The sequence below is a fragment of the Natator depressus genome, chromosome 7 (assembly GCF_965152275.1).
Source record: "Natator depressus isolate rNatDep1 chromosome 7, rNatDep2.hap1, whole genome shotgun sequence".
Lineage (NCBI taxonomy): Eukaryota > Metazoa > Chordata > Testudines > Cheloniidae > Natator > Natator depressus.
Window position 1 is genome coordinate 120,401,498 of NC_134240.1, and position 109,065 is coordinate 120,510,562.

Here is a 109,065-nt window from a genome sequence, read left to right on the forward strand (position 1 = left end):
AGCTTTGTTTGCACGAGGGGACCCCACTACATTGTGCCCCTACGACAGCTGGAAGCACGGGTCTTGCTCTGTTGAAATGTGCTTCTGGCCCTACATCGAGGGCAGGGATCGGCGTGCGGTGAGGGACCGTGGGGAGAGAGGGAGAGGGAGAAAAGGAGGCTGGGGGAATGGGGGCACTGGCCCCTCAGCACCAGGCAGGGGGTTGCTGACTGGCCCCCCGCTGGAAACAGCAGTAGGCTGGGCTGTCAGGGCAGGGCCCAAGCAGTGACTGAGCTGGGGGGGTTGTCTGTCCCGCCAATGAACCCCGGCGGCCGGGGGGGTGGCGGGCGGAGGGTCATACTCCCCTCACACAAGGACGGAGCCTGCCGCCTACCACCAACCCCAACCGCTTTGTGACGCGCAGACGACGCTTGGCGCGCGCAATAAAAAGACCAGCGCGAAGCTTTCCCGTCCTCCCCCTCGCGCGCCGGGCACGGACCAATGGGAGAGGGAGAGGCAGCACGAGGCGGGGCCGCCAGGCACCTTCCCACCCCCTTTCCCCCCGCCTCTATCCGTCGGGCGGCGGAGCCTGGGGGGGTGGAGGCTCTCGCTCAACGCCGCTCCCCCGCCCTTACAGCCTAGCAGCCAATCAGAGGGACGCTCGGTCTCTTGTCCGACCCACCCCCCCCCCCCGCATCGTGGGAGCCAATTGGAGAGTTCGCGCCTCGCCTACGCAGCCAATCAGAGGTCTGCACGCAGGAGGGGCGGCGCCGCTCCCGGCTGGCGTTGGAGGGCCGGGCCGGGCTGTGGGGAAGGCGGCGGGCGCGGCCCTGGTTTCCTCTCGCGCCTGGGCGGAGGCCTCCGTGCAGCCGGAGCCATGACCCGGCACCTCGGCGCTGGCTCTTCCGCACAGGGCTCTCCCGGGGGGACCCCCGGCCGCCATTTTAAGCCGGCGGCCGCCGGGGGAGAGAGCGCCCGAGACTGCAGGTACCGGCGGGCAGGACCGGGGCTCTGGGGCGCGGCAGCGGGTGTGAACAAACGTCCTGGCCCGCCCCGTCTCGGCGGGGGGTGACACCCGCAGAGAGACCGCAGCGCCCAGCGTGCCCTGGGGGGGGGCTGTGCCCCCCCCCCCAGGGAGACCGCGGCGCCCAGCGTGCCCTGGGGTGCTGTGCCACCCCCCCCACCGCCACCCCCCGGGAGACCGCGGCGCCCAGCGTGCCCTGGGGGGGGGCTGTGCCTCCCCCCCCCCCGGGAGACCGCGGCGCCCAGCGTGCCCTGGGGGGGGGGCTGTGCCTCCCCCCCCCCCCCGGGAGACCGCGGCGCCCAGCGTGCCCTGGGGGGGGGCTGTGCCTCCCCCCCCCCGGGAGACCGCGGCGCCCAGCGTGCCCTGGGGGGGGGCTGTGCCTCCCCCCCCCCCCAGGGAGACCGCAGCGCCCAGCGTGCCCTGGGGGGGGGCTGTGCCTCCCCCCCCCCCCAGGGAGACCGCGGCGCCCAGCGTGCCCTGGGGGGGGGACTGTGCCCCCCCCCCACCGCCCCCCCCCAGGGAGACCGCGGCGCCCAGCATGCCCTGGAGGGGGCTGTGCCTCCCCCCCCAGCGCGCCCCCCCCCAGCGCGCCCAGCGTGCCCTGGGGGGGGGCTGTGCCTCCCCCCCCCCCCGGGAGACCGCGGCGCCCAGCGTTCCCTGGGGGGGGGCTGTGCCTCCCCCCCCCCCCGGGAGACCGCGGCGCCCAGCGTTCCCTGGGGGGGGGCTGTGCCTCCCCCCCCCCCCGGGAGACCGCGGCGCCCAGCGTGCCCTGGGGTGGGGGCTGTGCCTCCCCCCCCCCCCCCGGGAGACCGCGGCGCCCAGCGTGCCCTGGGGTGGGGGCTGTGCCTCCCCCCCCCCCCCCCGGGAGACCGCGGCGCCCAGCGTGCCCTGGGCTGGGGGCTGTGCCTCCCCCCCCCCCCCCGGGAGACCGCGGCGCCCAGCGTGCCCTGGGGGGGGACTGTGCCTCCCCCCCCCCCCCCCCCGGGAGACCGCGGCGCCCAGCGTGCCCTGGGGGGGGGCTGTGCCTCCCCCCCCCCCCCGGGAGACCGCGGCGCCCAGCGTGCCCTGGGGTGGGGGCTGTGCCTCCCCCCCCCCCCCCCCGGGAGACCGCGGCGCCCAGCGTGCCCTGGGGTGGGGGCTGTGCCTCCCCCCCCCCCCCCCCGGGAGACCGCGGCGCCCAGCGTGCCCTGGGGTGGGGGCTGTGCCTCCCCCCCCCCCCCCCCCGGGAGACCGCGGCGCCCAGCGTGCCCTGGGGTGGGGGCTGTGCCTCCCCCCCCCCCCCGGGAGACCGCGGCGCCCAGCGTTCCCTGGGGGGGGGCTGTGCCTCCCCCCCCCCCCCCGGGAGACCGCGGCGCCCAGCGTTCCCTGGGGGGGGGCTGTGCCTCCCCCCCCCCCCCCCGGGAGACCGCGGCGCCCAGCGTGCCCTGGGGGGGGGCTGTGCCTCCCCCCCCCCCGGGAGACCGCGGCGCCCAGCGTGCCCTGGGGGGGGGCTGTGCCTCCCCCCCCCCCCCAGGGAGACCGCAGCGCCCAGCGTGCCCTGGGGGGGGGCTGTGCCTCCCCCCCCCCCCCAGGGAGACCGCGGCGCCCAGCGTGCCCTGGGGGGGGGACTGTGCCCCCCCCCCACCGCCCCCCCCCAGGGAGACCGCGGCGCCCAGCATGCCCTGGAGGGGGCTGTGCCTCCCCCCCCAGCGCGCCCCCCCCCAGCGCGCCCAGCGTGCCCTGGGGGGGGGCTGTGCCTCCCCCCCCCCCGGGAGACCGCGGCGCCCAGCGTTCCCTGGGGGGGGGCTGTGCCTCCCCCCCCCCCCCGGGAGACCGCGGCGCCCAGCGTTCCCTGGGTGGGGGCCGTGCCTCCCCCCCCCCCCCGGGAGACCGCGGCGCCCAGCGTGCCCTGGGGTGGGGGCTGTGCCTCCCCCCCCCCCGGGAGACCGCGGCGCCCAGCGTTCCCTGGGGGGGGGCTGTGCCTCCCCCCCCCCCCCCCGGGAGACCGCGGCGCCCAGCGTGCCCTGGGCTGGGGGCTGTGCCTCCCCCCCCCCCCCCCCCCCGGGAGACCGCGGCGCCCAGCGTGCCCTGGGGGGGGGCTGTGCCTCCCCCCCCCCCCCCGGGAGACCGCGGCGCCCAGCGTTCCCTGGGGGGGGGCTGTGCCTCCCCCCCCCCCCCGGGAGACCGCGGCGCCCAGCGTGCCCTGGGGGGGGGCTGTGCCTCCCCCCCCCCCCGGGTGACCGCGGCGCCCAGCGTTCCCTGGGGGGGGGCTGTGCCTCCCCCCCCCCCCCCCGGGAGACCGCGGCGCCCAGCGTGTCCTGGGCTGGGGGCTGTGCCTCCCCCCCCCCCCCCGGGAGACCGCGGCGCCCAGCGTGCCCTGGGCTGGGGGCTGTGCCTCCCCCCCCCCCCGGGAGACCGCGGCGCCCAGCGTGCCCTGGGGTGGGGGCTGTGCCTCCCCCCCCCCCCCCGGGAGACCGCGGCGCCCAGCGTGCCCTGGGGTGGGGGCTGTGCCTCCCCCCCCCCCCCCCCGGGAGACCGCGGCGCCCAGCGTGCCCTGGGGTGGGGGCTGTGCCTCCCCCCCCCCCCCCCGGGAGACCGCGGCGCCCAGCGTGCCCTGGGGTGGGGGCTGTGCCTCCCCCCCCCCCCCCCCGGGAGACCGCGGCGCCCAGCGTGCCCTGGGGTGGGGGCTGTGCCTCCCCCCCCCCCCCGGGAGACCGCGGCGCCCAGCGTGCCCTGGGGTGGGGGCTGTGCCTCCCCCCCCCCCGGGAGACCGCGGCGCCCAGCGTGCCCTGGGGTGGGGGCTGTGCCTCCCCCCCCCCCCCCGGGAGACCGCGGCGCCCAGCGTGCCCTGGGGTGGGGGCTGTGCCTCCCCCCCCCCCCGGGAGACCGCGGCGCCCAGCGTGCCCTGGGGTGGGGGCTGTGCCTCCCCCCCACCGCCCCCCCCAGGGAGACCGCGGCGCCCAGCGTGCCCGGGGTGGGGGCTGTGCCTCCCCCCCCCCGGGAGACCGCGGCGCCCAGCGTGCCCTGGGGGGGGGGCTGTGCCTCCCCCCCCACCGCCCCCCCCAGGGAGACCGCGGCGCCCAGCGTGCCCTGCGGGGGGGGCTGTGCCTCCCCCACCCCCCCAGGGAGACCGCGGCGCCCAGCGTGCCCTGGGGGGGGGCTGTGCCTCCCCCCCCCCCCAGGGAGACCGCGGCGCCCAGCGTGCCCTGGGGGGGGGCTGTGCCTCCCCCCCCCCCAGGGAGACCGCGGCGCCCAGCGTGCCCTGGGGGGGGGCTGTGCCTCCCCCCCCCCCGGGAGACCGCGGCGCCCAGCGTGCCCTGGGGGGGACGACTGTGCCCCCCCCACCGCCCCCCCCCAGGGAGACCGCGGCGCCCAGCGTGCCCTGGGGGGGGGCTGTGCCTCCCCCCCCCCCGGGAGACAGCGGTGCCCAGCGTGCCCTGGGGGGGGGGGGCTGTGCCTCCCCCCCCCCCGGGAGACAGCGGTGCCCAGCGTGCCCTGGGGGGGGGGGGCTGTGCCTCCCCCCCCCGGGAGACAGCGGCGCCCAGCGTGCCCTGGGGGGGGGGGCTGTGCCTCCCCCCCCCGGGAGACAGCGGCGCCCAGCGTGCCCTGGGGGGGGGCTGTGCCTCCCCCCCCCCCGGGAGACAGCGGCGCCCAGTGTGCCCTGGGGGGGGGCTGTGCCTCCCCCCCCCGGGAGACAGCGGCGCCCAGCGTGCCCTGGGGGGGGGCTGTGCCTCCTCCCCCCCCCCGGGAGACCGTGGCGCCCAGCGTGCCCTGGGGGGGGGCTGTGCCTCCTCCCCCCCCCGGGAGACCGCAGCGCCCAGTGTGCCCTGGGGGGGGGCTGTGCCTCCCCCCCCCCGGGAGACCGCAGCGCCCAGCGTGCCCTGGGGGGGGGGCTGTGCCTCCCTACCTCTGCCCCCCCAGGCGGGGGCTGTGCCTCCCCCCCCTCGCCCCCCCCAGGGAGACCGCAGCACCCAGCGTGCCCTGCGGGGGGGGCTGTGCCTCCCCCCCCCCCCCCGGGAGACCGCAGCGCCCAGCGTGCCCTGCGGGGGGGGCTGTGCCTCCCCCCCCCCCCCCCAGGGAGACCGCAGCGCCCAGCGTGCCCTGCGGGGGGGGCTGTGCCTCCCCCCCCCCCAGGGAGACCGCAGTGCCCAGCGTGCCCTGGGGGGGGGCTGTGCCTCCCCCCCCCCCCAGGGAGACCGCGGCGCCCAGCGTGCCCTGGGGGGGGGCTGTGCCTCCCCCCCCCCCAGGGAGACCGCGGCGCCCAGCGTGCCTTGGGGGGGGGACTGTGCCCCCCCCCACCGCCCCCCCCCAGGGAGTCCGCGGCGCCCAGCATGCCCTGGAGGGGGCTGTGCCTCCCCCCCCAGCGCGCCCCCCGCCCAGCGTGCCCTGGGGGGGGGCTGTGCCTCCCCCCCCCCCCCCGGGAGACCGCGGCGCCCAGCGTGCCCTGGGGGGGGGCTGTGCCTCCCCCCCCCCCCGGGAGACCGCGGCGCCCAGCGTTCCCTGGGGGGGGGCTGTGCCTCCCCCCCCCCCCCGGGAGACCGCGGCGCCCAGTGTGCCCTGGGGGGGGGCTGTGCCTCCCCCCCCCCCCCGGGAGACCGCGGCGCCCAGCGTTCCCTGGGGGGGGGCTGTGCCTCCCCCCCCCCCCCGGGAGACCGCGGCGCCCAGTGTGCCCTGGGGGGGGGCTGTGCCTCCCCCCCCCCCCGGGAGACCGCGGCGCCCAGTGTGCCCTGGGGGGGGGCTGTGCCTCCCCCCCCCCGGGAGACCGCGGCGCCCAGCGTGCCCTGGGGGGGGGGCTGTGCCTCCCCCCCCCCCCGGGAGACCGCGGCGCCCAGCGTGCCCTGGGGTGGGGGCTGTGCCTCCCCCCCCCCCCCCCCGGGAGACCGCAGCGCCCAGCGTGCCCGGGGGGGGGCTGTGCCTCCCTACCTCTGCCCCCCCAGGCGGGGGCTGTGCCTCCCCCCCCCTCGCCCCCCCCCGGGAGACCGCGGCGCCCAGCGTGCCCTGGGGGGGGGGCTGTGCCTCCCCCCCCCCCCCCGGGAGACCGCGGCGCCCAGCGTGCCCTGGGGTGGGGGCTGTGCCTCCCCCCCCCCCGGGAGACCGCAGCGCCCAGCGTGCCCGGGGGGGGGCTGTGCCTCCCTACCTCTGCCCCCCCAGGCGGGGGCTGTGCCTCCCCCCCCACCGCCCCCCCAGGGAGACCGCGTTGCCCGGGGTGGGGGCTGTGCCTCCTCCCCCACCGCCCCCCCCAGGGACACCGCGGCGCCCAGCGTGCCCGGGGTGGGGGCTGTGCCTCCTCCCCCACCGCCCCCCCAGGGACACCGCGGCGCCCAGCGTGCCCGGGGTGGGGGCTGTGCCTCCTCCCCCACCACCCCCCCCCAGGGACACCGCGGCACCCAGCGTGCCCGGGGTGGGGGCTGTGCCTCCCCCCCCACCGCCCCCCCCCAGGGAGACCGCGGTGCCCGGGGGGGGGGGCTGTTCCTCCCCCCCCACCGCCCCCCCCCAGGGAGACCGCGGTGCCCGGGGGGGGGCTGTGCCTCCCCCCCCATCGTCCCCCCCCAGGGAGACCGCGGCGGCCAGTGTGCCCTGGGGGGGGGCTGTGCCTCCCCCCCACCGCCCCCCCCCCAGGGAGACCGCGGTGCCCAGCGTGCCCTGGGGGGGGGCTGTGCCTCCCCCCCACCGCCCCCCCCCCAGGGAGACCGCGGTGCCCAGCGTGCCCTGGGGGGGGGCTGTGCCTCCCCACCCCCGTCCCCTCCCAGGGAGACCTCAGCGCCCAGCGGGTCCGGGGGGGGGGGCTGTGCCTCCCCCCCCAGGGAGACCGCAGTGCCCAGCGTGCCTTGGGGAGGGGCTGTGCCTCCGCCCCACTGCCCTCTCCAGGGAGACCGCAATGCCCAGCGTGCCTTGGGGGGGGGCTGTGCCTCCCCACCCCACCGCCCCCTCCAGGGAGACCGCAGTGCCCAGCGGGCCCTGTGGGGGGGGGCTTTGCCTCCCCACCCCTCCAGAGGACGTGGCAGCACTTGCCATGTGCTGCTGCATCTCAGTTTTTCTAGGAGGATTCTCCCACATAGACATTTGCAAGTGCCCAACTCAGAGGAAAATAAGTTCTGTAGCCTGCTACACTCCCAAGTTCCACCCACTTGGGACACTGTCAAAACAGACAGATGCCTTCTGGGCTTGGTTTGGCCTTCATATGGCTTTTAGTTTATGCAGTTGAGGCTCGTACACTAAGCTGTTGTTTCCTATTGTATGAGGTATGAAGAAGGCTTGATAAGTGTTAGATGGGTTTTTTTTTTAAATTGAAGGATTTTGTTTGCTTCTTGTCTTCTTATCAGGAATGTTGAGTAAGATCATCCCAGTTGTGTGTGGGGTCCTCCTGAGTCCTTTTTGATGGTCTCGGATTTATTGTCTCGGATTAATACTTGCACATTAATTGAAAGAGAGTGTTAGTAAAGGCTTTTCCCCCCCCTTGAAAACATAAATAAATTGAAGTAGGTGTTGACAAAAACATTTTAAAGTCTGACTGAAAATCTTTCCCCTCTCAATTACTTGCTTTCATTCTTTTAATTATTGTGACACTGTCACTTCACAAGTTCTCCATCTTCCAGGGCTGATGACCTGGATTTTCAATGTTTTTTGGGTTTGTTTTTGTTTTTTTGTTTTTTTCAGGGGAGGCAAAAATGCACTGCTTCCCCAAATACGCTCAAACCTATGCATCCTTTTAGGTTTTTACCCCCACTGAGTTATTTGTCTTTGTCGTGTTTGCTTTTATCTGAAGTATCTAATATACTCCATTGTCTGAGAGAGGATATTAGTCTTGAGTGATCATTGACCTATTAATAGGACAGATACTATCGCCCATGGTTACAAAAGGCAATGTGTCTTTAAGGTCTATCCTTCTACCCTTTCTGTTCTAAATTTTACAGTGACATTAAAAAAATACCAAATAAAATTGCATAGCATTTATTGTTTTAACCCTGAAAGAAAAGCATATATACTCAGGTTTTTCTGTCCCTTCTTTTGGACTGAAGTTTCTGACCACTGTTGCTTCAGCGTGCAAGGGCAGGGAAGATGGTATTGCTGTGGGCCTGCAGGGAGAAGGCTGGAGAGTAGAGCTTCCTCCAAGAGCTTGCCTTCTCCTGCTGGGTGAGGCAAAGGTGGAAGATCATTAATTATCAGAATAATGATGATCAGGGTGTTTTATGTACTATTCATGACTTGTCTATCTTGATAGTATGTAAAATTATTTTCTCCTAAGTATGGATTTCCCCCCAGTGTGGCTGTGATGTTACATCTACCCTAGATGTTAACAAGAATACATAGTTGTTATATGGTCATATAGTCTGGTCACAGCACACGTTTGTTGCAATTGTGAGTATACTCTGAAATTCAAATTTTAATTTAACCCATTTAAATTAACGTTAGGTGCAGGAAATTTCCCGTGTGTGCGCCTTAAAAGCAACAAAATCAAAAGTTAGTGTTGTTTTTTTTAAATATAAGGTTTCTCCTCCAGTCTTTTTAAAAATCAAATGTAAAAATTAATATATTAGTACTCTTAAAAGGTGACTGAAAAGTGCTATAAACTTAAGCCTCAGTTCAGCAAGGTACTTAAGTATGTTCCTAACTCTAAATATGTGGGTACTGTAGTCACACTGACTTTCTGAAGGCATGTGCTTAAGTCCCTGAATTGAGGCATTTGCTGGACTTCTAGATACAGAGCTAACTGTCCTCTTCTGGTTCAGAGCTAAAGACAGTTTTGTAACATGTCTCTCCTTGCTTAATTCCAATATAACAAGCTATCACTTTAATCTGTAAAAGCATAACCAAAATATGGGTAATTGGAGATCTTAAATGACAGTCCTCAACAAATAAAGCTGGTCTTTGTAATCTTATACTTTCCATCTGCATACTAATTCAGTTTGACTAGAGTGTTAGAACGTACGCTCTGGTTACATCACCCATAGGAAACGATTTTAATAAAGATCTCTCACCATACATCAGACTCCTCCTTTCAACATCATTTGTTTGGAACCTAAAGAAACTTCCACAAATAAAAATAGGAACCATCTTGCAAGTCAGTAATAATTTCCGGCACACTGGAAAGTTGGCACCATGATTCCAGCCCCAGAGTCGGTGCCTATACGAGGAGCTGCATGTTAACTTTTGAAGAGCTGCATGTGGCTCTGGAGCCACAGGTTGGCCACCTCGAATTAGACTGTTACGGGTTCCCCCTGGGGTGCCTCCAGTGGCAGGAGTTCAGGAGCCAGGCTGTGCAGCTTCTGGCCTCCAGCTCTGGCTGCTGCCCTCTGGCTCTGGTCCCAGGCTCCTGCTGCTATGTGGCAGGAGCTGGCCCTGGGTGCTGACCCCCAGTCCTGGCTGCACAGCAGTGGGCTCCAACCTGCAGCTTCAGCTGTGTAGACCCTGCTGTGACCACGCAGCAGCGTGCGCTGACCCCCGTCTCAGGCCATTCAGGCTCAACCCTGCCTCTCCCCCCATTGCCCTGGACCCTCACTGCCTTCCCCCTCTGACCTCCTCATCCAGGGCTTAATTTGTCCTGGGGCTTGTTGAGAAAAGTGAATTAACAAACATAGAAGTATCACTTTTCACAGCAGACTTGCTAACTAGCTGAGAGGCTGTGGTAAGTGGTACTTGTATATTTGTTAGTATCGTATCATTTATCACAGCCTCCCAGCTAGCTACTGAGTGTGCTGTGAAAAGTGATATTAACAAACATACAAATATCAGCAAAAACGAGGCATCCTTGTGGCACCTTAGAATCATAGAATCATAGAATATCAGGGTTGGAAGGGACCCCAGAAGGTCATCTAGTCCAACCCCCTGCTCGAAGCAGGACCAATTCCCAGTTAAATCATCCCAGCCAGGGCTTTGTCAAGCCTGACCTTAAAAACCTCTAAGGAAGGAGATTCTACCACCTCCCTAGGTAACGCATTCCAGTGTTTCACCACCCTCTTAATGAAAAAGTTTTTCCTAATATCCAATCTAAACCTCCCCCATTGCAACTTGAGACCATTACTCCTCGTTCTGTCATCTGCTACCATTGAGAACAGTCTAGAGCCATCCTCTTTGGAACCCCCTTTCAGGTAGTTGAAAGCAGCTATCAAATCCCCCCTCATTCTTCTCTTCCGCAGACTAAACAATCCCAGCTCCCTCAGCCTCTCTTCATAAGTCATGTGCTCTAGACCCCTAATCATTTTTGTTGCCCTTCGCTGGACTCTCTCCAATTTATCCACATCCTTCTTGTAGTGTGGGGCCCAAAACTGGACACAGTACTCCAGATGAGGCCTCACCAGTGTCGAATAGAGGGGAACGATCACGTCCCTCGATCTGCTCGCTATGCCCCTACTTATACATCCCAAAATGCCATTGGCCTTCTTGGCAACAAGGGCACACTGTTGACTCATATCCAGCTTCTCGTCCACTGTCACCCCTAGGTCCTTTTCTGCAGAACTGCTGCCTAGCCATTCGGTCCCTAGTCTGTAGCGGTGCATTGGATTCTTCCATCCTAAGTGCAGGACCCTGCACTTATCCTTATTGAACCTCATCAGATTTCTTTTGGCCCAATCCTCCAATTTGTCTAGGTCCTTCTGTATCCTATCCCTCCCCTCCAGCGTATCTACCACTCCTCCCAGTTTAGTATCATCCGCAAATTTGCTGAGAGTGCAATCCACACCATCCTCCAGATCATTTATGAAGATATTGAACAAAACCGGCCCCAGGACCGACCCCTGGGGCACACCACTTGACACCGGCTGCCAACTAGACATGGAGCCATTGATCACTACCCGTTGAGCCCGACAATCTAGCCAGCTTTCTACCCACCTTATAGTGCATTCATCCAGCCCATACTTCCTTAACTTGCTGACAAGAATACTGTGGGAGACCGTGTCAAAAGCTTTGCTTAAGTCAAGAAACAATACATCCACTGCTTTCCCTTCATCCACAGAACCAGTAATCTCATCATAAAAGGCGATTAGATTAGTCAGGCATGACCTTCCCTTGGTGAACCCATGCTGACTGTTCCTGATCACTTTCCTCTCATGTAAGTGCTTCAGGATTGATTCTTTGAGGACCTGCTCCATGATTTTTCCAGGGACTGAGGTGAGGCTGACTGGCCTGTAGTTCCCAGGATCCTCCTTCTTCCCTTTTTTAAAGATTGGCACTACATTAGCCTTTTTCCAGTCATCCGGGACTTCCCCCGTTCGCCACGAGTTTTCAAAGATAATGGCCAAGGGCTCTGCAATCACAGCCGCCAATTCTTAGAGACTAACAAATTTAGAGACCTTAGAGACTAACAAATTTATTTGGGCATAAGCTTTCATGGGCTATAACCCACTAAATCAGATACATGGAGTGGAAAATACAGTAGGCAGGTATAAATACACAGCACATGAAAAGATGGGAGTTGCCTTACCGAGTGGGGGGTCATTGCTAACAAGGCCAATTCAAGTAGGGTGGATGTGGCCCATTTCCAACAGTTGACAAGAAGGTATGAGTAGAAACAGAGGGAAAATTATTTTTTGTAGTGACCCAACCACTCCAAGTCTTTATTCAAGCCTAATTAGATGGTGTCAAGTTTGCAAATTAATTCCAGTTCTGCAGTTTCTTGTTTAAGTCTGTTTTTGAAGGTTTTTTTGTTGAAGAATTGCCACTTTCAAGTCTGTTGTTGAGTGTCCAGGGAGATTGAAGTGCTCTCTTACTGGTTTTTGAATGTTACAATTCTTGATGTCCTATTTGTGTCCATTTATTCTTTTGCATAGACTGTCTGGTTTGGCCAATGCACATGGCAGAGAGGCATTGCTGGCATATGATGGCATATATCACATTGATAGATGGGCAAGTGAACGAGCCCCTGATGGTGTGGCTGATGTGGTTAGTGCTATGATGATGTCCCTTGAATAGAAATGCGGACAGAGTAGGCAATGTGGTTTGTTGCAGGGATTGGTTCCTGGGTTAGTGTTTCTATTGTGTGGTGAGTAGTTGCTGGTGAGTATTTGCTTCAGGTTAGGGGGCTGTCTGTAAGCGAGGACTGGCCTGTCTCCCAAGGTCTGAGAGTGAGGGATCGTCCTCCAGGATATGTTTTAGATTCTTGATGATGTGCTGGAGGGGTTTTAGTTGGGGGCTGTAGGTGATGGCTAGTGGCATTCTGTTATTTTCTTTATTGGGCCTGTCCTGTAGTAGGTGACTTCTAACCCAGGAACCAATCCCTGGAACAAACAGCGTTTCCAACTCTGTCTGCATATCTAACTTCAAACTTCAAAAACAGACTTCAATGAGAAACTGCAGAACTGGAATTAATTTGCAAACTGGGGAAGGGGGTTGTTAGAAGGTTATAGATTGCTGTAATAAGCCATAAAATCCACTGTTGATTGAGTCCATGATTTTTAGTAAAAAGAAAAGGAGTACTTGTGGCACCTTAGAGACTAACAAATAGTACTCCTTTTCTTTTTGCGGATACGGACTGACACGGCTAGGTGGGAGGGGTTTGGGGTGCAGAAGGGGGCTATGGCAGGGAGAGAGGACTCTCCCCACAGCAGCACCTGGGCTGGGGGGGAAAGGCACCTCTCCCTGCCACAGCAGCTCCAGGGCTGGGGCTTCAGGATAGGGGGCCCTCCCCCGGCCCCTGCAGGTCTGGTCAGGGCTTGGTTTGGGGAGGAACACCCCGTGACAAGTCCAGGCTGGGGCCGGGCCATGCTGTGCTTCCCCGGCCCTGGCTGGGCCCCGGCATAGTTGGGGCTGGGGGCCACCCTGGCCAAGGCAGGTCCAGGGCTGTGGCATAGTTGGGGGGCTGCCCCAGCTGCGGTAGGTTGGGGCAGGTCACGGCAGGTCCCCGAGCAGGTTCCCTGAGTGCCTCCGTGTAGCTAAATAGGCTGCTGTGTGGCCATACAGCTTGCAGAGAACTTAGCTTAGTACTTTATTTATAAAAAGAAAAGGAGTACTTGTGGCACCGTAGAGACTAACCAATTTATTTGAGCATAAGCTTTTGTGAGCTACAGCTCGCTTCATCAGATGCATCCGATGAAGTGAGCTATAGCTCATGGAAGCTTATACTCAAATAAATTGGTTAGTCTCTAAGGTTCCACAAGTCCTCCTTTTCTTTTTGCGAATACAGACTAACACGGCTGCTACTCTGAAACCTACTTTATTTATAGTTTCTCATTCCATTCAGAGTGGGAAAAGAAATTATGTCATCTGCTTGTTTTTTTCAAGGCTTTATACTGGACAGAATGCTATTGGAACTTAGTTTTGACATTTACAAAATTTTCTGTAACGAATGGGTAAAATATTGCAGGATTTCAGTTTTATCTGTTTCTTACGACAGCATTGATATTATAAAAACTGTATATTTAGGCTATAATACTTCTGTTTCCTTTTCAGAAATCAGTCTATTACAGATTTCTTCAAACCAGCTCCAAAACAAGGTAAGTTAATCATTGTTATGAAAGATCGTACATGAGTTTTCTTAAATTATACAAGTGCAGAAATCTAACTAAACTTATTTCCAGTTGCGAAACTTCTAATCTATAGAAGACCTTAGCTCAGGGGTGGGCAAACTATGGCCTGCGGGCCGGATCCGGGCAGTTAGGGCATTGGATGTGGGCTAGATCACCACCCCCGTGGCCCCACGGGCCCCGCACAGCTCCCAGAAGCAGCCGGCACCACATCCCGGGGGGGGGGGGGGGGGCAGGATGGCAGAGGGCTCTGTGCACTGCCCTCGCCTTCTGGCACCGCCCCCTGCAGCGCCCATTGGCCAGGGACGGGGAACCGCAGCCAGTAGGAGCTTTGGGGGAGGTACCTGTAGGCGAGGGCAGCGTGTGGAGCCCTCAATCCCCCACAGCCCTCGGGCTGCAGAGACATGGGGCTGGCCACTTCTGGGAGCGGTGGGGCCCGGGCAGGCAGGGAGCCTGTCTTAGCCCCGCTGCATGCTGCTGCCACCCCGGAGCCGCTGCAGGTAAGTGGCGCCGGGCCAGAGCTTGCATCCCAACCCTCTGCCCTGAGCCCACTCGTGCACCCCACACCCCTTCTGCGCCCCAACCCCTTGCCCTGAACCTCTTCCTGCACACCGTACCCCCTCCCACACCCCACACTCCCAGCCCCCTGCCCCAGCCCTACATTCATGGCCCTGCATGCAATTTCCCCATCCAGATGTGGCCCTCGGGCCAAAAAGTTAATCCACCCCTGTCTTAGCTGTATAACCAGATGTGTAAGTAATGTTGCTGATCAAATAGGTCCGATGTAACCCTGCATGAATTCTAGTAGGGTAATAATGGCGAGGTTACAAATTTCCTTTCCATTGAGGCTAGTTAAGCTAGATGGTGGATAGTAACCCAAGCTGTGGCACAGTTTCATTTTTATGTTTTGGGCATGAAAATACTGTTCGACATTTACGTAGTGCAAGTGAACATTGAATTACTTAATAGTCTGTTTGGCTGGTGAGAGAGAAAGATGGAGTCTGTGGATATGTCTATGCCAGAGGTGGGCAAACTACGGCCCGCGGGCCACATCTGGCCCATGGGACCCTCCTGCCCGGTCCCTGAGCTCCTGGCACGGGAGGCTAGCCCCCGGCCCCTCACCCCCCCCCCCCCCCCCCGCCTCAGCTCACTGTGCTACCGGCACAATGCTCTGGGTGGCAGGGCTGGGAGGGGGGCGGGGGTGGTCAGGGGATAGGGAGTGGTGGATGGGGCAGGAGTCCTGGGGTGGCCATCGGGGAGAAAAGCAGGGGGGGTTGGATAGGGGTCAGGGGCCAGGCCATCACGCCTGGCTGTTTGAGGAGGCGCAGCCTCCCCTAACCAGCCCTCCATACAATTTTGGAAACCCAATGTGGCCCTCAGGCCAAAAAGTTTGCCCGCCCCTGGTCTATGCTGTGCAAAAAAGGTGTGTTCTGATTTTGGGTTAGTTAACTAAACTATCAGTAGAGAGACAGCAACTCAGTTCTTAACTTTGGTTAGCAGGTTGAGTTAGTCTCTGGGAGCATGGCATTGAACTCAAGCTGCTAATCCAAATTAGTTTTTAACTTGGGTTCCCATAGAGGTTTTAACTCAAGCTGCTAAACAGAGTTAAAAGCTGAGTTGCTCTTCACTGCCATGCTAAGGACACACCCTTCTTAAACTGAATTAAGGACACACCCTTTTTTTGCAGGACAGACATACCTTTTCTTTATTTGACTGTAGGTTCTGCATTGTTACTTCATATTTTGTGTCTAAAAGCTTTTTTATTTCTCTCTGTAATAGTGTGGTGACTAAATTATGCATAATTAATTTTTATATTTTGTATCTCTTTAAATTTGGCAATAAAGACAGAATTGTATTGTGTTCTCCGGACAAAAGAAATGTAAAAAATGGGGATGTTGAACTGTCGGTCATATGTACAGAACGATTTGAAAAGAAAATATCATCTCAGAAGAAAACTAGAAGGGAAAAGATTCCAGTCCAATTGCCAAACAAGAGTCCTGTAATGGATGACTTATTGAGAGGAGCTAACAGAGAGAGAAAGGACAGTCCAAAAATTTTAGAGAACAATAGACCATGCATGGTGCTAAACAAAAAGTATCCGAAGGTTGTGGTTCGAAAACTCCTTATGTCTGCAGGCTCTCCCAACTATTCCTTGACAAAAAAGGATACGACTAGTAAGAGAGAACCTGGGAGGAATGAAATGTGTCCAATTAAAACAAGAACACCGTTTTATGAAAATGGTAGGGAACAGCGGATTGACTGCGTGGATCTAGAGGCGGCCAGTTCAGATGTTGCCAGCAAATGGGTTTCAACATCAGAAGCTGACATCTTAAAAAACTATGCCAGAAGTAATGGTAACGTGAACAATAAACCTTTGTGCCAAAAAGCAGGGCATTCCACAAAGCTCCAGTACAGCCCCGTTGAATCTCAGTTTTGGTTACCACTGGAAACTTACTGCAAAGAAGGAGAGAAGAAGAGACAAAGAATGGAACAACCTAAACTGCAGCCCTTCAGTCCAGTAAAGGTATTCTTAGGACCAGGTATATCAAATCAGGTATGTCTGCAAGTGTCAATAAGGGCCAAACCTCTGACCAATATTTTAGATGAATGTGATTACATACAGAATATATTACATAGTATTGGCTTTTTAAGCAAAACATTGATAAAGTGATTACTAGCTATTTTTAGGTTAATCAGAAATAACTAGCTGAAAAGTTGCCTGGTTAAAACAGAAGACTACCGAAGCTAGGTATAAGTTTACTCTAACACACCAAATCTTGAGGACCCATCTGATAATTCATAACCTTAGCCATAAGCATTGAGTGATAGGAAGGGACATTAGCTCTCTTCCTGGCAGCAGTGGTTTGCTTTCATTCTCAATTTTCAGTGCAAACACAGTGCTTTGATGGAAATTGTAGTCCCTCTCCCAGTGGTAAACTTAAATGCAAAGGCAGGTGTACTGATGCTGGAAACCAGTACAAGTGTGCAAAAATAATATAAAGTGAAGTATATTGATATAACTGATGGCGTTTTATTTAAAAAAAAAAAAAAAAAAAAGCTTATGTTTTGACAAGGTAATTTTAGGTGAAGCAGTGATCCTCTCTCCCTGTGTGCCACTTTTTAGGTATTTACAACTTTAGAATTAAGGCAGCGGTTCTCAAACTGGCTGGGGAATCCAAAGTGGTCATGACCCTATTTTAGTAGGGTCACCAGTGGTGGTGGTAGACTTGCTGGGGCCCAGGGCTTCATCCCTGTGCCGTGGGGCTCTGGCTTCGGCTTTAGCCATGGGCGGCGGGGCTCAGGTTACAGGCTTCCTGCCTGGGGCTGAAGCCCTTGAGCTTGGGTTTTGCGCCCTTCTCCCGGCCTGGGGTGACAGGGCTCGTGTGGGCCTGGGCTTTGGTCCCCACTCCTGGGGTTATGTAGTAATTTTTGTTGTCAGAGGGAGGGTCACGGTGCAATGAAGTTTGAGAACCCCTGAGTTAAGGCATAACACTCTTTTAGATGTGAACCTTACAGCCAAGGGAAACAAAAAGTAGTTTTAAATGGGAATGGCATTAGTATTTTTTTCTAAAATTGAATATGCTATTTATTTCACCAACCGGCGAGCCCTGTTTAAAAACACTGTCACGCTCAACCAAGTAACTTTTTTTCATCTTATTAACAGGGCAATGGATGTCTTTTAAGAAAAAGATCAAGCTCTGCTTCATGGGAGACTGCCTCAGGTAGAAACAACAATGCTAATGATGTAGAATTAGTTGGAGCAAACAGGTTATCTCATTTTAATGATTGTCCTTTATTAATGGCTAGATTCCTTTTGAAGTTTGAATACTCCTTGTATGTGCATGAAGATGAATTGAGACTCTCATAATTTCATAGAGGCTCATCAGTAACTAAGAAACTAAACATGAAACTGTACCACAAATATTCTGGTTTTTTTTGTAAGTAATGTCAGTTAAACAGACCTAACTATTTCAGCATTGCAGTGGTTTGGTCTGTTGTGGCAAAGTTTAAAAATGACTTGGAGCTGCTGAAAGTATTAAAATACAGTATGTAATTAAGTGGTGCTGTAGCCATGTTGGTCACAGGATATTAGAGAGATGAGGGCTTTTGTAAACTTGAAAGCTGGTCTCGCCAACAGAACTTGGTCCAATAAAAGATATTACCTCTCCTACCTGGTCTTTCTCTAGTATATAATTAAATCAGGATATGATGTTGCAGAAATGAGCTGTGTTATCAGTTTGCTATAAAAGGATTAAGCATGAATTCCTAAGACTTTTAAACATAGAAACCACAATATGGATTCAAGACTAATTTGGAAATTCCACCTTTACTGTTGTAGTTTTTACAACTTTTGACTTTTTCATCTTTTAAAAAAAAAAAATGGTTTTACTTTTTAATTAGGGCTGTCGATTAATCGCAGTTAACTCACACGGTTAACTCAAAAAAATTAACTGATTAAAAAAGTTAATTGCACTATTAATAGAAGAATACCAATTGAAATTTATTAAATAGTTTTGGATTTTTTTTACATTTTCAAATATATTGATTTCTACAACACAGAATACGAAGTATACAGTGCTCGCTGTATATTTTTTATTACAAATATTTGCACTGTAAAAATGATAAAAGAAACAGTATTTTTCAGTTCACCTCATACAAGTACTGTATTGCAATCTCTTTATCTTTAAAGTGTAACTTACAAATGTAGTTTGGGTTTTTTTGTTACATAACTGCACTCAAAATCAAAACCATGTGAAACTTTAGAACCTACAAGTCCACTCAGTCCTACTTCAGCCAATCGCTCAGACAAACAAGTTTGGTTACAATTGTCAGGAGATAATGGTGCCCATTTCTTGTTTACAGTGTCACCTGAAAGTGAGAACAGGTGTTTGCATGGCACTGTTGTAGCCAGCATTACAAGATATTTATGTGCCAGATGTGCTAAAAATTCATATATCCCTTCATGCTTCAACCACTATTCCGGAAGACATGCGTACATGCTGATGACAGGTTCTGCTCAATAACAATCCAAAGCAAAGTGGACGGATGCCTGTTCATTTTTATTATCTGAGTCAGATGCCACCAGCAGAAGGTTGATTTTCTATTTTGGTGGTTCGGGTTTTGTAGTTTCTGCATTGGAGTGTTGCTCTTTTAAGACATCTGAAAGGATTCTCTACACCTCACTCCTCTCAGATTTTGGAGGGCACTTCAGATTCTTATACCTTGGGTCAGCTGCTGTATCTGTCCTTAGAAATGTCACATTGGTACCTTCTTTGCGTTTTGTCAGATCTGCTGTGAAAGTGTTCTTAAAATGAACATGTGCTGGGTCATCATCTGAGACTGCTATAACATGAAATATATGGCAGAACGCAGGTAAAACAGAACCGGAGACATACAATTCTCCCCCAAGGAGTTCAGTCACAAATGTAATTAACGTGTTATTTTTTTAACGAGCATCATCAGCATGGAAGCATGTCCTCTGGAATGGTGGCCAAAGCATGAAGGGGCATATGAATGTTTAGCATATCTGGCATGTAAATACCTTGCAATGCTGTCTACAAAAGTACCATGCGAACGCCTTTTCTCACTTTCAGGTGAGGTAAATAAGAAGCAGTCAGCAGTATCTCCTGTAAATGTAAACAAACTTGTTTGTCTTAGCAATTGGCTGAACAAGAAGTAGGACTGAGTTGACTCAAGTTTTTACATTGTTTTTCAATGCAGTTATTTTATGTGCATTTGTAAGTTCAACTTGCATTATAAAGAGATTGCACTACAGTACTTGTATTAGGTGAAATGAAATATACTATTTCTTTTGTTTTTTACAGTGCAAATATTTGTCGTCAAAATAAATATAAAGTGAGCACTGTACACTTTGTATTCTGTGCTGTAATTGAAATCAATATGTTTGAAAATGTAGAAAACATCCAAAAATATTTAAATAGATGGTATTCTATTAGTTTAACAGTGCGTTTAATTTTTTTAATCACTTGACAGCTGTACTTTTAATATATTGCTTTCCTTTTAAACCATAATCTTGTACTATTCAGTATATAGAAGTTGCATAAACTGAATTAAAAAAAAAAAAATTAAACCAAATGAGTAAATCTCAAAATAATTCCATTGAAATCAATGGAATTACTTTAGGTTTACTTTAGAATTAAAGCTGCGAGTCTCACGGAAGTCATGGATTCCGTGACTTTCCGTGACCTACGTGACTTCTGCAGCCTGTGCTACAGTTTGGGTGTGTGGGAGGGGGCTCAGGGCTAGGGGCAGGGATTTGGGCGGTGTGGGAGCACTTATCCTGGGGTGGAGGGCTCCCTGGCTCCCACTGGCATGGCCCTGCACCTCCTAGGTAGAGGAAGGGCCATGGGGCTCTGCGTGCTGCCTGTGCCCTCAGGCTCCGCCCCCGCAGCTCCATTGGCTGTGGTTCCTGGCCAATGGGAGCTACGCAGCCGGCGCTTCTGGCGGGACCGGGAGCAGCGCGCAGAGCCCTTTGACCCATCCGCTGCCTAGGAGCTGCAGGGACACACGGAACTAGGTAGGGAGCCCCTGCCCACCCCACAAAAACCCCAGCACCAGCGGGATTCCAGACAGCACCCTCCCCATTGAGCACCCACGGCCCCCCGCCCAAGTTTTAGTTAGGGGTATATAGTAAAAGTCATGGACTTTTTGTTTACTGCCCATGACCTGTCCATGACTTTTTTACTAAAAATACCCATGACTAAAGCGTAGCCATAATTAGAATAAATAAGAGCAGAATTTCATTCACTTTGTGCATAGGTCACTTTGCTTAATCTGTTTTTTTTTTTTTTTTTTAAAAAAAGGACAGATTCATACTTACCTAAAGCGAACATCACAAAATTAATGCATAGTTGACAATGTGAGATATTGATTCTGTTTACTTAAATATCAAAATACACAGTGCATGCTAGTGTACCAGTTTTCAGAATAACAGTGCTTTTGCCCAGCTCTCTGTCTCAGGTATCAAATTTAGCTTTAGAAGAAGGCATCCTTGGGTCTCTTTTTAAGTTGGATGGATTTACCAGCCAATAGCTTTATATATGGTAGCATTTTTTACCCCCCCCCCACCCCCCCCCGGCTGCCAGAGGTGACAATGCCTAATTAGAAATTTGGAATTGGACCACCACCCAGAAGATCAGTACCTATATTTTAAAAGAATCTTTATCCAAAAGGGAATGGGATCTGATAAGTGTGTTAGTTACTGTGATACTTTTAATTCTGTTTTCAAAATCAGTTTTCAGAAGCCCAGGTATAAATAAATGTATTTGAAATAAACTACTTCAGACTTAACGGAAACTTTCCTCTGTTCTCAGACATGATCCCTCTTCCCTTAGTCTGGGCTACTATCAGTCCAACATATTTTAATTCTAGCATATGGAGCAGGTGCCCCAATATGATACTGAGCTCCTTTCTTAAAAGAAACCGTTCTTATTTCATTGCCAAATTAGTTACAAGTAGTAATGCACCTGTATAATCTCAACTAAAGATAATTGATCTTAGCCTGAATACTGTGGGCTAAGTGAGAGAGTTGCTGTTTGTGCTCAAACATTTTGTCAGTTACCTCATTAATGAGGAACTAACAGTTGTCTTACTACTTTTTAAAAGAGGAATGTTGTGACACAGTTTCAAGAGAGACACTGAAATTTTTACAAAATATTAAACTTTTTTCAAACTTTTTCCACAGATGATTCATCTCAATCAAAGCAGGTTTCAAAACCTGAAGTTTCTTCCCCACTTCTATCAAGATGGTCATCTGAAAAGGCTGTTAATATATGGAAAAACCAGTCATTCCGCCTTAACTCAAAAATTTCTTCAGGACTGTCCAAACAAAAAGACTTTCCTGGGAAAAAAAAAAGAATATCTATGAATATGGATTTGAAAAGTTCAGGAAAACCTGTGGTACAAAGTTTGAATGAACCTCATTTCAGCAGGTCATCTGAAAAATACCAAAGTAGAAAGTCTGAATTCATTAAACACATTGTACTAGAGTCTCCAGGTAATGGTGTTCTGCAACTAGAGGATGCTGCTATGTCACATAGAGAAGACTTATCTCTTTCAGAGGAATATTTTGACATAAGCCACAAAAAGGAAAAAGGTAATTACTCATATGTGGGTTTATCACCTTTAAATTCTGGACACTGTGCTAATAAAAATGACCAAATCCATGTTGCAGATACCAAAGAAAATCAGTTGCAAGCAACCCGCTCACATTTCCTCTTAGAAAAGTCAACATCTCTTTCTCAGGAAAAAGCTACTGTAAAGACTTATATCCATGAATTAACTAAAACTCAGTCAAACACAGTGTGCACAGAAGAAATGAAATGCCTATATTCTTCTTCCCACATTCAAAGTGCTAGTTCATCTCAGGTATTGGAAACTAAGAAAGAGCAAGACAGAGTGAGACAGACTGAACCTATACTTTGTAAAGATGATAATGTACAGCTTCCCTCAGATTCTCACAAGAACTTTACTAAATCAAAAGAGAACACTGTAAAGACTTCAGAAGATAATTCTAACTTGCCTTCAGTGGAAATTACTGAGAAGCCTGTATTTTCAGTAAAGATTGGCAAAGTTGTTGCACGTTCACTGTATTTTGAAGATGGTTGTTCAGCCAATAGCACTAGTTCTTCGCAGATTTCAAATGAGTTGAACATTGAAAGCTCCACCATAACTTCCGTGCTGAATAGAAAATTAAGCATCACTTCTGATAGTGAAGATGAGAGTTTTGACTGTAATCTGGACAGCGATGAAGAAGAAATGCTCTTGCCACTGCAGGATATCCTGTCCTCAACGTCAAAGTCACGTGCTGGAACTCCAGAGGGAGCTTGTCTTGATGATCTTTCACAGGACACCTTGACTCCATCACCCAAACGTCCTGTAAGTGGTTAAAATTTTTTTCATCTGAGTCAGATTTATCAATGTTTGTTTCTTCTGACATTTCAGTGTTTCCTATGTAAGAAGAATCTCTTGTAAAGTCTTGTGTATTTGGCTGTAAAACTGGGTCAGTCAGTTCTGATCCTGTAACATGGTGAGCATCCTTTCATCGTGTATTATACCACACTCATACCTATGCTATCTGAGCATTTGTAGAGATTACATAAAGTAAATAAGTTCCTTTGGCCTCTTCCACTTGAGCATATTAGCGGTTTCAGGAACTTTGTTTTCCACTTACTCTTCCTGTTAAAACAGAAATAGGCTTTACATTTTCATACTGTCCTGAATGTGGCAAGATCCTTCCTTGGTCTGCTTCATTTCTTCTGGGAGTTCAGTATTTGTTGGGCTGGCTGCTGAGTAAGCTGTTCCCCAGTCTCAAGAAGTTCATCCACCTTGATGAATTTAAAAGTAGTTAGCAGTGTTCACTCTAATTTTTTTCCACGCATGTGCGGAATGAATTTTGTTATGTGCACCAGTATGGAGGTGATGTGTGCCATATTGGCGCACATAACAAAATTCATGCTGCAGGAGGGGGGCCAAGGGGTTTGGAGTGTGGGAGGGGGCTCAGGGCTGGAGCAGAGGGTTGGAGTGCTGGGGGTGTGGACTCTGGGATGGGGCTGGGGATGAGGGGTTTGGGGTGCAGGCTGCCCTGGGCTACAGCGGGGAGAGAGGACTCCCCACAGCTTGCTCTCCCCGCAGCAGCACCTGGGTGGGTGGGAGAGGTACCTCTTCCCACCCTCACCCCGGGCTGCTGCAGGTCTGGGACTGGGGAAGAGGCATCTCTCCCCACCACAGCCCTGCGTGGTGCTTAATAGGCTGCTGTGCGGCCATGCAGCTTAGCGGGAACCTAGGTAGTTAGTGAGCTGTGAAGGCTCAGGAGGTTGATCTGTGAGCATGAAGTGTTCTTTGAAGTGTATCAGACCATCCTATTATGGGAGCCTGAATTTCAAGGAAGCTGAGAATAGTTGGGAACTTGCAAGAGGTGCCAGGACTTATCTTGCAGTCACTTCTCCTTTTTTGCTCGGTCTGTCCATTAGGATGAACCCCATCTTACAATTTACATGAGTATTATGGGGATAACTTAAGGTTAGCACTTTACAAATTATTTGTTCAGTAGCACAACCTGGCAAAAAAGCTGCTTTTTTTTTTTTAATTTAAATTTTTATAATAAAATATAAAGGAGGGTTAACTTTAAGCACTTCTAGCATAAGACTTTCCTAATGTAGTGCTCCTAACAGAAGGCTAATTACCTTGAAAGCAGCTGGATTTTTTTAAAACCTTAGTCAAAGTTGTCTTATAAATATGACTACATAAAAATTTATTCTGTTTCTAACTCTTGAAATAGTGGGGTCTATGTGTGTGTGCTGTTCGCCTTGTTTCCTGAAAAAACACAAATATTATACACACATGTAATGACCATTAATTAGAGGCACATACTAGATCAGATGTTTGGTCACATACATTTACTGCAAACATCTTACCTAGTTATGTGTCTGTGGAATTAAATGGACACTACAGATAAATAGTATGTTACTCAAGAATTGCCATGACCATATCTTTTGTGGGATAGTCTCCTGTTTTATTTATTTATTTATTTAAAGGGTGTGCACACAACAATATAGAACAAAAATAAGAAATGGGGGGGGGGGGGGGGGGAAAGCTCCTGAATTGTGCTAAAGCTATCTCGGGTCGAATTTCTAAATGTTAATCAGATGCAGGATCTGGTAAAAGCACTTCTTCATTCCCCACCAAAATGTTCCTTTGAGGTTCTGTGATTGGACCCACCTGGCTCTGAACCCTGTGCCCAATGTTTTAGACTCCTCTATTCTATTGACTAGCCTTAATTCTCTTCAGCCCTTATTTGGTAAAACCTGGCATCGCTTCCTTAAGAAGTTAGCAAGTGTGTTTGTTTAACATTTTATATGGTGCTTTTCACTGCAGTATCTGACACCCATTTTACGTATCAGTTAAATGAGGCTTAGAGAGGTTGTGATTTTTTTTGCCCAGTGCCTCATAGGAAGCTTGTAGTAGAGCTGAAAACAGAACTAAGATCTGAGATGGTAAGACCAATGTTTCATCTGCCGATCAGTGCTGTCTGAGAGAAAATGTTTCTGCTCTTTGCAATTGGTTGTGTAATCTGTCAAATGGGGCTCTTTGGCTTAGATTTTATTTTTCAGGATCTCCTGTATGTTTCTAAGTGCAAATTCATATAATATATCTTCTTGAGCAGATGGATTAAATTATTATGAATGATACCTTTTGTCTAGCCATGAATCCTCTTAAGAAGACTGTTTTCCCCATTATAAAAAAAAAATTCATACTACTTCATTACAGCTTTCTAAGATTCCTGTTGTGAGTCAAGTGTCTTATGTGAACAGCCTAGAGCATCTCTTGAAGGAGAAGGAAGAATCCAAAAGGTTAGCATGTTTATTGTTTTAAGGTAAATCTAATAAGACTTGTGAAAAGTGCTAAACTTGCTTGTGGAATCATAGGTTCTTTATTCCTCCCAGAACTGGCACAGCATGAGACGTGGCAAGTTAAGATTTGGCTACTGCTGCCAGTGTGCCTCAATCTGTACCTAGAGGGACCATCTGAATGTGTGTTAATGAGACTGTCAGTAAAAGGACATAGTGTTAGCTGTGGCTTTTGTGATGTGTATACCTGTCCTTAGTCTCATTCCAGTTCCTATCGTCTCCCTTATTGTAGGTCACCAAACAGCTGCTAGGCAGGTATGAAATAAAATCACTTGCATAGAATTTTTACTGTCGCTTCTTCCGCGTTGGTTGCTGTTATAGAGGTAGGCGTATCGGACACTAACATCGTTCGTGCTGCGTACTAGGATCAGAACAGCCACAGTTTGGTGGGTGCAATCAATTAGCATCCTTCCAAGATGTCCTTAAGGCAAAAGCCATAGGCTGGAATGTGTATTGATGCCAGTTTGTGATGATGGGAGGGGGTGCTATTGACAATCTAGCTAGTAACGAACTTGATCTTAGAAGTAAATTCAAAAGCTGTTTAAAGTAATAGAAAAAGAGTATTCTTCCTGTTGATCTTTTACCAATTATAATAATTTCTTGATATTATTTACAAGTAGGATCATACAGCTATAGTAGTCTTCATCAAATTTTTGTTTTAAACTGGTATACTCAGAAGAGTACTTTCAGCCAGTTTTATCACATAATGTGCTTCATGTGATGCTGAAATCCGAGATCTGAACGCTAATCTACAACGGAACATACTTCCGTTCGTTGTAAAAACGGACTAGCAATAATAGGGTGTTCTGCTCTTGCCTCCACTGCAGGGTAGATGAACTAGAGAAACAACTACAAGAAGACATGCAGGAAATTGGACTAAATTCTTCAACTGGAGACGAAGAGCAAGAAAACTCTGATCAAGATAGAGATCTGTCAGAAGAACACAGGTTTTTCCTCTTTAATATCACCTAAATCCGTTGTTTAGTTTCTTTATTCTCCCACATGGGCACGCATACTCAGTGTAATGTTGTTTGTCAGTGGTTCTCAACCAGGGGTCTGGGCCCCCCAGAGGGCTGTGAGCAGGTTTCAGGAGGTCCACCAAGCAGGGCCGACATTAAACTCACTGGGGCCCAGGACAGAAAGCCAAAGCCCTGGGCTCTGAGCCCCGACATCCAGGGCTAAAGCCAAAGCCTCAGCAACTTCGCTTTGTGGGGCCCCTTGTGGCATGGGGCCCTGGACAATTGCCCTGCTTGCTACCCCCTAACGCTGGCCCTGCCTTTTATATGCAAAAAACACTTGTTGTGGCACAGGTGGGCTGTGGAGTTTTTATAGCAAGTTGGGGGGGACTTCGAAAGAAAAAGTTTGAGAACTCCTGATTTATGTGGCTCCTGTAACCTATCCCAGTTACCTCTTTGTTTTTTAAAATGCAAGCGCCTCCTTTATCTTCAGGGTCCTACATAATTACTTGGCAATAACTGTATTGAATCTAGGCTAAAGAGGCTTTGCAGTTTAAGGCTGAAATGTTCATCAGCCAAGGATAAAACTGTCTCAGACAGGTAGTACCAATTATCTAAGTTCACAAGAACAATTGTGTGTATTACAGGGCATTTATAAAGAGGTTTTCAGTAGTATCTGATGCCATTCCTGATTCTCATCCTGGAGAAGAAATATTTCACTTCTCAAACTCTGGGAAAATCTTCAATCAGCAAAACCTTGATTTGAGGAATTCTGGTTTCATCCCTCAAAATCCTATAGAAAAACTCCTTCTTAGGTGAGGATATCTTTTTTCCCCTCTTCCCCCCCCCCCCCCCGCACCCCCCTCCCCATGTTATTGCCCCTTATTTGCAAGGCTGTCATACTGGCTCGATTTTTCTGAAGAGTAAAAAAAAATAAAAAGAAAGAAAAGAAAAGAGCCTTTGGATGGAAGTGAGTTCTGCTTTACCTTGAAAACCAGTGCTGACCCCTTTATCTGGAAGTCAGGTTTTCCTAGAGGGCTTTACAGAACAATTGTGCCACAGCTTGAAAGGAGGCTTTGCTCTTTCCCCCTGTAGGTGGGAACCTGGGTCTCCTGCCTAGTGGTTAGGGCTCCAGGTGGCAGCTCCACCTTGTAGGCACAGTTCCCGAGTGGCAGCCCTATTGTGGTGCAGTTCTCAGGTGGGGTAGGGAACCCCGGGTCCTCCCACTTCACTGGGTTCTGATCCAGGGTTGACTTGGTGCGGTATTGGGTCACCACCTTCCCTGGAGCTCCTAGAGCATATCCTTCTCCCTGGCCTGCCACCCCCAACTATGCTGTCTGGCTGCCTTTTCAATTTCACCTCCAACCCAAGAATGCTGGGCACAGGCAGGTGCAGGGCCTCCTGAGCCCAGAGGTGCTCCTTAACCTCGCCTGTCCAGTGAGGGGTTTATAAACCCAGTCACACCACCTCCAAGCTCACTGAACAACCCACCTCCATTTTTCATTAGCATGGATGAAGAAGGATTCAAGATAGAGGGCTTCCCCCCTGTTTCTGTTGGCTCTTGGAATCCTTGGCCCATGGAATCCTTCACAAGCTTGACAGTTTGCTAAGGCAGAACTGAAAAATACAGTACAATGAATGAAGAAAGTTAGCTGCTTGGGTATGGCAAGACCCAGAAGATCGGGTCTCCTAAAATGGACTCTGAGCTGTAGTACTTATTGCACTCGTTTGTAGAAAGATTTCCATGCTAAAGAGGATTCAAACAAAAGTTTTTACAGCATAATTGTTATGTTCTGGGGTGACGTGAAACCTAGAATCCTTCGCGTATCTAATCATGCAGCCCATCAGAAGAACTAGTTGAGTCTCATGACAAAACCCCTAGAACCGATTTAAGCATACGGCTGTCTTGTCATGAGAAAATTTGGAAGTAATGGTAAGTCAGTCATGGCAAACTCCTTCCATCTTCTTTCCCTTATAGGGAGGTGGCACTTAATTCCTTATATGTTTTACATTAGCGTTTAGAGGCCCCAACTGAATGTGAAAAGAGGTGAAGTGGCTTGTCTTAGGTCACACAACACATCAGCTGCAAAAAGAACCCAATTCTTCTGACTCATAATCCAGTTCCCTATCCACTGGACCATACTGCCTTCCAGAGGAAGAGGAGGGAAACCAAGGCTCCAGCAGCTTCTCTTAATTCCCTTTTGGGGAAACAAACAGAAGTGTTTCTCTTCACCTATCATCAGAGGATAAAATTAATAGGGACCTAAAAAAAAGTTACAATCTGTGGCATCCCTATCCCCGTTATCAAGGCTTAATCATAGAACTAAGATCCTTTGTATGCCTGTGTAACCCACAAGAGCAAAATTTCCTTGTACTTTAAATGGTTTCATACACATCACAAAAGCCCAGCTGACACTATGCCCCCTTTGATAGTTTCATAAAGATCAAAACTCAGTTTTAAATTTCGAACGTTTCACTATTCAGTTTTAATTTTCCTTTTGCATTTTCTGAGCTTGGGCAGGAAATTAGACTGTGCTGCTTTTTTAAATTCTTTTTTTAAGTTAGTCAGTTTCACCTCCAGAATCTCTTGTTTTATGATGCTACAGTGTTTGGCTTTTAAATACTGCAGGAAAATATTGGAATGCAAGTAGTTTTCAATTTTTTCTGTTCTTTTTTTTAAATTTTATTAAACCATTCCCAGAATAGAGACTGAGGTGATTGTCCCTTTCAGTTTAGAGAAGGGATATATGTGTATATGATAGAGGTATACAAAATGATGATTTGGACATAGAAGGAAAACTAGATGCTCTTATTTATCCTTTCTCATAATATAGGAACAAAAGATTCAATAAGATTGTAATTCCACAAGTATAAAACTGATAAAAGGAAATACTACTATGCCTAATTAACCTGTGAACTCTTACCACAAGTTGCTATAATTGAGGCCAATGATTCAGCAAATTAGACACTGATGATAAAAACATACATGGTTATATTAGACGGTTGCTTAGAAGGGGTAAAAACACACATGCTTCAAAGTATAAGTCAGTATCTAATTAAGAAGACATTCCATCCGTGGGCTTATTTCACAAGTGTTCCCTATAAAGTTTCTTCTGTTTTTCCACTAAAGAAACTGGTAGCACCTACTTTCAGAGGCAGGGTACTGGACTAGCGGGGGCCACTGGTTTGATCTATCTTAGCAGTGCATATATTTGGTTATAAAAATATAATCCAAATTAGTCTTAGAATTTATTTCTTCATTAGTAGAGCTAGTACACTGTTTAAAAAGTACATATCTTTAAAACAATTATGCCTTTTAATGAAGACCAGTGAATATTTGAAAGCGAATTATTCTTTCTTAATCTTAAAATTTTCAATGTATATTATGACAATTGAGAGAGGACGAATTGCTTTAAAATTTGTCACCTGCGTTTGAAAAGTTTTATTACGAATAAGGTACAGCCACTGTAGTAGACTAAGGCCTTGTCTAAACTACAGTTTTGTTGACAAAAAGTCAGCAAAACAGTAGAGGTATACACATTGAAATGCTTCTCCTGCTATGCTGACACAATAAAACCGCCTCGAGGAGCGGCATAGAATTTATTGCGATGTAGTTAAAGCAATGTAGTGTCAGTATAGACAGCTCACTTGATTAAGTCTCCTAATTTGCCTCCAGGAGGTGTTTCACAATGCCCTCATGACTGCTCTGGTCACCAGTTTAAAGGTACACAGGTATGCACCCCTCCCCTGTTTAAAGGCCCAGGAATTTTTGAAATTCCTCATTTGCTCGGTGTGCGCAGTTCACACAGCATCATCCCGGCTGACCGTGCTGGCTTTATGCAGCAGACGCGCTCCTGCATAGAGCACACAGAAGCTGTTAGATCTGCTGACTATATGGGGAGAGGAGGCTGTGCAATCACAGCTTCGCACCAGCCATAGGAATTTCAATACCTATGGGCTGATTGCCCCTCTCCTGCATGTCACTGGCAATGTCATGATAAAATAAAGCAGCTGAAGCAGGTGTACCAGAAGGCAAGGGAGGCCAACCGTCGCTCTGGTTTAGCACTGAAGGCATGCCACTTCTAAAAGGAGCTGAACGCTATCCTTGGCGACGACCCCAGCTCCACCACCAAGAGTCTCGTGGATACTTTGGGGCGAATGGAGACAGCTGACTCAACCCTGATGAGGAAGTGGTGGACGAGGAGGTGGAGCTGGAGGATGCTGTGCAGCACATGGCAGGGTTGTCCAGTGCCGTGGCTAGTCAGGACCTCTTTTCCACTCTGGAAGGGTCTAGCCAGTCCCTGCAGTCCTGCTCTGATGTGCAGGAGAGGGGAGCTCCGGTAAGTGCTCATTTTGCTTTCATACTGCATGGTGAGAAGAGATTGAGCTCTCATGTACTTTGCTATAGGTTGGAGGATGGGGTAAGGGACAGAAATTAACAACAGAGCCTGTCTATCTATGCAGTGGGGCCAAGGCAGAAAAGTTTGTTAGTGTACACAGGGATGTCTCTCTGGAATCCTCCATAGTGATCTCTAGGAAACTTTCCTGAAGATATTCTGCAATCCTCTGCTGAAGATTCCTTGGGAGAGTTGCTCTGTTTCTCCCCCATCTGTAGGAAACTTTGCTGCTCCACGCAGCAATTATTTTTGCAGGGACCAGAGCAGTATGCAAGCAAGCAGCTTACGAAGCTAGTCTGAAGCCACCTGCATGCAGCAGATGCCCCCTTGCATCCTGGGTTACCCTTAGGAGTGAGAGATTGGGTTCAATTACCCCAGCCTGTGGAAAAATGTACCAGTATTCAGAGTAGGTTCCCAAGCCACTTATAGTAACCCCCTTTGCAAAACACCCTTTGTCCCCTCTGGGGCCCCCCCCTTCCCCCCCAAACTCACCATGATTGGGACTCCCGGCGACCTGTGTGCTAGCCAAGAGACAGTGAGAAAGAGGTGTGTGTAACTTTTGATAGTCTCAGCTGTGAGCGCACTCACAATACTGTCTCTATTCATTGTTTCTTTGCCTTTGTCTACAGATGTGCCCTTGAGAAACACACTCCTTCGCACCAGCAGAGCACCTCCATCAGATAAGGCAGAGAGTCGGGAGGAGAAAGGAGGATATGTTTCGGGAGGTGCTGCAGTCAATAGATACAGCATAGAGCGAAACAAAGAGCATGGAGGGAGACAATGAAAGACTGAGGCTGGATAGCCAGGAAAGGACACAGGGGCAGGAGCGGATGATTAAGCTCCTCGAGGACCAGACAGAGATGTTGAAGTCCCTCATTAGCCTGCAATCGCAGCAAATCTGTGCCTGTTTCCTCCTCCAGCCACTACAGAACTCTGGTCCATGCCTTCCCCAAATTCCCCACCGCATTCATTGTGGGTTCCTCATCCCTTGTCGTACCCTGTGTACACTATGCTCGGGGACTGGTTTCCCAGTGAAAGCTGGAGTTACACCCAGCTGTGAGAGCCATAACTGTGAGATTGTTCTTCTTTGTTATGTCTCCTGTTTGACCAAAAGTTTGCATTTGATCCTGTTGTTTGACTTGAGACTTTGAAATTAAATGAGTCTTTATTTGTGAAATACATACATTGCTCAGTGCTAACATTGAAACACATTGGCTATAGGTAGGACTATTTGCTCCTTGCAATTAATGCTCAAGAAATAAGCACTACAGGGGTAATTCATGGTGGCATGTAAACATTACTTGGCCAAATGCATCACATACCGACACATTACTGGGAATCATTGTCAAAATGCTCCTTCAAAGCCTCCCTGATTTGAAAAGCCTCCCCGCTGCGCCCCTTTAATTGCTCTTGTATCTGGCTGCTCAGAATCGGCAGCTAGCTGCTCAGAATCAGTGGCCTATCCCTGAGGAAACTTTCCCCTTTTGATTCACAAATATTATGGAGAATACAGCTGGCTGTAATGACCATTGGAATATCTTCCTCATTGAGGTCTAACCAGCCAAAAAGACAGCACCAGCAACCTTTTAATCGGCCAAAGGCATGTTCAGCAGTCATTTGGCACCTGCTGAGCCTGTTATTGAAGTGCTCCTTTCTGCTGGCTAGGTTCCTGTATAAGGCTTCATGAGTCACCGGAGCTAAGGGGTATGCACAGTCTCCAAGGATCATTATGAGCATTTGCACATCCCTCATTGTAATCGTCTGGAAAGAAAGTCCCAGCATGCAGCTGTCTATACATTCCAGTGTTCCGAAAGATGCATGCATCGTGCAACTTCTCTGACCACTCCACACTGAAGTCAGTGAAACGGCCCGGGTGATGCACCAGTGCCTGCAAGACCATGGAGAAGTCACCCTTTTGGTTGATGTACTCTGTTGCAAGATGGTCAGGGGTCAAAATTGGGATATGCATTCCATCTGTCACCCCGTCGCAGTTAGGGAATCTCATTGCCTCAAAGCTATCTGTTATTTCCTGGATGTTACTGAGAGTCACAGTCCTTCATAGCTGGATGCAATTAATGGCCCTGCACACTTACATCACCGCAGCACCCAGGGTGGACTTTCCAACTCCAAAGTGATTTGCAACTGACTGGTAGCAGTCGGGAGTTGCCAGCTTCCACACAGTGATCACCACTCCTTTTTTCTACAGTGAGGGCAGCTCTCATTCTGGTGTCCTTGCACCTCAGTCTGGGGTGAGCTCCGGACACGTTTCTAAGAATGTGGCTTTACGCATCTGAAAGTTCTGCAGCCACTGCTTGTCATCCCAGACATGCATCGCGAGGCGATTCCCACCACTTAGTGCTTGTTTCCCAAGCCTAGTACTGATGGTCCACCTTGGCAAGCTGTTCTGTGAATGGCAGCAGCAATCTTGAATTATTTGTTTCCATAGCAGACTGCAGAGCAGGGAACACCAGTTCACTCTGTTCTGCAGCTTATGGAAAACTGCCGGACCAGCTGTGTTGTGTTCGTATGCTCATCATCACAGTGATCAGCAGCTGAGGATCCATACTGTCAATTAGCGGTAGTGGGCACACAGTTTACTAGGGCTGTTGAAAAATGGTGTGAAATGAAGTAGGAAGCCCATGGAATGATGGGATGGAAAGTCTTGCATCACAGGATGGCATGCACATCCCCATAATGCACTATGGTCCATTCCCAGAGCTCCCAGCAGCAGAGGGTCACAAAGGGTGGTGAGTTGCACAGTGGAATAGCTACCCCTAGTGCAACACACTCTGTCAATGCAAGAGCAATGACTGTGGACGTGCTCAGCTGACACAAGTGACGTTGCTTGGATGTGCTCCACCGATGTTGTTAAAGCAACTTATGATCGTTGTTAAAACTTAAGGTGACTTAACTCTGTAGCATAGATGTGGCCTGTAACTTGTATCCACCAGGAATATAGTGAAAAGAATATTTGTAATGGATGTTTCATAAACTCAAAATTCTTAAGTGAGATCTTGGGGGAAAATGTTGTTTTTATGGTTTTGGAGATGTCAATTTTATCACCAAATTGATTCCTGTTCTCTTTCTAACTATTTTCACAGATCAGAAGTAACACAGCAACTTTCTTTAGCAACTCAGGGTTTCCTCAGTTGTGCTTACAGTTGTACGCAGTGCCCCATGCCAGTTTTGAAGTGGCTGTTTCAGGTAAGATCACTGCTATTTTTCACTTCTCCTAGGTTAGATTATACAATTATATTCATGATTAGTTTATTTGGGGACATACAGTTAGAATACCCAAGATTGTGAACCTACTAGATCAGTTTCTAATTTAAACATAAATCACCCTGTCTTTCTGGATCCTGATCTGTCCTCCAATCTGAAATATTTCAGCTGCACCTCTCTTCCTGCAAACACCAGAGACATTTCAGACACTGTGGGGTTCCGGGGCTTGGCCATGCCACTTCGGTCTTTTCACCTTCCTGGCACTACAAACAGAATACAGGTTTCAGAGTAACAGCCGTGTTAGTCTGTATTCGCAAAAAGAAAAGGAGGACTTGTGGCACCTTAGAGACTAACCAATTTATTTGAGCATGAGCTTTCGTGAGCTACAGCTCACTTCATCGGATGCATACTGTGGAAATTGCAGAAGACATTATATACACAGATGCCAGCAATGCCCCTCTGCCATGTACATTGGTCAAACTGGACAGTCTTTACGTAAAAGAATAAATGGACACACATCAGATGTCAAGAATTACAACATTCATAAACCAGTCGGAGAACACTTCAATCTCTCTGGTCACGCAATCAGAGACATGAAGGTCGCTATCTTACAACAAAAAAACTTCAAATCCAGAGTCCAGCGAGAAACTGCTGAATTGGAATTCATTTGCAAATTGGATACTATTAATTTAGGCTTAAATAGAGACTGGGAGTGGCTAAGTCATTATGCAAGGTAGCCTATTTCCCCTTTGTTTTTTCCTCCCCCCCCCCCCCCCCCCAGACGTTCTGGTTAAACTTGGATTTATGCTGGAAGTGGCCCACCTTGATTGTCATGCACATTGTGGGGAGAGTGATCAGTTTGGATGAGCTATTGCCAGCAGGAGAGTGAGTTTGTTTGTGTGTGTGTGTGTGTGGGGTGGGTGGGGGTGAGAAAACCTTGATTTGTGCTGGAAATGGCCCACCTTGATTTTCATGCAGGTTGTAAGGAGAGTGGTCACTTTGGATAGGCTATTACCAGCAGGAGAGTGAGTTTGTGTGTGTGGTTTTTGGAGGGGGGTGAGGGGGTGAGAGAACCTGGATTTCTGCAGGAAATGGCCCACCTTGATTATCATACACATTGTGAAGAGAGTGGTCACTTTGGATGGGCTATTACCAGCAAGAGAGTGAGTTTGTCTGGGGGGGGCGGAGGGTGAGAAAACCTGGATGTGTGCTGGAAATGGCCCAACTTGACGATCACTTTAGATAAGCTATTACCAGCAGGAGAGTGGGGTGGGAGGAGGTATTGTTTCATGGTGTCTGTGTATATAATGTCTTCTGCAATTTCCACAGTATGCATCCGATGAAGTGAGCTGTAGCTCACGAAAGCTCATGCTCAAATAAATTGGTTAGTCTCTAAGGTGCCACAAGTCCTCCTTTTCTTTTTACAAACAGAATAGGACTTCAGCAATCCTGCCTTATTCTTTAGAATCCTAGTGTCTTAAATCTTATTTTGGGGGCAACAGAAAGCTCTCTTCCATCTTCCCATCCCTACTATCCCTTTTAGGAGATGAAATTTCTTGTACCCAGTCTGTCTAGTAGGACCACCTACCAAACTCCTTTTTTCTCCTCTTCCCTCCCCAGTCAAGGCAGAGCTGGCCAAACAGTGCAAGTAGAAGACCGGTAGGTGCTCTTTCTGTCAGGGGTCAGAAGGATTGGGGAGCTCTGCCACACCTGCTCCCATTCCATAGAATCTTATGCTGGGGAAGGGGCTCTGACTCTGGACAGCAAATCAGGTTTTCCATTCCCTTGTGACTCTTCCCCTATCACCAGCAGGCTTCTGTAGAGACCCTCAACAGGGGTGGTTCTGTCCTGAAACAGGCCTAAGGGTGGAATATCTCTTGTCTATCACATGGATGCTATTGACTTCAGACATGTGGGTACAGGAGTCTGTACAGTATAGATGTTCTCTGGAGCTCCTCCACACCCTTCATTTCCTCTTTAGACCCAGAGAAAAATTAAACTGACTGAAGGAGGCCTTTCACTTCTATAGTTAAGGGCCTTAAAGCCTGTCTTTCGTGATAAAAGATGCTCAAGGCCGTAGTCTATATTCTCCACAGTAAAGAATAGATTATGAAGAGTTTGACGTGTCTTGGACCTCAGGAGAATGAACAGGTAGATGAGGGCAAAGTTCAAGATGGAGACTTTAGTTGCAGTTATAGCAGAAATTTCTCCATCAAACGTATTGACACTGGTGGTTATGGCAGAAGTTTTTATCTGCATGTCTCTCAGACCTGTTTAACTTCTATTGCTCAGTTGCAGAAATCACCACAAAAAGCATTACTTTTTAGTCTGTCTTCTGCCCCCAGGATGTTCTGATGTTATCAGTAGTGACACTAGCCAGACTTAAGGAGTCCAGGAATTCATCTTGACATTCTCATCAGAGCTTCATCCCCAGGGGCCATACAGGAAGCACCCCAGGGTACTTTCCTGGTCACATGATTCAGGCATGTGGGATTCTGATAAATAGCTCTGACACCCCTCTCCTTCTAGCCCCTCATGCAACTACTAGAATGAGTGATTCAGAAGATCAAAACTGAAGAAGCAATCAGTGGTCAGTCATTCTTATCACCCCAAATTGGCCAAGAATACACGGTTCTCAACTAGTTAAATGAAGAGATGTAACAGTTCCTTCTCTGCAGACAGCCTCTCCCGTCCCATAGTCTGTTCTTGCATACCGCCTCAACTACCTAAACTGGGTAGCTTGGCTGTTCAGCAGCAGTTGCTAAACAAGGTACTCTCCCAGCTTTCTTGTGGGCATTTTACACTTTTCAGCTTATTCTGAGTATTGACAGAATTCTAGTAATGGTGTCAAGGGGGGGGGTAGATTAACTTGGAAACCAGAGATTCCATCTCCACTGGATTACTTGCAGCTCATCCTAGACTTGGAGTTGAACAGTTGCATCTCAACAGCAAATAATGTTCACAGGTTTGTCATAAGGTAGCTCAGAGACTTTGATATCAAAGTTTTTAGGGCAATTTGTCTATCCAAAAGTTAGAGCTGTTTTCCAACCTGGGAGTAGGGTTATAAGCTCTTGCAACCTATCAAGTCACTGGAAAGTAGATGTCCCCTCCCTACTTTCTCTCCGTAAAGACATGCTTCCTGGTGTCAGACTTACACTGAAAGAGTCTGAAGTCTCTGCTCTTAGAAGGCACTGGCTTTACAGCATATTACATATAGGAGTTCTCTGTAGTTCATTTATTATCAAGGTAAACATTCTTCCATTTATCACAAGGAATTATTCATCTTGCCCAAAATCCTCAACATGCATGGGTAGGTGGGTCAAGTTCTGAATTATTGGAGAATATGCAGCTTCAGAAAAACCGATTCCAGAAGGCAGGAGCTCACTTACCACATTGGCCTCAGGAAAAGACGTGAACCACCATTTAAGAAATCTTCTTTAGGGTTGTCTTTATATCTTTAAAAAACCTTCCTCCCCAGTTCTCTTCAACAATATTCAGGAAGATGGTCTCCAAATGGATTAATACAGTACTGCTGGTTTTAGGATATGCTGCTCTCCCTCCTTACCAATTTTTCTTTGTTTGCTACGTCTCAAATGTTTCTGAGGGAAGAGGTCAAGATTCAGAGAGCAGATCTTACTATTGCATTTCCTTTCTTTCCCCCAAACTGCCTGACTCAAAATAAGTTCTTCTCTACAATCACCTCTTCAAGGGTCATGTATATAGTTGAGACCTTATTCAAATGTATTAAGAGTTTATCTACTGAGAATTCAGTGTTTCAGTACGGTATTATGGATGCTTATCTGGCCAAGAGTTGAAGTCCAGTCACAACTGTCTTCACTACTGGTTAGAAGAGAGAGACTGTCCAGGTGGCTTAGTCTGCGGGAGAAGTCAGTTCCAGAAAGAAAATCCTCATGTGACACATCTCACATTGAGGTTGCCGCAACTAGTATGAATCTTCTCATGAACTGTTGAGACATTGGGTTGTAGGGTTCTGACCTTATCCTTTGGAAGAATGTAAATTTTAATTAAAACATTCACAAGATAAGAACTCTGTTTGAATGACGCAAATAACCTGAATACCCTGTGGTATCATGCCTCACACTGTTCCTTGCTTAGGAGGCTTTGGCATTTATTTTTTTGTAACCTGTTTCTTCTCTTAACAAGGATTCAGGTTATTTTATTAATAAAACTGCAGTGTACCTAATACGTAACTTAGTTTGCAATGCTTCTTTCAACAGATGATGTCAGTTCATTCAGACTACTATGTTTCAGTGCAGATTTTGGATACGCTGATGGAGATAACAATTAAAAATGGTGAGTCTTTTAAACGAGACAGTGTGATTGACTGAGGAAAATGGTCATTAGGCCCAAATCTAGAAAGAGGAAAAACAGAGAATACGTTGGTTCTCTTTTATTACATTGCCACTGTAGATCCAGATTGTGAGTTTAGGTCCCTTTGCTGTGTGATATGGCACGCATTTCATAGCCGCTAGTCTTTCAGTGATTGTATGCAAGCCGTGCAGCTGGTTGTGATCTCACTGTACAGCTGCAGGGGTGATACACCCAATACAAAGGTTACTCTGGTCAATTACCTTCCATCCTTGCCCAAATAGCACTAAAACTAGGAAGACATCTGTCCAGTAGATCAAATGTTGACTTTTTCCCCTCCCCAGAAGTCTTTCCCTATACCTCACAAAATAAAGGCTGAGGAAAACAGTCCATAGACTAAAAACTAGAAGGCAGTGTGATTTTTTCAGATGGTTATATCTGGTTATATCAAACGCTGCATGGTTTTCCTTCAGGATAAATAGCAGAAGTGGTAACAGAGGGCCCAATGTATGGAAATGGCCTTTGAGCATCTGCCCCTGCCTACGTCTCTGCTCTCATTTCCTGCTTATCCTCCCCTCTCTCATTTGTAGTTTCAAGGACTTCTGTCTGACCACTCCATATATTCTCCAGCTTTTTTGCTCATTCAAATCCCTCAAGACTCGTTACTGATTGAAGCCAACCAGCTAATTCTTTTAATTAAAAAGGCAGTCACTCACCCATTTCATATAAACTTTTAAAAAGCTGGTATGGGTCGAGTTTCTCTGAACCGTCCTATTTATTTTCTCCTTGATTTCTGTTGTCTGCTTAGATTGTAAGCTTCCGGGTCAGGGAACATGTCCTCCTCTGTCTTGTACATCACCGTGTGTATCTTTGTCTCAAATGTTACTCCATAGGAGTAGTGTTTGATCCTGCTTGGGGCACTTTCAGTTTCCACTGTTTTCAGCATTCCTCGCAACAGCATCAAGTCCCAGTTTACAAAAGCGTAAGCCAGTTCAGAGCTATAATCCTGATTCTTTTTGTTGTCTGAAAAATTTTGCATCTCATTTTCATCTTCCCTTCTTAACTTAGCTACCCCTAGGCTCAAGAGCATCTTCTGCAATTACTATGTGTATGTCAGACAGTAATGCATGCTATAAACCAATATCCCCTAGGCTTTGAGCATCATCTCTTTGGTAACTGCCATCAAACAAGAGTAAATTATACCTGTACAATGCTTTCTGGTTTAGAAATTGTGTCCATTCTTAGAGGCAGGCATAACCCTTCCGGTATTCTGATAATAGCCCCACTGACAGTTTATCTGGTCCTCTGAAAGTAACCCTCACCCTACGTATCATGCCCTGGGTTGGGGAGCAACTTCAAAAACTCACCTAAAACATAAACTGCTCTCAACTAGACAACCAATATCACCTTTCAGTGTCAAGCACCGCACCTCTAGTGCTACAAAATTATCCTGGTGGCTTTGTGGATAACAGGCCTGTACTTTGATGTACAGAAGGTCCTCATGTTAGTAGTGCTTAGCACTGGCATCACATATGGCCATTACACACATTCAGTTTGTTTAAAAGCCACAAACTCTAAAATTAACTTTTTAAACATCAGTGTCTTGTTTTGTACTTGTAGCTTCCATCAGTGATGCACAGTCTAAAGCGTGGATTCCCTCACTGTCTGATATATCGGCTGTATTTATCAATATGGGAGTGCCTTTTAGATCTTTATTTCCTCTGCAGCATCTACAGCCCACCTTTAGTGAAGATGATATTTTGTAAGTATTTTGCTCTTGCTTTCTTTGCTCTAAACAATAAATATCCTATCTCGTGCTGGAATGTAGACTAGGAGCTGCTTCCTTGGTTTTCTTCTGTCATGTCCACTCTCTTTGCATTTTTAACAGTGTACAACAGCCTGACGGTTAACCATATAGTACATAGAACACATACCATTATAACAATTTCTGCCAGTTAAATGTTCAACAAACCAGAGGGTTTATCGGTCCTTGGCTCTTCCTGCTTTAACTTTTCACTGAGTTTTATAAAAAGCACAACCTAGGAAATTGGGCCAAACCATTAAGAGTGCTTTAGAGCAGTGGTTCTCAACCAGGGGCCTGGGGTCCCCCTAGGGGGCCTCGAGCAAGTTTCAGGGGGGCCTCCAAGCAGGGCCAACATTAGACTCGCTGTGGCCCAGGGCAAAAAGCCGAAGCCCCACTGCATGGGGCTGAAGCCCAGATCCCTGACCCCTGCCACCTAGGCTGAACCTCAGCAATGTAGCTTTGTGAGGCCCCCTGTGGCATGGGGCCCCAGGCAGTTGCCCTGCTTGCTACCCCCTAATGCCGGCTCTGGCTTTTATATGCAGAAAACCAGTTGCTGGGGCACAGGTGAGCTGTGGAGTTTTTCTAGCATGTTGGGGGGGCCTCCAAAAGAAAAAGGTTGAGACCCCTCGCTTTAGAGACACCCAGAGCTTGTTCCCTATAACACTTTCAAAGAAATCATATAATATTTTTCTTAAATTGAATCAAAATGGCTTTGGAGTATCTTTTTTTTTTTTTTTTTTTTTTTAAATGTGTAGGTCGTTTAACATGTTTTCTCTTAGATCTGAAATGCAAATAACAGTGGGAAAACAAACAAGTGGAGAAACCTCTGCAGGTCCTGCTTTTTCTTGTCTGCCAGAAACCAACCTAATTAACGTGGTCAAGGTGAGATTTCTCAAGTGCTGTTTTTTTTAAGGGAGATCTATGTCTGAGTGCAGTACTGGGTATGTCTTGAAGGTAATACTACCCTGAGAGAAAGCCAAGCTCATGTTTTTAAGCTAGCTCTTCCGAGTAAAAGTTTCTAAAATGTAAATACAAAATTTTTAACTGGCTTCAAAAATATCTTGTGGAAATACTTTAACTGTCATAACATATCATTTGTGTAGGGAGAGCGGTAACTATATGATAGCATTACTGTTTACAGGAAATATTTAGAGCAACATTCTTGAGAAATCCAGAATGTGTGTATCTCAGGATGTAGGTTAAGAAATACATATATTTGCAGAAGAGAATAAAGTGGGATTAACCCATACAGTAATACCTGAGAGCGTCTAGTCAAAATTGTAGATTTTTCAAGTATTGTTCGTTTAGCTGGGAAGCTTGTCAGCCACTCGCCACCCTATATTTATATAGAATGTCTGTTCCATGGGGGATGATCACTGCTACAGCACCTTTTCCCAGCCTCTCTGGGGAATATTGTATTGGAATCAGATGAAAAGACACCCTGTCTGAATGACAGAAAGGAGGGAGTGAATAGTTTAAGAAAAAAGTGCTACTGTAAATGAAAAAATACTCCCTTTTAGTCCCCTGGTATGATAGGAGATGTTGCAAAGGAAATCCATCAGTTAATACACATTTAATATGCCTGCTGGCAAATTTAAGCTCCTAGAATATATTTTAAAATACAGCAGAGCCCTGTTTATCTGGTCTCGTTGGGACCCCTTGCCAGATTGGACAAAGAATGGGAAAATGCAATGCTGCATCGCCATCTAGTGGCCACAGGCGAGATCACCTGCTTCTGGCCCTGGAGTCCTGGTTGTTCTGTAAATGCAGAGAGGCGGTAAGGAGGGGGTCGGATAAATGGGGCTCTACTGTAGTAATTTAACTGAAAATCTCATAATTTAATATGTTTGCGTTTTTTTCCCCAAAAAAGTTTCTTGGTTTTTGTACAACTATGTATCCGGACGGGTATGCGGACCGGGAGCTGCTGCTGCTGCTGGTACTGCTGTTTAAAATTAGCCTGGAAAAACGACTGCAGCAAATTCCGTTGATCGATCTTCAGGGCCTGCTGTTAAACCTACTGAAAAATATCAGAGACTGGGATGCCCAGGTAACGTCATACCTGATTTTATAATGCTAGGTATACAAAATTACAGCTTGAGTCCAAGGAAACCCTCTCTTGTTTAAATGTCGGCCTGTATTGAAGTATGTTCATGTGGTCATCCTGACTTGTGTTCTTGACTTAGCAAAAAAATAAATTTTTTTAACGTAAATAAGAAAATTACAATTGGAAAATTCAGCATAAGCAAGATGAGTTATCATGGGGGAAGTGACGGAGTATCTGGGGGAGAGGGGTAAGTGTAAATGTTTCTCTACCATTGTGCTTGTCTGGCTTGTTTGTAAGCGAGCAGTATATTGAATTGTACAAGAATCTGACTCAACAGAATTCTTGTAAATTTAGAATGTCTGCTTGAAAGAATGAAGCAAAGCATTATCCTAAATGTAGCTGGCAAGCGAGTTTTTTGGCATACAAACCTTGACTGTCCTACTGTAAATTAATAAACCTGGAATATCTATGGACTGACTACCTACAAATGCAATGCAAAAAATATCATTAAGGACATACTCTTCCTTCTTTCTGCACGGCTCCAGGAAGGGGATAATGGTTTGATTGTAGATATGTGGATTTTCTGACCACTTTTCATACATGTAACAGCTGACCATTTTAATATAATCCATTCTTAGTAAAGCTTTTTCCTTTTTAAGATGCCTCAGCTCTGTCTGGCAATTAGTGAACTTTCCAGTCATCACCATGATCTCCTTTGGTTAGTTCAACTGGTCCCTAGCTGGGTAAAGCGTGGAAGGTAATAACAGTGTTGCATTTATTTGATGTTAATAAGTTAACAGTTTATGTAATATCAAAATTGTGCTAAGCACGTTAGACATATCCTGAAATACACACAGGTTTAAGTAAAGAAGCCTACAAAAAGTGGAAACATTGGAAGAAATTACTAAGTAGTATAAAAGAATAGCATAAGCATGTAGAAAGGCTAAGGCACAAAATGTGTTGCTTCTAGTAAGGGATGTAAGAGGCAATACAAAGAGATTCTTTAATTACATTAGGAGCAAGAGAGAGACAAAGGAAAAGTATAGGTCCTTTGCTTAGTGGGCAGGAAGAGATAACTGATGACATCAAGAAGACTGAGGTAGTTTTGCTTCAGTTTTCACTAAAAAGGTACTCAACATAATATCAAGAACAAGGGGGAAGGAACGCAAACCGAAATAGGGAAAAGAACAAGTTCAAGAATATTTGGGTCAGTTAGATATATTCAGGTCAGCAGGGCCTGATCAAATTCATCCTCAGTTACTTAAGGAACTAGCTGAAGCAATCTCTGAACCATTAGCAATTATCTTTGAGAATTCATAAAGGACGGTTGAGGCCCCAGAAGACTGGAGAAGGGGAAACCTAGTGCCTGTCTTTTTAAAAAGTGGAACAAAGAGGACCTTGGGAATTGTAGACCTGTCACCTAACTTCAATACCTGGAAAGATTCAGGAACAAATTATTAAACAATCACAATTAAATTATTAAACAGTTTGTAAGCACCTAGAGGATAATAGGATTATAAGGAATAGCCAGCATGGATTTGTCAAGAACAAATCATGCCAAACCAACCTGACTTCCTTATTGGACAGGGTTATTGGCCTAGTGGGTATGGGGGAAGCACTGCAGCTTTTGACACGGTACCACATGACTTTTTTTCATAAGCAAACTAGGGAAATGTGGTCTAGATGAAACTCCTATAAGGTGGGTGCACAACTGGTTGAAAGACCATACTCATAATAACTACCAGTAGTTCTCTGACAGACTGTGAGGTTGTTTCTAGGGGGGTCCTGCAGGTATCAATTTTGGCAATACTATACAATATTTTTCATTAATGACTTGGATGATGGAATGGAGAGTGTATGTATAAAATTTGCAAGTGATGCCCAGCTGAGAGGGGTTTCAAGCACTTTGGAGGGCAGGATTAGAATTCAAAATGACCTTGACAAATTGGAGAATTGGTCTGAAATCAGCAAGATAGAATTCAGTAAAGACAAGTGCAAAGTACTTCATTACGGAAAGAAAAATCAAATGCACAACTGCAAAATGGGAAATAACTGGCTAGGTGGTGCTGCTGAAAAGGATCTGGGGGTTATCGTGGATCACAAATTGAATGAGTTAGCAATGTGATGCAGTCCTGAAAAAATATTCTCTGGTGTATTAACAGGATTCTTGTGTGTAAGACATGGGAAGTAATTGGGTCCCATAGTACTTGGCACTGGTGGGACCCCAGCTGGAGTATTGTGTCCAGCTTTAGGAAAGATGTGGACAAATTAGAGAGTCCAGAGGAGAGCAACAAAAGTGATAAAAGATTTAGAAAACGTGACCTGTGAGGAAAGATTTTTAAAAAACTGGGCCTTCTACCTTTATTTAGTGAAGCTGGAAGATCTGCACTAGATATACAAAAAAGCACATGCTAAAATACTTTAGGGAAATCATATTTTGCCTCATATGCAATGTTAAAAAGCACTTATTTGAGATGTTCCTTTTTAAAAACAAACAAACTTCTCTTTCAGACAAATAAGACAACACCTTAGCCTAACGATAATTTCAAAGCTTCTTAACAAAGAGTATACAAGTTTACCTGTTACCAGTGACCTGCAGGTACTGTATACATACCTTTTGTTAAAATTTTGTGTGCGGGTTTTGTTTCATTTTGCTATTTAGTGATTAAATGTGTTTAATTTACATCTTGGTCTTGACTCTCTGAGGCTCATATTTGCTGTGGTTTAGGAGTTCTTCAAGATGACCGATTAGATTTCTAAAATTCTGTAAATCACGAGTGCTGTGTGTTGTTAAATATAGCTCTTCAATTCCCTGACTTATTCCACAGCTGCCATTGCTTTATTCTGTAATAGGTGATTTATTTTTTTAATGTTAACTCCTTAAGATCCATTTTCCTGACAATAATGGTACCATGCCTTTTGCAAGTTTCTCCTGCTTATTGCTTGTCATGCAAAAATCAGCATTTGGTTACTAACATAGTGTTGGCTTAATGTTGGCAACACACAAGAATTAACTTGTTTGTGAACAGAGTAAAATTACCTACTGTTTTAGATGTTGAGTTTTCATTTTGGTGGACAAAATAGTCTCCAACTGGTGGTGATCTGTTATTTGTACTGTATTGAGCTTTGCAGTGTCAGGAAGCTATACTAATTCCTAGAACATTTGTTTGTTGGCTTTTATATAGATGTCTCTTCTATATCAGTATCTGGTGCAGATGAAGCCTTCTGACTTATTACAGAAAAAGATAGAAGCAAGAAAGGAGCAACAGGATGACCTCAGTGGAGAGTCCGTCCGTACAGAACTAGAGCAGCAGGTATATGTGATTTGCATTCCTCCTACACATTTATTTTGTCATTTGGAACATGTTGACTTTCACAGGTTTAGAGTTAAGTGCTTGAGGGGTTCTGTGTATGGAATGCCTTGCAGCATCTTGCTCTTAGTATTTTATATCCATTCATATGAGCTGAGATACTATTATTATTTATTATGGTAGTGCTTAGAGGCCACAGCTGAGATTGGGTTCGTATTGTGCGTGAAAAATGCCTAGCACATAATAAGGCACTTTGTGCCCCAAAAAGCTTACAGTCTGTCTAGAAGCTGTCTACTCTGCAGTAATATTATTCTTTGCCTATATTGGATGACTGGAGATTGTGCAGGATGGCTTAGTCTGAAAGCCATTCCTTCAGGATCTTGGTATACATGTTTGATGTTGGGGGGTAAGCTGAGAGAAAAACATAGCTACCCATTTTATGCATCCAGTTTGTTTAATTATAACAATTGGAAATACAGAAAACCTTTCAGGTCATGTAGGGACCCATGTAAAATTGTTCCAAAATTGTATTTTCCAGTGCTCTTGTCCATATTGTTTCAAATTATTTATTTAGGCAAACTTTCAGATATGCATGTTTAATGACCTGGCCATCTGGCTTTCCTGAGGGCTTAAAACTAGATATTATAGCACTAAAATAAAATGATCCTAAAATCAATTATCCGTGGTGTAGTTTCAAAGGAGGTTTCAGAGTAACAGCCGTTAGTCTGTATTCACAAAAAGAAAAGGAGTACTTGTGGCACCTTAGAGACTAACCAATTTATTTGAGCATAAGTGAGCTGTAGCTCACGAAAGCTCATGCTCAAATAAATTGGTTAGTCTCTAAGGTGCCACAAGTACTCCTTTTCTTTTTTCAAAGGGGCGTGGCAGCACTCAAATTTAACTAAGATTCAGGTTCACACTTGTAATATTAAAAGCATTAATTATGTTGGCTTCTTTCTAGGCCTACTATCTGACCTACAGTCTTCTTCACTTGGTCAGTGAAGTTAGTTGTTTTGACGTTGTGAATTCTAATCAGAGGGTAAGTAACTGGCTCAAGTGATTGGCTGCTTATGATGGTGCTTTTTTGTGTAGGGACACAGTTTAAATTTTGTTAAATATTAGAGGAAAACATTTCTTACTTGTGTAAGAGGTCAGTGGAGCTAGCTGGAGGACAATTCTGTTTTGTAACAAATTTTGAGGCTTCAAAATTTATTTTCCTTCCAAAGTAGAACAGAAACAAAACCTTCTTCGAGTAGTGTCTCTGTGGATGCTCCACTTTAGGTGTCTTGACACCCTGTGCATGTAATCGGAGATTTGTGGTAGCAGTGCTTGGTTGGGCTGTGCACGCGCCGTAGCCATCTTGCACCGTTCTGAGCAGTTACCTAGTGGTGCTCAGCCAACCGTCCTTCAGTTTCTTCTCTGCCGCCTTTGGGTTGAGTCAGAGCGATCAGCAGTTCGCTCTCTTACCTCAGATAGTTCATAGTTAATAGTGTTAGCTTAGTTGTAGTTAGCTACCCTACTGCCTTGCCCTACTATAATGTCTTATATTTCTTTATTTATATATAATAGAAAATATATTGCCTCAATATAAATCCTCGTACGCCCACATCTTGAATACTGCGTGCAGATGTGGTCGCCCCATTTAAAAAAAAAAAAAAGGAATTGGAAAAGGTTCAGAAAAGGGTAACAAAAATGATTAGGGGTATGGCACGGTTTGCCCTATGAGGAGAGATTAATAAGACTGGGACTTGTCAGCTTGGAAAAAAGACAACAAAGGGGGGATATGATAGAGGTCTATAAAATTGTGATTAGTGTGGAGAAAGTAAAGAAGGAAGTGTTATTTACTCCTCCTCATAATACAAGAACTAGGGGTCACCAAATGAAGTTAATAGGCAGCAGGTTTAAAACAAACAAAAGGAAGTATTTCTTCACACAACACACAGTCAACCTGTGGAACTCCTTGCCAGAGGATGTTGTGAAGGCCAAGACTATAACAGGTTTCAAAAAAGAACTAGATAAGTTCATGGAGGATAGTTTCATCAATAGCTATTAGCCAGGTTGTGCAGGGATGGTGTCCCTAGCCTCTGTTTGGCAGAAGCTGGGAATGGGAGACAGGGGATGGATCACTTGATGATTACCTGTTGTATTCATTCCCTCTGGGGCACCTGGCATTGGCCACTGTCGGAAGACAGGATACTGGGCTAGATGGACCTTTGGTCTGACCCAGTATGGCGTTCTTATGTTCTTCATATGAAGAAAAAATTTTTTTTCCTTGTACTGTCCCCCTGTCTTTTCAAGAGGCACACAGCGATAGCCTCAAACAGGGCCATCTTTTTTTATCATCTGTTTTTATCTTGAAGAAACAGACACTCTCAGGCATGCCCGGGTCAGCTGGCTTTAAATGCTGCCTGACTTGCAGACTTTCTATACTGGTCTCTGACATAACGCATCACTCAAAAGTGCCCAGGCAAGAAAAGCCAGGGATCTCCAACTGAAGCTCCTCATGATGGAGAAATCCCTCAGGCCAGCCTCAAATCCAGAGTCCAGGACGCCCCCTGGCCAATGGTTGCTGGGAACAGCAGCTGATGGGTTCTGCTCCAACAATGGCTCACAAGGAGCCTGTTCCAAGCATGGCTACCAAAAAGCAGGCATGGACATCCCCACACCGAGAATTGCCTAAAAGAAAACTATCTCCAACGGAAAAATCTGCCCTGGTACCGATGGCACTCAGAGTGCCGGACCGCGCAGCACTGGGAACGTCCGGCACCGAGAGTTCCCAAAGAACTGAAGACCCTATGTGGGCAAGCTTTAATGGAGGTTCTCACAGCAAAGTGAAACTTTCCAGCTCGGCACCCACAGAGCCGAAGACTACCTCGGTAGTGAGTGGTACTGTGGCTTCACCTGCTGTACCTATACCACACAGCTCTAAATCCTTGGCACCGGCAGCTTCAACTCATACTCCTGGGCCATCCACCATGCCGTCTCCGGCACTGAGCCTCACGGGTCTGCAGCAGTTCATGAGGCATTCAGACCTGATAGTGGGCTCTGTGCCTGAATCTCCTTTGCTCAGAACCCAGGGTACCCCATCCAGATCGGTACCAAGCCAGCTCACTACTCCCTGCAGATCAGACTACTCCCTCCTATCTCCAGTGATGAGGAAGAGGAGGATGAAGCAGTAATATAGACTCTTCACCATTCCTCACCCAAGCCCAGACCATCTCACCACCAAACACTTACGGATATATGAGGATGGTATGGTCAGCCATGGGCACCGCCCCCACCATACCATTCCCACCTAACTGGTCCTGCTGGGATACATGGGCAATATATATGGCCCAACACCACAGACTCATTAGCCCGCCCAGGTCCAGAACAGCATGATACTCTTCACTAACTGTCCCAGCTCCCTCGGAAACACAAGAGGAAGAGACTGAGTGACCTGAAAACATAGCTGAATATGACACTTGGCCGCCTACTTACCTCTGTTCGTCGTCACTGGACAAAACCATAATGCCGCCATCACCCACCACGGGGGATGATTTCAAATTCTTTCAGGACCTCTTGAAAAGGGTAGCCGAATCTCTAGACACTTCGCTAGAACAGCTACCAGAAGCCCAACCTAAGCTCACAGACGTACTCCAGGCATCCCCATCGGCAAAGATAGCTCTACCAATTGATGATGCAATCATGGAGCCTGAAAAAATAATCTGGCAGACACCTGCTACAGCACCACCCTCATGTAAAAGATCTGACAAAAAATATTATGTGCCAGCAAAAGGGGCTGAGTTCCTATTTACATACCCTACGCCAAACTCCTTAGTAGTGGAGGCGGTCAACCAAAGGGGGAAACAACACCACTCCTGAATGACACCATATGACAAGGATTGGAAAAGGCTAGACCTTTTCAGTCAAAAAGCTTATTCCTCAGCTACACTTCAGTTCTGCATAGCTAACTATGTGGCCCTGCTGGCCAAATATACACACAATATGTTCTCCAAAATGTCAGCTTTTATTGAAAATTTACCCAGTGACAAAAAAGAACAGTACAAAGCAAACATTTCTGAAGGGTCTCTCATCACCAGGATGGCCCTACAGGCCTCCCTTGGCTCTGCAGACACGGCAGCACAATCCATCACGAAATCTATGGTCATGCGCCATACATCTTGGCTCCACCTCTCCAGGTTTCCAGGGGAGGTCCAAGCAACAGTCGAGGACTTACCCTTCAAGGGTCAGAAACTATTTGCAGACAAAACCAATGTCTCATAGAATATCAGGGTTGGAAGGGACCTCAGGAGGTCATCTAGTCCAACCCCCTGCTCAAAGCAGGACCAATCCCCAACTAAATCATCCCAGCCAGGGCTTTGTCAAGCCAGACCTTAACTTCAAAGGAAGAAGATTCCACCACCTCCCTAGGTAATGCATTCCAGTGTTTCACCACCCTCCTAGTGAAAAACTTTTTCCTAATATCCACCCTAAACCTCCCCCACTGCAACTTGAGACCATTACTCCTTGTTCTGTCATCTGCTACCACTGAGAACAGTCTAGATCCATCCTCTTTGGAACCCCTTTTCAGGTAGTTGAAAGCAGCTATCAAATCCCCCCCTCATTCTTCTCTTCCGTAGACTAAACAATCCCAGTTCCCTCAGCCTCTCCTCACAAGTCAAGTGTTCCAGTCCCCTAATCATTTTTGTTGCCCTCCGCTGGATGTTTTCCAATTTTTCCACATCCTTCTTATAGTGTGGGGCCCAAAACTGGACACAGTACTCCAGATGAGGCCTCACCAATGTCGAATAGAGGGGAACGATCACGTCCCTCGATCTGCTGGCAATGCCCCTACTTATACATCCCAAAATGCCATTGGCCTTCTTGGCAACAAGGGCACGCTGACTCATATCCAGCTTCTCGTCCACTGTAACCCCTAGGTCCTTTTTGGCAGAACTGCTGCCTAGCCATTCGGTCCCTAGTCTGCAGCGGTGCTTGGGATTCTTCCATCCTAAGTGCAGGACTCTGCACTTATCCTTGTTGAACCTCATCAGATTTCTTTTGGCCCAATCCTCTAATTTGTCTAGGGCCCTCAGTATCCTATCCCTACCCTCCAGCATATCTACCTCTCCTCCCAGTTTAGTGTCATCTGCAAACTTGCTGAGGGTGCAATCTGTGCCATCCTCCAGATCATTAATGAAGATATTGAACAAAACCAGCCCCAGGACTCATTACATACCCTAAAAGACTCAAGGGCGACCTTAAAAAGCCTGGGCATCTACATACCTGCAAACAAAAAGAAACAGAGTAGGTTTTAAACGAAGACAGAATAGATGTCTGCAGAATCAAGACCAGCCTTCAAAGTCTCAACAATCCACTTCCAGAAAACAATTTTGAAGGCATGGTTGAGGACACGAGTCCTCCACACTCTCTTATTCCGGAATCAGAAATGGTCCCCCATCTTTTTGGAGACCATCTGTCACCATACGGCCCAGTCTGGCACTCCATCATGACAGACAAATGGGTGTCAGAGATTATCTGAAAGGTTTACTCCATCCCCTTTATTTCTATCCCACCTACCCACCCCCTTCCCCGTCCCACTTCAGGGACCCCTCTCAGGAGCACTTACTATAATAGGAAATAAACCACCTTGTACAAGTAGGTGCCGTGAAACCCATACCATTACAACACAGGGGGAGAGGTATCTGTTCACACTATTTTCTAACTCAGAAAAAGACCAGCGGGTGGAGACCCATCCTGGATCTACACAAACTCAACAAATTTGTAAGAACACAACATTTCAGAATGGTGACCAGATACAATAATTCCAGCACCATAGAAGGGAGATTGGCACTTGGCCCTTGACCTCCAAGATGCATATTTTCATATCGCTATACACCCATCACACAGAACATTCCTGAGATTCATCCTAGGGAAGCAACACTTCCAGTACAGGGTACTACCCTTCGGCCTGTCCACCGCTCCGAGAGTCTTCTCAAAAGTTCTTGTTGTCATTGCAGCTCACTTCCGCAGACAAGGAGTAATGATATTTCCATACTTATAAAGGTGTCCAAGGGCACCAATGCAGCAAGAAGCAATAAATGCCATGCAGCGCACAATAACCCTGTTCACAGACCTAGGGTTGCGAATAAATGTACAAAAGTCCACACCTGTCCCTGTCCAAAAGTTGGAATTCATAGGAGCCTACCTCGATTGTCTCACAGCAACGTTACCCCCAACTATGCTTCCTCACTCTAGTCAGCCTAATTCAACGGTGATGGACAGCCCACAAACATCCACCAGAACATGCTTACAACTCTTGGGCATATGTCAGCAACAATGTTTGTTGTAAAACATGCCAGACTCCCAGGGTTGCCAACCCTCCAGGATTGTCCTGGAATCTCTAGAAGTTAAAGATTAATCTTTAATTAAAGATTGTCGTGATAAAACCTCAAGGAATCCATCCAACCAAAATTGGCAACCCTACAGACGCCATGTGAGATGTTTGCAGGTGTGGTATATACTGCCAGCGTATATACCACACAGACATTCTCTCAACAGACACCTCACAATGTCATGCAGAGCGAGACCCTGTAACACGGTGGACACAACCAAAGAATATCTGTTCAAGAGTCCCGTTCCAGCAAAGAACTCCAACCATTACAATCGCGACAGACGCTTCCCTAATAGTTTGGGGGGGCACACCGACTCAACAATATGGTTCACAGTCACTGGTCTCCAGCGGAGTCCAACCTGCACATAAACTTACTGGAGCGAAGGGCAGTCCAAAATGCATGCAACCACTTTCTCCCTCTAATCAAGAACAATGCCATCAAGATCCTCATGGACAATATAGCATGCATGTTTTATATAAACCGCCAAGGGGAAGCATGATCATACTTCCTATGTACACAGCTATATGACTTTGGAATTGGTGCATCACCAACAACATAGAGATATCTGCATCCTATCTTCTGGGATGTCCAAATACAATAGTGGGTATACTAAGCAGGGATTTCTCACAAACTCACGAATGGGAGATGGATCCCGGAATTCTCAAGTCCATATTCAAACTATGGGGGTTCCCCACCATAGATCTATCCAGATGCTACCAAAACAATAATGTACAACTTCCAGCAGGAGTTCACACACACTCTACCAGAGCAGCCTATGGCAGCCTATGGCAGCCTATCTCTGACATTTGTAGAGCAGCTACCTGAGTATCAGTCCATACTTTCACTAAAAACTATGCTTTAGAACAACAATCAGCATCAGATGCTCACTTTGGATTTAAGATGTTATCCAGCATCAACAGACCAACTTTGAAGCCCCTCCCCTCCACTGAGGGGCACTGCTCAACAGTCACCTAAAGTAGCGCACCCACAGGGACACTCCTTGAAGGAGAGGGTTACTCACCTTGTGCAGTGACTGAGATTCTTCCAGATGGTTGTCCCTGTGGGTGCTCCACTACCCCCCCTCCTCCCTTCTACTTCGACGTTTCGTGCGGATTCTCGGGGGTAGAAAAGGAACAGGGGGATGGCTGACTACACACCGCTATGCAACCACTCGGAACAGCGTGAGACGGCTATGGCACGTGCGTGGCCCACCTGGGCACAGCTACCACAAATCTCCAATTACAAGCACAGGTCATCAAGACACCTAAAGTGGAGCACACACAGGGACAACCATCTTGAAAAACCTCAGTTACTGCACAAGGTGAGTAACCCTCTCTTTCGAACACTTTCATGAAACAGAATTGTGTTTGTCTTTTCGGATGAAAAAGGTTAGATTTTTGTTTCAGGTCTCTGTAAGTGACCTGACAATCCGACACCTGGACCTCAAAACCTTCACACCGAACTCTTTTTGAAATGGATACATCTCAGCAGAAGTTTCAGCTCTAAAACAGCATATTTTGACAAACATTTAGTCAAAAATGTTTTGACCCACTCTCTAGATATTGCAAAGTATTTAACAGAGCGTAGTGAAGTAGTGGAGTGCAGCAACTGCAGGCTAATATAGCAGCCATTATAGGCTCAGTAGCAATAGCTCTCTTTTGGCCTAAGATGTTAGAATCCATTTATTGAGCGGATATTGACCAGGAGACATCTGTTATCCCATACAGTAATTTGGTCTTTCTTTATTCATTCCCATTGAATTGCTTACTGTAAGGTAGCTGAACAGTTCTTACCGCTGATGCTGTTGCCACTCCATGGATCTTCCACATGGTGGTTAAAGAAATCTGACTATCATGTGACTCCCTTAAGACGGAGAATGTCATTCTTATGTCTGCTCCAATCTGTTGCTAATATTTGTGTGACTGAGAATCTTCGACTCCTTTGAAAGTGGAGAAAGATTCATAGTAGCTTTATTGTGAAGATGTTAGTGACTTGTATTGTATAAACCTTTTGTTTACACATCTTTCCTGGAAATTTGTTTTTTTAAAATAAGTACCTTAATACATTTCCCTCTCCCTAATGTTGTGTTTTCAGTTAGAAATCCCACTCATTTCTTCTCCACCAAATTTACTTTTTTAATGAAAAGTGGTGGCATGATAGAATACCTTTCTACTGTCTAGTCAATGGGATAGGCAATGTATAAAGCCTTTAGCACTTGCAGCTGTTTTCAGTATTGTCTCTCCTGATTAGACTGTACCAACTACGTAGGATTATATGGTATCTTTGTGATGCTAGCGGATGTCCCTGAGCAGTGGTTCTTTACTGTGGATCAGCAGTGGTCCACAGAATGAAACCTTTTGACAGCTATTCACTGGGAGATGGAGGACAGAAGTCTCTTATGAAGTGGTTCATAGAATTGGAAAAAAGGTTAGGGATTTACTGCTGTGGAGAATAGGATGTTGTTTGCCTGCTTCACTTCTGATGACCTTAAGTAGGTTTCTAGAAGTGAAGGGCCTGTGCATAACCCACTAGTGTATTTTCCATTTAAATGATCTACCTTGAGATTCAGATCTTCCTTGGTTTTTCCATTTTTATTAATCAAAAATAAAAGGTCCATGCTTCAAAGTGCAAGCTTCCCTCCTCCAAGCACACAATTCCAGTCTCCACAGAGGAAAGTCAACTCTGTTTTTTGGAGATTTGTTTAGGAAGGAAACAGAATTCTGCAGTGAAGCTTCCATTAGATATGGGAACCAGCTTTCATTGTCCAAAACTACTGTAAAATGGATCCTAGTTCATATTTAAGCAAAAAGATGTTGCCAGAAGATTAATAATCTTCCAGGAGAGCTGCCACAAACATGAAAAGACCATTAATTCCTCCAGGAAATGCCTAATGATTACCTGACTTGTCTGCTGAAAAATTATTGTAGTTGTATTGTAGTTGAAAAACTATTGTAGTTTCAATGCTTTCCATGAAAATTTGATCTGAGTGGCACCTTTAGTCTTCTGGGCATTGAAGACTCAAAAAACTAGCCAGTCAGAATTAAACAGGACCCCTCAGCCGGGTCCATTTTGGGGGGTAGTGAGCCAGACAACCACGTCTGCACTTCACTCCATGTCCCCAGCCAGCCCCAAACCGAAACTCTCTCTCTAGCCCCTCCTTCTCTGGGCTTTGTCCCTTTCCTGGGCCAGGAGGTCATCTGATTCCTTTGTTCTCCAACCCCTTTAGCTCTCACCTTGCAGGGGGGAAGGACCCAGGCCATCAGTTGCCAGGAAACAGGGTGTTGGCCATTAACTGTGTCCAGACCCCTGCACGCACCTGCCCTCTAGGGCTCTGCAAGGATCATACACCCTTATCCCACCCCCTAGATACTTAAGAACTGCATAGGGGAAACTGAGGCACCCCCACACTATTCAGAAGAAACATTAAGAACAGTCCCGCTTTGTCACATCTGCTCCGTGAATATAACTTTGGAACTACTATTTAAAAAAATGTTTAGTCATGAGTTAAGTGGTGTTAAAGGTGCCTAACAGCAGTGGCCTTATGGTTCTAAAGTCAGCCAGATGTGTGTATTGGAGAAAACGCTTCAAATTAAAAAAAAAAAAAAAAAAAAACTGAAAAAAATGAAATTAAAAAGCCCTGCAAAAACTGTGCTTTTTCCTCTGTTTGCAATTTTTCTGTTTAGGGTTTAGACAAAGTTTAATTTTGAAGTGATGAACTTAAACATACTTTTGAATTTGTGTTTATTTAGAAGTGCTTACTGAGGCTCTGTGGTGCCTTAGAAAAACATGTGAAGTGTGATATTAGGGAAGATGCAAGGCTATTTTATAGAACTAAGGTAAGCATATGTGTGTCTTAGAATTGTTCCATTTCCGTGCCCCAATTTAGGAGGTTCTAGAAGTACTGAGATTCCCTTACATTTCCTTGCTGGCTTTTTATACATGTAGGCCCTAATCCTGCAAAGACTTGCTCATGTTACTTAACTCTGTGCACTGCGAATAGTCTCATTTGCTGTCAGAAGGACTCTTCAGTGCATGGAGTTAAGCATGTGTGTAAATCACTGCAAGATCGGGGCCACATGGCCAGAAAAAAAGATAGCTGCAAAGGATCTCTGGATACTGCTGGTTTTTCCTGCCTAGAGACGTCACTGATTGTTGATGGGGGAAGTGCTCTTTGGGACAAGGGATCTGTCCAAGCAGCACTTACAGAGAAAAAGATAAGAGGACTTGGAAAGTAATCTGATCCTTTTGCACAGTGATCCATAGCTTTTATTTGAATTAACAAGTAATTTACTTACATACATAATTAATTAAGCTACCAAAAAACCCAAGGTGATGCAGAATTAAGCCTAGCTCACCTATTTTATAATATGTTGTGGTGCTTTACTTATGAGGGTCTCAAGTTTGTTACTTGAGTTACTTTCATGTGCTTTAGTAGCAAGCCACGGCATGGCAGTCCTTACCTTTCAAAAGCCTTTTGTTCAGTTAAGTCAAACCTTTATATTTTAATGCTGTTTTACACCAGCTTAGAGAATTCACTAAATTCCTACCCTTCAAAAAGCCTCTTTATTGACATTTGATTCTATAGAGGTGTCATTTGGTGCAATTAATACTGCAGACCTACTTTAACTATATTTCAAGTTTAAACTGCATCCCCACCACCATACATATCTTTTTGTATATTTTTTCCGCTTACCCTTGAGGTGGGAAGGGGTTATTATTTTCCTGTTTAATTGCTTCTCCCCACCGCTTCTGCTTGTATGTATTGTTGTGAAGTAGGTCGCGGGGGGGGGGGGGGGGTACCATTGTGTTGGGTGCTGTACAAGCAGAGTAAGAAATAATGTAAGCTCTTCAGAGCAGAAATTTGAGTGCATGCTCAAGATTGGTAGCCATGAAGTATGGCCTTATGTATCAGGAACACCTTTTAGAAGCTGTCTGTGCTGCTGTTGGTTGGCCAGAGTAATTACTGTAACAAGATAATCAATCCAATGGCAAACTGCAAGACTTGCATTTTACACCCTGCTAACCCAAAAAGAGTGAGACACCGGTATTATCAGGCAAATGCTTTCACGCTGATCTCTAGCACTGACATTATTTACGTGTTAAATTGAGATAATCAAGTTTAATCTTGCTTGTAAAATTGTCTCACTCTAGTATCCGCATATGGAGTATAAGCATTCGATTAAGAGCTCAAATGCTATCACCCCAAAGCCCTGCTGTATCACAGCTTTAAAAGGGATCTTCATATGCTGTCTGATAAGTTTCACATTTGTTTTTATTCTATTAAATAGGTAAATTAATTTTTGTTTATAGGTAAAAGACTTAGTTGCTAGGATATATGGCAAGTGGCAGGAAATGATACAAAATTCTCGGCCTACTCAGGTACTGTTAAACCAATTTTTCTTATTGCTAAATGCATTTTACTAATTTGTGTTACTTGAAAGTATAATGTAGCAGTTTTAAAAAGCAATTTCTAATTAGTAAATGAAGTCAGTAGTAAAGTACACTATCTACTAGCTGTGCTGCTATAATCTTGGGTGAAATCCTGCCTATGACTTTGGTAGGATTTCAACCTTTTTTTCTAACAAATGGCTTGAGTGACCAAGTAAACTCTGATTGCACTTTGTAAGTGATATGCCTTCAAGATATGTAGATGATCTTGTGTGGAATGTACAAATATCCAAGTTGGATATCCAAGATTTGGGGCTGTTTCTATCAATCTCTAGGTTTTGTATCTCAGTAGGATGCCATGGTATCAGAGTACCTATTTTCTATTTTAATACTAACTGGGGATATAAACAATTATCTTAAAACGAAGTTTGTTTTGCTTGAACCAGTAATCTGAAAGAGGCTTCTTGGACTGAGTTTTAAGCACGTATAAACACTTAAATCTATTTGAAATACTTATTGAATAATTAAACATTGGCATTGTTAGCATATTGATAGCTCTTGCAGTCTTCCTGAAAATTTGACATAATTGTAACATTGGTAAAATGAATGGAATCCCTGTGTGAGAGAGAATGCCATGAAAGGAAAGGAACTAGAGGGTGATACACTGCTGAAAAAGCGTTCTATAAATCAGGTTGTGGAAATTTCTGATGATGCAATTCTCTAATTGTTTTTTAAATTAGATATGCATTTGGCTGTTGCCTAGGAAACTTGCTTTTCATTGGTAGGCTTATTGTTTAAAATAAGAAGATTATATGGATTTACAGGTTTACTTGCAGTACCGTAGCTCAAGCTACTTATCTACTTACTTTATTACTCTCTCAAAAATAAAATTTGTATGTTTCTCAATTTTTTTTCCTGTTCTTTTTTCTTTTAAGGGGAAGCTGCATGATTTCTGGGAGCCAGATTTGTGAAACATAATCCAGGTCAGAGAAAACAACAAAGAGAAATTGAACAAGAACTTCTTTTGCAACCAAGGAAGACTTTTCAAGAGGATTGAAACTCTAGCCTGGTCAAACAGACTAAATCAACAACTTGAATCAAAACTTCAGCTTGGTGCAGGCAACTAGAAAAAAACATAACCTGTGCAATCAATTTCTGACTTTGATAGATACAGTAACATTCCTGAAAAATTGTGTATATGTATGTGCAAGATTTAAAAAATACCTTTTCTTCAGTATGTCTATCTGAATTGTCCACTAGTCTTCTATCCTATTGAAAGCTGAGAGAGTTTTCTCATTTCCCTTCCCTTGCTAATCACTACAATGTAAAACTATGGTAATGTACTTTCTTTTGTTCTGTTGCCCAAATGCATCCATAAGTATTGCTATTGCACAGCTAGAAAATGAACAGCCATGAATTGAGTGTGCAAAGTAGGAAATGGTGGCTCCTCAATGAAAGGGATGAGGACTGCGGTGTAAATAGTGGTCCAGGCAGATTGATTGTTGACCTTTTCTTTGTTCCATGGCTGTGCTGTACCCATAAACAAAGGAGAATTTAAGAGGTCATTACAGTGATGTATTAGGTTCAATTTAAACTTAATTTTCCTCCTTCATGCTTTAGCAAGTCTGTGTAATTTATATATAGTGACAGTGTGCAGAAAATTAAGTTGTATGTAAGACGAATATTACAAGGAGAAATCTTCCTGCAACATTAATATTTGCTGTCACAGTATCCAAAACACAAATTTCACCTGTTTATGTATGTAGTCTGACTTCAGCACCTTTCTGTAAATGACCAAAATATCAACTTAAAAATATCAATTTTAAAATATCACCTTAGATTTGGGAAAGTGAGAACTTATTTGACTTTGCCAACGTCGAAGTAGCTGAGAGTCATATTAGACTTGTCCAAAATCATTTGTGCTAAATTTTGCCCTTAGAGGTGTGCTCAGAACTCTTGTTGAAATCTTTGAGCTGTGTGTAATATTCTAAGGACAAAATACCTTTGTTTGTGAGCAAATGTTGGCACTCACTACTTATAGTGTGCTTAGCATACCACTTCATCTATGAAATATATGTGCTTAAATAGATAAGTTCAAGTATTTGGTAGAAACATCAACAAGAATCTTTTGCTAATTAAAACTTAAGCTATGTCTACATGGCCCTCCAGTTCAGACTACCAGAGTTTGAACTGCAGTATGCACAAGGTGTAACTGCCCCATGTGGATGCTGCTGGTGCAAACTAAAAGGTGTACCTAGTTTGTGTGACTGTAGTCCTCTTTTTTTTAAAAACAGGACTGCATTAATGCAAGCTAAGTACCTTTTAGTTCACGCTCTCAGGGTCTACATGGGGAAGTTACAGCATAGCATACTAGTGTGGGCTGCGGGGTTGTGTTGGCAAGCCCAGAGATTCTAGTGATAGCAACATAGAATACACATGTAATGTTTTTTTCTTTGGTTTTACAAGTATTAATTGTACTTATGGTTGATTTGTATAATAAAATTCATATTCCAAACTCTTTCCCAGGAAAAAATAGCCAAAAAAGACTCAATTTTTAAAAAAAGCTCCCTCATGTAAATATGTAGAAGAAACTATTATAGAATCGTGGAGTGACCTGTAAGGAGGAGAAAAGTATCCTTACCTGACTTTATTTGCTTTTGACACTCGCTGCTAAATTGCTTTTCAGACTATTTCTTGTCCTCCATTTCAAGCGTTAGTGTGTGAGTTTATTAATAAAGTCGAAAGCCGCAGCATCTTTGTGCCTTTCACAAGGTCTTCACATGTTAGAACAAGATTCATGGTGATGGCACTATTTAAAAACAAACAAAAAATCTTAACCTGTCACCAGGATTTGGAGAAATCTACCTCAAGGGTATTTTTTTGTTTGGGTAATGTAGGGTAGGGGACTTCTCTCTCTACAGTTTGTCCTATATAAATGCATCCTTTAGTGTCAGATTGTTATTCTGTGACTATATTGTACATAATTTTATTAGTGTTTATATTTTTATCACATTGTGTAAAGTTTAAAAAAGAGTGCCGAATATATTGGTTTTTACTTACTGTAATTAATGTGTATATATTTTCTTACTAAGTGAAGAGGAGGCTCCTGTCTTGTACATTTCTGAGGACTGGTAGGTGAGGGTTTGGACAGCCAGTCTTGTTTTTTATTGCGGTTCAAAGCCAGTTGAAACTGCTGATTTTTTCAGATTAAATAGCCACTTTGATATTTGCTTTTTTATTTAATAGCTCCAATGGAAAATAAAGCTAGAATTGTTGTTTAATTAGATGTCTCTGCACATAAAACAGGCAGTCATGCAAATAAGAACTTTCACTTTGTGAAAAATCACTGCACATCCTATTTCTGTCTTACTGCAATGCCTTACAATACGTCTTGAAGTAACAGCACACGTACTCCTGCACTTTTTTCACTTTTGCCTTTTTTGTAAACCCTGGGATTTTTCCTTTCTCTTTTGATTTGTACACAATCACTTTCAACTCTCCTGTGTTTGAAGGAACAGCTCCCCAGCCAGTGAAAGTTGGACAGTGGTTCTGTGGGAACCTATCATTGATTTAGAGAGATGGTCCCAAAGCTTTGCTTCAGTGTCATGCCAGGGATTCCTTCCATTCGCCTGTCATCTGTTCTGAGCTCAGTACTGCCTCCACTACTGCTGGCTGCTGCCAACTTTGACCGAATCCATGGCTGTTGTGCTTTGCTAGCCCACTGTGCTCCTGCTAGCTCCCTATGATGCTAATGCTCCTCTGGAGAAAGGCTAATTGCACCATTAATGTGTCACCACTTCTGCTGTCTTCAAATAAGCACTTTGCACTGAGGTTTATCTTTCAAAATGATGCTAGCTGCACCGAGAGCCACTTTATCTCATTCCATGGGTAATCAGGTACACGTTGCTACGCTGTCACAGACAGGAAATGAAAGGATGGCTACGCAATGTACATTCATGCTTCTACGCAACACATTTATTTTACTGACAAGCATTGTTTTGTTTACAAAACTAGATCAATAAAATGTTTTTAAATTAAGAAAATCTGATAGCACAGTGGCAACAAACATTTATACTCTACCGTCTTGTCCCTATTATTGTGCTTTGGTCTTAAGTATATGAGTTGGGCTTTTCTACAGTGCCTAAATGATTTGAGTTCAAGTCCCATTGAAAAGTCAGTGGGGACTTACACTCCACAGGTGTGTTTGAAAAACTTCATTCAAGGTGACAGTTGTGAGAACTTTTTGAAGCCTATGAAGGGAATTCAGCTGTTGAGCTTAGTGGATCTCAGGTGAATAGAACATCAGGGACATATGGCATATGTATAACTTGTTGGGTGCATATCAAGATCAGTACAATAGGTGGATCATGGAACTAAACACGTTTTTAATAGAAAATGCTTTTTGATAAAATTATTAATGGGTTGTGCAATTTTAGCTATTCTAGTTCCATACTCCAAGTGTATAGAGCTTATGTATCTAGATATTATCTGTATAGGTTCTTATACCATGCTTATTACTGTAGTATCTGAACGCTTTCATTACTGCATTAAGCAATGTGACCACAAATCTGCAACATGTGATTTGTTCTCTCCTTCCAAGGAGAGAAATATGTATGCAGTACAGTGCTCGCGTTTTTTTTTAAATGTACATACTGCTCTGTCAGAAGGCAGCTCTAAGTTGTCTTGCATTGTAAGTCAGAAGGTGCTGAGGTTCTTGATGATCCTTAGTTCTGTGGGAGTTTATTCCACAGTCTTAGACCAGCCCTACTGCACAGATGAGCTTTATCCTTCTGGTAGAAAATTTTGTTGTACCAGAGGAATAGTGTCTTTATTGAAGAACGTTAACAATCTTCTAGGAGCGCTGGGCCCAGCCCACTGAGCACCTTGAAGAGCAGGACTGAGACCTTGAACTTGACTTAGTATTCTATGGGAAGTCAGTGTAGAGGATGGAGATTAAGTTTGATGTGATGGCAGTAGCCCATGATGCCAAGGTGACCTGCTGCAGAGCTCTGTACGAGCTAGAGTTTCCTAAGAGCTGAGGGTTTTGTGCTCTGGTGTATTGCATTGCTGAGGTGTGGATAGGTGGTGAAAATAGTGTCTAACCAAGGGCCCTGCCACTGTCAGGTGGGATGAGAGTGTCTCCTAGACAATTTATATGGTTCCTCCCATCTGCCAACTATTTAAAAATAGAAATAAAAATAAGTCTTCCATTTTTCCTAGCCTGTAAGAGTTTGGTTAGTTTATAAATTGGTGATTTTCTTATTGTGAGAAGAATTTGAGTGGGGAGTAGGGTTTGCAGCATCTAAATGCAAAATCTTCCTCTGACTTAACATAGCGGATTTCTGTTGTCGCTTCCACGGTCTAGGCCTAGCTCCTGAGAATCTTCTGCCTCCAGCACTCATGAGCCTGTTGTTTACCCCTTTATTTTTCAGTGAAATGTAGTAATTGTGGGGGATTCTGGTTGCAGAGGGAGTAGTGACCTCTCAGGAAGCCAAGGCCGATCCCATGGAGGATTTCAAGTACTGCTTGAACTGAAATCCCTTTCTATGGCGAAGGAGTGCAGAGAGCAGAGCATAGGGGTGATCTGTTCAGTGACGTGTGTTGCTGAACAGATGGGTTCCTGTGTTTTGTGTCAGTGGGAGCTTTTTTAGGCTCTGTGGCTCCATGCCTAGCCAAAAGGTTTTTCAAACAAGCCTGGAGGTTATTGCGGCCAGATGTGTGCCCGACGTAATGGGATATAAATCTTTTGGTTGGTCACACATGGAAGTAGGCATGTTCTGCCCCCATGACTGTTGGAGCACCCAGTAGCATCCCAGGAGCTCTGAGGTGGTGAAATAATTTGAAGGCAGGTGCCCTTGAAAATGGGGGCTGTTAAAGTTCTTCACAGTGCTTCCCTCTTCCTACCAGCATCGCTTTAGTCTTGCCTGGGTTCAGCTTTGGGCACCTCCTCTTCATCCTCATGGTGAGAAAGTTGAGAGGTGATGTAGAGCTGGGTGTCTGTGAGTTGCTTGGCACTTCATCCCCATTTGTCTCACCGATTCTTTCATGATAGGTGTTGAATAATAGGGAGCCATGGAGTCTTGGGGAATCTGCAGGTGACTGCTCTGGGGATGAAAATTGCCCATAAAAACTCCTGGGTTCAGTGTGGGAGAATACAATTGAGGTGTTTCAAGGTGGTTACATTCACCCCAGTCATGTCTAAGAGGTGGGTAACCTAATTGCATATCCATGCTGCAGAGAGATCCAGCAGGATGATTATGGCTGTACTTTCTTTGTCTATGAATGGGAGGAGGTCAGTCACCAGAGCTACAAGTGTTTCATCTCAGGTCCTGGTCTGAAGCTTCACTGAGGGATCCCAGGGGAGGGGTTTTTTTTGTTTACCAGTTTCTCTATTTAGCTTGCTTAAAAATGAAAGACTGACTTTTGTGCTCTTGGATTGATGGCAGGTGTTCCAGCTACTCACCTCAATATATAAACACCATGTTTAGGATGGCAAAAAACTCTGTAGCAGGCATTTGAGTAGTCAGGCTTTTGGGGGCAGGCAGAGGGAAAGTCAGCAAGCATTGATTTTTCCTGTGTTGTTCAAACTGCAGACTTTTGTAAAAGCAGTGTCATTTGTGTTACAGCTGTGAGCTTTTCCCAGAGGTCACTGTTCACAATGGTGTTTCTGCTGCTGTTCTGGTCTGTGCACTGAAAGAACAATGTCATTCATATGCTTTGTCTTATGCAAGCTGTGGGGAAGAAAATGTCAAGGATTTATTTTGTGACTTTATACAGCATTTTGTTGCTTTGTACCTTTTGTTTGAATGTCTAGTTCTGTGTATTAAACTTGTTTTGGTATTTTGGGCTTCGGTGTTAACGTTTTTTATAAACTTTACTTAGTATGATGTGCGTTTTATTCCAATTGACTTTTATACCTCTCACACTCTTTTGGCTCTGGTTTTCCCTACAGTACATTAGCCTCCCCTGCTTGCTGAGAACTGCTTGAATCTACTTCCTGTCATAACTCTTTGGCAGGATCAGTGAAGGCAGGTACTCTCTAGAGTCTTCATTTGTTGAGTCAAAACTACAAAGACTCATTAAAACGTAGTTTGTTGCAGCATAGATTGGCATTGGTGGGTCAATAGGTGGTAATTTTCTTTTGAATCAGCACAGTGCTATGGTGCTGTTGTGTTCCTGAAGGAGCTGTGTTATGAATGAGACATAAAACAGATGGCTCATTAAAGAGCCCATGGCACTCGGCAAAAAGTAGAGGTGGATGTTAACCCTGGTGCCGTGCCTAAATTCCAGTTTGGATAGTTATTAATTTGTACTGTAGTGCCTAAGAGCACCAGTCACGGACCAGACCCCATTGTTCTAGGCGTTGTACAGACTCGGAAAAAAGCAGTCCACATAGACTAAGGTTAGAAGGGACCATCATGATCATCTAGTCTGACTTGCACATCACAGGCCACAGAACCTCACCCACCCACTCCTGTCATAGACCCCTAACCTCTGGTTGAGTTTGTGGAGTCCTACAATTATGTAAAGACTTCAAGTTAGAGAATCCACCATTTACACTAGTTTAAACTTGCAAATGACCCATGCTGCAGAGAGGCAAAAAAAAAAAAAAAATCCAGGATCTCTGCCCATCTGACCCAGGGGGAAATTCCTTCCTGACCCCAAATATGGTGATTAGTTAGACCCTGAGCACGTAGCCGGTGGGACTTTCTCAGCCACCTGGGCAAGAATTCTCTATTGTAAATCGGAGCCCTCCCCATCTAATGTCCCATCACTGGCCGTTGGAGATATTTGCTGCTTTCCTTTTCAAAAGGGGTGGGCATACTTATTCTTATCTGCATCCCATCCCCTTTATTGTCTGATAACTTCGCTGGTTGTCCGGTCACATTATATTTTTGTGAGACTACAGAAGCAAAGTAGGCACTGAGCAGCTCTGTCTTCCTATCATCTTCCATTACCAGCTTGCCGCCTTCATTGAGCAGTGGACCCACACTGTCCTTGATCTTTCCTTTTTTGTCTGACACATTTGAAGACCCCCCCCTTCCTGTTGTCTGTAACGTTTCTTGCCAGCTGTAACTCATTCTTTGAACAGATGAACCCTGAACAGATGTTTTCAGAGAACTATCCACAATGATTCCAAGATCTCTTTCTTGAGTGGTAACAGCCAATTTAGAATCCATCATGTTGTGTGTATAGTTTATTTTTTCCTCTCTGCATTACTTTACATTTTGGATTTCATTACATTTTGGATTTTTGGATAGTTTACTGATATTGGATTTCATTTGCTATTTTCTTGCCCAGTCACCCAGTTTAGTGAGATCCCTTTGTAACTCTTTGCAGTCATCTTTGGACTTAATACAAAATTACTCAAGATAGTTGTTGGCAAATTTTGCCACCTCAACTTTTACCCCCTTTTCCAGATCATATATGAATATTGTGACAGGGTCTGGCCAGATGGCTACAGGAGAGTAATAGAAGGTAGATATATTAGCCCCAGGTTAAGTAGGTCCCTTTCCCCTGGGTATGGTAACAAGAGAAGGTTCCAGAACAATCAGGAACCTTCTGGAGACAATTAAGACAGGCTGATTAGAACACCTGCAGCCAATCAAGAAGCTGCTAGAATCAATTGAGGCAGGCTAATCAGGGCACTGGATTTAAAAAGGAGCTCACTTCAGTTTGTGGTGTGCGTGTGAGGAGCTGGGAGCAAGAGGTGCTAGGAGCTGAGAGTGAGAATGCGGACGGTTGGAGGACTGAGGTGTACAAGCATTTTCAGACACCAGGAGGAAGGTCCTATGGTGAGGATAAAGAAGGTGTTGGGAGGAGGCCATGGGGAAGTAGCCCAGGGAGTTGTAGCTGTCACACAGCTGTTCCAGGAGGCACTCTAGACAGCTGCATTCCACAGGGCCCTGGGCTGGAACCCGGAGTAGAGGGCGGTCCCGGGTTCCCTCCAAATCTCCCAATTCCTGGTCAGACACAGGAGGAGTTGACCTGGACTGTGGGTTCATGAAAACGGCCAAACTGAGGGCTGCTGTGATGCTCCAAGGCGAGTAAATCCACCAATAAGTGCAAGACCCACCAAGGTAGAGGAGGAATTTTGTCACAATATGTTGAACACCACTGATCCCAATACAGGTCCTTGGGGGACACTGATATTTACCTCTCTCCATTCTGCAAACTGACACATTTATTCCTACCCTTTGTTTCCTGTCTTTCAACCAGTTGCTGATCCATGAGAGGACCTTCCCTCTTATCCTATGACTGCTTAGGAGCCTTTGGTGAGGGATCTTGTCAAAGGCTTTCTGAAAGTCCAAGTACTATATCCATGGGATCACCCTTGTCCACATGCTTGTTGACACCCTCAAAGAATTCTAATAGACTGGCGAGGCATGATTTCCCTTTACAAAAGCTGTGTTAGCTCCTCCCCAACCTATCCTATTCATTTGTCTGTCTGATAATGCTGTTCTTTGTTATAGTTTTAACCAGTTTGCCTTGTACTGAAGTTACTTACCAGCCTGTAGTTGCCAGGATCACCTTTGGAGCCTATTTTAAAAATCAACATTATATTAGCTACACTCCAGTCACCTGGTACAGAGGCTGATTTAAGGAATAGGTTGAACACCCCCGTTAGTAGCTACAATTTCACATCTGAGTTCCTTCAGAACTCTTGGGTGAATATCATCTGGTCCTGGTGACTTATTACCATTTAGTTTATCAATTTCTCCCAAAACCACCTCAATTTGGGACCGTTCTTCAGATTTGTCACCTAAACCATCTTCCCCTATGTCCTATTCATTGAAGACTGATGCAAAAAAATTAATTTAGCTTCTCTGCAACAGCCTTGTCTGTCTTGAACGCTCCTTTAGCCCATCAATCATCCAGCTGATTATTGGGCAGGTTTCTGACTTCTCATGTGTTTAACTTTTTTTCCCCTTTTGATTGAGAACTGCATGGGCACCTGTTTCCAAATTGGCTCTGTAATTCAATGAGACCAATCCACTATGCTGCCATCAATTGTCATGTTTTAAAAAAAAAAAAAAAAAAAAAAAAAAAGGCAGCAGAGTGAGTATTTAACCACCAGCAGATTGCTGGTTGTTCTCTCAGAGCTGCAGTGACTAACTGCCTGCTTAATTTGGAGATATAAAAACAACAATCTGCAATGGAATTTCAAAGTGAATTCTGCCCCCCCCCCCCCGCCCCTTTCATAAATATAACACATGGGAGGGATGTTGGATTTATAGCAAGTCTGAAGTCTGTCTATTGCCAGATCAGGTCTATGGGGCATGGATGGTTATGGGGCAGACTTCCCCACACAGGCCTCCTAAGGCAACCATAGAGCTGGGGCTACACTTAAAATGCTGCACCAGTGCAGCTGTAGCGTTTTAATGAAGACGCTCTAAGCCAATGGGAGAGCTACTCCTGCTGGCATAGTTAATCCACCTCCCCCTGAGGCAGTAGCTATGTTGATGGGAGAAGCTCCCCCACCAACAGAGCACTGTCTACACTGGGGGCTAGGTCAGTATAATGCCGTCATTCAGGGGTGTGTGGATTTTTCACACCCCTGAGCAATGTAGTTGTTCTGATGTAGCTCTGTAGCGTAGACCAGACCTAAGTCTCTGTGCTTCATTCAGTCCTTGGCCTCTTTGCTGAAAGTGCCAGGGCGGGGCCTGACCGGAGTCAGCAGTGCGGGGGTGGGAACCCACTAGGAACAGAGAAGGGGAAGGCTGTTCATCCCATCACCAAACAGCCAGTGGGCCTTTTCTGCTGAGACAGACTTGTGGGAGGTTCTCTCTCTCTGATGCACCTGCCCACCGTGACTGATGGTGAAGAGCTTTGCCTAGAGTCACACAGCACCACAATGGCAGAGCGTACAATGCTGGACTTCCTGATGTCCTAAACCCTGCTCTCCTTCCTCTAGTCTGGTCCATCTTCTGTAGCCAGGCATATATATTTTAAGCCATCTTTCTTCAGCCTTTCCTAGTATATTGCCAAGCTGCAACAATTTGATTGGCGGAAACTTCCAGAAGAAGAGATTTTAAAATTGATCTCTGTCCAAATCTCATTTATTTGGAGGGAATCTGCCTTTTTTTTATTGATCATTTGCAAACCACTAAGGCTGTACATTACAAGTTTCCTTTATTGTTGGTAATAGAATTAACTATGGTTTAATCCCTCCAGTCCTGAGATAACATAACCCTTATTGCAGGCAGAATTTGTCCTGTAATCTTTAATCTTATTGTATTCATTTGCTTATATTCCCTTAATCTCCTAGCAATCCATGCATGTTAAGATTTTCGTAGTCACATATAGGAACAGAAGCTCCCTTGTAAAAAGCGGACTACACCTAAAGCCACATGAAGGTTGGGGAGACCCAATGCAATATTACATACCTGGATCTTTACAGATGTAGTCTCACTATAGGGGAACCTCGGGAGTAAATAGCTGAAAACTGTTCCACCCGTTAATATTAAATTGAGTTTTACTACCAGTAATCTCAAAGCAAGTATTTATCTGAACAGAAGAAATTAGTGAGCAATTTTAATCGCAGGCTTAAAAAAATTTTCTTTTGGAGGTGTGTGGGCAAATGTCTTGCTGATGAAGGATGCTAAATTGGTAGCCCTAGAAATGGAAGTGCGCTCTCTACAGCAGTGGTACGGCATGAATAACATGTACAAGATTCCACATATTGCCTGGATAGCAAAGATACTCCATGATACCTGGACCTCAGTGGGTCAGGAGCTATTACCCAAGAGAGCCACCGTAGTGTGAATTCATGGATTCATTTACTAGATCTATGATTCTCTCACAGCAAAATGACTGACTAAGTAGTAGTATTTTATCAACTACAGTTGGTTAATAACATGGTAAAAGCCTCCTGATTCGTTCATACTTAGAGTGGTTATTAATTAAATCACATTGTGTGTTAATATCACGTGCTGCAAAGAGCCCCAGGAGGCACAGGAAGGAACCTCAGTCTGACTGTCATTGCTGTCTAGCAGCCGTGGCCCCATTGGGTCTTGGACCTCCCTTCTGAGTCACGGTGCCATTTAGGTTGTTGGTTTTTGTGAGGTAAACACCTGACCACTAGGAACTGGACTGAAATACATCGACTTGTACCACAACCACCCAGTCGCTGGTAACTCTTGCGCTCCACTGACATGAGCTTTGTTTATCTTTCTCAGTTAACACATTGGCATTATTGTATGTGTCCTGATGTTGCTATTTTGGGGGGGGTTTTTTCCAGGTTACATACAGAGGCTTCAGGTACCCAACATAAAATATTTTTGGGCACAAATGCTACCTTACATGCTATTCTATGCAAATAGATATTGTAGTCCGTGAAGTTTCTCTGGTGGTTTTAGCAAACGTATCACATCACGCTACTACTGTTCGCCTAGTCAGATTCTAAATTAGTTCATGTATACAGCACTGTACTTTAAAAATTAATCAGATTTTTGAAAGATTTCCATACTGGACTGCACTTGGATCCTGGTTTTATAGCACTTCTGCTATCAATGCAGTTTGTACATGCAGATTTACAAAGAGCCAGCAGAATTTCTCCGACGTCATGTTCTCACACACCCATGCAGCTAATTAAAAACACCATTTAAAAAAGGACAGGGTCCAAGCCAGCACACCAACTGCCAGAGGGGATGGGTTAATAGTGAAAACACGTAGGCTGGATAGAGCCAAAGGTTCTGTTCCCAGGAGGGCTGACTCTGGGTCAGAAAAAATGGAGCTCCTTGCAGATTCCTGGCTCTCGCTTTTGGATGGGACCTAAAATTCAAGGTCTTCTCTGCTCTGTTGTGGCACTTTCCATAAAAGAATTGTTCCAGTGTACCAGGATTTACCCTGCCCTTACGGGTGTGCAGCCCAGTCTGTGCTCGTTGCTTGCTGCCCAGCCCTCAGCACAAACAGGCAGCTGCCTTTCAGGGGGGCTGCATGGTTAAAACACATGGAGATGCTTCAGGGTGAAGTGTGAAATGTTAATACTGATAAACGGACCTGCCTGACACAGCTTATGTGTGGCTCTTTGCACAGTCATCCTCTTCTCCTGTCTTGCAACCAGAAGAGTTTGTCTCTTTTGTATGACTCTGGTAACATTAAACTGCTGGTTCATAAGGACACGTGCAAGGTGAGGGAAAGAATTACATTGGTCATGACACTGTACGTGTACCTCGAAGTGTCTTTTCTGCCCCCCCCAAAGCAAACATATCCTAGCACCCCATAGACCTGGAAGACCAATGATCAATGTGGGGTTACCTAGAGAGGAAAGTTCTGTTAATAACCCCACACAGCATTAACTCAGGGCTTTAGCCATCCATAGATTACAATGCACTTTAAAAAGGTGGGCACTGTCCCCTTTACAGAGAGGGAAGCTGAAGAACGGATAAGTGGAGTGACTCAACAAGGCAGTGAGGCGAAGTGGAGCAGGAAATAATCCTACATCTCTCTCTGACCTGTGCACAATCTATTAGGCCTCAGCTGTAACAGCCTTTTTGCAGTACCTGGCTCTTTTCGGAGGGGGAGCCGGGCAGTAGACACACTGGGATAAGGATGTAGGAACTGGGAGGAGACTTTCTGAGACCCTGTCTTTTAGTTTTTAAAAGGTAGGTAGCATTTCAGCGCAGTCAACCTTGGCCATGTCCCCTTTTAAGCCTTTCGGCAGATCACATGTATTGTCCATTTTGTTCCATTATCAGATGACTCACTGGGTAAGTACATATTTAACTCCCTTGTCTTTTGCAATGACAAAAGCTATACTCTCAGCTGCATCTGGGGAAGGTTGCCCTCAACAGCAACTTTAGAATAGAACTAGAGATATCAAGAATGCCCTCAAATCTTCCTTGGTTCTGCTGACTCATTTGATCCCATGGCAGTTCATCCTAAGAAGGCACCAGCTAGCTGGGCAAGGACTTGCATGAAAAGTCTTTCTGAAACAACCCCATGCTTCAGAAAGAGAAGTTGGAAATGCACTAGGTCAGTGGTTTCCAATCTGTGGTCCGCAGACCCCTAGAGGTCTGCAGACCATGTCTAAGGGGTCCATGAAAGGTGGTAGTTACCATAAAACAGTGGTTTTCAACTTGTAGTCCACAGACCCCTGAGGGTCTGCGGACTAAGATTTCCAAAGGGGTCCATGCTTCCATTCATAATTTTTTAGAGGTCCACAAATAAAAAAAGATTGAAAACCACTGCTGTAGGTATCCCTCCAAGTCACGAGTGACCCAAGGGCCAGTGAGGGAACGACGAGATGAGGCTCTTTTGGATCAGATGTAAAAATTGAGCTTTTGGCCAGTGGAGGAAGACTGCACTTTGGTTTATTCACACCCTACTGACCTAATTTTTTTCCTCCCTAGAGGTAGCTGCACTGGTGGTAGGTAAAATAATCTATACACACAGCCAAGATCTTCGGACCAATTTGAATGAATTCAGATCAGCAGGGCCACATGCTATTCACCTGAGGTGCTGAAGAAATCTCAGAGCCGCTGCTGATAATATTTACAAACTCATGGATCACAGGAGAGGTCCTGGAAGACTGGAGAAGGGCTAACATAGCGCCTGTCTTTGAAAAGGGGGGAAAGGAGGAGCTGGGGACCTAAGACCAGTCAGCCGGACTTCGATACCTGGAAAGCTACTAGAGCAATGCATAAAACATTCTATTTGCAATACCTGGAGGACGGAGGGGTGACCACTAGCAGCCAGCATAGAGTTACCAAGAACAAATCATGCCAAACCAGCTTGATTTCCTTCTTTGACAGGCTAACTGGCTTGGTGGATGGGGGCATGCGGTGGATGTAATATACCTGGACTTCAGGAGGGCTTTTGGCACAGTCCCACATGACATTCTGATAAATAAGCTGGAGAAACGTGGTCTTGGCAGAACGACCATTAAGTGGACACATCATGGGTTGGACAACTGCAAACCAAGAGTAACTAAGAATGGAATGATGTCAGATTTGGGGGAGGTCTCAAGTGGGATTCCACAGGGATCTGTTCTGGGTCCAGTGTTGTTTAACAGCTCTACTGATGACCTGGATGGAGGTCGACAGCACACTGATCAAGTGTGCAGGTGACACAAAGCTAGGAGGGATTGCCAACACTTTGGAGGACAGAGCTAACATTCAGCGGGATCTTGACATGGAGAACTGGGGTATACGCAACAAAATGACATTCAACAAAGACCAATGTCAGGAGCTCCACTTAGGGAAGAAATACAGAGTGGGGGAGAACTGGCTTAGCAGCAGCACTGCTGAGAGGGATCTGAGGGTTGTGGTGGGTCACAACCTTGACTTGAGTCAGCAATGCGATGCTGTTGCAAAAAAAGCAAATGCAATTTTAGGTTGCATTAACAGAGGCATAGCATGCAAGTCACGGGAGGTGATAGTACCACTCTAGTCTGTATTGGTTAGGCCTCAGCTGGAGAACTGTGTCCAGTTTTGGTCACCAATGTCTAGAAAGCATGTAGAGAAACTGGAAAGGATCCAGAGGCGAGCGACAAAGATGATCAGAGGGATGGAATGCAAACCATGTGAGCAAAGGCTGAAGGAACTGGGTATGTTTAGCTTGGAAGAGAAGAGATTGAGGGGGCATATGAGAGCAGTCTTCAAATACTTCAAAGGCTGCCATTAAAAAGATGGAGAAAAGTTGTTCTCTTTTGTTACAGAGATCAGGACAAGAGGCCATGGGTTCAAACTACAGGGAAGCAGATTTAGATTAAATCTGAGGAAAAACTTCCCAACTGTAAGAACAGGAGGACAATAGAACAGACACCTCAGGAGGTTGTGGAAGCTCCTTCACTGGAGGTCTACAAAAGGAGGCTGGAGCCGTCTGTCATGGATGATTTAGACAGGGCCGTCCTTAGGGTTTATGGGGTCCTATGGAGTATTATCAAACTGGTGGCCCTATACCTAAATTTCTCTTAGCAACACAAACATAAGCTTACAGTATTAGAAAACTTGCCACAAGCACTTTATTAAAAACAGTTTAATTGTGCCGCCTTCACCCCTAACCTCCGCACTTCCCTCCCACCTGTGCCCCTAACACCAGCCCTGCGCTGCCAGTGTGCCCCGCCACACTGCTCCCCTGCCCAGTACCCCCCACCCCCTTATGCCAGCAATCCTCATGCCCAGTGGCCCCTCACCCAGAGTTCTCCACCACAGATCCCTATGCCCAGCGATCTCCCCCCCACAGCCTCCCGCAACTACCCAGCACCCCATATTCATGAGGGAATTCAGCACCAAAAAATTAAATTCTGTGCACAATATTTTAAAATTCTTCAAATTTTGTCAATAAATAAATGTGGAGGCTCCAGCATGGCAGGGGCAAGCATAGGCCACTGGCTGCATGGAGATGGGAGATCACCCTGCAGCCTTCCCCCTCCTCTCCTCTCCCCTGCTAGGATGGGGACTTGGCAGTGAGATACCTCAGTGTACATGTCAAAAGGCCACAGGGAAGCGTTTTACATGATGGCTGGGATGTCAGCCGTGGCCCAAAATCCATTTGAATGACAAAAAAGAAATAGCTGATACCAATGGCTGAGTCCAGCCCTCTTCCGGGCCCTTGCCTGCCACCGCTCTGGGCCATCAACTCCCAAATGGCCTTTCGTTCTCCCTAAACTAGAGCATTTCCCTCTAGTCCTGACTAGTGAAGAGGTGCTTGGGAGGTGCAGTTTAATAAGAAAAGGAATTGTATTCAGGCAGCAGGCCTTTCTTCTGCCCTGATTTACACCCCTGGTTGCCACACACGGCTCAGTGGGATTGCACTGGGTATAACTCTGCTCGCAGTTTCAACCATGCTTCAACAGTGGGGCTGGAGCCATAACCAGCCAGGGCTCATTTGAACAGTGGCTCTTGTTTTGGATTATTTCAGGCTGTTTTTCAAGGTCTTTCCCACGGGCGAGGAAGAAGGGACCTTTCAAATCCCACTCAACGCTGCACTGTTTGGCTCTCCCCCTTGGTCACAATGCTGCCAGCTTGACAGACAGCCCTGGAGATACTTGGGTCCACAAGAAAATAAGTCACGTCCCTTTTGCCTAAATAAAAGTTTTCAGCTACTCCAGCCTTGTCAAGTGCGAGTCCATCTCCCTCCCCAGCTAAGCGGTCGCTCCCTCCCTTGCATTCTGCAGCCCTGATTGCGGCTTTTCTGCTCCAGGTACATCCCCCTCCTCGTTTTGTGTTAGGGTCCGTTTCCTCCTGTCTTCACCGGACTATTGTGAATGGGCAGGAAAAGCAAATGCCACCTTTTATTTCCCTTTAACTTTCCCTCCTCCCCAGCCTGGCTGTGTGCGCCTCTCCCTCCTTCCAGCCCGCGGATGCTGATCCCCGCTGGGGAAGGGAGGAGAGGAAAGGTGACAGTCCAGAGGGGATCCTCCCCGTCTGGGATTAAACTTCAGAGAAGTGGGAGGCAGAGTGAAAAGGAGCCGAGGAGAGAGATTGCAGGGAGTTGCTGGTGCAGGGCCCGTGGGCAGAAGAGGGGAGAGGGGCAGGCAGAATGGGCGGCTGCTTGAAACAGCTGCTCTCCCTTGGGGTCACTAGCCTGCTCCCCCCGGAGGCCCTAGCGCGTTTGCTGCTTGCTCACTGAGCCAAACAAAGACACCCCCCCCCCGGCTCTTTTCCCTTCCCAGTCCGACTCCCCCCAGTCATCCCCAGCCTGATTCCTTCTCTGCCCCCTGCTCCCTGAAATCCTGTGCCCAGCTCTACCCCCCGAGCTTGGCTCCCCCACTCTCTTCCCAGACTCCAGGTATCCCCCCCACTCTGTTGGCAGCCTTGCTCCCCCCTCACACACACACCTGGCCCAGCTCCCCCTGCTCATTCTCATGCAAACTTTCGCTCCTGGCCCCGTGAGGCCCGGCCCGAGCTGGAGCCCTCAGCCGGCCAGCTGAGGGGCCAGGGGGTCGGGGAGAAGCCTGCCAGCCCAGTGCAGGGGAGGGGCCGGAGAGGAGTCCATGCTGCAGCCAGCGAGGCTGGTACCCCAAATTTCCGGGTGCCTTTCACAGCCGCATATGCTGTGTATGCCTAAGGACGGCCCTGGGTTTAGACACACCAAATCCTGCATCTTGGCAGGTGGTTAGACGAGATGACCTAGGCGCTGACCACCCCTCCCCAGTCAGCACCTCCCCGTGGATCAGCTGTTCTGCCTCATGCAGGAGGCACGGGGTGGGGGGAGGACTGAGGGCAGGGTGTGCTCATGGGAGGGGGCAGAATGGGGTGGGAAGAGGTGGGGCGGAGCAGGGCAGGGGTGGGGCCTTGGGGGAAGGGGTGGAGTGGGGGCAGGGCCTGGGGCGGAGCCCGGAGGGAGCACCCCCCGGCACATTAGAAAGTCGGCACTTCTGCTAGATGACCCTTGCGGTCCCTTCTAACCCGATGGGTCTGTGTGTGTGTGACCCATTAGGAAAGGAATAGATAGTAAGACAGTAAATATCATATTGTCACTATATAAATCCATGGTGCACCCATGCCTTGAATACTGCCCGCAGTTCTGATCACTCCATCTCAGAAAGACATATGAGAATTGGAAAAAATACAGAGAAGGGCAACAAAACCGATTGGGGTATGGAACAGCTTCCATACGAGGTAGGGTGACCATATGTCCCGATTTTATAGGGACAGTCCTGATTTTGGGGGCTTTTTCTTATATAGGCTCCTATTACCCGCCCACCCCCTGTCCCAATTTTTTACGCTTGCTATCTGGGTGTGGAGAAAGTAAATAAGGAAGTGTTATTTACCTCACCACATAACACAAGAACGAGGAGTCACCCAATGAAACTGATAAGCAGCAGGTTTAAAACAAAAGGAAGTATTTCTTCACACAACACACAATCAACCTTTGGCACTCCTTGCCATGAAGGCTGAAAGTATAACAGAGTTCAGAAAAGAATTAGCTAAGTTCCTGGGGGATAGGTCCATCAATGGCTATTGGCCAAGATGGTCAGGGACGCAGCCCCATACTCTGGGTGTCCCTAAATCTCTGAGCGTCAGAAGCTGGGACTGGACAACAGGGGATGGATCACTTGGAATTGCCCTGTTCTGTTCATTCCCTCTGGGGCACCTGGCACTGGCCACTGTCAGACACAGGACACTGGGCTAGCTGGACCATTGCTCTGACCCAGTGTGCCCATTCTTATGCTTGTATGTAAAGTTTTGCTGGGGAAGGGGGTGGGAATCTAAAGCAGAGGACAGATGGTTCAGTGATGAAGACACTAGCTTGGTCCTGGGAAATCTGAGGTCAGTTTCCTGCTCCGGCACAGATGGCCTGTGTGACCTTGAGCAGATCACTTAGTCTCTCTGTGCCTCAGCTCCCTGCCTGGGAAACGGGGATAAAAGCACTGCCCTGTGTTGTGAAGAGGAACACATCAGAGAGTGGGAGGTGCTCAGACATGATGCTCACGCGGCCCATAGAAGTACTAAAGGTAGAAAGCGAGAAGAGAAATTCTGCTGCTTTTAAAAACGATTTCTGTCTCTCTGACATGGCCAGTTTGAAGCCAACCATTATTTCCCTCGCTGCACCTGGAGCAATCAGCATGAGGGAAGAAAGGGGAATGATTATGGACGGGAGAATGCAGAGGGCTTCCCATATGACAATTCAGTGCCAGAGTTTGGTTGCTGCTTTGGCCACCTGACAGAGACCCACTGCTTCCTTGAGTAAGGCTGAAGGTAAACTTGAGCAGTTCCTAACATCTGCTAATTCCTTTCACCTGTGGTTCTCAAGACGCTTTGTACGTGCAGCATTAATCCCCATGGGAAGTAAATAAGTCTCACGATCCCTGTTTCAAAGGCCACGGGGAGAGGTTTAAGGACACGCTCAGGGTCACACAGCAAATCAGTGGCGAAGCTGGGAATAGACGTCAGTGTTGTGTTTGGACCGCCACACCACAACCCCTGCTCCCCACTTGTGACGGAATGGCAGCCTGGATACTGCTCACAAAGCTGTTTCTCATCCAGCCGGCAATTTTAAAATCTGGGGGAAAAGGCTACTTTCCTGGTTTACCACAGCTTTGTGATTGCAATATCACCCACAGGCCAGCCAGGCCCGGGCTCCCTTGCGCTAGGCGCTGGACAGACGTGCCTACGGGCAGTCTCTGACTTGAAGGCCGATAAGGTGTTCTTTGCACGGTGAATGATGGTGTCCTCGGCCTATCACGTGGCAGAGATTGCTGCTTTTCCTCCCAGGGCATCTGAAGGAGAGGGGAGAAGAGAGTTTTAGGGCCACTTACAATTTCAACATGGCTGTGCAGAAAGCTCCAGCCCAGTGCAGCTGCTCGGGAGAAGGGCAGGGGAGGACCCAGCCCTGTATAGCTGTTTATCAAAGCAATCACAACTCCCATTTCCTGCCGCTATGACACACCCTGAACAAGGGAAGTTAGTCACATTGTAACGCAGTCTAGGTACTGAAAAAGGTTACAAACCAACCAACAAACCAGCCAGGTTCCCGAGCCAAACTCTTGTCCTCCATGCGCCCCGAGCTTAATTGACACATAGGAACAAATCATACACTGCCATGACTCACCCTCCTTTCTCCTGAGAAACTCCAGGCTGGCCTGGCATCACACTGCAGGGCTGAGAGTCACACGGCAGGAGCCTGTGCTAATGATCAGCCTTAGGCAGAAAATCCCAATTTTCCCCACCAAATGGGGACAGTGGAGAAATACAGCATGTGATCAAGAAGCTGGGGGAAAGGACTGCTGCTTTATGTAACTCGGGGAAGTAACGACTGCTGTTACTGAGCGTTAGGAGCTAGCAATTCAGCACTTCGCAAGAGGAAATGAAAACCACGTCCATTACAGCAGCTACAAACAGGGTGTGCTTTAAGGTTGAGACCCAGCTTCTGATTGACATCCCCTTTTCAGCTGGTTATAACTTTCTCCTACACACAGTCCTTTGGAACTCAAATTTTCCTTGCTGGCTCTCAGCCAAGAGACAGTTATTTTGAAAGTTAGCTTCAGCCTTTCCAGTAAAACAAAACCCAAACCAAACTCTTGCCGTCAGAAACGGTGCTTGGTTTCCTTTGTAAATCTCACCGAGATCTAAAGAAATAAGCCATGGTTGATGAAAATTGGTTCAGCAGCTTGAAAGTAATGAGCATTTCTATTGGGACCTTTTGCACATGTGCTCCTACACGGAGGCACGGCCAGGTGGCTCTGCACGCTGCCCTGTCCACAGGTTCCCAGCCAATGGCAGCTGCGGGGACAGTGTTGGGGTGGTGGCAGCCATTTGTTCCATTGCTGACAAGCCCAGATCAACTGGCCACTGCACAGGAAGAAAAGGTCCAACTCACTTGCTGGGCAGTAGGAGTGAGCTGTGGTTCGTTGCAGTAGATAATGCTGAAATCCCTGTACAGTATGTTGCCATAAAGCCCTGGAAAAAGATTTGCAAAAACATCGAGGGGTTTTAGGTGCCTTGATTGTTGTGGTAGCCAGTCTGAGACACTGGAAAGGAGCTCTGAGCATCAGGAGGTGCTGAGCAGCCACCTGCTGAAAACCAGGTCCCTTTGAAACTGGGTACCCAAAATCACTAGTCACTTTTGAAAATCTTGGTGTGATGGGGGGTAAACCCTCGGGCCAGCACTGAAGAGGTTAAGAGGAGCTGGAGAGCCCAATAAGTGCACCTAGTTGCACCTGGATGAGGGGTCAGGACCAATTTGTGATGAGACCCACCTGGCGAGGACGAGGTGGCTACTCCAAGGGTAGGGCTTCAAGGCAGAAGAGGAGGAAGCAGCCCAGGGATTGTTTTCTGAGAGGAAGGTCTGGAAAAAGGTCAGGAAAGCTGAGGTGAAGGGGAAGGGACCTGGACCATCCCTGGGCAGCAGGCAGGACCGGGCGAGGGCTTTGAAAAGGGAGTTGAGCCCCGAGAGAAGGGTCAGGGAGGGAAACGGACTGGGAACAGCGTGTGCTGGTCCCCGAAGGGCGGGCTGGTGGCCTGTGGGGGAACGGAGTCGACTGAAGGTTTTAAAGATGTTCTAACCCTGAAAGGAGCTGGAGAGAGTCTGGCTAGAGGCTCAGGGAAAGGTCTGAAGAGGCTGTATCCTCCCAAAAGGGGCGGGGACAAACCCTGAGGTGTGGGGAGGTTGGAGGCATGAGAAGACCCAGAGCACCGCAGGGCTGGAGCAGCCATCGGCAGGGGAGGGCAGAGGAGAGGAGGCCTGCTACGCCCAGCCACACCGGAGTGCCGGCAGTGAGCAAACACCTCCACGCTCGGCCAGGATGGTGACCGCGCTGTGAGTACGGTGCTGACAGGCGGACTCGTCATTGCTCTGGGCTGTTTCATGGAGCAGCTGAAAAAGACGCCCATGTGGGGCCTGGGAAACCCGGCAGAGTGCAGGGCATTCTGGCTCGTGTGCGTGGGCTTGCTGAGTATTCCCACGGTTTGGTTTTGGAGGCATGAACGTACTCGGCTCGCGTTGCCGGAAGGAGGGGAAGCTGCCCTGGGTCTGCTCTTGGCTGGAGGACGATGGTGGGGAGCAGGAAGGAAAATTAGAGTCATAGAAGCCAAGACCAGAAGGGGCCATTGTGATCATCTCATGTGGCACAGGCCAGAGAAGGGTCCCAAAGCAATTCCGAGAGCAGATTTCTTAGAAAAACAGCCCATCTTGATTAAAAAAATGGTCAGCGATGGAGAATCCAGCAGGGCTCTCCTCCCCCAAGGCCCCGCTCTTCTCCCCCAAGGCCTTGCCCTCGCTGTGCCTGTTCCCTCCCCCTCCCCAGGCCCCCACCTGCTCGTTGCTCTCTGCCCTCCCCAAAACCTCTCCCCCCGCCGCCCAATCAGCTAATTGGGGCCACCACCAAACAGCTGTGGCTGGTGGGTGCTGAGGACCCCTGGAGTTGGCGCCTATGCCATGGGCTCTTTGTGGATTTGGGGCCAAGCCCGGAGCTGGTGTCAGTGACGGCAGGTGCATGGACGTAGGCTCGTCTATACCAACTGAGGCTCTGGCTCGCGATGCTTCCCTCCTCGGGGAGCTGAGAGACGCTGCTGTCTGCCGAGACAGAGCCACGCTGCCTGCACCGTCCCGCTCTGCCGGTGCGCGCGGCCCGCTGACAAGGCAGCGACCTTGGGAGAGACCTCGGCCGTGGAGCGGGGGTTCAGGGTGGGGGTTCGGGGTAACCGAGAGCGGAGGCGGGGTCTGTTTACTCGCTCGTCTCACCCGGGCGTCCTTGCGAACGCAGGTGGACAAATGACACGGCGTGAGCCTGGCCCTTCCTCCTGCACCGTGCAGCCAAACAACGGCGTTACTCACGCTGCCCTGATACGAGAGAACCTGCCTTTTGTGCTCGTGTACCGGGCTGTCGTCCCACTTCTCCAGGGCTAACAGTGCCTGGTTTGCAATTACCGGGACAATCGCAGAGGTGGAAAGGCTTGTTTGACGTCGTTCATTTGCACGTCATTCATTTGCACATGTCATTGTCCGCAATGGACTTCCACCTGCCCGCTGATGTCTGAGCTCTGGGAACGCTCCCAAAGGGCTGGACTGCGATGGGGTGGGGGTGGGCACGTGCGACTGACATGTGAGCTTTGCAGAAACCTTTCCCCCCTTTTAGTCTCCAGACCTTTGCCCCTGTAGTCACCGGACCGCGGCTTTGTTGAGGAGCAGGTGTTATTCGTTTATTTCTGGTCCGATCCTGCATTGCTATGCACACCCAAAAATCTACATAAGTCAACGGGAGTTTTGGAGGTGCAAGAAATGAGGCTCTCATGCTTGATAGTCACCCCGTAAAAACTCCAGGGCTTGAACTACAGAGGCCCAGATCTTTGGATCTACCAGGCCCCACGCTCGGAGGATGATGCTAGTTCTGCCAGCCAAGGTGACTCCTTTCCGAGGAGCTGTTGGGTCTAATGAGTAGTAGGGGCAGGAATTCAGGGGCTGCTCCGACCTGTGCCTGGTGACTCACAGGCCCAGGTGGGAGCCTGCTCCCTTCTGCACTAGGAACCCCGCAGGGTGGCTGCAGCTAGACCCATGTCTTGGGCTGCCCCCTCAGTCGCCGGCTCAAAGAGAGATGCTGAATTTGATGACCTGGTTCAGCTCAGTAGCCTCTGCAGCAGCTGGAAATCCGGTCCCAGGGCACTGGTGCTTCCAACAGCGTCCAAAAGAAGCTGTGACACCAGCACCATGGAGCAAATCCTAGTGCCTGCTCATCAGCGGCCCTGTCACTCTGGAAACACATTGGTCGCCTGCAAAGCCAAGGGGAAAAGTCAGATTTCCCCAGGATCAAATTCAGGGGGAGGCAGGGAGCAAGGTGCCCTCCCTAAGGCTGACGGAGTGAGACTTCCCTTCCTCTGCAATCAGCCAGGGATGGGCAATCCCTGCGTGCTTCGGCGTGGTGGGCTCTCTTTTAGCAAAGCAGGGTGGATTGGGGTTTAATGGTGCAAAACCCAGCGTTGGTTCTGATAGAGCTGAGCTGCTGGGGAGCCCCTGGGCAGGAAAAGTGGACCCTAGTGTCAGTGCAAATTTCAGGGGCTCTGAAGTGGAGCCAGCCTGCTGCCACAGAAAAGGTAACAAAATTTTGGGGAAGATTTATGTAAAGCCGGGTCTGGGGGCGGGAAGGCCAGCAGCTTCTGCAGGGCTTTCCATTAGGACAAAGACATCTGCTAAGCAGGTCAGATCTCTGCATCCAGAAAAGGACAGGACGGCCCTTGCCAATGAACTGGCGCAAGGACACAGTGGAATCACCGAGAAAAATGGTGGAAAAGTAACAAGATGTCTGAGAAGAAAGTTAATAAAATGGGAACGTGGCTAAATCTTATTTTCTTTCTCTCTCACACTCACGCTCCCCACACACCCCAGCCGTAGGCCATTACCAGAGCCTGGGTTTTCGCTCATCATTTTCTCTGCCTCTCCCCGGCGGGCTCTCAGCATCGGGCTGGGTGTTCGGCTCTCCAGGCTCAGTCACCCTAGCTCTGCGGCAGCTCTCGGAGGTGAATGAGACGTAGCATTTGCCTGGATGCCTTCGATAAATCCAAGCCGCTCATTACGGCGGGGAATCCCCGGGTGCCCACCTGAGCGAAGCAGGAATCTGTCATTTCCTGGCTAACTATCCCCGCGCCAGCTGACAGGTTCGGCTCAGCGAATGTACGGGCCCATTTGCCTTCAGAGCCGTCCCCTGAAGGAGGTTATTAATTCGCTGAATGGAGACAGTGCTGAGGGCTAATCACTCCCCTTTAATTAGTTCATTGTGGCGGAGACTCAGGGCATGGGCCCAGCCCCTGGCTCTTATCAGTAAGTCAATGTTGGGCATTTCGAGAGCACCGTCTACCCTGGCATCTCACAGCTACTTGACAGAGGATTGAATTAACCCTCCTGATCTCCCTGAGCAGGGGAGAGGGGGATTCTTTGTCTACCTCAATTGTATTGACCCATCAGCCATGTTTCACAGTGGAGGAAAACTGAGGCACAGAGCAGGGATGTGAGTCATCCAAACTCACACAGCGGGTCGGGGTAGAGCTGGGAGTAGAACCCCAGTTTCCCAGCCCCGTGTCCTACCCACGACCCCACAGGGGGCGGGTGTCTGGGATGAGTATCCTGTGCAGAGTTTTAGCCCCAGCTCCCCGTGCTGGTGAGATGAACATGAATAAGAATGTTCTGAGCACTTCCCACGGCTTGGACAAGCCCTTGTGTAATTATGCCCATCCTTGTACCATTGAGGGTACAACCCCCAGGCAGCATGGATTCGGGGTGAGGCTGGGTGGATCCAGGTGTGGGTATCTGTGTAAAAACACATGGCTTGAGAGCTGGGAGCCTTCCCCCTCTAAACCACCAGGTCAAATCCAGCCCAGCTCAGGAGCAGCGGTGCCACAGCTGAACAGCACCAGCTGAAGGCATCTCAGGCGCTTACGGGACCTGAGTAGGTGGGTCCCAGTTCAGATGGCAGTGGGACGGCACACGCCAGTCCGCGTGTGTTACGTGTCCCTCTCTGTCCCTGGTCCACTGAGGGGAGGGGCCTGGTACAGCTAGAGGGCCTGGCTCTTCGGCTTGAGTGGTAGAGAGCTGGGCAGAGTTCTCTGGAGGACTCCAATTCAGTCCCAGCTGTTGACCAAGATGGCTCTAGATCGCAGCCTCAGTGAAGAGACGACAAGGAAACTGAGCTCACCCGTCCAAGCTCAGGCGCTCCGATGGGCTGTGAGGCAGGCTGGTACGTGGGACGCTTGCACCGGCTCTACCCCTACACTGGGGAGATAGGACCTCCAGGGACTGGCACTCTTTCTGGTCCCTCAGCCGTGCACGTATTGAGTCAGTTCCTCTGGGCTGCTTCCGCCGACTCCCTGGCGGAGCAGTGGGTGTTGTCTGGGGCTCTCTAGTCAGTGTCCCCCCTCGACCCCTTGTTTGGACCTGGTGATGTACACCCTCCTCCCTCTTTTCCATCCGTTGTCCCCCATAACTTGCCTCATCGGAGAAGGGTGAGGCCTTTTGAAGTTCTGGTAGCCTCAGGATTTAAATAGGCCGCAATCTATTCTCAGTCCTCGGGTGACCTCCCAGCTGGGACGGAGTGTGCTGGGCACCGTTCCCCATCCACCCCGCACATACCCCCGCGTGGCACAAGGCACAGCAGCGCCCGTGCCCTCTCAGGCTGAAGGGGGTTTGCTGGCAGTTGGCTCCGAAATCAGTGGGTCTGTGGTTGGGTCAGGAGCTCGGATGGGCTGAGGGAGGCGATGAGTCTCTTTCTGATTTGTTTCTTGGGACCTCAGCTGTGTTTCCCCAGAGATGGTTTGGCTTCTCTCTTTTAATAGCCACATAGCGTGGCCCTAAATCCACGGATACATAGCACACAAAGGCCTTCACCCGCTTGCCTAGCCCTAGGGTTAGGGATAGCCTCCCCCCTCCGCCCCCCCAAACAAGTTTAGGGTCCTTTCTATTTTCCTCAGTAGGATTTAACGTCCAGTTTTTAAAGGATGTCTTTTTGTCTTTGACTCTTTTACTCTGTTTAGCCATGGGGACATTTCTTTGGTCCTCTTGCTGTTTTTATTTGGGGTACACATTTAGTTCGAGCCTCTGTCATGGTGTTTGAAAAAAAGTTTCCATGCAGTTTGCAGGCATTTCACTCTGGTGACGGCTCCTTTTTCCCCCTTCCATTTCACTGACCTCCTCATTTTTGTGTAGTTCCCCGTTTCGAAGTTACATGCTGCCTTGGTGGGTTTCTTGGATATCTTCCCCCATTTCCATTTAAAGTGGATGCAGGGCTGTCAAGGCTGCTGGCTTGACGGCCCTGAATTCCCTATCTAGCCCCACAGCATGTGTGGCTCCCCCCACCCATTGCTGCCATGTTGCCCACTCCTGACTTAGAGGGGCCAGCCGCCTGTCCAGGCAAGTTCACTCTCCATGGCCCGGTCTCTGCTGAGACGATGACAAAGGGACCAGGTAAAGCCAGTTGCAATGATGGATTTTGTGAGGTCTCTGGGAAATGGATGGTTTCCCAGCCACCCATTTCACCCAGACGTCCGCACAGCCTTTAGGTGGGGTTGGTCCCTGGGACAGGTGCAATCATTCGTCTCCAGGCTCGTAGAATTGTCATGTGCTGTGCCTTCGAGTGCCAGTCTAGGCCATTGGCACGGGGGTGGCTCCAGCATCACTCCCTGCAGCTTCCCTGGCTGTGTCTCCCATCCAGGTAGTGATCAGGCCCATACCTGCTAGGGGGTGAGATCTGAGGAGCTCACCAGCCCCGACAGGCACTGCTCGGCTTAATTTTCCCCAGATGCCGTGATTCCAACAGCAGCTCTCCCATCTGCTCTCCAAGGAGACCGCTCCCACTCCAGCCACGGGCACTGGAACGCAGCACTCCCCATGGCTGCTTTTTGCATAACTACACAAGTGACTCTCTAATTACACAGCCAGCTTAGTTTCAATTGACTGCAGCTGGTTATTTGATCCCGCTAAGCCTCCTATTGTTTGTGTTTACACTGCTGCAACCTGCAATTAAAACTTCCTCCCGTCTAAATAAATGTACCAGCTCCCATCTCTGGCAATGGGACAGTAGGATTGAGCTACATGCTGCTGGAGAGGGCCTGGCACAGAAATCTAAAAGAGGGGGGGGGGGCGTTGCTCTAAACAAATTATCTGACCTGCTTCTCTGGCTGCTGCCACTGAAGTACCAGAGCACAGCACAATCATTAACGCATTTACCCCCATGACACCCCTGTGAGCCAGGGCTGGGCTGTTGCGCCCATTGTACAGATGGGGAACTGAGGCAGAGAGGGTAAAACACAGAGCCTCAGTGGTATTTAGGCTCCTAACATCCTCAGGCATCAATGGGAGTTAGGAGCCTACGCTGGGCCCCGGGTCACACAGGAAGGCTGGGGCAGAGCAGAGCAATAAAGCCGGGTGTCAGGACCATGGTCTCATACCCAGGGCCTATATATATATATATATATATATAAACGTCCCGCTTCCTATCTGGCCTTGTCTGAGCAACAAGCTGTTGCCTGTAGTCACTACCTGGACCCTGCCTCGCCCGACCCTTGGATTGGATCTCCTGGCTATCAGACCTCTTGGGTGAACGCTGAGTCCAGAGCTGGCTGCCCTTTGACCTGCCTGACCCCTGGGCATTGCACCAGGTCACTGAAGTCACAGGCTTGTGCTCTAACTACTGAGCCATCCTTCCTCCTTAACAGTTGGCCACTTCAGGGCTGGCGAGAGAGGCTGGACTGAGAGCCCTGAATCCACCGAACAGACACAGCACTCGCAGCCACGGTACACGGTGTCCTTCACCTCATGGACCTGCTCCCTGCCCTGGAGAGATCAGCAGGGGGGCTGTGTAAGCCCCGTCTTGTTCTTGGCCAACAGGAGGGTATGTTGGTGTAACCCCCGCATCTAACAGGGAGATGTCGCTTTCGGAGGTCTGGGGTGGGGGTGGGGGTAGGAACGAGCAGTGTCTGGGTCATTGCAGCTGGGCGGATGCACAAGTAGCTCTTCACACTCAGAAGTTTCTGGAATTGGGTGCCGTGGTTTGGGGTCTGCTCACTAGGTCCCCCGTAGCTGGACTCAGACTCCAGGAGGGCGCGTGGTCAGGGCAGCTGCTCTGTGCCCTGTGTGAGTTGGGAGAAGCTGAATGCAGATGCAGAAAGCCGGCTGGTGTTCCTAACTTGGAAGCATTATGCAGCAGGGTTTTTGTTTTTAATCTATGTACTTAACTGAGTGATTGGTTACTTAATTAGCTGACTAGCTCGCTGAGTGGTTACAACAGAGGAGGAGACTGCATGGATTCCAACTGAAGATGTCTACAAGCAAGGGGAGGGAAGATGTTGCTCTTGACTCAGAAGCCTGTATAAATTTGGTGATCAAAGACTCTTAACTGAGACTCAGGGGAACTCAAGCTCAGCTTTTGGGAACTCTTGAGTTTCTTCTCCCTGTGTTTCTGTGGGGACCGACCTGTTTAGATTTAATTTATTTTAATTTTCTTTGTTGATGTAGAACTGAAGATAATGTGTGTGGCTTACAGAGCCGTCATGTTATGCTGTAGCAGTTAAGTTGTTGTTTCTTTCTTTGTCATAAGACTTTAGAAAGTTGGTACTTAGGAATTTAATTCCTTTTGGACTTGAACGTGGTTAGGTGAACCCTGTGCAATCCTTACTGACTGAATTCTGGATCTCCAGGTGCTTTTCCATGGGAGTTGGGTTTTTTAGGCCCTGGAGAAGGGCACTGAAGCAAACTCTAGCCCACCCAGAGGTTACACGAGTGCCAAGCAGGACGGTGGGCTTTCTGACACACCCCTGACCCATCACGTCTCTGGTCACATGGACCACCAGACGCCCATTGGACGGGAACAAGGCTGGGTATTTACTGACTTGGGGTTGATTGGAACCAGTGACCTAGAGACACCAGGCCTCTAGGCAGGCAGGGTTTTCAATGCGGGCTAGCTCACCTTTTACCTCCACACTGAGTCCCCACCAGAACTGGGGTAGTTGGGCCACCTCATTCCATTCAACATCAGCCACAAGCCATCGGAAGTGAGGGGCATGGGAGGTAGCCGGCTCTTGCCCCGACAAAGCCTCTGGTTGGCAGCCTCTGCAGAGGAAGCAGAAAGGCGTCCCCGGGGGAGAGCTCCAGGCTGCTCTGCTCCAACTGGGGGGAAGCCCAGCTGAGCACCTCCCCGGTGAGCAGGCTGATGACTAGCCCCACCTTTGTCTGGTCTGTGGGATACGTTCAGGGGCGGAGCACGAAGAGCAGCCTGGGTTGGCTCAGGAACCCCCAGAATGTCGGACAGGCCCGGTCAGGCAGCAGCATCCTGGGAGCCTGTGCAGGTGATGGGTTGAGACACGTCGTATGGCTGCTTCTCCCTCTGAGCACACTGGCCACCTCCCTCGGGCCTGCGAGCGGGCTAACGGCTTGTGCATGGTCTGTGCTTCAGTTGCAAACACTGTAGGGGTCTGTAACTCGAGGTTCTCCCCCTGCAGATGAGTGACTTCACCCGCCTCTTCCATCTTCAGTGGAGGGCTGAATGGCAGGGGGCCAGAGGTTGTCTGGGCCGGGTTATGGGTGTCTGAGAACACAGGTCACTTACCAGCTTGTGGTCAGGAGACAAGCAGAGGCGTCAGGGCCAGGAGGCCAGGAAGCCGGGGTCAGCACTGGGCCGCAGGCAGGAGGCGAGTAGCGAAGTTGGGGACACACCGGGGGCAGGAGCCAGAATCTGGGGTTCACAGCACGGCAAGGTCTGGAGCAGAAACAAGCAGTCTGCATTGCTGCTCAAACAATTCCCCGTGACAGCTTCTTGGTTTATATACCAGCTTGGGCCCATGAGTGGGCTGCAGGGGGTGGTACTTCCTGCAGTGTCCAGCTTCACAGAGCCTGAACTTCCCACTGGCAATGCAGAAGTGTTGGCAGCCTAGAACCCCCATGGGCCCAGATTCTTACACTGGCTCATGCTGCTTCTCTCTGCTTTGGGATTCCTCTCTCTCTCTCTCTCTCTGCAGCCAGATTGTCCTGGGTAGCAGCTGGGGAGGTTGTGACACCTCCTGAGGGTACCCAGGGTTGCGAGGCACCTCACTACCCCCTGCCCTTCGTGTGAGGAAGCTTTGTCTGTGCCCGCTATGCAATGCAAGTCCTCCCCTTCAGGCCTCATTGACACTCTACAGGTTAGCGATTTGCACACCCCGAGCTCCTTGCCCTCCAAGAATCTCCCTGGAGTGTCTAGTCCTGGGACGCTGGCAGTATTCACCAATTCGCTGGTTCCAAAGAACCAGTGCACCCCAGCTTACCAATTCCCCCACAGATCACCAGTCTGCTGAACACGCAGCACTGAGATATGTTGATAGTGAAATCACATACAAAGCTGGAGGTTCAAGTGAGATACCAAGCAGAAGTATTGGAAGCACACAGTTACATATAAAATAAAATAAAATCATAACACACATCCCAGAACCTAGAGTTAATTAACAAGATACTCATCTGTCTAACCAAGTATTGCTCACCCAAAATCCTTGCAGTGCTTTACAGCTGGGCTGGCTGGGACCATTCTTTCATGAGACATGTGTTCTGTCAGTTTGCCTCTATGTGAAGGATTCAGTGTGTCCCGTTGCACTCCAAGATATACCAGAATAATCTGATGTCTTTATTTATAAACAGGACACCCCCCTGCTCTTTGTTTCTTCCTATAGATTCCCCCTCTTGTAGATTTTGCAGTTGCTTAATTCACACCTGGGTCCATATGCAAATAGGCCTACAATACACAAATATATACAAGAAGATAAGTCTTAGTTATTTCCTGCCTGAAAGGAACACTTCTGAGGTTTGTCACTGCCTGGTGACCTGCCTTAATTCCAAGATCTTAAGAGCATAATTTTTAGTGTAGAGATGTAGTTCCTTAATGAGTACGGATACATACATTCCTCAGTGATTATGCTCATGGTAGAGACCTCACGTGCCGCACTTGCGTGAACTATGATGCAGATATCCGACTCGGGGATCCCTGTTAAACCCTATGCATGCCCTGTGCCCACTGCCAGTTGGAACCAATCTGTCCCTGGGTCACAGAGATGTTATACAAAATTATTATCCTGGCATCTGCTTCCCATCCACAGTCTGGATTAGTAACTAATGTGTGACACCACCCTGTATTGCTTTATCCTCTGCACTGCCGGGGGATAGATCAAGGGTCTTTCTCAATGATTGAATCTAAATTCATGGTGAGTGTCCATTTAGTCTCAGAAGCTGCATAGCCAGGAGAGAAGGGCCCCTTTCTCGTATATATCACAACCAAACAGCAACAACTGGCGAGCCAACCAACATGGCCAGATTGAATGTCTCCATTCTGATTGGCTGAGATGGATTTGTTTGCATGGGCATGCATAAAGAAATGTCCTGGTTTTAATGAAAAATTCACCCCCCCTGCAGATTCCTTGCAATTAGAACGTGTGTGTGTGTGTGTGCACGTGTGCGTGCGTGCACGCGTAACCCATGCCTGCTGGGCGTGGTGCTCTGTCCCCCTCTAGTGGCACCTAGACCACTTAGAGATTAATGAGTCTGCTACAGCGTTAGCTAAGAGACACATGGCTTTTAGCTCATGCAGTCGAGGCTCATACACTAAGCTTCAGAGATCCCAGGTTCAATCCCGTCTGCCGACGCCCAGGGTCTGTCTGCGTTACACACGCGTGTGCTAATGCCAACCAAAGGACCTCTGCCGCATTACAGCTTAACTAACAAACAACTCCCTGCTTTCCACATTCGGCCGCGGTAACTCTGGAAAGGGAAAGGAGCCTAGCAGCGGGAGTCTGACATTTGTGCACCTTCGGCCGCCTTGTTCCTGTCGAGAATCCTACCAGACCAAGGCAGCTTTGCCTGCTGGGTTTTACTTCTAATGAGCCTCTTTGTTTCTTTTTTTAAACCAACCTTGGCATCGTATGATCCCCCGTGCAATGAACCCTGCTCAGGGCAAGCCCTGTCCCTGCTTTTGAAACACTGCAGAAGTGCATCAGTACACAGGAGAACATAAGGCAAGGGCTGGAGCAGTCAGTCAATGTTCTTATTTATAGAAGAGCTGATACCATTTTAATCCCATTAATATTTCTCTGTCTGCCATCGCTAATTGCCTTGATAGAGCTTAGCTGCCTCTGCAGTTCGGAGTCGCAACCGTCTTGCTGCGCCGCCAAAGTGCGTTAATTACACACTTCATCTAGAACGCCAGCCGGGGAGAAAAAGAATATATTGTTGATTGAAATGTTTCAGTGGAGCTGGGTTTAACCTAGATTTCTGGGTGCCTGAAAGGCCAACCGGTCTCATTCCATGTGCAAAGAGAACGGGAGTGCTCCGTACTTGCATCCCACTTCACGTGTTGAATGACATTTTGCACTTGCTGGATGTTGCAGATTTCATCAGAGGATCTCAGAAACCCCCACAGACACTCAAAGGCCTGATCCTGCACGGTGCTGAGCACCCTCACTGCCCGTCACCTCTATTTGCTGTTGTGAGTGTACAAGGGCTGCCCTTTTGGCCGACACGCCAGGGTTTGCACCGGGCACCTCCAGCGCGAAAAGCTGCAGCAGCTACGGCTTGAACCAAAGCTCTGTAACTGGGGCCGTAGAACAGACGCCTACCCCTGTAGATCAGGCCCAGAGGGGGAGTGCCATAAAACACACTCACCAGTGGGTTACAAGTGCTCATTGTCTTACAGGGAAAGGTGCAAGCCCCCCGCACCCCTGACAGCCCAGTGAGGCAGCTGGGGCAAGGATTACTTCGGGATTTTCCGTCCAGTGTGTACTGCATGGGACCCCAACCCCTGTTCTGTTCTATTCTATATGGGTTCTTATACCATGCCTAGCACTATTGTACCTGAGGTTTGGGGCCCTGGGGGCTTGTCTACACAGGACATTTATACCGGTGGAAGCTATAGGAGGAATTTAAGTCAGTACCGTCCTATGGGGATCAATCCCTGTGTGAACACTCTTATTCTGGTATAAGAATGGCCTTTTTTTAGTGTCGCTTAAGTCACTGTGGAAGGGATATAAGCTAAACTGAAAAAGCTGGCCTAAGAGTGTCCACACAGGGTATAATTATACTGGTATAGCTTTCCCATGTAGACACGCCCTTAGTATCTGGCACAGGGTATCCTGTCCCACCACTATTTACCTCTCTCCATTCTGAAAACTGACCATTTATTCCTACCCTTTGTTTCCTTATCTTTTAACCAGTTACCGATCCATGAGAGGACCTTCCCTCTTACCCCATGTCAGCTTACTTTGCTTAAGAGCCTTTGGTGAGGGATGATGGGAACACTGAGCCTTGGGGTGGCTCTGGGGGATCAGATTGTTGCTTTGGTGGGTGTGCATGAAAACTCTGTGGGCATGGGGGAGGCAGTTACACCTTGTGTAAAATTAATATGGCTAATGTTATGGAGGTTAAACTATATGGAAGGAATGTGCATTTTCCCAGGACGTGTGCAGTGTCTATTGGAGAAGGGTAAAAGAAATGCAAATAAAACACGGTACTTCATTAAAATCCTAATAGGGCTCCAAAAGGAGCCACGATAGGTTGTGCTTTCTTTTTCAGATCGCTGTGTTTTGGAGCAGGAGATGAAAGTGGAAAGTAATCAGAACTCTGGTGGAAGTGGAATGTTTCCCTTTTAAGACACTCTCTAAACTGCTAACAGCTTTGGATACAGAAGGAAGCTAGTAAACCTCTGTGTAAATGCAAATTACCTAGCTGATGGGCACAAAGGAGCTGCAAATAATGAATCCATCTGGTCAGCAAACAAGCTACTAGAAGACTCAGATTATGGCCCTCCAGGAAAGGGAGGTGAAAAAACAAGTCAAGCCTGAAAATAAGGGGGACAGGTTAACCTTAAGGGGTGTGTGTGTGTGTGTGTGTGTACAGTGCTAAAGTCTGAAGCTGTGTCTCAGCTATTACCTGAGAATAAACTTAAAGCTTGGTACAGCAGAGAAACTATTGCAAACATGGTCTATTGTACAAGAGGGGAAACTGAGGTACACCACCTCATGAATTTCATAAATGACCAGTGAGTGAGGTAATTCACTAGCCTGACTATAGAACAAAATAAGGACAGCCTGGAGGTAATTCTTCTGTTTTTCCTGCAATTAGCAAGGAAATTTGTAAAAGAAAGTGGTATTATTATTAAGCAATAGTCTGTCCCCACCATGGGGGTGGAAATTGTTTCTTTTGTTTTTCAGACACTCTACAAGCAAGCTGGCACCAGCGGAAGAATAACCCAGAATACCATGGATCTGTGTTTTGTGTTGTTTGTCTGTGGTGTTTGTCTTGTTGCTAGCATTGCTGTGTTTTAATGAACAGAAACCCTCACGACATGGGTGGGGGATGGCTTCAAAAGGCTGACCCTGGGGGAAGATGTGTATGGGAATGCAAAATGCTCAACTAGGAGGCCAGCACCTGTGTAATAGCTACCGTGGTACCTGAAAATGGAATGGCAACTAAGGTGGCCCCCACAAGCCCTATGGAAATAATGAGAAGGGGAGGAGCTCACTGGGAATCAATGGAGGGGTGTGTAAAATAGTGTAAATCAATAGAAGATGTTTGGATGTGCCCCTCTCCTATGACTATGGAGGAGCAGAATCAATGGCCTATGCAAGGGGTGGACAATTGGGTGTACTGTGTATAAGGTGTTTTGCTAAAGGGGGAAATGGGAACAGGGAATGGGGGTAAGGAAATTGGAATCATGTTTTGCTAAAGGGGGAGATGGGAACAGGGAATGGGGGTAAGGAAATTGGAATCATGTTTGGCTAAAGGGGGAAATGGGAACAGGGAATGGGGGTAAGGAAATTGGAATCATGTTTGGCTAAGGGCAGGAATGGGAACAGGGACACAGGTATAAGGCTCTGTGGTGTCAGAGCTGGGAAGGGGGACACTAAGGAAGGAAACTGGAATCATGCTTGCTGGAAGTTCACCCCAATAAACATTGAATTGTTTGCACCTTTGGACTTCAGGTAGTATTGCTCTCTGTTCATGCGAGAAGGACCAGGGAAGTAAGTGGGTGAAGGAATAAGCCCCCTAACAAGGGACCTTGTCAAAGGCATTCTGAAAATCTACATACATGATATCCACTGGATCCCCCTTGTCCACATGCTTCTTGACCCCCCCTCAAAGATCCCACTAAGTTTTTGGCCTCGTCAGTGGCAAAGAGTATGTTAGATTCTTCATTGAAAATGACATAGTCATCTTAAAAAAGCGATACGTTGTAAACTAGTGCAATGTATTTCTCTAGCTCACTGACTCCATCTCAGGCCAGATCTATAGTGGAGACTTCTGCTGGCAGAGCTGTGCCAATCAGGAGTGTGAGGGTATGATCGCTGACTGATACTGCCTGATTGGCAGAAGCTGCTCGTGTAGACAGAGTTATACCGGCAAAATTGCACTGTGGGTGTTGTTTTGTCCCACGATAATCAGATTAGGCCACGAGGTTCAAGAATGAATTTGGCAGCTCATCCAGGGTCCTTTGTAAAGGTTTGCTCCAAGGTATCCAATCTGCAAAGCTTCACTTTCCTTACAATATTACATTCAAAAGCGTGGGCAGGTGTCAAAGCCAGCTCCTGATACATCATGCAGAGATGGTCTTGGTCCCATCTCTATTGATTTCAGTCCCGCAGTATGCCCTGTCCTCAGGCTCACAACAGTGGATGTATTTTCCAAGATGCTTTGGTATCACTCGGAGGAGATTCCATCTTCTGACCATTTATTTCCGTTAATATTTCCCTTTTCAGGGTGTCAATATCCTCAACCGTTGTCATTTCAGCGGTGTTTCCAATCTTCCAGTTTTGGCCATCTGCTACTTCATAGACTCACAGACTTTAAGGCCAGAAGGGCCCTATACATTCCCATATGCATCAAATTGTGATGGAATCCACTGAAAAGTCAACGTACTGCCTTGCTTTCCGAGTCCTCTTATGAATTGCGTTGTTGGTGGGATTCTGGTTTCTCCAAAAGGAACCGAGGATTGCCACCTGCAAGTTAACAAATGTCACGGCATCCACCTCTATTTCTGCTCTGTGTATTTCTTGCAGTGCAGTGAAGAAAGTTTTCAGTTTGGCCATATAGTTTGAGTGGCTATGTCCTGAACTTGTTCTCCTTCCAGTAGGCCACTGCATGAAGACACCCACAACCACCGCTCTTGAAGGATTTGTCTGATGTGCCATCAGCGTTCACATGAATCTGTTTGCCTTGTGACTGATGCTGTTGTATGGGCTTTTCTACAATATTCCTCACTGTGGCCAAGTCTGTGTGTCCCTTGAAGCAAGGTTCCACAGGAGGAAGACATTTACTAAAGCAAATAGGTTCGTGTGGAGGAATTACTGGGCATACAAACTTCTTCACACACTCTACCTTCCTAGCATCAGGGCCGTCCTTAGGCATACACAGTATACGTGGCTGCGTAGGGCCCCCGAAAATTTGGGGCACCACCAGGACCATAGGCACCAACTTCTCATCTTGCTGAGGGGTGCTCAACCCCCCCACCTCCACTCCAGGCCCTGCCCCCACTCCACCCCTTCCCCCAAGCCCCTGTCCCACCTCTTTCCGCCCCTGCTCCACCCCTGCCCCACCTCCTCCCCCGAGCGCATCCCATCCCTGCTTCTCCCCCTCCCTCCCTCCCGGAGCTTGAACGCTGTGAATTGGCTGTTTGCGGGACTCCGGAAGCACTGGGGGGGAAGGGGAGGAGTTGGTACGCACGGGGCCGCTAGCGTGCACGATGTGTGGGGGAACGGGGGTCGGGTCTCTGTGGGGAACTGTGACTCTCCGCATCATTCTGTCAATAAATCCGAATTTTTTCTGTAGTGCTACTTCTTTAGTGCAAGTATAGTCCACCAGCATTATAGTGTGCTTCATTTGTTTAAGCTGTTTTTAATCCAGTGCATGTGGTAAGTTTTCCAACACTGTCAGCTTATGTTTGTGTTGCTAAGAGCACGTCGGGTGTAGGGGCACCAGTTTAATAATACTGCATAGGGCCCCATAAACCCTAAGGACGGTCCTGCCTATCATCACCGAGAGCTCCCGTTTCTTCGGTAGCCTGTACACACCTTTCAGAGCAAGATGGACTTTCTGGCCTCGGTTTGGTTTTTCCAGTTTCTGAATAGGGCTGACGTTCAGGTCGAGAACACAGACTATTTCCAGACCAAATGAGCTGCTCTTTTCTACGCCCCTCAAGAGGTTGAACATCAGACCCTTGTTCACAATGACTGTGTTTGCTGGTATATGGTGTTTCACTTGTGGAGGGGGCCCTTTACAGAGTGCAGTTTTTATGGCATAGCTCCATCCACACTAGGCATGCTTTGCTGGTGTAGTAGACCAGTATTCCTAGGCCGTACAGCACTCCTGCTGGAGATATTACCTGTGATTAACAGTGAAAACATTCAGGATCCAAGGAGGAAATATTCCCAAGGCAGGTTTCCCCATCATTGTCCCGCTCCTGGTACAGGCCTTTGTATTGGACACAGGAGGGGCAGAAGCTTCCTAAAAGTAGGGGAGCCACCGGCACCTGAACCATGGCCCCGCCTCCACACCTGAGGCCCCACCCCCATGTTGCCCCTTCTCCTCGAGGCCCCGCCCCTGCTCACTCCTCTCTGCCCCCGCCCTCCTGTCATCCTTACAGCCACTAAAAAGTTGCAGGGCATAGCCCTCCCACTTTTAAAAGTGATGGGACCATGGCCACCTGGCCCCCCTGTTCCAGCTCCCCTGGTTGAACAAGATGGATGGTGAGGCTGATCCAGTCTGGCAATTCCTCTCTCCTGTTGTCCCTGACACTGGAAATGCTCTTTATTTACTTTTCTTTCTCTGGCCCTGCAGTCTCGGTGTTTCAGCCCCTATGGGGGAGAGTTTGTTGTTATACAAATGACCGTTTTCACTGGAATGTTTTAAAAACCATGTTGCTTTTGGCTTTTATAGAAACTTTTCTTTTCCGAAATGATGGGAGTTGAATTTAAGTGGATGGTGTCTCTTTAAATTCTCTCCTTTGGAACAATCTAAGTGGCTGTTCGTAAAAGCGGCAAGGGCTTTTCAAATATATAATCTCTCACCTGACGGTGTCTCTTTAATTAAGCCGCTCAGGTTTTGTCTTGTGAATGTGCAGCATTTAATGCACAAGGTTGTGATCTCTCTTCTCTTATGTGATAATTATTTCATTACAGGGTATGTCGTTAATGCAGCTAAATCCATGAAGAGTCTAGTCTTTAAGCCAGAGGGGTAGCCGGCAGGAGGAGTGTGGTATGAAGTAATACCAATTACGAAGTAAGGGCTGATCCTGCAATTGACTGCACCTGCTTGGGGCCTGCGATTTCAGACCACACACAGACCATGTGGCACACCAGTGAGCAGGTTATGGTGTGTGTGGGGTCCCCCCCAACTGGCTCAGCTCATTTCCATGGTAGCTCTAACATGCACTTTCCCTGACCAGTTTTAGAGAGCAAATTGATTTTTGCAGTGGAGGAAGGTTACCCAGATCGGCATGCGATGAACAGCTGTGATTCCCTGCCCAGACCTCCTCCGGGCTTCTTTCACCGCCTCTGTCTGCAGCAAACGGGTGTTCCTTCACGGCCATGGCCAGGTAACGTCTGGGTTTCCAAGTTGCCCAGCCGCAGCATAGCGCTTCTCAGGGCCAGAGGAAGCCGCAGGTGAGAGCGGGGGCCGGGTGTGTGTGTACCCCCATGACACAGGCTGTTTCAGAGTCGGGGGAAAGGGTCTCTCTGTTGAAGCTGCAAGAGAGGGGCCGATCGTGTCAGGTGGGCTGGATTTGGTGATGTCGCACCTGTCCACAGAGAATTGGGCAGAGACCCACCAAACTCTTCACACACAAGGCCAGCCATTGCATTGCCAGCTGAGGAGCGCATGGGTCATTTCCATTCCCTCCTTCCCACTCCCGTTCCTCTGGGGTCTCTCTGAAGCACACGACACTGCAGCAAACCAAGAATGCTGCTTAACTGCTGCTTGGATGGGAACAGCGATGCGTAAAACACCCTTCCCACGCAGGCCTTCTCCAGGAACAGCGAGGTGGCAAAGCAATCCAGTGAAAACAAAGTTCCCAGAGATGAGAACTAATTAGAGCAGCAGATAGCACACAGAGAGAGAGAGAGAGAAAAAAAGCAACCCCAGCAGGGGAGCGAGAGAGCAGCATCCAAGGGGGGGGTTGTCTCAAAAGAAGCAGGCCTGAAAAGGGTGACATTTTAAATTGATTTGTTCTAGGTAACATTATTACCATTATAACGCGAGAGGCAGCGTAACCTAGCGGGTAGAGCACTGGCCTGGGGTGCAGGATACCAGGCTCTGTTCCTGGCTCTGACACTGGGCTGCTGCGTGATGGTGGACAAGTCCCGTCACCTTTTGCCTCAGTTTCCCCCTCTGTAAAATGAGGCTAGTGATCCGTGCCCACCGTTGTAAAGGGCTTTGAGATCGAGGGACAGAGAGCTTGCTAGGGAACTCACACGTGGTGCCATTGTACCCCAGCACTCGCCCTGCAGGAGGGGTGGGACTGCGAAGCTCCAAGAGCATCCGTAAGTGATCCCACACCACCTCCAATCTCACGGCCCCCCCATTTCTCCAACGCTCAGGGTCAGCAACTCCTTCTTCATCAGCTTCCTTCCCCGGGTGACGTCCCCCCGGGGCGCTGTCACAGGCGCACACACCGAGAGAGGCACAGGGGCGGCAGGAATCCCGGGGCAAGCTTTTACCCTCCATTCCGATGCACTATCTTCAGGCTTGGATTTGGCCGTCTTTTTGTGGTGTCTCGTTTTTGATTGGTGAACGTTTAGGTAATCCTGCCCAGCAACTGAGCAAAGGCGGGAAAGTCAGACAAAAAGAGCAGGAAAGGGTCACGTGGTCCTGAGTAATCTGCCTGGTAACAGGACAGGAGATAAGGGACGGACCTAGTGTGACAGGTTGCTGTCCGCCCAGGACGTAGCCCGTGATCCTGCGTTCGGGTCGCGCGGTTCTTCAGGAAAACATCAACCACCTGCCTGCAATCCACCCGGTGATGGTGACCTGCTCCAGACGTCTGGGGGTCCTGACCCCTTGGTGGCGTGGTCCTGGAGGTTCCCCAGCCCCTGGTCATCTAACCGTACCATTAAGGCTATTTTTTCGGTAGCCCATTTATTCTCGTTGGGATCTGGCTTAATGCCCATTTGTTTGGTAAACCACCGAGCTGTTTTGTAGTTGTTTTCCATCGCTCTATACCTGGTTTATATCTGTAGATCTTCTTTGTTAACAGATCCTTTTAGTTCATCCTTTAAATATCTTTAAGTATCTTGTTTTACTGCAACTATAGGTGATAGACCCTAATTCAGGGAAATCGAGCTTGCTTTGGAAGCAGTGACCCTTAAACATCTCTCTTTTTAGTATTCCTCTGGTAACATCAGGATCGGGGAGCACAGTTGCCTATGGGGGCGAAGGAACAAACCCCACCACCAACAAAACAACCCTCTCACACTGGGGTGGCCAACCTGGAGCTCCGGAGCCACATGTGGCTCTTCAGAAGTTAATCTGCAGCTCCTTGTCCAGGCGCCGACTCCGGGGCTGGAGCTACAGGCGCCAACTTTCCAATGTGTCGTGGGTGCTCACTGCTCAACCCCCTGCTCTGGCCCAGGTCCTGCCCCCACTCCACCCCTTCCTGTGCTCTCCCCTCAGCCTGCCGTGCCCTCGCCCCCGGCCCCAACGCTTGTGCCCCCCAGCCCCGACTCCGCCCCCTCCCTGCCCCTAATGGACCCCTCCCCAAATCCCCTCCTTGGCCCTGCCTCTTCCCCGAGCGCGCCGCGTTCCTCCTCCTCCCCCCTTCCTCCCAGCGCTTGCCGCATGAAACAGCTGTTTTGCGGCGCAAACACTGGGAGGGAGGGGGAGAAGCAGGATGCAGTGGTGCGCTCAGGGGAGGAGGCAGAGGCGGAGCGGAGGTGAGCTGGGGCAGGGGAGCAGGGCAGGAAGCTGCCGGTGGGTGCAGAGCACCCACCAATTTTTCCCGGTGGGTGCTCCAGCCCCAGAGCACCCACGGAGTTGGCACCTATGGCCATCTCTCCTCCTCCTCCCCTCCAGAGCCTCCTGCATGCCACAAATCAGCTGATCGGGAGATGTGGGGAGGGGGAGGCGCTGATCAGCGGGGCTGCTGGTGGGTGGGAGGCGCTGGAAGCGGGGGAGTGTGGGGAGCTGATGGGGGGCTGCTGACATATTACTGTGGCAATTTGACAATGTACACTGGTGAATTCTGGCTCCTTCTCAGGCTCAGGTTGGCCACCCCGGCTCTAACGTGTGCTCCTGACTCCAAGTGCAGCAGAGATGGTGGTTCTGGAGGCTCAGTCCTTCCTAAGAAAGGCCGTGCTGGTCCATCTAGTCCAGTAGCCTATCTCTGACAGTGACCAGTACCAGAGCTTCAGGGGGAGTGTACAGAACTGGGCAGCTGGAGTCATTCACCCCTGGCTTCCCCTCCTGGCTTCTGGCGGTCAGGGGTTTAGTGTCGCCCCAAGCATGGAGTTGCATCCCTGATCATCTTGGCTAATAGCCACTCGTGGACCTATCCTCCATGAACTCACCTGGTTCTTTCTTTAACCTAGTCATACTTTTCGCCATCACAACATCGCCATGGCAATGAGTTCTAAGGTTAACGGAGTGATGTGTGAAAAAGTACGTCCTCTTGTTTGTATTAAACCTGGTGTATTAATGTATTAATTTCATCAGGTGCCCCTTGGCTCTTTGTGTTGTGAGACTGGGTAAATAACACTTCTCTATTCTTTGTCCACACCATTCATGATTTTATTGAACTCTGCCATATCCTCCTCAATCATCTCTTTTGTAAGCTGAAAAGCCCTAATCTTTCTAGCCTCTCCTCATACGAAAGCTGTTCCATACCCTTGATCATCTTTGTTGCCCTTCTTTGGACCTTTGCCAGTTCTACTATATCCTTTCTGAGATGGGGTGACCAGAGCTGAACACAGTATTCAAGGTGTGGGTGCACCCTGGATTTATATAGTGGCATTAGGATATTTTCTGTCTTACTTTTTATCCCTTTCCTAATAGTTCCTAACATTCTGTTAACTTTTCTGACTGCTACTATTCATTGAGTGGATGTTTTTAGAGAACTATTCACTGTGACTCCAAGATCTCTTTCTTGAGTGGTAACAGCTAATTCCAAACCCATCATTATATATATGTAGCTGGGGTTATTTATTTCCAACGTGCATTGCTTTTCACTTATCAATTTTGAATTTCCTCTGCCATTTTGTTGCCCAGTCACACAGGTTTGTGAAATCCCTTTGTAACTCTTGACAGTCAGCTTTGGACTTAACTGGCTTGCATAATTTTGTATCTTCTGCAAACTTGGCCACTTCTCTGTTCATTCCCTTTTCCAGATCATTAAGGAATATGTTGAACAGCACAGAAATTCTGTCTGTCTCTCCATATCTGTTTAGTCAGCAAGCGTTGGAAACTCTGCCATCTAATTCTCAGCTCATAATTTTTTTCTTTAAGGGAGTTCAGTGGTTGTGCAGGGTGTGTTGCCAGCCTTATAGACTGACATCTTCTAACTATCTCCCAGAGCAGGTATGGCATTCAAAGCTGTAGAACAAACATTCCCCACCTCACTCCCCCTCCCCAGCTACTGGGCCACCGGCCTGGCCAGGAAAGACCAACCCTTGGAATAAGAGGGGGGTTTATTCTCCAGGGACCCCTTAGTCATAGATTTTAAGGCTAGAAGGAACCATTATGATCATGTAATCCGACCTACTGCATAACACAGGTCAGAGAACCTCACCCAATAATTCCTGCCTCTGTCTATACTTGCTGGCCTCCATCACCATGGGACTCTCCCAGTCCCAGATTAGCACGATTACAATTGCTGGTGGAGCTAAATCCTCTCTTGTAGGCAGACATCCAATCCCTGATTGAAAGGCGCCACGTGGTAGACAATCCATTGCCACTCTTGGGAATCTGTCAACAAGGGAACCAGCTTGAGTCTATTACGGGAGACACCTGCCCACTGCAAAAGGGCCTTAAATCCATCCACAAAGAGATCACAGTATTCCCCTCTCCATCCCTATCCCCTTTGATCCCTGCAGAGAAGCTATAATGATTATTTTGAGACAGCCATTTCCATGCTAAAAAACAGATGCAGTAAATATAGATGTAGCTACAAAATGGAGAAGGAGGATCACCAGGGAGTGGGAAATTACACAGGAGATGAAGGAAAAAAGCCATCCCCATGGGGCAGGATATTCTGAGCACCAGTGAGGTCAGCAGCACCTGGAGCAGAGTTAGAAGAAGGCTGAGAATGGGGAGATCGCTGGTGAGCAATGGGAGACATGATGCCTCCTTAAAGGAAATGACTGAGGTTAAGGCACCGTTGCCAGATGCACTGGCTGAAATAAACTCGAGCCCCGCTGCATAACTGCAGCGCTGACAGGCTTAAACAAGCCCTGCATTGTTGTCGGTGCCAAAGGAGCGACGGGCACGCTGGGGCAACAGGCTAAGGGAAATGGACACGTCATGGGAATTCGATTTACCGTCTCGTCCCTGAAGTATATTCGTGCTATGTGATGTTGGTGCCTAAACCTGGCATTAGGGGGCGCTGTTCTTCTGGAGGTGCTATCTTTTGGATGAACTGTCCAATGGAGCTTCTGGCCAGGTGTGGTCATTAAAGAACCTACCATGCTTTTTTGCAAGGGCATTGGGTTGTTAGGCTGGGCATCCTGGCCAAACTCCATGCTGGGTAATCACGTCCCACCTCCCTCCATTCTCCCTGATGGAGATCCTCTCTTGTAGGCAGACATCCAAGATGGGAGGCTCTGCGGCTATTAAAGGTTGCACAACTGTTTTCATTCCACTCTCCTGCTGTTTTCAGTCGCTCACAGCTTCTACCTTTTGGGCTGATGTTTTCCAGGCGCCGTCTCTGCCTGAGAGTGGCTGGTATTTGGAAAGTTTGGACAGACACGGAGGGGTGGGGAGTTCAGCCTTCTGGGAACAGGAGGAATCAAATGGTCTAATAATGCCTAGCTCAGCAGGGCGAGAATGGCTGGAAAGTGCTCTGCATCCAGAGACGTGCTAAGCATTAGACACAGACAAGTTTTAACAGGGCCCTGCATCAGACACTTTGCTCTCTTGCCTGAGTTCAGACGTCAAGTAGTTGGCTCCACATTCCTTTCCCCTCCTAGTGAAAGTGGCTCGAAAAGAACACTGCTCACTCATCCTGCTTAAAGCTACCATCCCCGCAATTCAGGGGGCAGGAGTGCATTTCAGTGGTTCTTATGCAACAGGTCACCTATAGGTATACATTCAGCTCGGTCTTTGTAGGCTCCTTCCTGAATGCTTACCGCAATGTCAATGACTGGTCAATTTAGAACAAAAAAGGGGTAATATTTTCTCACACAACCTGTGCAACTCACTGCTGCAGGAGGCATCGGCTCAAATTGGTGGCTGGGTTTTGTCAGGGGATGGATAGTCTCATGACTCATAAAACAAGCAGCTTAAGAGCCAAATCCTTGCTCACGTGAGTTGTGACACTGACTGAAAGCATTGGAGAAGGGCTATTCCATTGTGCAGTTGCAAGTCCCCACCCCCTAGTCCTGCTGCTCCACCTCCCATCTGGAGTGACAGCCTTGAGGACTACTCTAGTCCAATCAGCGTCTCCCCTGAGTCTGTCACGTAGGGATCAAGTTAATGCCAGCATTTCCCAAATCCCTCCCGAAACAGCCTTTTGATTGCAGCCTCCCCCCGCTCTCCTGCTGGTAATAGCTCACCTTAAGCGATCACTCTCCTTACAGTGTGTATGGTAACACCCATTGTTTCATGTTCTGTGTGTATATAAATCTCCTCACTGTATTTTCCACTGAATGCATCCGATGAAGTGAGCTGTAGCTCACGAAAGCTTATGCTCAAAGAAATTTGTTAGTCTCTAAGGTGCCACAAGTACTCCTTTTCTTTTTGCGGGTACAAAAGGTGTTTCAGGTGCCCAACTCCCATGAGAAGTCAGTGGAAGTTATGCGCCTCCCACTCCTGTCTGTGCCTTTGGAAAACTTCCCCTCCGCCATTGTGCCCTGGGTCTGAGTTGGAGCCAGCAGCTCAGAGGCGGAAGGCTCTGTATCTCATTACCAGAGCCCTGGGCCATCCCTGTGATCAGAGTTTCTCCTAATCCCCATTGTGTTTGCTTCCCTGTGAAGCTGGCTGCTTGATCTAACCTGTTGTTCCAAACAGCTGAAATCCTGTTTGAAGTTGTTCTATTTCCCTTAAACCAGACCTTCTCTGCCCCACCTCCCCGGCTCCCAAGAAGAAGGGTGTTGTTAGTCCAGGCGGATTTATGCGCCTGATTTATTTGGGGGGAGCCGTACCCCTTTGCCAGGCCCACGCCCCAGGCTGCGTTGTGGGATTGTGTGGGCTAGGACAAGTCAAACAGAACGGGGAATGGTCTTGGCGGAACACCAGGACCCAGCACATTGTAATCCTGACCCCTTCAAGTCAAGGAGAGTTTTGCCGTTGGCTCCAATGGGCACCTTGAAGTTGGGAGGCTCTGGGACCAGTTACTGGTCAGGAGTATAGTGAATAGGAACCTCCAGCCCAACTTTGCCTTGACACCACACGTGCTTTGGGGCTGGAGGCCAGGGTTGAACCCATGCTGGTTCCGAGGTGAGCCCAAACGCAGAAGGGGCCTGTTTTCCAGGTCCAGGTCAAGATGACGGCCGTCTCCCAGGAGCTGATCTCCTGGGATATCTGCTACTCATGGTGGTGAGAAATCTTTGTGAGACCACAAAACCCGGCCTACACCTTGATCTAAACATCCCCGGTTCCACCATCTGCAGCCGGAAGCTCCAGCAGGGGCATGTAGACTCCTAGCCTGGAAGCAGGCGACAACTGCCCAGCTAACCTGGCTGTCCAGATAACGGGCTGGTTCGTTGGCCTTGGACTGAGGAGCCCTGAGCCATTAAGAGACATAACTAGGCCCCTTTCTGCCTTAATGAAGATGCGAAAGGCTCAAGGTTGTGTGTATCGGAGAAGCAGCATTGTACAGAGTGTTCCACGACGTGCTCTCCTGAGAGCCAGGCACCCCAGCCTACGATGGCTCGGCTCCTCTCAGCTCACCGACGGCACATTGGCTGATCCCTGGGTACCGCTGTTTTGGTTCTTCCATTGGTAACGTTGACAATAGGCCGCTGCAGCAAAGGTCTGTGGTGCAGGGCGGGTTCTGTTATGGGGCGAGGTTGTGGGGAGGGCATCTTTGGTGTGGAACTTTGCAAGCCCCTGGGATATTTTGTCTGAGAACTTTGGGGACGGGGAAGCCAGTGTTGGCCCTAAACTGGGGGTTCTCATGCTGGGGGTTATGAACAGGCATCAGGAGGTAACAATGACCTTGCCCTCCCCACACTGCTGAGCAGTCCTAGCTCCATCCTGGCGAAATGTGAGGGAAATCCCAATCTGGAAATGTTGAGTATGAGCCACCTCCTTCCCCACCTGCATCCCAGTGATCTGTGAGTCCTGTGGATGCACCACGCTCTCCCGATAGCAAATCTTCGCTTTGGCTTGCTGCAGGGAAGGGATTGGACAGAGGGAACAAATGGCTTTTTCACGGCATCTCCTTCCAGGAGGCTGGTACAGGCAGGCTGCTCCAGATCTCCAGCGATGTAAATAGGTACTTGCTCAGGTGCTGGTAGGTCATGCTCCCGAACACGCAGCATAGTCTGCCGGTCCCGGAGACCGTGCGTTGGCCTCCTCTGGTAGCTCTTTCTATCGGCTCCTAGCAGTGGTTACCGTGCCCAGCCGGTGGCGGACTGCGCAGACGTGCCTCCGCCATTTATCTCTATGCAGAACGTGATCCTGGACAGTCTGACAGTTTCTATGTTGTCAGCAAGGGAGAAAATGGGAGATTTTCTGCCATACCGACTCCTCGCTCCCTCAACTCCCCATCTGAATTCAGAGCCGCAGTATAGAGGAATTGGGTCGTATCCACCCCTTTACAAGGTTTGGGAGCCTCTACTGCGCCTGGAGCCACCAGAGCCCTCCCAGAACGGCTGTGTGCATAGGTAGCTAGGCCTGGTATATTTTGATTTACCAGGCCTAGCTATCTATGGGCTGTAGCAATAGAAGACAGGGAGGGCTCCCAAACTATTTAAAGGGACACTACCCAATTTCTATGCACTGAGCGCTGGTCCTAATTGACAAAGCCTTCAGCAGGCTTCCTTATCGCCCACAGACTTATCACCCATGACCACGGTGCTGCACGGGGCTGAGGGACCTGGAAGCCTCGGCGTTAGGCTCTCTGGAGGCAGAACCTTCTCAGCAGCAGGGCACCAGTGAGGGAAACCCTTCCTGGGAGAGATCAGACCGGCTGAGCACGGGCAAGGCCCTGTCTCGTCAGCTAAGTGTTCCACCAAGTGGTGTGGAGTGAAGCAGGGTGATGTAGTGGAGAGGGAGCTGGAGCGGGTGTCAGGAGCCCTGGGTTCTGCTGCGTGACTTTAGGCAAGTCTTTGTGCCTTTCTGTGCCTCTGTTTCCCCTCCCACTCTTTATCTGTCTGAGCTTCCCAGGGCATGGGCTGTCTTGCTGTGTGTTTGTACCGTGTTTAGCCCTGCTGTCAATGGCGGCTGCTGAAAGAACATTCTGGGTTGGGTTAAACCTTGTTGAAATGGGTGGGTGTAACCGCCACCCTTCATCTGGAATAAATACAAGATGCAGCTCAACTCCTTTATGGAACTAGGGAGCTGAAACCACAGCAGCCTCCACCAAAACAAAGGCACATGTGGGTCGAGGGGTTTCCCTGGCCATTGTTTTGTGAAGGTTTATGTGTCCGTGAAAGAGAGGCAGAAAGACCGGAGAAGTAGAGCGAGGAGGACGCATCAGACACAGCCACAGAAACACTGGTCCCATGACCCTGAGAAAAAGCTGAAAGAGAGAGCTTTTGGGTTGTGTGCTGCCTAGAGAGGGGCTTGGAATTGTGAGCAAGTGAACTGTCTCCTGCTGTTTGATTCCTCCTGTGCTCAGAGAAACAGGAATTTGTGCATTCTTGGTAAACAAACAGGAGTGCATCAAAGAATGACTTGATTCCACCATCACTTTCTCCTCCTAACTGAAAAAACCTGCAACACCCTGAATTTTGGCTAACTGCTTGAGTCAAAAAAGAGTAATAACATACACTGATCTGCAACCACAGAGAGAAGAACTTGTGACTTGTCTAGGGCTTTTTCTGTATCAGTGCTCCGGCACTTAGATATCAAGGTAATAAGTGTCCTCCCCTCCCCAGTGCCAGTCTGTGTTTGCAGGAGAAATCCCTGATTTCCCATCTGTCCTATTTTACTCTTAAAAAGCAGGGTCTGGTTTCAGGTCTAAGGAGCAGGAAAGCTGCTTTCAGGCTCTGTCGGGTCTTCGTGTCTTGACAGGCCAGCAGGAATTTTTATTGCAGCAAACTCACGTCAGGGAGGATGTGCAGGCCGGTGCAGACTCGCCAGCCAAGCTCGGGAGCGCAGTCATGAGGCTTCTGGTATGGACAGAGGTGAGGAAGCTGGTGGAGTGAGCAATGAAATAGCCTTGGCTGGTCAAAACTCCTGGTATTTGAACATAGAATGAACGATGCAAACAGCCTGGCCTTCCAGTAGCTCTACCGGCTCCACGGTTCCGCTTCCCTCTGGCTACGGGCTGGGCTTGCTTCTTGCCTTTCCTTCCAGGGCCACACTGAGGCTTCCACCTCCTGGGAGAGCTGAACAGGGAGTTAATTCTTTGCCTGCTGGGAAGCACAGGGGTTGATTGACAGGGGGTGGGTCTGCCACTTCCATCTTTCCCCAGTTGAATCAGAACCTGCAGCCAGAGGAGGGTAGGAGCCAAGCAGCTCGGGCCCCGTCCTGCAGGGCCCTCTGTGCATGCGTAAGCCTGTCGCCAGACACTTCAGAGTGGAAAGAGCTCCTTGCTCTCTCTGTTTGTGGAAAGGGAAAAGCATAGCTATAGAGCACCTCGTTTACACATCTTACATACCCACAGTCCACCAGGAGCACTTGGCTCTCACCCTAACTGTACCAGACTTAGGTTATGTTTACACTTGCAATTGAAAACCAAAACTTTTGTCTTTCAGAGGTGTTAAAATCCTAACCCCGCACTGAAAGACAAAAGTTTTGTTGTGACAAGTGCCAGTGTGAACAGTGTGTTGTTGGCAAGAGCGTTCTCCTGCCGACAGCGCAAATGCCGCTCATGGGGGGTGGAAGTTTTTTGTTGGCAGGAGAGCCAACAAACGGTGGCTACGCTGCATAACTTTTAGCAGGACGGCTGTAGCAACACAGCCATGTCGCTAAAAGCTGTGTCGTGTAGACAAAGCCGTAGACTTTTGTAGGCCGGTGAGGTTTGAACTCTGAGGGAGGAGTGGGAAAAGGTTCTTCTGTGGGGTGAGAAGTGCATCTCTAAGTCGCAAGGTCTCTGCCCCAGGGTCCTAGGTGGTTTTGGGTTCCCCCTACTGAGGATCCTGTAATGCAAAGAGGATTCCTCAGCAGAGATCAGAAGGTCGCTAGAAGAGCTGGGGTGACTTGGATGTGATTTCCCCGCCCCCACCCAGCCCTGAACTGATTCACAAAGCTGGGTCAGAGGTGGTACCTGGCGGTGGGACTAGGCAAGCAGCAAAGATCTCTGCAGAGCGCTGCCCTTAGCCAGCCAGAACGCTGCTAGTCAATGACCTGAACCGTGAGTTGGGTTTGTGGTGGGTGGAGGGATGTGGCCTGGGAACTCATACCTGTTGGGAATTCACAGACCCTGGTGTGTGTGTGGGGGGAAGTTGAATGGAAATTCAATAAGGACAAATGCAAAGTACTCCACTTAGGAAGGAACAATCAGTTGCACACGTACAAAATGGGAAAAGACTGCCTAGGAAGGAGTACTGCAGAAAGGGATCTGGGGGGTCATAGTGGATCACAAGCTAAATATGAGTCAACAGTGTAGCACTGTTGCAAAAAAAGTGAACATCATTCTGGGCTGTATTAGCAGGAGTGTTGTAAGCAAGATGTGTGAAGTAATTCTTCAGCTCTACTCCGCGCTGATTAGGCCTCACTGGAGTATTGTGTCCAGTTCTGGGCGCCACATTTCAGGAAAGATGTGGACAAACTGGAGAAAGTCCAGGAAAGAGCAACACAAATGTTGAAAGGTCTAGAAAACATGACCTATGAGGGAAGATTGAAAAAATTGGGTTTGTTTAGTCTGGAGAAGAGAAGACTGAGAGGGGACATGATCACAGTTTTTAAGTACATAAAAGGTTGTTACAAGGAGGAGGATGAAAAATTGTTCTTCTTAACCTCCGAGGATAGGACAAGAAGCAATGGGCTTAAATTGCAGCAGGGGAGGCTTAGGTTGGACATTAGGAAAAAATTCCTAACTGTCAGGGTGGTGAAGCACTGGAATAAATTGCCTAGGGAGGTTGTGGAATCTCCATCATTGGATTGAATTGTCATCAATTCAGGTTGAGGGGAAGACAAAGACTTTGATGCTAGTGTGATGGGGGCTTAACCCTCATTCCCTGCAAGGCACAGGAAGAACCCCCATGAATCATGCTCTGCTCCTGGGGGGTGATTAACTAATTGCCTCCTGGTGCAAGGAGGCAGAGCTAGGCTTTAGAAGTAGACTGACGGGGAAGACTGCAGAGGAGATGTGTGTCTGGCGCAGAGAAGCCCTGGGATAGGTTTAGCAGACAGGAAACAATGGAAGAAGAATCCTATAGGAATGGGTTAGGCTCCTGCTGGGAAAGCCCTGAAGTAGAGCTAACTAGAGAGTTACCAGAGAGTTACTTGGTGGGAGGGCCGAGCCCCAGAACACTCAGAGCGGGAGTCGGAGAAGACAAAGGTTGGGAAAGGCCAATTCAGAGCCGAGGGAGAGCTTGGTGGGAGGGGAGGGATTACCTGAGATGGGGATCCTATATGATGCTGTGACCATAGAAGAGGGGGCACCCACGAGGTGGGGATGAGCCGGGATGGATAGTTAATCCTAGAGCTGCTTGAAAATTTTCCCTCAAAATATTTGTGGTGGTTTTTGCGTGGAAAATGGCTTTTTTTGTTGTTGACAAAATGGAAACTTCCATGAAAAATGTCTGGTTTTGGTGAACGTTATCGGTTTTAACCCGAATACTGAACCGTTTTCACTTGTCAACAGAAACCCAAAACATTTGAAAGAAAATGGGAGAAGTTTTATTTTCGTCTAAAATTTCTAAGGTGGGGAAAAATAAAATCACTTCCCAACCAGCCCTACTTAGGTCGTCAGCTCTTCGGGGCTGGGGCTGTCTTTTTGTTCTGTTTGTCCAGTGTCTAGCACAGTGGGGGCCTGGCCCGTGACTCGGACTCCCAGGTGTTATAGGTAATACAAATAATAGTAATAACAATAATAAGTTCGAGCTAATACTGCTCCTCCTCTGTGGGGAAGGGCTAGGTCCGTGAAAATGACAAACCTGGCCCTCCTGATCATGCAAACTGGTATGAGTGAGGAGACCACGGCAGAGCCCCAGTTGGATCAGCCCATGC

At 48.2% G+C, this 109,065-nt stretch overlaps 1 protein-coding gene across 3 annotated transcripts; it reads left to right on the plus strand.

Annotated features, from left to right (window-relative positions):
• The first annotated feature begins 780 nt into the window (after nt 1–780).
• SLF2 (SMC5/6 complex localization factor 2) lies at nt 781–63,527 on the plus strand. 3 transcript variants are annotated; one of them, XM_074959443.1, is made up of 20 exons: nt 781–966; nt 13,367–13,410; nt 15,285–15,994; nt 17,105–17,162; nt 21,146–22,338; nt 24,730–24,812; nt 25,697–25,816; nt 26,473–26,640; nt 33,324–33,426; nt 37,683–37,758; nt 39,394–39,535; nt 40,333–40,459; nt 41,448–41,624; nt 42,281–42,378; nt 44,133–44,220; nt 44,807–44,935; nt 45,894–45,971; nt 55,059–55,145; nt 56,620–56,688; nt 57,633–63,527. In XM_074959443.1, the coding sequence occupies exons 1-20, from the start codon at nt 857–859 to the stop codon at nt 57,666–57,668; spliced, it is 3,696 nt and encodes a 1,231-aa protein (XP_074815544.1). In that variant the 5' UTR covers nt 781–856; the 3' UTR covers nt 57,669–63,527. The 3 variants fall into 3 exon arrangements, with proteins under 3 accessions (XP_074815544.1, XP_074815545.1, XP_074815546.1); XM_074959444.1 differs by having other exon boundaries at nt 40,357–40,459; XM_074959445.1 differs by lacking the exon at nt 26,473–26,640 and having other exon boundaries at nt 782–966.
• The last annotated feature ends 45,538 nt before the right edge of the window (nt 63,528–109,065 follow it).

What these genes read in the sequence shown, in the direction of transcription:
- SLF2 (XM_074959443.1), top strand. Translation starts at nt 857, where the DNA reads ATGACCCGGCACCTCGGCGCTGGCTCTTCCGCACAGGGCTCTCCCGGG. An exon ending in TCAGAGACTGGGATGCCCAG is followed by an intron (nt 41,625 to 42,280) that starts GTAACGTCATAC and finishes TTCCTTTTTAAG; the next exon opens with ATGCCTCAGCTCTGTCTGGC. An exon ending in AGCTGGGTAAAGCGTGGAAG is followed by an intron (nt 42,379 to 44,132) that starts GTAATAACAGTG and finishes CTTCTCTTTCAG; the next exon opens with ACAAATAAGACAACACCTTA.